The following is a 144,179-nucleotide window of genomic DNA, read 5'->3' as shown; positions in this document are numbered from 1 at the left end:
CTGAATTTCCCATAAGTGCATAGGTACTATCCATGCACTGCTTCTCAGGGTCCCTGCCAATGTCTTCAAGTGTGGGATTCTGCGGACTTCAGCAGGCTTCTGCAGAAGATGGCCCCTGCATTCTTCTTAGCCCTCTCTACATGATTCTTAGCCCTCTCTTCCTGTCAGACTCCCCACAGCAAATCCATGATGCATTAATCTGTTTTAGTCTCCCTCTGATGGCACCCATGTCCACACCCATGCACTGATGGAGATGAGGCATATGATATGGATCCTATGTAGCTTAAAATGGCAAAACATATATTACAGACAATGCATAGAAGATGGATAAATAGATAGATAGATAGATAGATAGATAGATAGATAGATAGATAGATAGATAGATAGATAGATAGATAGATAGATAGATAGATTAACCTGTTCCCGCAGCCTCCGTACCCCTGGTTCCAACCAGGCCTACCCTCAAGCATGCTCTTATCAACCACCCTGACTTATAGTTTGCCTGATCTCTTGTGCTCTTTAGTACTCTCCCTTGTTAGGGTGCCAAACTGCTGCCTCCATTATCATTAGTTGGGCATGTTTAGGAGGGCCTAAGTTTATGCTCTCCTCCTTATCCCCCCTCCCCCTATTTTCTATCCTGGTTATTACCAAGTTGTATGCTCACAACATTTCAGCTTACCTTTGTGTAACTTTATGGAAGATTATGCTCCCCTGTTGTTTATTGTACTTGGTCCAACATTATCTTTTCCATGCTCTATTTACTGTTATATTGCACTTGCTATGTACATGTAACTTTAGCACTATTACTTGCACCATTGTATTAGAAGTTTTTGTTTCTTTCAATAAATTGTTTGAACAAGATAGATAGATAGATGTCCCAGTTCTCCAGGAGTTGCTGATGGTAATATGAGAAAACAAAATTTAGACCAAAAGTAAAACAAAATGTTTTCATTAATTTTATTAATTAAAACAAGGCTAAAAAAATCATTTAAATTAAATGAATAAAATAAAATTTATAAAACAAAATTAAAACAATTAAAAGTTAAAAAAAGACAAAAACTATTAAAAATATTTAAAAACCTTTAAAAAATTAATAAAATGTAAAAAGTAAAAAATAAATCCTCCCCATGCCCCCCCCCCCCCCCCACACACCACACCACACACAAAAAAAAAATATCTGTACCTACTCTGCAGACACCATTGCCCTTTTTAGGAAGTGGTGGTGGAGTGCCACTAAGAAATGCTTGTTTGTGCAGTGTAAGCTCCCATCACATGCGGTTATGGAATCATTTTCATCGCATCTGGAGTGCTTTCTCTGAAACAAAGGGTTAATATATACTGGAAAGTATACAAAACTAGGTGAATCATTCATAGATATGCACTTACCCCTATCCTCCTTCGGAATGCAAGATAGTCCATCCCACTCTTCCATCATCTGACTGACTATCTCTGTCCAGATCCTCTTTTTGTGCTGACAGTCCATAGTTTGGGTGCAACAGGTTCCACAACTGAGAATGCATTTCCACAGCAGAGATTAGCTGGCTTTTTAACATGTCTTTGGCCATGGCAACATAGCAGCACAGCAAAGAACAGAGCTCCAGTAAAACACAGCCAACAGGAACAGATCATGCGATAAAAAGCAAAGGCCACTGGGAACTTCCTATACAGACAAAAATTTCCTGGATCGTCATTAATATTCCAATGATTTTTTTTCTGGCCACTGGAATTTGTTTCTTCCTGTAAACACTAAATGCACCTAAACATGTGAAGAGTTTAGTTGCGTTTACACACATTTAGAAGCGTTTTGCACTTTTGCTGCTCTTCAGTTCATCTGAAAATGCTGATGATGGGTTATTTTTTGCCTGTAAATCCTACTTTTCTAGTATGCCTATAAATGCCTATGTGTGCATGGACAATTAATGTTAATGTTAGTATACTCAGGGGTCAATTGTGATGTGGTGCAACTTCCACCGGCAAGTCCCAAACACCCCTTAATTTACAATTGTGATACGAAATTTGGGGCTACCTCAGAGCGGGACCCTGGTATGGGACTTTGGACTGAAACTTTGTTATTCAATCTTTGGAAGGCCTAACTTAAGGTATGGAACACCACCGAACAGTCCAAGCACCGCACTTAAAAAAAAGAACTTGGAAAGTGCTATGTTTACCTGAACTCGTACAATTCTGTGAATTTTATTGAAAACATTGAAACTGTATGAGCAACTAACTTCTTCAGTAAAATAAGTAACTGGTTAGGCGAAGCATCTTGTCTTATTCAGTGGAAACCTTCATGTCAACCTTCTGGGTAGTGAAGAATGAAAAGTAAAGGGAAGGAGGAGCAGTCACCTTGGGAAGAGGGTGGTGGCCAGGGAACAGAGGTTCTGTAGAAAGGGTGGACTGGTGGCTGCACAATGTGTCTTTCATGTGGTAGGGTTCCTATATTAAGGCCCACTGCAGAATGGAACCCTTCCAGGGACTGGGTCTGGACCACAGTGTGTGAGGTGTCATAAAGAATACAACAGCTTCCATCCATGCCTTCGGGCTAAAGAGAGTATACTGTATCGCATAACTTGGGTAAAGTTAGTGGAAAGAATCCCGTGTTCAATGTGGTATCTCTCAAAATGTCTCTGTAGTCAGTATAGGGACAGGTGTCACTGGCAAGTGAGAAAATGTTATCCTTATGGTGTGGGGCCTGGTGAAGCAGCAAAGATTCCAGCCATGAGGGGCAACTGGCTCACACATGAAAACAATATCATCATTCTAATGCCCCGTACGCATGATCGGACATTGATCGGACATTCCGACAACAAAATCCATGGATTTTTTCTGACGGATGTTGGCTCAAACTTGTCTTGCATACACACAGTCACACAAAGTTGTCGGAAAATCCGATCGTCCTGAACGTGGTGACGTAAAACACGTACGTCATGACTATAAATGGGGCAGTAGCCAATAGCTTTCATCTCTTAATTTATTCTGAGCATGCGTGGCACTTTGTGTGTCGGATTTGTGTACACACAATCGGAATTTCCGACAACGGATTTTGTTGTCGGAAAATTTTATAGCAAGCTCTCAAACTTTGTGTGTCGGAAATTCCGATAGAAAATGTGTGATGGAGCCTACAACAAGGTCCTATCACACATTTTCCATCGGAAAATCCTATCGTGTGTATAGGGCATTACACTTGGGGGAAAGTAATCAAAAAATTCACAGCACAAAGTTCCCATATGCTCTCAGTCAGTTTAGACCCAGCAGTCAGTTAAGTGTCCATTGAACATAGTGTAATGCCAGCGTAAGTTTGCACTTTACCACTGACACCAATATACAGGAGCACATTAAAATGATGTATCACATTATATATTTCAGACCACTGTACTCTGTACAATGTGCTGTACATTACATTCTTCAGGCCACAGAACTCCATATATCTGCTTTACAGTAAATACACCTGACAGTTAGATTCTGTTAATAATGCTGTACTTTACATTACTCCAGAGCACTGCACAAAATAACAAGAATCAACCCCCCACCCCATCCCACCCCAGTAGAATTCAAGGGTTTTTTTCTACAAAGCTCAAACTTCAAGCAAATTTTGCCAAACTGTTTGCAAACTGAACCCAAGCAGGTTCGCTCATCCCTAGCTATACAGAAAAAAAAATACTTTTATGCCACAGGCAGCAGTGGCATGGTAAATGTAGCAGTTTGTTAAATGTAAAAGTATAAATATAAAAGGTTCAGTGCTTTGTGCCAATTGTATCCAGAAAAAATATATTCTCTAGAGTCTCTATCTTTGACCGCTACAAATTTCCAGAGAGTTAACAAATTATACACTATATCACCAAAAGTATTGGGACACCTGCCTTTACACGTACATGAACCTTAATGGCATTCCAATCTTAGTTTGTAGGGTTCAATAGTTGGCCCACCCTTTGCAGCTATAACAGCTTTAACTCTTTTGGGAAGGCTGTCCACAATATTTAGGAGTGTGTCTACGGGAATGTTTGACCATTCTTCCAGAAGCGCATTTGTGAGGTCAGGCACTGATTTGGACGAGAACTCCTGGCTCGCAGTCTCCGCTCTAATTTATCCCAAATCAGGTTGAGGTCAGCACTCTGTGCATGCCAGTCAAGTTTATCCACCCCAAACTCGCTCATCCATGATTTTATGGACCTTGTTTGTGCACTGGTGCGCAATCATGTTGGAACAGGAAAGGGCCATCCCCAAACTGTTCCCACAAAGTTGGGAGCATGAAATTGTCCAAAATGTCTTGGCATGCTGACACCTTAAGAGTTCCCTTCACTGGAACTAAGAGGTCAAGCCCAACCCCTGAAAAACAACCCCACACCATAATTCCCCCTCCACCAAATGATTTGGACCAGTGCACAAAGCAAGGTCCATAAAGACATGGATGAGTGAGTTCGGGGTGGAGGAACTTGACTGGTCTGCACAGAGCCCTGACCTCAACCCGATAGAACACCTTTGGGATGAATTAGAGCGGAGACTGCAAACCAGACCATCTCGTCCACATCAGTGCCTGACCTCACAGATGCATGCTCCAATACTTTTGGTAATATAGTGTTTTCCAAACATCCCAACACAGATGCTCCACCCTAAATCATAAAGGTAACCATATTAAGGATGGTGTTTCAGATCGCACACAGATAAACAAACTCACAGCTTTCCCACCATCAGTGAAGCAGATCACAGCCTCCACCACTCCAACCAATTCCAAGGCCATTGCCTGTTTTGGCCTCATTCTCCCCTAAATGATAAAGTGCTTAGTTATATCAGTCTTTGGCTAACACAAGATTATGACATGGTTCTACCTGTTAAACTAGTGAGTAATGGAGACTCCACATGGAAAATAGGACAGAAAAAAAAGATATTAAATATAGGCAGCACTTCTTTATTACGTAAAGTGACTTGGGAAGCTGAAAAGCCATGCAATCATTTGGACTTCAAAGTGACCATCTTTCCCCTGTTTCTCTACTTAGTACTGTTTCCCCTTTCACTCCTTGGGGTTGGGACTTTAGAAGATCATAGTGAGTGATTGGACACTTGTGAACTCCTGTTTATTTATCATCCCTGAAGTGACTTAATCAGGAAGTACTCAGCTCTGAGCGCTTTTAGGCTCAAAGCTTCAAACACTGGTGCTCTGAGGTAGTTGTATTGGTTGAAGACAGGAGAGGTGAATAACGAAATAAGAACCTGCAAGAAACTGAAAATACTATTCTAAAGGGGACATGCCAGCTATCCTGTGAAATCAATAAAAATTCATTTTAAAAAAAGGAAAAAGTGAAACATAGTACTGTACATAAAAAAATAAAAATAAAAATGTATTTGCCAATGTCTCAGCATTTACAAAAAAGTCACACATAATATCCAAAATGTTTGTCATATTTATACAAAGTCAATTTCTATTTGTTGCCTTTCACAGGGTGAATGTAACATTCCCTAGAAAACAATCGTAAAAAAACAAAAGCCTTAAGAACATTAAACCAATGTAGAAAATAACCTAACACCATAGTCTAGAAACATGCTACCAGAAGAGGAAATTAATGAGGAAGACCTCTACACTGTGTACAAATTTTTCCATAGATTCCTGCCCTCACCACTGAGAGTAATGTAATAAATCAGTTACTGCAGACAGTAAATTGTTTTGCAGAATTGATACAATGTTCCAGAAATGAAACTCAATTTTTTTACGCTATGTGATATCTTGTTCATCTTTGAAGGTTTTAAGTTGGGTAAACATGTCAAATAACAGAGTTCCATCCAACATTGTTTCAATTCTGTATAGCAGTTCACATTCTGCAATAGCTCATTCATTGCACTGTCCGTGGTGATCACAGGAATCTCCATACACTATGTACACTGTGTACATTATGCAGAATTTTCCCTCATATAATTTCCTCTTCTGGTCCAATGTTTTAACTTATATTGTTAGGCTACTTTCTCATGAAAGATGGTGGTGAGCATGTCCCCCATCCTGAACCATACCAAGCCATATAACCTTAACATGGGGGGTACTTTGTTAGGGGGGACCCTATGTTGATGACAAGGGCTCTTCCCCACAACCCTTGCCCATGTCAATCATTATGTCAAACACAGGGGCGGTATCTGGGTGCCCTTTCTTTGTTGAAGGGTGCTTCCAGATTCCCATAAGCCCTCCTCCACAGACCCCAATATGGGGACAATGTGCTTTGCCAGACTCAATGTGGGGACAAGGTGCTTTGCCAGGGGCTAGCGCCCCTGTTTCCAAGCCTAGGCAGGAGTATGAGAGCAGTTCTAGAGGGGAACAGGTGTTTTTCAGGTGCCAAAGCACATGCCAAAATGTACACAACTGTGTTTACAGGCACACATATTGAAGTCTACGGTGGCAAAAAATGCCTCATATACTTTTTTGAGCGTAGGGCATAGTGCATAGAGCGAATTAGCATGTGAACAGGAACAGTTAGAATGAAAGTGAATTCTGTATGTTGAGCGTCGTCAGGAGTAGGAAAATAAGCTTAAAAATGCTCCAGCGTGAATGGGGGCCAAATCTTTGCTAAAGAGAGGGCAATGGGAGTTTTCAGGCACTACTGGGAAGCATTCAACATGCACATCATAATTCTTAAGTAAAATCTTATTTTTAATCACAAACTATTTTTATTTAAAAAAAAAAACATAAAAAGTAAACAGGTTCAAATATTAACCCCTTCTTTAGAGGCACACAACTGACTTTACATGATTTCATTAAACTTTCCACAGATAATACACTCAAATACCTGAGAGTTCAATAGAATATATCCTCTACTGGATGGTAATTTATTTTTCCTTGAGACAACTGCTGGTTCTGGTAATGGGGTGGAGATTTTGATCTTCAATATGTTTCCTAGGCTATTCATCAGGAAGCTTCTGAACCTAGAGTATCTATATATCTTTAACTGCAAGTGTGTGTTCCAAAAGGGCTTCCAGAACCCAACTCCTGCTGGTGAGGGTGTAAAAACTGCAAGGGATGGAGGGTGGAGGGCTGTAAAAAAATAATATAGCACCTGAAAAGTCCCATTGTCCTTTTCTTCTCTTTGTAAGAAAAGACCAAACATTTTTTTCTCTGTTATGCTCACTGTTGATGCTCTGTTGAGTTGAAGCTGTTATACCTGCTAAGGGTGGGCCAACTCAATACTGAACGCTACAGACTAAGACCCGGATGCCATTAAAGTTCATGAGCGTGTAAAGGCCCAATACTTTTGACAAGATAGTGTATGTACTGTCCTACCTCTGCTTCATTTTTTTCACAAATTTAATTAATATATTACAGCATCCTTTTGATCTTTTGATTGTATAAAACACACTTGCCTTACTTGTGTCTGCACAGTTTAGACTATTCTACCGGAATATGTTAAACTACCACCTTGCTGTGGGTAATTTTTTTCTGAAGCGTCTATGTGACAGTATGCTTTTATTTTTAATGTAACAAAACATCTGCCTTGTGTCTAAACCCTTTCCCCTTCAATCTGTTCACAAAACTTCCCTTCTGCTGGTCAGTTTTTTTCTTTAATGTTCCTGAGATGATACACTTTAGTTTTTAGTGTAGCAAGTGACCTGCCTTGTTTGTGTTTGCACATTGTAATCTACTCTTCCTGGTCACGTTCACGCACTGTCCTGACTTTGGCCAGTTTTTACTAAACCAAGCCTAAGGCTATAACTCTGATATTTTTTGAAAAATTTGGTATATGGGGATATGGCAGGGGTTGGCAGTGTACCTGAGCTAGGGGTGTGCAGTATATTGAGTGCACAGTATTTTTACATTTATTTTCAAAGAATGCAGCGAAGATGCTGCAAAAAAGGCAACCCTTAAGGGAACTGCCAGCAATAACTGCTTTAATCATCCCAAGCTAAAAGGAAAAAAACGAAAAAAAAACACAATTGTTAGAAAAAAGGTGTTAACAAAAGAAGATCAGTTGTTGCAAACAGATTTGTGTCCTTGAAATGATTGTTAGGGTGTAGAGATCTGTGCACGCTGGCAGTGCACACAAGAAAATGGACCCCAGAACTGTAATTCAAAGAAAACCTAATTTGTTAAAGTAGACGTAAACTCAACCACCAAAATCTCATACACACCCTAAATTGTAATTCCACCCATGAATGGAACTTCTGCTGATCTGATTCCTCCCCCCTCCAGTGCCACATTTGACACCATTCAGTGGGGAGGGGGGAGAACATACCTGTCAAATCCAGGTATCTGCTCCCACTTCCTGGGAAAGACCGCCCAGAAGACAGCAGGGACCAGGCGCAGTAGGAAACAGGCTGTGAAGTAATGATTAGTAATGATGCCAGTGCCTGCACCCGAATCCAAGGGATGGGTCGGCTTCGGGTGTCAACATCACGGGCTCCCTGGACAGGTAAATTTTCTTATATTAACCACTTACCCACTGGGCACTTAAAACCCCTTCCTAGCCAGACCAATTTTTAGCTTTCAGTGCTCTTACATTTTGAATGACAATTACTCAATCATGCAACACTGTACCCATATGAAATTTTTATCCTTTTTTTTCACACAAATAGAGCTTTCTTTTGGTGGTATTTGATCATCACTGGGGTTTATATTTTTTGCGCTATAAATAAAAAAAGACTAAAAATTTTGTAATCAAAATGCATTTTTCTTATTTTCTATTATAAAATTTTGCAAATTAGTAATTTTTCTTCATAAATTTTAGCCAAAATTTATACTGCTACATATCTTTGGTAGAAATAACCCAAATAAGTGTATATTATTTGGTCTTTGTGAAGGTTATAGAGTCTACAAGCTATGGTGCCAATCATTGAAAATTGATCACACCTGATGTACTGACTAGGGATGGGCCGAACGGACCCCTGTTTGGTTCGCCCCAGAACTTTCAAACACTGCAAAAGTTTGGACCAGAATAACGAACCCCATTAAAGTCAATGGGACCTGAATGTCAAAAATCAAAAGTGCCCATTTTTAAGGCTTATATGCAAGTAATTGGGCATACAATGGTTATTGGGGTCTGGGTCCTGCCCTGGGGGACATCAATAGACAAAAAAGTTTGTGAAAAACGTCATTTTTAAATGAACAGTGATTTTTTTATTTTTAAAGTGAAAGCATAAAAATCTAAAAAATTCCTTCCAATATAGTGCCTGGGGGGTCCCCTTAGTCTACCTGTAAAGTGGCAGATCTGTATCATGTCTAGAATCTGCTGCAGCAATAATTGCATTTATAAAGTTAAAAAAATTAAATTTTCCCTCCAAGCTGCCTTTATTTTGCTCAGCAACAGCTGGGGAACCAGTGTGTATGATGAAGCCACAATGTAGTGCACTGGGAACAAGATTAGAGATTTTTTGGATACACTATGGTGTCACTTTGACTTTGGATAAAGTAATGGGTGTGTAAAAATTGGCCTTTGGGTGTCGGTGGCGCCTTCCCACCGTAACCCTATAGAGGTAATCTTGATGAAAGCAAGAATTGGCCTTGCTGTAAAAAATTGCAATGATATGCACCTGTCAAACAGGTGCAGAAAAATTACTCTTTGTGGACAAGGAGGCAGGTTTATCCACTCTGGCAACATCAGGGGAATGCACACTTGTCTCTGCTTGCATGACAGAGGATGAGGAGGATGAGGAAGGTTTAGTAAGCCAGTCCACCACCTCCTCTGTATGCTGTGGCTGGATAGCACGGGCAGACTCACTAAACAGAGGAAATGATGCCCTGCCTGAGGACTGACCACCACGTCCACCTTTGCCTGTGGACACATTTGTTGCTGGTCCCCTTACAGTGCAAACGTCTGCCTCTCCTTGTTGTCCTCCCAGACATTATTGGGAGGGAAGGGGCGGTGCTTATAAGCAAATGTAAAGAAGAAGTGGAAATCTGTACATATGCACTTTAATCAATGTAAAATGGTGTTTGGTGCGCTTTAATTTGAGTACTCACACTACGCAGACACACTCCACGGATACACTATAATATACTGCAATATAATGCGCCAAACGTACAGTGACACACAAAACTATATGGTTTTAAACTTGCAGTAATGCACACAAAACTATATGGCTTTAACTGGCAGTAACGCACAAAACTATATGGAATTAAACTTGCAGTAACGCGCACAGAAGTAAATGGCGTTAAACTTGCAGGAATGCACAAAACTATATGGCGTTAAACTGGCAATAATGCACACAAAACTTATTGTCATTAAACTGGCAGTAACGCACACAGAACTATATGGCGTTAAACTGGCAGTAACACACAAAAAACTATATGGCGTTAAACTGGCAGTAATGCACACAGAAGTAAATGGTGTTAAACGTGCAGTAACGTACAAAACTATATGGTGTTAAACTGGCAGTAATGCGCACAGAACTATATGGCATTAAACTGGCAGTAACGCATAACAGAACTATATGGCGTTAAGCTGGCAGTAACGCACACAGAACTATATGGTGCTAAACTGGCAGTAATGCACACAGAAAATATATGGCGTTAAACTGGCAGTAACGCACCCAAAATTATATAGTGTTAAACTGGCAGTAACGCACACAGAACTATATGGCTTTAAAAGACCACCCCCAGCCAACTTCCTTTGCAATATAACCCCTCCAGGACTTGGTTCGTTACCAATAAAATTCCAATGACATGAGTCACCTAAAAGTTACTTGAATAACAAAGATATTTAATGTTTTATTGATATTTGTGAGGCCAACCTTAATAAGGAATATGAAATTTGCAATTTCCCTATCAACTGCTATCACCAAAAAAAAATCCTGTGAAAAAAAACAATTACAGCCAGCTACAATTTAGAATGCTTTCCCTTTCATAGCTAAACATCATTGTCAATATGGATGCTATGACCGCACTCTGTTATAGATAGAGGGCTAGCATATCTAAAAGCCCATTTATTGGTCCTTCTGAGCCAGTTAATCTAAGTTCCAATGCCAGGCAGTGCATTATGATTAAAAAGAACTAATGGCCACATTAGTTACCTGGTGTGAAATCCCCAGCTATATTAATACCCTTCCTCGTGCTGAGATCAGCATTCCCCCTGTGTGATAATATGTTCCTATAAGGAAGTGCTATGCTTACTTATGAGTATAGCACCCAATAAGAAAGTACCGGTATATTACTTTGTTTTAAGACCAGAGATAGCACAGTACCCCACATTCTTCCTGTCTTGAGTTTTTGACTGCTTTACCATTTTGCCAATCAAACCAGTGTCCAAGAAGCTTAGATCAACTGGGTCACTGAAAAGTAGGTTTAGATAAAAAGGACACAATCCACTGTGAGTTCTGACTCAAATGATTTGGTTCACTCATCTTTACAGACTCTATGAGTTCTGACTCACTTAAAGTGACACTAAACAAATTCATTGTTCTCTAAATATAATTTATACACATTCAATACTGGCAGCATGATCTACTTTTATTGTGTTTTTCTGTGTTTTTGTGATGTCCTCTGTGAGCTCCTGAACCTCTCCTTTCTGTTTGTTTGGAACGAGCATTGTACATTAGTTGTGGTCATGTGCACTGCTCTATGCACACTACACATCCCATAGTCCATAGTCCCTAATCCATCTCAGAAACAAACAAAAGAGAATGGCTACATTGCAACTTACAGTGGGACCATGGAGAATGAACATACCCACCCTCTAACAGGAAATCAGATCACAGCAGCAAAAAAGGAATTTGGAGAAGGATCAGAGCTATAGTACTTTGAGTTCAGAATAATATACTTGAATACAATATTTTTATAAACCAAAGTTTAGTGTCACTTTAACTCTGTTTAATGAATGCTTATATTAATAAATTGAAATTACTGAATGCCATATTGTTTAAAAAAAGAAGATTTATTATGAAGCTGATGAACATTTAAAAACAAAAAACCCAAATCTTGACTCAGTATGTCCTCATACCTTTGCCCAGCCCTTCTCCAACTGGAAGACTCTTGCACCCTTTTTAAATATACGATTATATGTATGATTTTTCCAGGTGTCCTCTGTTTGTGGTGTTACAGATCCCCTTTAACCTCCATTTCCCCCAGACGTGGGCAGATCCTAAGTACGGCAAACTGCAGCACCATTTAAAATGGGGATGCTCCTCTGTGCAGCCTCCAGAATTAGCTTTATTAATTCACCTCAAAGAAAAGTGGTGTTGCATTGCTAGATAACTGAGTCTGCTATGGACATCACATGAGCTTCTGGAGGATCTGTAATTTCTTTTTTGCCCAAGCTGGACCTGAGCTTTAAAGTTTTAGGGACAGTCCTCAAAAATCTCCCAAAAAAGGGCTGATAGCTTCACGTCACAATGAAAACATGGTATCTCATGCTGTGGAGTTTTTCATCTGAACAAATATTCTTAAAATATAACATTTTTTTAGGCAGTAACAGAGCGTTGTAAATCTGCAATAAATGAAAGGATGTTGAGCAACAGAAACTTACCTGTGCACCTAAACAGTGCCTTGTATCCACTGACAATTCTTTCCTTCTGTGGCAGGCTAGTATAAACCTCTGTAAATTTTACATCAAAGAGAGAGAAATAAAGTCATTTGTAGAAACAATTTGCACCAATAGCAATGTAATTTTAATTCAAAATCATCAGAAGAAAATAACTATTTAAGTCTGCTCAGGGGTTACTTACTCCCACAAGGGAGAACAATTATATTCCTAAGTGAGCAATATAGAACTGTAATAGTTTAGGTTGACTTCAAGAAGCCAAACATTCCTCCATTATACCAAAACAAAGCACAGTAGAGCCTTAAAACAGAAAGCATCTGCATATCTAATTTCTATTGTAAATCACGATTTTGTCTTTATTTTAGGATAGTGTAAGGTTAAGCAAAATCCTCTCTTTATTTTTCTGGGCCAATTATACATCCAGAACTGCTGGTTTACAGCAAAGTTATAGCCTTATATTATAGAGACTTGTTCAAACCTGCATACAACAATTTATGGCATGCTGCTGGTCAGTGCAAATACAGGAAAAGGTGGCTTCTATGGAGTATGGCTTTCAGACCAATACAAATATATAACCAGTGAGAATACAGTGAGGTAGCCTAAAAGAAACAAAAACCCTTTCAATAAGACAATGAGTAGCACAACAGAGTCTTCTTGAAATCAGAAGGTACTTCTCACTGTCATCAAAAATCCTGAAAAGGGGGGATTTATTCCTCAATTATAAATAGCAAGGAATGCTACCCCCTGTAGCAGCCGCTTTGTAGATTGGGTTCTCTGTTCTTCTGCCTTAACTCACACAACTCCAGCCCCACTGACACACCAGGTTAGGCAAATGGATGCCGTACTGTTACCAGGAGCTCAAATATAGATACCTTGCACACAACTAAGGTTCAGTATCAAAAAGCTAACATCAGACTGGTTAGTGGCCAATTAACTCAATATATTATCAGGGGTTGCAGTAAATAGCAGTATGCGCATACATGAGTAAGGATTAGATTAATTACATTTCACTAGACAGTGTGTTCACTAGGAGTTCTACACAGCTAAATTAGAGAAAACCTGGTATTGCACAAAATCAGCAATATGTAATGGTGTTAGAAAACAGTAACAGCAATAATAATCAATATTGTGATAACTACTCTGTAAACAGTAGGCTGTCCACTTTAGAGTGCACTCTATATGAATGGCAACAATGAAATTTAAAACTTCCTAAAGAGGGACATTATACTATGGACAATAGGCAAAGTGCTTGTAAAGCAGCTATCTGAGTGAGCAGTCTTTAGCCCTAGTTCTTCGGCTGGCTAGGGTTGGGGCCCAGTCTTTACGGTGCCAAAGTACAGTCTCAGTAAAATCTGCATGCAGTAAATATTGCTGCTAGTTAGGTGGGCAGTCCCTATGTGCTCAGTCTCTAGCAGCAACAGGTTAATGGCAGCCTCAGTGTCCTCTCACCAGTCCCAGCGATACAGCAACAGGAGTCTCACTGTTCAGATGTTAGTACACTTCTGGATCAGCCTGGAGTGACTCCAGTCCTTAACAGACTGGGGTGGGCTTGTGGCAGGTTTATGTGCACACAGGAGCAGTGATATGCACACCTTGGTCTCCTTGCAGCAAAGAGAAAATTCCTCAGTATTCAGCCTGAGAAAATATAACTCTCTCTCCCCTTAACCCAGCTCAAATTGGGAATTTGAATCCAATGGTCCATAGATTGCCAGTGTAAAGTTTCTTTCCCAGACTTCATCTCCCAAGATTCAGTGCTGCCAACCATCAAGTCTCTTGAGCTCCTTCTGCTTGTCACTTCCCCCTGGTGAATGGAGGCAAGGTAGTGTTAACCCATTCAGCTAAAGTCCATAGGGAGCACAGAGAGCACTGTAGAGGAGTGTCCTAAATCATTCTCTGTCTCTAGACCTGGCTAAATAACTAGACAAACTCTGCACTTAGTTATAACCCAAAAGCATAACTGTACTAGATAATATTTTAAGTATTTAAAGTGGAACTATACTCACCTTCAATCCAGCAATGCACCATCCTGGAACTCCCCACGAGCTGCTGAAATCTTCACATGTGCAAGAGTTCCATCAGCTTCGTCATTGCCGAATTTGTGCAGTGAGCTACGCATGAGCAGCTCACTGTACAGGGGCGAACAGGAAAGTAAATGGCTTTACTTGCCAGTTCAGGCTGGAAGTAACAAATATTATTGGACTGCCCTTGCTATACACTGTTCCACTGTTTTAAGGGATTCTTCTTTAATTAAGGTGGAAGTTTGGTTTGCATATAATCCTTATATTTATAATTTAATAGTCTTTGTTGCATTTTTCATTCATCAATTAGGAGAATTGAAAATGACAGTACTATTTGTTAATTATGAGAAACTAGATGACAAAGAAATTCACATGAAGAAATTAGAGGAACACTACATGTACACCATGTACAGAACATGGTAGTTATATGTAAAACATTTGATAACTCATAGAATGATGCATTGTTGATTCATTGCATAAAGACATACGTGATTGACACTTTTGAAGTTTCATTCTTTCATTTAAGAACAGGTTGTGAATAATGAAAAGACCTATTTAAATGGAAAGGAGTGTTCCTGCACTTCAGAGATCCAGGCTTCTATTAGGTATTTGCACTTGAGCGTGTGAAGTTCTTTCTGGAGTTTCCCTTATTGTAATAGATCAGCCCTGTGCCTTTGCTGATGTTCCAAGCAGTACATGATGAACAGTAAAAAGAGTTTCTTCAAAACACAGGTAGGGTTTTTATAGTGATCGGAGACACAGTAGTGGCCTGCAGCAAAACCCACTGCTGAAGAGTTTTACCTTTTGCTTCCATACATAACAACAGACTTCTGTGAGTAGCTTGCTACTTCCATCAAAAACAAGGCTTTTAGAGTAGACGCAATGGCAAAAATATATATCCACTGGATTTGTTGATTTTAAGCAAGAAAAGGGCAAGAGATGAATAGACAGCAGGTAAATTAATTCAGCTGTGGGGCATTCCTGTTGGTTTTTCGACATATTAAAAGATGATGAATATTGTACCTGTGTTGTGTGTTATCCAGGCCTCATTAAAATTACTCTTTCTGACAGCATTACTATCTTATCAGATCACTGCTGTGCAAACGTGTTATAGGCCCATGTCAAATTTTATTTCCATTGCAGACTAAAAAAAAAAGATTTCTGCAAAAGATTTTTTGAACCTTCAAACCTCTAAACCATTTTAGGGTTTTGAAATAATAAATCAGGAGAGTTTTCATCTGAAAGCTAGGTTCCTGTCTACTTGTCTGCATTCATGTACAGGTGATGTGTAAACCCACAGAGAGCACAATTTGTGCATCACCGGAGAGGACGTGAGCTCTCCCTCTTATGGCAGTTTGTATCACTCCGTATAGAAGTTTAAGAGATTTTATCTTCTTTTAAACTGGCACTGTGACATCCTCACTTAGAATGAAAATTGATGTCTTGCTTGTGTCTATTCTATGTATTCAGTATTTCCCAGACACAGTCTGCTCATTGATGTTTAGAATCATACAGTGAGCAAAGTGAGCACTTATGGGGACTAAGCTATTTGTTAGTGCAAATAATGACCTAAACCCACATTGTGCTTCCTGTCACGTACAGCATAATGGTACTGGATAACCACTTTTTCTACATTTCTTTTTACTAAATTGTAAAATATCCAGCGCTTTCAGGGTCTATAGCCGATCACTAGTATATCATGTTCTGGCAAGTCATTTATACTAATATGCAGTAACGTTAGTAACTACTGTAGGTCTTTACTGTGAGCAAGGGCATTTTAAAGGCAACAAAAAAAAAAGCCTCATGGTTCCACTGCATCAATACTAATCATCATGGATATCTAAAAAAAATAGTAGAAATGCCATGTGGTCAAAATGCGAGATTAGAAACAACTCCAAATGTTACAACAGAAGCATGCGCTCTCATGGTTTACCATGTCTTACTGCAATATGGGAAAAGTATGTACATGTCATTTTCTCCATTTCTCCTCCAAAATTCAAAATTACCTTTCACTATCTCCAGCTAACAGATGGGTATGGAGCAATTGAAATCTCTATGGAGGAATGTGGAGGGAAAATACAAAGACACAGTGGTGCAAGTCACACAATGAGACTGGTTTATCAAAGTAGAACTAAACTTTCCCAAAATAATACTTAGTTTTGTAAAGCACTGTAAGTAAAATGCAATCACTTTACTTTCTTCTTCCAAAAATACAGTTTTCCACTGTTTCGTCGACTTCGGGAAGATCTTCAACAATGGGCAGACTATCCCTTATCTTGGCAGAATCAACTCTATTAAGATGACATTTTTATCCAGGATACTTTATTATTTTAAGACCTTACCAATTGTGGTCCCAAAGGGAGATCTACAGCATTTACAATCAGAATGTCTTTCTTTTTTTTTGAGGGAATAAAAAACCTTGAATTAATAAATTGACATTGTATATCTGGAAACCGTGCGGTGGGCTTGGCCTCCCTAATTTACAAGCTTACTATAAAGCTACTCAAATAACTCAACTTTCCTACACAACGGCCAAGGAATCTCCATTGGGTCTCTATTGAGGCTCATTGGGGACACCCTTTTGCCATTGGCTCCCCAATGTGGCTTCCTAGCTGCCTTCGCCCCCCTATTTTGTGTCCCACCCTATCTCCTTCACTAGTGGTCTGGGATGGAGTATGGCATCGCAAATCGCCATCATCCCCACTTACCCCACTAGCCCTCATGTTCTGCAACCCTGAGTTCTCCTCCGGATTGACTCCCATGCCATTCCATTGGTAGCTCAACAAGGGGCTTTTTAGGATAGGAGACTATCTCAATGGGGATCAGCCATATTCTTTGCAATATTTAAGGACACATTACAGATGCCCTCTGGTGAACTACTTAGGTACAACCAGCTTATTTCTTTTGTACAATCTAAACTTAATCTTTTAGATGGACCCCTTACACTTACAAATTTTGAATTATCTTGTCAAACGAAGGGCCTCCTATGGGGACGAGTATCTATGGTATTTGCTACTCAAACTGACCTGACTACTAAGCTCCCTTACATGATTTAAGGGAAGGGAACTTGAACACAACTTTTGAATTATCTGACTGGCAAGATTGCCTATGCTTTATCCAAAGTATATATTAATACAACACTAATTGAAGCAAACTATAAAACACTTCTACATTGGTATTTGGTCCCAACCAAAGTTGCAAGGATGCATCAATCTGCATCCCCCACTTGCTTTAGACATTGTGGCCAGATGGGTACAATGTATAATGTTTGGGGGCACTGCCCTATAGTCACTAGATTTTGGATTTGAATATTTAACCTGGTGTATTTTGTGATGGGAGTTAACATCAGTAGATCCCCGGGAACTAGCTCTTTTTCAAAAGTTTCCTGATGAGGTCCCCATAAAATCGACAAAACTAATTACATTATATATATATATATTTTTTTTTTAGCAGCTAGAAAAACTATTGCTAAACATTGGAAGCAGTCAATAGTTCCCCTTGACTACGTGAAGAATAAACTTAACTGGATCATGGTTAATGCCTGTAGCCTTCACAATTCTACTAAGAAATTTGATGTGGCATGGGATCCATGGATACGTTATATATCTACAACTTAATGCCCCTCTGGCTGGCCCTCTTTTTTCCCTTCCTCCTTTCCTTTATTTTCTTTTCCTTTCCTTGATCTACTCCCTGTTTTTTCTCTTTTATATTTTTTGTCTATCTCACTTCTTTGATAACTGCAAGATGTTTTGACAGAACATATAGTTCTATGTCGATGATATTCATAGGTATGTGCACAGGGGTTGCCTTTTTTACTGGTCCTTTCCCTTCCCCTCCCCTTATTTTGTGCACATCTTCTCTCCTTGTGCTGTAAATTCTGGACATAAGTCTTATATCTCTCTAATGGGACTTTGAGGGCAACAGGTTCTTACTGCATGTATTTAAAAAAAATCACAAGTGTTTCCTTTATTTATTCAGCATTAAATACAACTTTAAAATTAAACATTGTGGTTGAGAATATGTGCATTACATTACCATTACAGCATCATCATACAACATATTGTCAATACAAAAATTAAATTGCAGCAAACCCAATTTATAACCTGGTCAGGACTATATTCATACATTGCTGTATCAGTTCCTTAGTCTTAGTTCCATGGCTGGGTTAACCCAATGCTTTTCAATAGCTTTATCTTCCTCGGGGGGTAAGGGTATGACACTCTAAAATAAATTGAAAAAGAAACGCAAGTATCACTTGGCCCGTGGGTTTCTTTACTAAAGCTGGAGAGTGCAAAATCAGACTCACTGCTGCATAGAAACCAGTCAGCTTCCAGGTTTTATTGCCAAAGCTTAAAAGAACAAGCTGAAGTTGAAAGCTGATTGGTTTCTATGCAGAAGTGAGCCTGAGTTTATACTCTCCAGCTTTAGTAAATAAACCCCACAGTGTCTAGCTGCTGTGTATGTCAGCCTGTCCTAGATTTTAATAGGCTGCTGGCAGTGGGGCTGGATAAGGCACATATCTCTTCCAGGTGCCAGAAAAAGTCAGGATTTGATGCTGAGTGGCCAGTGTGCATGAGACCCTAAACATGAGAAAACTCCGAGAAAAAAATATGGTTAATGCGCAATGATAGGAAAATACATGAGCCAGGTGACATCAGCGCGATATACCAGAAGTTCGGCAGTGGCCTGAGTAATCTATGTAATCATAGACTGTTTGGAAACAATGCAATCTCTTTTATTTTTATTGTAAGTGCAGTTTTAAATAAATTAGCATTTATTTTAAATATACTACAAAGTGGTGGACTGGACTCTTTAAGGCACAGTGACCAGCAAATTTGAAAGTGAAAGGTGAAAGGGGGAGGCATAGTGAAACCTTACTGGTCTTTTATTAAAGGAGTTGCAAAGTCTCAAGGTTTTTTACCTTAAAACATTCTATGCATTAAGGTGAAAAACCTTCTGTGCTGCAGCTCCCCCCAGAGCCCCCCTTTTTCTTACCTGTACCCAATCGTTCCAGCACCGAGCACGAGCCCAGCGGCTCCAGCCGCTGCCTCCATCCTCATTGGATAGATTGATAGCAGCAGGAGCCATTGGCTCCCACTGCTGTCAATCAAATCCAGTGACATGGGAGCAGGGAGCGGGGCCGAGTCCTACTGTCTGTGTCAATGGACGCAGCAGCCGGACTCATGAGCGCGCCTGCACGGGTGCCCCCAGGGAATGCGGGTCTCTGTGGGGGCACCCAATGAAGAGGTGGAGCCAGGAGCACCAATGGGACACCCCAAAAGAGGAGGATCGGGGCTGCTCTTTGCAGAACTCTTGCACAGATCAGGTAAGTATAACATGTTTGTTATTTAACAAAAAAAAAAACCTTTACAATTACTTTATGGTAGGGACACAACTTATCCACAATAAGGTGGTGGCTCACCCTTCTATACAGCAGAAGGTGTGACAGCACTGGGAGTTTGGAAACAACTACCTAGATGGTGATAAAAGTATATTTGTGATTGATGGTGATGATAACACCATGTATTTAGAGTGACAAATTAATATATATTGTCAGAGGACATTTATTGTATATCACTGGTATTAAGCAGAGTTTTATTATTTGGTATGTTTTTGTTTATCTATACTACATTGTACATTTAGAGGACATATATACCATTAGCACTCCTAAAAAATGGTGTAATGTGCACATTTAACACACCTGGTTTGGAGATCATTTTTATATTCAGCAGCGCAATACAGTTCATTTTTGCATTTTGTTTTTTTTTAAAATACATGATTTTGGCATTTTAGTTCTGGAAGCAAATGCAGACCCTGTCTGAAAAAGGGGAGAAAGTAAGATAAAGGATTTAAAAATGCGGTGCTGGATAATTCATAAAGTGCAAAAATACTATGAAATCACAAAAAATACAGAAAACAAGTGTGCAAAAAAATTGCTTAGTTTAAAATAATGTTTATATGTGTTCTTCTGAACAAAAAGCTTCTTAATTCTTTAATATGAAGTATCATTTATACCACCACCGATTTCATTTCCACCCAATGTGCTCTACTGGAATGCCACTCACCAGATGACCATGACCTCTTTAACTAAAAAGAAGGTCAGAAATCGCCTGTTTGATAGATTTCTTTAGTAGAACGGCCACGGTGGCAATCCCATTCAACACAGCAGGCAGACAAACTCAGTGCTGTGGAGGACACTTTATTATGTAAGCAGCTTGTAAATGTTTTTAAAATCTTTTAAATAAACAGTATTGCACTATATCAGCTCTTTCTCCATTTTATTTTGACATGGTAGAGTGAAGAAGTGGTACTGTGGCTCCATGACAGTTGTGGGCCATATGTGAAGACCCTTTAAGAAAATTGATCATGATTTTGACCTTCTTTTTAGTTAAAGAGGTCATGGTGATCTGGTGAGTGGCATTCCAGTAAAGCACATTGGGTGGAAATGAAATCGGTGGTGGTGGCATAAAAGATAAAAGTTTCGACAAAAATGTGAACTCTTTGAGAGGTAAAAATTACCTGCACGTATTACAAAAAGCTTAAGCATTATACAAAAATATATCTGATGTTGGTATCGCTTTAGACTTCACAAAGAAATCATAAAGCAAAGGTGCCGATTGCAATGTCACACATATCATTAGGAAGTGTATCCCCTAGAGCAGGGGTATCAAACTGGCGGCCCTCCATGTGCTGTTGTGAGACTACAAGTCCCATAAGGCATTGCAGGGCTGACAGTTACAAGCATGACTTCCACAGGCGGAGGCATGATGGGACTTGTAGTTTCACAACAGCTGGAGGGCCGCCAGTTTGAGACCCCTGCCCTAGAGGCTACAGATTTTATATAAATGAATACCATGTGAATTAAAACAAAATTAAAACTTGCTTTGAAATAAGCTTCAAAAAATATCGCAAAGCAAATACTTAGAACATGTTTGTAGAATATGAAAATAGACACTGTTAACATTTTGTTTACTGATATAGTACCTCAAGCAAAAGAATGCTTAGTGAGTTGCCACAATCTGTAATATATTTAGCCATAACAGAATTCCTGTCTGTAGCAGAGCATTGATCCAGGACACTTCAGTGAGCTGAAGACTGTATTAACTCAATGATCTGATTATCTCCCCATTTTCAACTGCTAGCGCAAATAGTCATTGATTGTTTTCTATACAGAGTATATGTCTTTATCACCTCCATCCTTTCAATGATGGGAGATAATAATGAACAAATGTAACACTAAAGGAAAGCTTGAAGCCTATTTTCAGTTGTACAGAACACGTAATGAGGCCAGTTCATATCTCAGCAATAATATCTGAGTGCAATATGAGATGTCTGTAGACAGGATAAGCTTGTTCAGGGTATTAGATATGATTTTGTACTAATGTATAAAGCTGGTTATACAGATAGATGGTATTCCAACCTCATGTAACAACCTAACCGCTGAAGGCTTTTTTGTCTCTATAAAAATGTTACATATGTACAATTGTATTTGATAAAGTTGCATGTAATTAGTGTACTTTTCTCTACACTACTAATCAACAAAAAATCTCTTTAAAAGCAACTATAAACATTGCACTTCACGTCTATACACGATATTGATAAAAGTATTGGGACGCCTGCCTTTACACGTACATGAACTTTAATGTCATCCCAGTCTTATTCCATAGGGTTCAATAAAGAGTTGGCAATTTTTTTATTTGAGAATCTTGCAAACAAGAAACACATTCCAACTTTTTTTATACAAAACTACAAAAAAGAAATATTATATATATATATATATATATATATATATATATATATATAAAAAATAAAATATATATATTATACTATACATATACTATACATATATCACTAAATAGCACAGATATCTTCAAAAATTCTTACTCAACTTATGTTTATCCTTGAAAATCTAAGGGAGTGTCCAGAGAGAAAACAGGGAAAGAACCCAACACCCAGAGATCAACAAACAGCAGCTACAGGCCTGATATTTCTCCATGCCTTTATCCAGACCCTTTGCCGCCATCTGTCTTTCTCGTGACCCCGAATTTTCCCTACCTCACCAAGAATCTCACACACCACCACCGGAACAGGAAGGACTTTCTGCCGAAGGGATACCTAACACAGTGCATTCCAGGTGTAATATCGGACCAAATCAAATCCCTTGCGATTCTGCAATGCTCCATACACCTACTCAGCATAAGACATGCTAGGCAGGAAAGGAATATTCAGAGCCCTCCCCACCTTTTTATAAACTTCTATATTGAAAGGGCACTGAAGCAAGAAGTGGTCCATGGTTTCCACTTCACCCTGACACTCCGCTCTTGGACAACCACGATTGTCCAAAGAGCGGCACTTCAAGTTCCCCCTCACATAGAGCCTACCGTGGAAAGCGAGCCAGGCCTGGTCCCTAAATTTCAAGGGAATCCGCTCAGAATTTATTAAATGTAAGCCCTCCCTCATAATATGACCTGGGCAATCCCTTAAGGCCAGTGGCGCATGAAAGACAGTACCCACGATCTTCTCACCCAGGAGTCTCCTAGGAAGGGACCTGCTATCCTCCGCTGTCACATGCCACCGTTTAAGAATTTTCAGGCACAGGGCAACATAAGCCGGGAGCTTACCATGCTTGATCCTTAGGCTTTTCACTGGCCCGCCACTCTCCCAAAAGCCCAGAAAAGGTCTAAACCAGATCTGGAAAATACCCACCCATCCAGGTGGTCTCTCTGCTAGCATGTTACCAAAATTGTGTTTCAAAAACATCAGAGAGAAGAACACAACCGGGTTGACCATCCCTAGGCCACCCTTCCACCTAGATAGGTAAGTCACATTCCACTCCACAAGATTCAGCCTGTTCCCCATAATAATTGGAAGAAACAACTATAAATCCGGGTATAGCAAGACTCTGGCAAGATGCAAACAAAGCTGACATACAGAAAGGTAGGAATCAGGTAGGTCTTAATCAAGTCCACCCTTTCCCTCAAGGAGAGCCACCACCCTTTCCAGTATTTCACCTTGACATCAGCATCATTCAGCCTGGCTTCCCAATTTGACTTACTGTAATCATCAGGGCCAAACTCGATCCCTAATACTTTTACTTTTTGCTGAGGCTTCGGGAAGGTGTCCGGAAGTGCAAAGCTCTCACCTCCCTCGCTCATCCAGAAAACTTCACTTTTATCACGGTTGACCTTGGAGCCTGATGCCTCGGAATACTGTTCTATGACTGAAACCACCTCCTGCACCTACTCTGTCCCATAGATAAAGACAGAAATGTCATCAGCATAGGCTACAACCCTCAAGGGCAGCTCACCAGTAATGCCCACCGGCACCCCGCACAATGGTCCGCTCTCTAGCCTTCTGATGAAGGGGTCAATTGCGAACACGTATAGCAAAGGGCTCAGCGGACACCCCTGGCACACCCCCGATCCAACCGTTAACAAGCAAGAAGCTCTCTGCCTCTCTGTATAAAGTCTTAAGCCATCCAAAAAACCCACCCTCCAGGCCATACTTGTCAAGGAGAAGCCAGAGGTACTCATAATTGACATGATCAAAAGCCTTCGCCTGATCCAGTGCCAGCAAATACTTTCCCCAGCCTTCAGCCCTGCAACGTTCCAGAGCCTCCCGGACAGCTAACACCACTGATAAAGTGCTTCTGCCCTGGACCGAACAGTGCCGCTGACGAGAAAGCAATCTGCCTGCTACTGACGACAAGCACCAGAAAATTATCTTTGCCAGAATCTTTCTATCGACATTGAGAAGGCTAATGGGGCGCCAATTCTCAATCATCGAGGGATCCTTGCCTTTTGACAACAGAATCACAGCAGATTTTCTCATGGAGGGAGGGAGCGAACCCTCCTGCAGACAGCCGTTAAATACCTCCACAAGATAAGGTACCAAGCTGGATTTGAAAGTCTTATAAAATTCAGCCGCCAATCCGTCTGGCCCAGGAGTTTTCTTAATAGCCAGACCATCTATAGCTTTTACTACCTCTTCTGCTGTGATTCCCCCTGTCAAACTTGCCAGCGGAATGTTATTTTCCAGATCTGGTGTAGAATCCAGAAAACTCGACATCTTTGCCCGATCAAGGTACTTCTCCCCCAGAAGATCCACATAAAAAGACCTAGAGACTTCCAGGATCCCTGACGATCCCCAAGAGCCCATACTATCCCTTAGCCCAACAACAGTTTTAACTGCTGCGCTTTGTTTGCAGTTCTGATAAGGGTCGGGCGAGTGATATTTCCCGTAGTCCCTTTCCAGAACCAAAGAAGCGTGCCGGTCATACTGATACTTCCTAAGGAGAAGTTTCACCTCAGAGATTGCCCCGGAATCTCCACCACTCGAGAAAAGGCGATCAAGTTTTCTCCGCAGCTGCTGGTAGGCAATGTACTTACCAAGCTGTTTCCTTTTCCCTAAGGCCTTGAAAAACCCACTAATCCAGCTTTTGGCAAGCTCCCACCACTCCGACTTACTGCTGCAGAAATCCAGGATGGTTACCTGAGCCTGAAAAATATCCTCAAAAGATTGTCTTACCTCCTCATCATCCAGCAGAGCCGAATTCATCCTCCAAAAGCCCTTTCCTTTAGGTGCATATCTGAAGCATTGAGAATAACAGACAGCAAAAGGTGGTCAGAGAACTCCACCATACGACATTCAGGAGCCGAAAAGGCAGAGTCCCCCTTTAAAAAAAACTATCTATCCTGCTCTCACAACTGCCTCGCTTAAATGTGTACCCCGTGCTGTCTGGGCAACGCTTAATATGCGCATCTTCCAGACCTGCTTCCCTGGCTATCATATTAAGAAAAACGCTATCAGACTGTCAGTGGAGCCTTTCCTGTCTTTGGGCTTATTAACGGTTTTAAAATCACCTCCAAAGACAACTTGCCGAGATGTAAAAAGGAAAGGCTTAATCTTTATAAAGAGGCATTTCCTCTCCCATCTAGTTTATGGTCCATAAATATTTAATAAATGCAGATCATGCCCCTTCACAGAGACGTCCAGGACCATACACCTTCCAAACTCTACCTCGATAACCCGCCAACACGTTACCATGCCAGTAAAAAGTACTGCAACTCCGCTGTCAGGCTCAGACGCAAGAGACCAGAAGGAGGGCCCACGCCTCCACTCCCTCTTTGCCAGGTGGACATCGACAAGGCTATTTAGCCGGGTCTCTTGCAAAAATAAAATATCAGCATCCATCTCACTGAGCAAAAATAAGGCCATATTACGAGCCCTTACAGATTTTATGCTGGCAACATTAATCGTTGCCACCTTTATCGGAGTGGGAACTGCCATCAGGATGATTGAGGTAGGCGTTTCTTAGCCTGAGCTCCCTCTCCCCTTACTGGAGACCTTGACCTCTTTACAGAACACTCTACATCATCCTCCTCCATTTGAGACATGGAATTAGAAGACTCCTCCTCCCCCTCAGATAAGGACCCAAACTTGTTTCTCAGCGGTAGATCATCTACCTCTAAAGATGAAACCGAGGAGGCAGAGGTCAGGACTACCATATTTCTCTTTCTCCCCACCTTGGTTCACTCTCCCTCCTCCCCTGGAACATTACCCTGAAAAGTCTCATCTACATTATTAGCAGTGGCAACTTCCCCCTTCTTCACCTTAGAACCTCCACTGGAGGTTTTACGCTGCCTTAGGGAAGGCCCTGATGAAGCTGCCTCCTCAGATCTGCACAAATCTGCCCCTTTGGCAGCCTCAGCCAATCTGGATGACTTATTTACATTTGGAACACTGGACACCTGAAACACTGGGGAAGAACACACAACAGAAGTAGACACAGACACAGTAGGGAGCACAGACTGGGGAGCAGACACAAGAGGGGTCACACCTTCAGGTTGGGAAACTGACACCTGGGGGGGCCCTCAGGACTAGCTGAAACAGATCCACCAACCCCTTGCTGTCCCCCACGTTCCTCCTCCTCCATCCTCAACAGTTCTTCCACCACCTCTGGCTGATTATGGAGGGCTTCAGGGCATAGGCTATAGGGGTGACCTAACTTGTTACAAAGATTACAACAAATACTATTGAAGTCTTTTGCAACATGTCCTGAGCCCTGACAGAGGGAACGTTTCTGCACAGAACATGAGCTTGAAAAATCCCCTTTTCACTACAGCAATGACACAACTTTGGTTGCCCTGCATAAAAAGTAATAATCCTGTCACAACCTATAAAGGCAGACGAAGGGATGTGCTTAACAACATTACCCGTGACATGCAGTTTTACTAACACTGTCCATCCTCCTGTCCATATCCCCCTATCATCTACAACTTTCCTCAGGGGGGCTTGGACATCAGCATATCTCCCCAACCACACCACCAGATCCACAGCAGGAATGGACTCATTCCATACTAGAATGGTGATGTTCTTGTATAATGGCTGGCGAGCGACTACTTTGGACGACAAACCTGCCCATCTTGGGGACTCCTTCCGCCTCTGCTCATACCTCTCCCAAAAGACATCTAATCCTTCCGCCTTGACAAAGGAGAGGTCATACTCATATGACCCAACTGGGCTGATAAGGGCAAAAATCTCCTCCGCTTTAAAACCCATCCCCAGAATACGGTCCACCACATCTCTCCTATTTGGTGGGGGGCCTTCCCCAGTCCACCTCAATTGGACCACATTGCGGCGTTTAAAGGAGCTACCAGATGGTGTCAGATTGGCCTGACATGTTTGAAGTCAAACTTCAACTTCACCAGTACTTCCTCCTCCTTGGCAATTCTCGCAATCCTAGCACAAACCTTCTTTCTGTAGGGTGACAGGCTTTCACCTTTAGCTGGGCCATTTCCCAGGTCCTCAAACACTGGTATGGGAGGACCGGTACTCTGGCCATCTGGGGGATCCTCTCCTGGGTCCACCCCAGATTCCTGCATCCACTCTGGGTATAGGGAGTAATCAAGCTCCTTGGATCAGTAGGCCTCTCTGGAGCTCAGGAGATCAGCAGTAATGCAGCCACACCCTTTACACGCACATAAACTTTAATGGCATCCCGGTCTTAGTCCGTAGGGTTCAATATTGAGTTGGCCCACCCTTTGCAGCTATAACAGCTTCAACTCTTTTGGGAAGACTGTCCATAAGATTTAGGAGTGTGTCTATGGGAATGTTTGTCCATTATTCCAGAAGCGCATTTGTGACGTCAGGCAATGATGTTGGATGATAAGGCCATGGACCTTGCTTTGTGCACTGGTCCAAATCATTTGGTGGAGGGGGGACTATGGTGTGGGGTTGTTTTTCAAGGGTTCGGCTTGGCCCCTTAGTTCCAGCATACCAAGACATTTTGGACAATTTCATGCTCCCTTCGTGGGAACTGTTTGGTGATGGCCCCTTCCTGTTACAACATGACTGCGCACCCGTGCACAAAGTAGGTCCATAAAGACATGGATGAGCGAGTTTGGGGTGGAGGAACTTGACTGCTCTGCACAGAGTCCTGACCTCAACCCAATAGAACACTTTTGGGATGAATTATAGCAAAGACTGTGAGCCAGGCCTCTCGTTCACCATCAGTGCCTGACCTCACAAATGCGCTTCTGGAAGAATGGTCAAACATTCCCATAGACACACTCCTAAACCTTATGGACAGCCTTCCCAAAAGAGTTGAAGCTGTTATAGCTGCAGGGGGGCAACTCAATATTGAAACCTACGGACTAAGACCGGGATGCCATTAAAGTTTATTGCGTGTAAAGTGTAATATAGTGTCATAAATAGCAGCAGTAAACTGCACCCTTCCACCAGTGAAAAACAGAAAGTTCAGAACAGAATGTTCCTTACAATTGCTAAATCTAAACAACAATTAATAATGAGAAAAATCAACAAAATAAAAATCAAATGTATTTGATTAAATAAGTAAAAAAGATAATATACTGTAAGTCAGGTCCATAAATATTGGGACATTGACACAGTTCTAATCTTTTTGGCTCCATACACCACCACAATGGATTTGAAATGATGTGCTTTAACTGCAGACTTTCATCTTTAATTTTATTTACATCCAAATCAGGTGAACGGTGTAGGAATAGGAATTACAACAGTTTGTATATGTGCCTCCCACTTTTTAAGGGACCAAAAGCAATGGGACAATTGGCTGCTCAGCTGTTCCATGGCCAGGTGTGTGTTATTCCCTCATTATCCCATTTACAAGGAGCAGATAAAAGGTTCAGAGTTCATTTCAAGTGTGCTATTTGCATTTGGAATCTGTTGCTGTCAACTCTCAATATGAGATCCAAAGAGCTGTCACTATCAGTGAAGCAAGCCATCATTAGGCTGAAAAAACAAAACAAACCCATCAGAGAGATAGCAAAAACATTAGGTGTGGCCAAATCAACATCCTTAAAAAGAAATAATGCACTGGTGAGCTCAGCAATACCAAAAGACCCGGAAGACCGTGGAAAACAACTGTGGTGGATGACTGAAGAATTCTTTCCCTGGTGAAGAAAACACCCTTCACAACAGTTGGCCAGATCAAGAACACTCTCCAGAAAGTAGGTGTATGTGTGTCAAAGTCAACAATCAAGAGAAGACTTCACCAGAGTGAATACAGAGGGTTCACCACAAGATGTAAAAAGGAAAAGAACTGCTCATGATCCAAAGCATACCACCTCATCAGTGAAGCATGGTGGTGGTAGTGTCATGGCGTGGGCAAGTATGGCTGCCAATGGAACTGGTTCTCTTGTATTTATTGATGATGTGACTGCTGACAAAAGCAGAAGGATGAATTCTGAAGTGTTTCGGGCAATATTATCTGCTCATATTCAGCAAAATGCTTCAGAACTCATTGGACGGCGCTTCACAGTACAGATGGACAATGACCTGAAGCATACTGTGAAAGCAACCAAAGAGTTTTTTAAGGGAAAGAAGTGGAATGTTATGCAATGGCCAAGTCAATCACCTGACCTGAATCCAATTGAGCATGCATTTCACTTGCTGAGAACAAAACTGAAGGGAAAATGCCCCAAGAACAAGCAGGAACTGAAGACAGTTGCAGTAGAGGCCCAGCAGAGCATCACCAGGGATGAAACCCCACGTCTGGTGATGTCTATGCATTCCAGACTTCAGGCAGTAATTGACTGCAAAGGATTTGCAACCAAGTATTAAAAAGTGAAAGTTTGATGGATGATTGTTAAACTGTCCCATTACTTTTGGTCCCTTAAAAAGTGGGAGGCACATATACAAACCGTTGTAATTCCTACACCATTTACCTGAATTGGATGTAAATACCCTCAAATTAAAGCTGAAAGTCTGCAGTTAAAGCACATCTTGTTTGTTTCATTTCAAATCCATTGTGGTGGTGTATAGAGCCAAAAAGATTAGAATTGTGTCGATGTCCCAATATTTATGGACCTGATTGTATGTTTAGTAAAATAGATAAAAAAATATGTGAATATGACACTCTATGGAAATACTCATATAAGATAAAATACATTTAAAGCAGTATAAAACCCAGAACCAAAAATGTGATACATTGCAGCTTACCAATCATTAGATATGGTGGCTGCATTAATCTTCTTTTTTTAGGCTTTTTTCCCCTCTATTTTCCCCCTGTGATCTGGCCAGTAACACAACTCCTGTAATAGAGTGCCCCCCCAATCTGGATGAAGGGGCACAGGGGGTACCTTTGGGCAGCAGCATTGTCAGCCTGGGGGGGGTTTTATGCCGTGTACACATGAGCGGACTTTCCGGCAGACTTGGTCCAGCGGACCAGACTCCGTCGAACAATTCGATCGTGTGTGGGCTCCAGCTGACTTTTTTTTCCCAAAAGTCAGACGGACCTAGAAATAAAACATGTTTCAAATCTTTCCGACAGACTCGAGTACGGTCGAAAAATCCACTCATCTGTATGCTAGTCCAACGGACAAAAACCGACACTAGGGCAGCTATTGGCTACTGGCTATCAACTTCCTTATTTTAGTCCGGTCGTACGTCATCACTTACGAATCCGTCGGACTTTGGTGTGATCGTGTGTAGGCAAATCCATTCGTTTGAAAGTCCGTCAAAAGTCCGTCGGAAAGTCCGTCGGAAAGTCCGTCGGAAAGTCCGTCGGAAAGACCGTCAGACCAGTCCGGTCGAAACGTCCGCCCGTATGTACGCGGCATTAGATGTACCAACAGATTTGGATTAGACTAACAACTCCAAACTCCAGCTCACACTTTATAAGCAGTTACAGAAAAGAGTTTTGTTTTTTCTTTCCTTTTGGGATAAATGTTTTACATGAATACATAAAAACTGATCAAAGTAAGCACCACTACCAGTGTTAAATGATTTCTCTCATGCCTGTAACTGATACATCTGCAAGAGAGTATGTTCTTTTGAAAAACAAAACTACTGGCTGGATCGCCAGTTAAAAAGAGAAGAAAGAAATCCCAAAAAAGAAAAACAATGCAGCCATCACCTCTAAGAAAGGGTGAACTTTAATATAATAAATGTTTGCCTTTGGGTTTAATACCACTTTAACCACTTGCCTACCAGGCACTTACACTCCCTTCCTGCCCGAGTCATTTTTCAGCTATTAGCGCTGTCGCACTTTGAATGACAATTGCGCAGTCGTGCTATACTGTACCCAAACAATTTTTTTATCATTTTCTTCACACAAATAGAGCTTTCTTTTGGTGGTATTTAATCACTGATGGGTTTTTTATTTAAAAAAAAAAAAAGAGACCAACATTTTTGAAAAAAAAAAGTTTTTTACTTTTTTTCTGTCAGTAAATTTTGTAACTAAGAAATTTTTCGCCTTCACTGATGTGCGCTGATGAGGCTGCAAGGATGGGCACTGATAGGCTTAACTGGTGGGCATTGACGAGGTGGCACTTATGGGCACTGATGAGGCGGCACTTATGGGCACTGATTAGGTGGCACTGATGAGGAAGCACTAATATGCCACACTTATGGGCACTAATAGGTGGCACCAATATGTGGCATTGATGAGCACTGATAGGCGGCACTTATGGGTACTGTTAGGTGGCACTGATGGGCACTAATAGGCGGCACTGGTGGGCACTGATAGGCGGCACTGGTGGGCACTGATAGGCGGTACTGATCGGCACTGATGGGCATTGATGGGCGGCACTGATGGGCGACACTGATGGGCATTACTGATGGGCATTGATTGACAGCAGTGATGGGCATTGATGGGCATCACTGATAGGCGGCACTGATTGCCAGCACTGATTGGCATCGTTAATGGGCACTGATTGTTCGCACTTGTGGGCAGTGGTGGGCACTGATTGCTACCACTGGTGGGCACTGATTGCTGGCAATGGTGGGCAATGGTGGGCACTGATTTGTGACATTATATTGCTATATTGTAATCAGGGCACTGATGATCAGTGCCCTGATTACATTCTTAGATGTCCCCCTACGTGGAGATGCCACTGATCGGCTCTCCTCGCCACACACTCAGTCAGTGTGAGGCGAGGAGAGCTACTTACCGGCATCTCCGTGTTTACATGTGACTGGCTGTGATTGGACACAGCCGATCACATGGTTAAAGAGCCACGGACGCGGCTTTACAGAGATCGGGATCGCGCCATGACCTAGCAACACGGCGCTGCCGCATCCCAGAACGAGAGCCGCTCTACCCCGCTCTCATTTGATGGTGGGCGGGCAACAAGAGATCCAACTTCCTGTTAGAAGATGCTAAATTTGTTCTCTATCCTCCCACTGTATGTAGGAGATTAGCCACCCTCTCTTGCTCACTCCTGGGATGGATTAGGGACTATGAACTATGGATTATGGGGTCTGTAGTGTACATAGAGATGTGAAGATCAAGTGTGGTATGTGTTCCTATTAGTTTTTGGGAACAGAACATCGGTGCGTCTTTTGAGAGATGTAATAAGGTGGGTAGAGTGGGCGGGATTTTTTTCCTCCTAAGTTCCCATGTTTATTCTGCTCTGGTTCGTTGGGCTTGTCCCTGGTTAAAGGCATTGCTCTCCCTAAGTGCTAATACCTTTATGGTAGGCATAGAGCTGCAATTGTTTGGCCTGGGGCTGGGAGGTGCAAGGAGCTCCCGGTTATGTCCCAGAAATAAGGCTTTGGCAGCGGGACACAATTACGTTTTTCACTGGTACTAGAAAACATCACTTTACGCACTTCTTTTACACACCTCTTGGGCAGGCCTTTTGGCTATTCCAGGGGAAATTTGTATACTGGCTGAAAAGCATGCTCGCCATTTCATTTGGCACATTACTATTTCTCTCTATTTATCAAATGCATGTTCACAGCATGTGTGTTTGTTGTTTTTTTTTTTTGGGGGGGGGGGTTATGCACAGAGTCTGAGGGTTCATGTTATTGAGGCCTTCCCTGATGTCGGAGGGAGGATCTGTGGCCTTTAAGTTTTTTTTCCTTATCCCAACCGTGTGGAGGGGTCTTTTCGAGACAGCCCTCCACCAGGTACTTGGAGAATCGGCTTAAGCGGGTCCCTAAGAATCAGGGTCCACCTGGCTTCGGCCTAGGTAGACCATGGAGTACCTGTCCCCTGTCAGGAGCCTTGCACCCCGAGGGGTTCAGGGTTCAAGGCCCTTCCTCTTCAGAGGTTTAGCTATTTTCTGTACTCTTGTGCATGTTTTTTGTGTGATGTGATATGACAGTTCACTTTTTTTCGTTCACAGGGGTTTGACAAGCCCTGCACTGCACTGCAAAGTTCTGTAAAAAAAAAAAAAAACCTGCACATGACCACAACTGGTGTGCGCTACTCATTCCAAACAAGCATAAGTGAGGGGAACAAGAATATCATTTTTTGTAACTTTAAATGTTTCACCAAGAGGATAAAACATTTTGCAAAACCTGTAAATGTGCCACCAAGACCTGCCACAATATCTATCCCAATAGCAATGGGCCTGCTATAAAATTCTATGCTGGGCAGCCATGTATGAGGCCAATGCTATAGCCCAGGAGAATGGACCACAGTTTAGCTTGGAGAATGTCAAAGGCCCTAGAAGCCAGTAATCTTATAATCTAAGGTCTGTGTTATAGTATATGCTTTAGATGTGTATGGTCTTAGTTATTTAAGTGTGTCTTTGAGGGTTGTCATAAAGTCAAGTCATGGTATGATTATAAGTAGTTAGTCACAATCAACCAGATGTGTTTTGTAACGTTGAAGACATTAAGTTTGTTGCTGTCCCTCAATAACAATGAAGAAGTAGGTTGAAGAAGCTGTGAAACGTCTTCAACATGACAAAACAAGTTCAGTTGAATATGACTCATTACTACTAGTAATTTGAAAGTGAACATTTTCTTTTTATAGCACATGATTATGATATTCCTAATATAGCTAATATGCTCTGAAAAAAATATGTGAAGATATTGTGGTATTGTTCTTCAAACATGTCAAAATAGTAGTCATCAGTAGAGGTGAGAGAAGAAAGAAAATTTAACAAATTAATTACAAACCGCGCTCCCTCTAAAGTGCCAGTGCAAATAGTTAACAATCACAAAATTGTTGCAAAATTTATATAGAGATCTCAAAAAAGGTGAAAAATAGTGTCCATAGCGTCAATCATAAATGACTTTAAGCTAAAGTCCAAAAACAAAAAAACAAAAAAGCAGGAAGCATCAAAGTGTTGAAATGTCAAACAGTGAAAGCACGAAATCCAAATTCAAAACAAATAATGTTCATAAATTGGTGTAAATATTGAAGACTTTTGGATAAATCCTCATAATAATCAGCAAACATCAAGGGAACAGTAATCCACCACCATCACCAGTCGCACAGCCTACTCACCAGATTGTGGTGACTCCCATCACAGGAGTCAAAGGCGCTTCAAAGACATGCCAGAAAGCTTCATACGATCACGGCTTAGTCCAAGTGCTGGAGATCAGGAACTATGTGACTATATGGACACTGGGTAGATGTAGATGGACCCTTGGATGGGAATTGGTCATAGAAAGACCGTTAATGCCATGGATGGGAAAAAAAATGTAAAACTCCCATCGTGAATTTTGCCAAAAATGTTTTTAAACAAGCTAAAAACAAGCTAAAAAACCTGCATGAGGGTGAATGCGGACAGTCAAACAGCGAACGCAGCTATGAAGCTGCGTAACGACTGGAAAAAGCATGTCACGTTCGGTATGTCCGACTGGTTTTCGTCAGCGCGTGCTGACGTCATCAGGGATCCCTTTTTTCCATTTTTAGTTTGTTTTTAGCTTGTTTAAATACATTTTTGGCATACTTCACGATGGGAGTTTTCCATTTGTTTTTTTCCCATCCATGGCATTAACGGTCTTTCTATGACCAATTCCCATCCGAGGGTCCATCTACATCTACCCAGTGTCCATACAGTCACATCGTTCCTGATCTCCAGCACTTGGACCAAGCCGTGATCTTATGAAGCTTTCTGGCATGTCTTTGAAGCGCCTTTGACTCCTGTGATGGGAGTCACCACAATCTGGTGAGTAGGCTGTGCGACTAGTGATGGTGGTGGATTAGTGTTCCCTTGATGTTTGCCAATTATTAAGAGGATTTATCCAGAAGTCTTGAATATTTACACCAATTTATGAACATTATTTGTTTTGAATTTGGATTTTGTGCTTTCACTGTTTGACATTTCCTGCTTTTTTGTTTTTTTGTTTTTGGACTTTAGCTTAAAGTCATTTATGGTTGTCACTATGGACACTATTTTTCACCTTTTTTGAGATCTCTATATAAATTTTGCAACAATTTTGTGACTGTTAACTATTTGCCCTGGCACCTTAGAGGGAGCACGGTTTGTAATTAATTTGTTAATTATTCTTTCTTTTTTCACTTTCCTTATAACGTGCTGCTCCTAAAAACATATTATTTAATTCATTAATTTCCTCTTGCGCGGGTTGGTGGTTTCTACCATTTGCAATATATTATCAGTAGAGATGAGTAATGCCGTGTACACACGAGCGGACTTCTCGTCGGACTGAACTCCGACGGTCTTTCCGACAGAGTTCCAACTAAACGGACTTGCCTACACACGATCACACTAAAGTCCAATAGTTTTGAACGTGATGATGTACGACCGGACTAGAAAAGGAGTTCAATAGCCAGTAGCCAATAGCTGCCCTTGCGTCATTTTTGGTCCTTCGGACTAGCATAGAGACGAACGGTTTGTTCGATAGGAATTGAGTCCGTTGGAAAGATTTGAAACATGTTCTATTTCTAGGTCCGTTGGAATTTTCGAAAGAAGAGGTCCGATGAAGGTCCGATGAAGCCCACACATGATCGGAATGACCTTTTCTGCCAGAAAGTCCACTCGTGTGTACGCGGCATTAGTAATGGGAAACTTGCTCCTCTCTTAAGTCAGTGAAGTGGAGTTTGCTCCTATTTTTACCAGGCAAATATTCAATCTAGCGCCATTTTCTCAGAGAACAGGTGTAGGTACTCCCCCCTTCTGTAAAACAAAGGTTAGTGCAGCGCAATTAATATAAGGGGAAAAGAGTCCACATAAAACAAGAACTCCAATGTCCAAAAAGGTGGAAGGCAAGATCCCCCATGAAGGAAGGTGAGATAAAATCTTCCAGTGAAATATTTGTGACAAGAGGGATGATGGTACATTCCAGCACAGGGGGAGGAGCTTTTGCACGGACGTCACCCGCTGCCATCTCTCTCTGTTTGATCCACAGCTCTTGCTGTCACCAATTGTTGGCATTTTTACTATTTATACTGGTTTAGTGCGTGTTTCTTATGCCTTTTATCTTTTAATAAATCTACGGAGTACACTTATAGCGTGTTCTTCTATTTTTTATACTTGCCTGGGACGGCTGTATCATCACATTAGCTATTACTGTTGGTTTGGAGGCTAATATTGCTGGATTTCACTGCCAGATTGTTCCATCCTGCCGGATCGGGGATCTCTCAAACTGCGCTGGAATATACCATCATCCCTGTGTGGATATGTGCATATGACCTTCTGTAGTACAGAGGTCCACCTGATCTGGTAAGCGCATTTTGGCTTCTGCGGTGGAGGATCTTGTCACAAATATTTCACTGGAAGATTTTATCTCACCTTCCTTCACGCAGGATCTTGCCTTCCACCTTTTTGGACATTGGAGTTCTTGTTTTATGTGGAATGGACTCTTTTTCCCTTATATTAATTGCGCTGCACTAACCTTTGTTTTATAGATTGATTATAGGTTTTTGTGATTACCTATAGTGTCCAGCTTGCATTTATCCATGCTCCTTTATTTGTTTGCGCTGATTGTCTCTCTCCCTGGTTTAACTACCTACCCACCTCCTTTTTCCTCCCCTATTAGAAAATATAGAATATAAAAGTATCATTTTGTGGTGATAAGTAATTTGTATGGAATTTGTTAATGATAACAAGAAAAGAAGTACAGTAAATCCCCTACAGCCAACATCTATAGACCCTTCCAGCAGCAATAGGTCACTCCAGCCAAAATAGACCCTTCCCCAGTATCAATAGATCCACCCCAGCAACAATAGACCCCCACCAGTAACAATACCCCCCCCCCTGCAACAATAGATCCACCCTAGCAACAATTAACCCCCCCAGCAACAATAGATCTCCCAGTGGCCAGCATCAATAGACACTACAGCAGCCAACAACAGCAGACCCATCCCTGAACAGTAGATCCTTCCCAGCAACAACTGACCCACCCCCCCAGCAACAATAGATCCCGCTTGATGGCAATAGTTTCCCCAGCCGCCATCATCAATAGACCCTCCAGAACACCCCAGCTACACTTGTAAGTACACACATTCAGTGTTAGAGGTGCCATAATGCGTTGCCCCTCTTTCCCACTGAAAAAAATTCCTGATTCAATCCACTTAGTAATCTAGTAAATGTGGCAAATGTGATCTTGTTTGCATAAAGAAAACTGGAAAGAAATTTGCTTTATTCCCCCATCAACACAGACACAGTTGAGGTGGTAATCCCTCCTGCCGGGCCATTGTCTTCTCCTAGCAGGGGGTGGGGGAGGGAGGGGAATGCCGAGAAGACAGTGATTATCGCTAGATGCTATAGCAGCCGCTAGCGATAACCGCAAGAGAATCCGGCAGGCTGATTGTACCCAAGTTAATCAATCGATCCACTTGGTACATTCAGCCTGCCCATTAATGGTTCTAATCTCGGCCGGTTCCTGTCAAACTGCCTGAGATTCCAATCGTGTATGGCCAGCCCTAGGTTGTGAGGGCGCAGGGTGGGGTGTGAAAAAAGAAAATATGATCATCAGGGTACAGTGATATTTGTAGGTGTTTTATGAAGCAATGATCTTGTATATAGTGGGGCAAAATGTTTACAGGTCTACCATGTTACAAAATATTATTTTGACATTATTTTATATAGACATGCAAGTCTGTCGCATAGAAGACAAAAGAGCACAACGTGATATATAGGAAGTATTATACACACAGTGTGCTATAATCAGTGAAAAGTGTGCCTGTTCAGTGAATGGCAATACAGAAAGAAGAAAAAAAGTTTAAGAAATAAGAAATAATACATCCAGTCAGCTTTTGGTCAAGGGGCAAAAGGAAACCAAAACTCTTCAGCTAGTAGTTTAGTAAACAGCACTTCTGCCTTGCAGCACTGGGGTCCTTGGGTTATATCCCAGTCAGGAGACTCAGGACACTATCTGCATGGAATTTGCATATTTGCCCTGTGTATGTGTGGGTTTCCTCCCAGTACTCCGGTTTCTTCCCATACTCCAAAGATATGCTGGTAGGTTAAATGGCTCCTGTCCAAAATGGCCCTAGTAAGTGTGTGCATGTATGTATGCATATGATATGTGTAAGGTTTTTGAGGGCAGCAACTGATGTGAGTGTACAGTATGCAAAGCAATTGCCGATGCTATATAAATACCTGTAATAAATAAAAAAATAAAGCACTGCAAATTATAACATTGATGCCCAAAAAAAACGCAGTCATTACAACAGAGGTTTAATACACATACTCTGAAGGCTGATCACTTGGGGCATAATGTACATACACTGACTGGATGCTGAGCACTACCTGGTTTGTGCACGTACAGTAAAGACTGTTCACTAAGGTATGTATACTGGTGTGTAAATCTCACTAGTGACGTTGATGCTGGGACATCAGCTGTGTACACTGGGGTTCAAATCCTAATAGAGACATGTATTTTGGTATATGTACTGTAGATCTATCTAGAAGCATCAATACTGAAAAATGTATGCTGGGTGTCTAGACTTATATGCTGTTGGGAATTTTATATACAGGGAGCTCAGAACAATGTAAGAGTGAACTATTATTATTTTAGTTATTTTTATTTTCATTGATGTTTTTAAGAGCATAATTTACATAATTTTATTCTATCCCAGAAAATCAATGGTTACTTCAAACACAACTTTCATTTAAGGTCCAATTTTTATTTATTTTTTTTTATTTTTTTTTTGTGAGTTGAAGATCACTTTTTAACCTCACTGGGTGTTTCAAGCAAACCAGGTTAGCACAGCTAATGTAAATTTTACTCCTTTATAACTCATCTGCTAAATGTCTCGAGCTTTCTGGGTTTATGACAATTTAAATTTGCCAAGCCACTGACCAGTTATATCTATTTTGTATTCATAGAAACTGTTGGCAGAACAATAATGAGTATAATTGTATGCGATTCTTGTGTGTTTACAAGACCGCCAAAGTGTCATTTGGCAGTATTTATAGATAATATTGCTTATTAATCACACTATTTAAATTGTAGAATTCATTAGATTAATATTATTTTATACCTCAGTTCACAACTAATGCTTTCAAAAACCTTTATTGAAGCACTTATTTTGTGCATTAAAATCATTTAAGCAATTTCACAGAGTAGATAAAAGAATGTAATGCACGCATCTGAAGCTGATCTTTTCCTAAATGTTACCACCGCACAAAGCTGCATGTTATCAACACAAAAAAAAAACTAGCGCTTGATGACTGAGACTAAAATATGTCATGTTGGCACAGCTATTATAATGGGTTTTCCATTAAATAAAATAATATTGGAAATTATAACACACAATGATGGTAGGACATACTTTATAAATGAATGGATTTTACAAAAACTATGCTGAGTGCCCCTTCTCTTACCTTAAGGATTTGAAGGGAAATCAGCATGGCTTTTATTCAATTTTGCTTCAATCACTTCCACATTTTTAACTGATGTTTATATCTTTTTCACTATTTTAATAAAATTGTTTTTTTTTTCAGATCAATGTTTAATACAGAGTTTTCCAATGACACTGAAGTTTGAGAGCATTATGTTTTTTATGGAGGAACATTCTGTCCTTCCTCCCCTCCCTTAACTTCCCTATATAGCCTTTTATGTAACTGCCAGGTGAGGTGCGAAGGGGGAAATTATAAAGTGTCAGCTACCTTGTATTTCCACTTTCACAGCCAAATTGGGACAATATCTACTTTATTGTAACTTTATATTTGTTATATACAGTGGAACCTTGGATTACGAGCATAATCCATTTCAGGAGAATGCTTGTAATACAAAATACTCGCATATCAAAGTGAGTTTCCGCATAGAAGTCAATGGAAATGAAGATAATTTGTTCCGCATTGACTTCTATTGCATGCAATACCGCATGTGGCCACCAGAGGTGGGGGGGCGCCGGAGAGCCTCGGAAATACTCAGGGACAGCTCTGCTGAACTCGGAAAGCCTCAGAAAGGCTCGGAAACACTCGGGAATGGAGTATTTCCGAGTGTTTCCGAGCGATTCTGGGTATTTCCGAACGGCTCCGAAGTGTACCTCTGGCCAAATGCGGTACTGCACACCCCATTAGCTTGAATTCTGCTCGTTTTGCGAGACAACATTCGCAAACCAAGTCAGAATTAGAAATAAAGTTGCTTTTCTTTCAAAACGCTCGTTAACCGCGTTACTCGTTAACCAAGGTTCCACTGTATTTGCATTACCATAGCATAACATATATATATACTTTACATATCTGTAAACCAACACTTGAACACTGTCTGTTTTAACAAAGGGTTACAAAATTTACAAACTGCCCTCCTGCATTGTATGTTAATGAGGGATAGCTTAAGCCAGCCATAGACGGTTTGGAATCTCTGCTGGTTCAGCAGTTCAGTTCAAGTTTTAGACAGGTCCTACTGGAAAACCAGCCTTCGATCAGCTGCTGCAGCCAATGGCTGCTCACTGCCAAGTGTATATTGGGGAGTCCCAGCTGTCAAAATACAATAGGGCAGCAGGGGAGATTGTTGCATCCCTATGCCCTGCTCTGGAATTCTGTACGTCCTACCAATTTACATTTGACAGTTTTGTTAATTCTACTCCTCTCCAATAGACCTTCTGCATTTGATCAATTTTAGCATAAGCACGTAGCTATGCCCTTTTATAGCATCTATAACATGACCCTTACTAACAACCAGAGGAAGCTGGTGGGATTTGTGTTCCTGACAGCCTGGCAGATGTGAGCCAGAGCCTGGCAACAGCCATTTCTTTACTTTGGTGAGGTCAAGCAAAGGCTCATGGGGACTAGGGTCCACGAGAAGTTCACTTTTATACTTGGGGACTCTCACACTAAATTCTTGAAGGTCTGGGATAAGGCCTTGGATAATCTAAAATACCCACCTGACTATAAATTGTACAATGGTCTCGGTATGATAACTCCCAATCTGTCAGGAAAGATTTCACCTGCTGGTGGCACTGTCAGATCTTTGGGCCACAGTACTGGTGTCCACCAGCGGGTGTCCTCCAGCAGTCTGGAGCCGACATCATCTCCTGCAATCAGGTGTCACCTGAGACTGATTGCAGGAGGTGTGTATTTATACCCGGCAAGATGCTCACACATTTGCCTTGGTATTTTCCTTGAGCCCTGACCTCTGTTTTTTAACATGTGATCCTGATCCTGATCCTGAGTCTGTATCCTGTATCCTGTGACTCTGTATCCATTCCTGAACCCCTGCCCTGCAGCCTGATCCCTTCCGCTAGTTCCCCCTGTCTCCTGTTACCCTCTCCCTGTCCTGTCTTGTTCCCAGCCCAATCTGCTTGATCTCCTGTGTATGACCCTGGCTTGTTCGTGATTACAATTACATCTTACTCCTGTATATACTTTTGGTTTGGGCAGTTACTTGTTGTATGTCACTAGGGTTAGGTGCTGGTTAATCACTGTTTGTCATATTGGATTTGTGTTTACTTTTGTTTATTTACTTTTCTTATAATAAATTATAATACTTTTTACTTTACACGCGTTTGGTTCACTCTGTTGCAGTCCACACAGTTCTGGTCACACTAGTTCATGATATAATACCAAGGCCATCCCTGACCAGAAGTGACTGCACAGAGGAGCCATCTTGGTTCTGTTGTTTTTGCTAAAATGCATTCAGAAGTAGTTGTTTATCTTTCTTCACTGGTGACGGAGGATAAGAATTATTGCCATCAGGTATTGAAGGAATCGGGCCAGGGATTAACTTTTAGAGTGTATCTGTCTGGCCCATTCTCTAGTTGATCAGGACAGTATGCTGTTTGAAAACATTCAGCCTTTGATTCAGGTATGTGCAGAGCTAGCTTTGTCCAGTATTCTTAAAGGTAGTGATGACTTTTCTCCCTCCTTCAGTATGGCTCAGGAAGAATTTTTAGTGTGGCTTTTGGAGGATGACTCTGCATATTTCTTTGAGTACTATTCAGCATGTTCCCAACAGGTGCTAGTGGAGTGTGTTAACGCAGTGCAGTCTCTTGTCAGACAGGCAGCATGTAGACTGAATTTTGTTCAGCCATTTCTATAAGCATGGTTTGATATATTGCACTCAGCCTCAGTCAGCTTACAACAACCCATTCCTGCTGCCAGACACCTGCCTGCTCAAATGTCTCTCTCTCCATCACCCACGGCAACCACAGTCTCAGCCCAATATACCCTGCTACCAACAAAGTATCAGTACCCTGTTTCCACTTGCTGCACCTACCCTGCCTTTAACCCATCTGCCTCTTCTCTGCTGCCTGCAACAATCCCACAAAAATTCTCCCAAGCCACTGTTCCCTTTTCCTTACCATATTCCAGCCCTTCCTCTCAATAAGTTGCACCCCTTACTTACAGCCCTGCAGTCACTTACAGAATTTCAGTGGCTAAACAAAAGAAGAAACTGAAGTTTTTCCCAACCCATACAATCCTGCCAATCTGCTCCAGCCTGCTTCTGCACCAGCTGATCTGCTCCAGTCTACTTCCACACCAGCCAATCAGCTCCAGCCTGCTTTCATGCCAGCCGACCTACTCCAGTCTGTCTCCATGCCAGCTGACCTGCTCCAGTCTGCCTCCATGCCAGCCGATCTGCTCCAGTCTGCCTCCATGTCAGCTGATCTGCTCCAGTCTGCCTCCATGCCAGCCGAGCTGCTCCAGTCTGCCTCCATGCCAGCCAAGCTGCTCCAGTCTGCCTCCATGCCAGCTGATCTGCTCCATTCTGCCTCTATTATTGCCAATGGGGTCAGGCTAGTCTCTGATGGTCCTGAACCTGATGACCCAAATAACTCTGCCAACCTTCTGCCTGCTGTCCGGCCTGATGCTCCAGTATTTGCTGTTCAGCCTGATCTTCCGGTGCCCATGGTCCAGCCTGATGTTCCGTTGCCCATGGTCCAGCCTGAAGTTTCCGGTGCCCACCGTCCAGCCTGAAGTTCCAGTGCCCACGGTCCAGCCTGAAGTTCTAGTGCCCACGGTTAAGCCTGAAGTTCCAGTGCCTGTTCCCCAGCCTGATGTGCTGTGCTGTGCCCGTTTCCCAGCCCGATGTGCCGGTGCCCGCTCCCCTGCCTGATGTGCCAGTGCCCACTCCCCAACCTGATGTGCCAGTGCCTGCTCCCCAGCCTGATGTGCCGATGCCCTTCACCCAGCCTGTTGAGCTGATGTCCGTCACCCAGCCTGCCAACCTTCTGCCTGCTGTCCGGCCTGATGCTCCAGTATTTGCTGTTTAGCCTGATGTTCTGGTGCCCACGGTCCAGCCTGATGTTCTGGTGCCCACGGTCCAGCCTGAATTTCCGGTGCCCACAGTCCAGCTTGAAGTTACGGTGCCCATTTCTCAGCCTCATATGCCGGTGCCTGTTACCCAGCCTGTTGAGCCAGTGTCCGTCACCGAGCCTGATGTGCCAGTGCCTGTTCCCCAGTCTGATGTGCTGGTGCCCGTTCCCCAGCCTGATGTGCCGGTTCCCATTACCCAGCCTGATGTGCCGGGGCCCGTTGTCCAGCCTGATGATCCAGTTCCTGATGCTTGGCCGATGTTCCAGTGCCCGCTGCCCAGCCTGGTGTTCCAGTGCCCACTGCCCAGTCTTATGTTCCAGTGCCTGCTGTCCAGTCTGATGAGCTGATGCCCGATGTCCGGTTTGATGATCCAGTTCCTGACCCCCGGCCTGAAGTTCCAGTGTCCACTGTTCGGCCTGATGTTCCCATGTCCGTTATCCGGCCTGCTGTTCCAGTGCCAGCTGCTTGGTCTGATGTTCCAATGCCCGCTGTCCAGTCTGATCCGATGCCTGAGGTCCGGCCTGATGATCCAGTTCTTGACGCTCGGTCTGATGTTTCAGTGCCTGCTGTTCGGCCTGATTCGCCAGCACCTGCTCTCCAGTTGGATGATCCGATGCCCAGCTTGATGTGCCTCTGCCTGCTGCCCAGCTTGATGTGCCTCTGCCCGCTGCCCAACTTGATATGCCTGTGCCCACTGCCCAGCTTGATGTGCCGCCACCCAGCTTGATGTGCCTCTGCCCACTGCCCAGCTTGATGTGCCTGTGCCCACTGCCCAGCTTGATGTGCCTCTGCCGGCTGCCCATCTTGATGTGCCACTACACACTGCCCGGCTTGATGTGCCTCTGCCCGCTGCCCAGCTTGATGTTTCTCTGCCCACTGCCCAGCATGATGTGTCGCTACCCGCTGCCTAGCTTGATGTGCCTCTTCCGGCTGCTCAGCTTGATGTGCCTCTACCGGTTGCCCATCTTGATGTGCCTTTGCCCGCTGCCCATCTTCATGTGCCTCTGCCTGCTGCCCAGCTTGATGTGCCTCTGCCAGCTGCCCGGCTTCATGCCATGGACTTTTTAGAGCTGAGACTAGTTGGAGCATCCGGAGGTTTCTCCTTCGAGGGGGGTACTGTCAGGAAAGGTTTCGCCTGCTGGTGGCAGATCTTTGGGCCGCAGTACTGGTGTCCACCAGCGGGTGTCTCCCAGCAGTGTGGAGCCGACATCATCTCTTGCAATCAGGCATCACCTAAGACTGATTGCAGACTGATGCTTACACATTTGCCTTGGTATTTTCATTAAGCCAAGACCTGTGTTTGCTAATCTGTGATCCTGATCCATATCCTGTATCCTGTGACCCTGTATCCGTTCCTGAACCCCTGCCCTGCAGCCTGATCCCTTGTTCCCCCTGTCTCCTGTTACCCTCTCCCTGCCCTGTCTTGTTCGCAGCCCAATCTGCTTGATCTCCCGTGTATGACCCTGGCTTGTTTACAATTAAGATTACATCTTACTCCTGTATATACTTTTGGTTTAGGCAGAAACTTCTTGTGTGTCACTGGGGTTGGGTGCTGGTTAATCACTGTTTGTCATATTGGAGGTGTGTTTACTTTTGTTCATTTACTTTTCTTATAATAAATTATCTTACTTTTCACTTAACACACATTTGGTTCACTCTGTTGCAGTCCACACAGTTCTGGTCACAATAGTTTATGATACAATCCCATCCCCCCTCCCCTCTTTCCTATCCTCCTTATGCAAGTACCCCCCCACTCCCCCTCTTCATACCTGGCTTCTCTTTTTCTTCACTTTCTGTTGTTTATGATCATGTAAACCCCCTCCCCCTAGAGTATCTACTCCGAGCCAAACGATCCATAACCGTCGAATCTAAGCATAACCCACTGGCATACTCGGCATCCTTACCTCCTGCACTGGTTACAGAGCTCAAGGTGTCTTGAAGTCTTCTGTACTTTGCCTCTGACCATAGCTCTTGTTGTAACACTCAAGTATACCTTTAGAAATTTTGCCTCTGTTCAACTCTTCTTGGTCACACTTCAGTTATGTGTTCCTACACCATTTGTAAAACTTCAAAGCCTAATAAATCATTTGTGAAACAAAGCAAAGTGTATAGTAGAAACCATAGGTGTGCGCAGCATATTGCATTAGGGTGTGCACCCCAAAGCTTAAACACACATGTGCAGTAGAGCAGTAGACGGTGTCAGTAGTAATAAGATTGGTGTTAGTATTTTTGTTTTTATTATTTAATTTTGTTATTATTTTTTCCAATTTTATTTATTTTTTATTATTTTTTTACAATATGTTTTTTTTTTACAATTTCTTAGGAGCCCCATTGAGGGCCTTTGGTGAAATAGCAGAGAAAGGGACTGAGGACAGAGATTCTCTAGTCCCTTTCTTTGTAGCCTCAGCAGCCACAGGAATAGGGCCATTCGGGAGTGGAAATCTGCATTGCACAGGGTGATTAGGGTGTGACTAGGCACACCCAGCACACCCCGTGCGCACGCCTATGGTAGAAACCCACATCATCTCAATTTCTTCGACCACTTGTTTTTCTGTGTAAGCTTTCAAAAAGTATGTCCGGTATGGTATGTGTCTTTTTTTAACTTGTAGAAAGTATAAATGTATTTAGTATCTCAATTTTTTCCAAGCACTCCACTTTGTTTCCTGGGCACACATAGCATGGTGATTGCCAGAACTCTAAACTGCATAGAAAATTCTCATAGATGAGCACAGCCCTAACATTTTGCCTTTACTTTACTTTACTGTACTGCAGTGGGTAACAGTTCATAGATCAGATTTTCTTAGTGAGTTCCAGGTGCTTAAAGCATTACTAAACCCAGGACCCTGCATTCACCTTATCTGGTCTCCTACAGTACACAGAACATGGAAATGCAAGTTTTATTAAATATAAACTGCTAAATACCCTTTTCTCATCAGCAGTATATAGCAGGCGTGTGACTTCTATCAGTGTCTGGTTAAAGCTTGTAGGAGGAGTTTTCATTCTCCCTTGATTGTCCTATAAGGCTAGGGACCCCTGACCCTCTGTCTGGACAGTGCTGATGGGCCCTGTGCTGATCACATGCACTCACCAAGAAAAAATAAATAAACTCTCTAGCAATACACACCAAACTGAGCATGTGCGGCTTGCCCCCCAAGGCTCTGTTCTATCAGGAAATGGATTGGGGACAGTGGAAGAAGGGGGGGATCAGAGAAGACAGGATAAAACAGCCTTTTTACACAATGCAGAGGATTAACCCCTTAAGTTCCACGGTGAGTATAACAAGCATGCTTTACTGCATATACAGACTGATTTTAATGTTGTGGGTTTAGTAACACTTTAAGACAAATAGACTGCAAAACTGACATATATTGCTGTGCCACATGAGTATAATGGGATGTTCCCTGATTCATCTTTTAACAGAAATTATGTTTTTTATCGCACAGGACTTTTGGACCGCCTCCTCAGTATACTTACCCACTCAGCAGTTCAACATAGGGTGCCAATAAAGAGATGCTGCAGATTTGACCACTAAGAAAGCTTTATTAATTCACTTCACACTGCACTTGCAAAAAAAATAAATTCCCATAGAAGCCAGATTTATTATTTTTTTTTCTTTATTAATACAGTTTAAAGGAACTTAATTTGCAATGAAAACAATCAACCATGCTAGAGCTATGTTATCCAACTCCAGCAAATAAAATAATTCAAGGGGGTATTAAAAAATATATGTATTGTCAGTTAAGTAAGCTGCTAGTTATGATGTGAGTAGAATTATTATAGTAAACAGCAGAATTGAGTGAAAATAGAGAAGGAGGGCAAAGATACAATAGCTTGGTAGCTCTGAATGGGAATGGCAACTTTAAACATGATCAGTGGTGTGTGTTTATACTACACATCACACTCCTTGCACACATTCCATGATTTATGTATAAAGATTAAATAATAAAGTATAACATTGAATACATTTTTATCTATAACAATTGACAGGTGATGTACCTGAGATTATAAGGAACAGGCAGAGGAGTGATATTTAAATTAATAAAGAAGGAGGCGTGTATGGTTTAAATATAGTGAGACATGGAGATAGGTGTGTGGGGGGGTAGGTAAATGTAAGCCAATAGGAGAAAGAGGAAGGGACATGACTATTCCATACAACATAAACATGCATAAATGAGATGACTCCTTTTATTCACTACAGGATAAACAATCTTTCAATGTCTTTGTACCTGTACTGTGTCACGGGTTAGTAAGCAATGTGTGCAGATACCTATAGATGTAGATTGAACCATCCAAGAATTCTTCTTTTCAGTAAATGGCGATTAGATCTGCACCAGACATGGCCATCCAAACAGATTGACAGATTTGATTGATATGCATGTTTAGGAGAGAAAGAAATTGGTCAAGAACCAAATACAATCTCCTTTGCAGCCTGCAAATGATTGCATATTCAACTCAAACCATTACAGATGCTATCAGCAGTCAATACATGTTCCAGTTATTGGCATAAAAGATCTAAAATGACTTTTTTCCAGCCGGCAACCTGACTGTGTATAGATATCTTCAGAAGGCTTAAAATAACATAGAGTCTTGACTTTGTTGCTGTAATAATAAAAGTAACTGTAAAAAATTATTAGGCAAAAGTGACTACATTGTAAATAGGAATAGGAAAATATATTATTAACACTGGATAATAGATCTAACATTAAAAAACAATAACTAATTCACAAAGAGACTAAAAATATGAATCAATATGACTGAACCGCAAGAATTAAGGACTCTTTATATTGTATTGTTTAAGCAAGATATAAAACATTAAATGATTTCATAGACAGTCTCTTTTACATACCTCATGTATAGAGAATCAACAAAATTAAAAGTTATTTCATTAACCTGCAAAAAACTGCAGATTTTGCCTAAATGCATTGGAGTCATTGTGGAAGGTGAAATTAAGATGTTTTTGGTTGTTTATAAAGGGGGAATGGGCTTTAAGTAGCTCCTTAGGGTTGAAAAAGCTATTTTCATCTAAACTGGCCCTACTCTTGTGCCAAACAATGGTCCTTCATTAGCCTTATTATTTCTCATGTTCACAGACAGAACAAAGTAAAGAAAAAAACGTGCGGCAATACACAAATAACAATCAAATATACTAAGAAGGGAGTAAAAAATACAAAACAAACTCTAGGTTGACTATTTATTTAAGTATACACTATGCAATTCCTTCAGTGAGTTATTTCTAGATGTTCATCTGTCCTTATTTGACAGCATAATTTTCAAAGAGAATTTGCTCAATGTGCAATGTGGCAGCTAATGTGTGAATCTTGTTTTATTTTCAATGTGACAGGTGAATCTTGTATGGTAATGAATTCTTTCCATTAAAGGATAAGTTCACCTTTACAAAAGAAATAATACATGCACATTTTTTTTCAGGTAAAAAAATATGCATTTAATATTTTTTTTATTAGGAGGCTGTAACGCCTTGCAACAGCGATCAGCACAGATCATTACCTACCTGGAGCGTTCAACAGCACCCTTGTAGTTAATTGAGAACTACAAACCAACAGCCGCAAAGACCGTCGTTACCTGTACAGGGATCTGTGAATCAATGACATTGCCATGTGGGTGGAGTCCCGCACAGCTGCACTCTTTTTAAAATGTGACAGCGAGTGCGGGGAGAAGATTGCTGGCTCGCTGTCACAAAGAGGTGGATGGAGGAGGGGGGTCAGATGCTATTCAGAAAGGTGAACTTATGCTGTAAGTTGTATGTTAATGGAAAAATCCTCCCTGAAAATTATAGGATAACAAACATCAAAAGCTGCAAAATACAGATGGACAAATGTCCAATAAGTATTCACTGTACAAATCCATAGACCCCTAAATTAAATAAACAAAACTGCCCTAATACACACAAAAAAAAAAATGGATTTTTTTCTTGTTACGCAAAGCTCAAAGAGCAACATTTAGAATTTCTGCTTTAGCAAAATTTTGCCAATTTTGAAATCGCCAATTTCACAGTGAACTCACTTTCATGAAAATAACTCCACATATCTCTACTAGTATATATCAGTGAACTCACTTTCATGAAAATAACTCCACATATCTCTACTAGTATATATCAGTGGTAGGTGGAGAAATATGGATCTAGAAATACAGTGCAGCATTTCTCACTTATTTGAAAGACTGATGGCAGATGCAAGGAGGCTGAATTACTATTTGATTAAAGAATGTTAACACAATAAAATGTGTGAGGATTCACCTCAATTAAATCATGTGAGAAGAAAATCCCTATTTACTTATTTCATCTGCACGTGATTGGATAACAATAACAATAATTGTGTGAACATTCTCAAATTCTTTTGTATATGAGCCTCAGTGTTACTAGGTGACACATTTGTTACAGAAATAAATCACACCTTTAGTATTTGATTTAAAATAATTCTTTCTTTCATTATCTTTAGCATGCAAGGCCTTTTCTTAAAATATTATTTAGCTCAGAAAAGTATATCGCTGAGCCACTGTCTTTAGTTCCTGTGTACGTTTCAGTTCATATCGCTTAATCCCAATGACATTTCACTGGCTTCCTGCTGTGAAGTCCATTCCTTGACTTCTCACAAGCGAGGCCTTGTTACCCATGTAAAAAAAATAAAAATCTGTATTCACAATTTGACATTACATTTGCCTAATGTCCTGTAATATTATCTGGCAACTGAAAGAAGTTGTTCTTTCTACAGGAAGTTAATGGGAGAGATATATTGCAAAAAGGAGATGGAACCCAGATAGGGGGGTCACATTCAGAGTTGCTTTAATGTGCTGTACCTTTTGTTGTTAATTCCAATTTACTAAAGTTATGGATTAAAGGTAACAACACTTAAAACCACTAAGTAGTCTTATCTTTAATAAGAAAACATTATATTGATTTTAATTTGTCCACCACTAAAGATCAGAGAAAGGACTTCTCTGTTATTTCATGCATAGGCCTAACTTTTGTTTTGAATATGACACATTGCATAAAACATCCTGATGCTGTAAACAGCTAGCAAATGTAGGGGAATAAAATAACATGGCATTGTATAGTGTGTGCATAACCTTAAAGTTGAGCTGTAGTTAAAAAAAGAAATAGATAAATAAATAATCGACTAGTACTGGCCAAAATACAAAAATGTGAATTTTGACTTATCAGTAAATTCCAAATCTCGGGTTGCAGGACAAAGGACAGGAAGTCAGAAACCATGTGCTCTATGTGAATAAGAGAATGGTTTTTTGGTGGCATTTTAAGGGTGCTAGGCAAAGAAAAATTGCTTACAATGCTCCAAAATATAAAAAAGTATAACAAAATTTATTACAAATGTGCTATATGCCGCTACCTTCAGTTGATTGGACACTGGCAAAAGCTTTGATAGAAAAACTTCCCTTGCACCTACATACAACCCAACTCACTCAATGGGACTCAAGTGTTGCACTAAGCAATGAGGAAAAACAGAGGACACAAGAGAGAGACATGTTTCCTGTACTGTACTCCAGACATAGAATTTATTGGTCAGCAAAAATCCTCATTATCGTAATCATACATTACAGGACACAGAACAGAAAGCCACAGACTAGGGGACACCTTCAAGCAAAAAAGGGGGGGACAGCATAGCAAACAGCAGTAATAGGCCCACAAAAAATAAGGGTCAGCAGACCTGATACATTCAGATGACAGTTTGATGTACCTTGTGGTTGAAGCTAGCATCAGTAGATGCCTGAATGTCCACCAAGTAAAACTTTGAGAAAGTATGGACAGAAGATTAGGTGATGACCTAGAAAATCTGCAAAAGGGATGCTTGATGCTGAAAGACCCAAGAAATACTGACAGATACGGTAGAATTGGGAAAGAGGACACCATTCAGTGAGGCTGTAAGCCCTGTAAATGAACTGCCTGAGCCACCACCTAGCAATGGTGAAAGAAGAAGCAGCATGTCCCTTCTTGGGACTTTCAGGAAGGACCTTTAACAGGAGGTCTGGCCTGTTTAGAAGAGGCCAAGGCTCATTCACTTGGCTACCAGGCAAGTTGTCCTGGGTCAAATTGGAGTGATGAGGATCACCAGAATCCATTCTTCCTCTATCTTGCAGAGCAGTCAAGAGAGAATCTTCACTGGAGGTAACAATACAGTACACCAGTCTAAAAGTGGACCAAGGAATCACCATAAAGTCAACCATGAAGTCTAGGGGGATCCCTGAACCTGGCCACAAACCTGTCCAGATCCTTGTTGAATCATGAGAGCATGATGTACACATCTAGTATTCGTCATTTCTGAAAAAGCATCAGGAAGATCCCAGGGTTGAGGGATCACTCTCTGAGTCCAGACATTGGTGACTTAGAAAGTCTGTTTGCCAATTTTCTACTCCCAGTATCTAGATAGAGAGAGAGAATTAGAATGTGGTTCTCCACCCAGGAAAGAATCAGCCTTGCTTCTTTCATTTTGCCTGGTACCCCCTTGGTGGTTTATGTTCACCACAGCCATGCACCCTGACTGGGTGTCACCACCCAAGCAGCCACAATGTATAGGAAAAACCTGCCAAACTTAAAAAGGAAAATGTTATAATAATATTATCTACTGCCAGCATAGTGGAGACATTTACCAAGGGAGATAACACAATAAAGTGACCACATGTAAAACTAGGACCCGGTCACAATTATAGTAAAACCTGTCTTGCCTTATCCATGCTGCAGGTTCCCAGAGGGGACAAAATATCACCCGTCATAGTGGGCATACCCCTGAAGGGATCTTCAGGGTCTGGGTGCAATATGAATGGAACACTGCCCTGGACCTGTATAGAACCCTATGGCTAACTAGACTCATTGAACCATGTGCTAAGATGAGCACTTGAATGCAGGATCCAGTGACCGAAGACAAAATTACAGGCTGACCCCGCTGCTGCTGGTTCTGTGTATGGTTCCCAAGATGTACCCAAGAGTAACCAATCTGGAAACTGCTAGTGATCTTCATGGATGCATCAGATGAATTAGTGAGGAAAAATAAAAAAGAATGGTTTAGGAAACTTCAGCATAGGAGAAGAGGTTCAACGCCTAGCAAACACTAGCAACACCAAAAAAACATGTCCCATGGAGTGGGTGGGGCTATGTGGAGGTGAACTGGGCATTTCCAGCAAATCTTTTTCCAGTGTCCAATTACCTGAGGATAGGTGCATATAGCCCATGATCTATAACTAACTGTCATGTGTCCTGTACTGTACAATTAGGATAAAAGTTGTTCTGCAATAATCATCTTTAATATGGAGCTGTACCCCAAAATACTTTCATGTTTGCCACTTGGTGTCCTCAGGTCTCTGAACTGAATGATGGCATGTCTCATTGGAACTACTTCTTCAAAGCCCCTGGGGCAGCATTATTGCTTAGCCTGGGATCAGAATATTACAGACCTGAATGGTGCACACATTGAACAGAACACCCATGGAAAAGAAGTATTTTGGATAAATATATGAGATATCAGGAAAAGACAATGCTTTTTCACTCTCTATTAAACATAAGTGTTTATGCCAAAGTGGTCCAATGTAAGTATGCAAAATATATCATCTCTGGAGTTTAGCTTCAAATGTTTATTTGTAAACCAAAAAGTGAATATATATTCAAAATTACAGTATATTTAAAATAAATAAACAAAATGGTTTCCTTTAGTTCCACAGATAATTTGCACAAAATAAGTTCTTATCGACAAATCATCAAGAGCAACAAAAATAAAGCCTGAAAAATAATTTTGCATGCCATTTAGTTCTCATTTAAAATTAGGCAATAGTTTTAAACATTTCACAGTTGATTTTGTCTGTGTGATTGTTGTACTTTGCAAAATGTTAACTCACCAAATCACCATGATCAAAGTAAGGCTCACCATAATTAATTAAAGTGTAATTAAACCCAAAAATGTGTTTATGTATATGTATTTAACATTATATCCTATAGCTGTGTGCAGTAGCTAGCCATTATGCATATTTTTTTTGTAAATACCTGGTTGATCCTGCCATTTCCATGAACTTTTTCACGGTCAGTGGCAAAACAATTGCATTTCACCTCTTGGCGCCGCCCCACGTCTAATGCTATCCCCATTGATTTCTAAAGCTATCCCCATCAGACTCACCTGCTCAGTGGTATAGCACCAGTTCTCTTGTGGGCTGAATTACTAACAGCATCATTCAACCTACTTCCTGTGCGAACAGGGTGCCAAGCCTCTGCCCCCACCACCCTGGAATCACAGGAGAATGCTGCAGATAGTGGTAGCATGTGATTGCATGATGCCCTTTAGGATGCACTGCTGGGGGAAGAAGAGGGTGAAGAAGACCCATGATGTCACCGGATTGGACTGAAGATGCCTGGAAAGAAAGGTAAGTATGAAGATTTTTTTTGCATAGGTGTTGGGGTGCTTCAATGGTGGGCAGGGAGCAAACATGGAGTGAAGGACCCAATCCAAGAGTTGGGCATTAAGCATACAGTATATCCAGGAATTTCAGAAATCTGGGATTACAAAGTAATTCTACAATAAGTTTCATATTCAGTATAACAGAAATTAATATGGTAAATAAAATGTACAGTTTGTGCTTGAATATTTATCTTTATATTTCATCTTTTCCACGAAACAATGACTAAAGCATTTTACTAATAAGTCTCGTATTAACATCATTCTGTCTCCCATGCATACCTGATGTCTGCTGTGTGTTTAGAGCTGTGAAGATGCATTTCATTATTGCATTACCTGCAGTTGCACAATGCTTTTGTGCTGAGGAATACATAAATATGTTTTATATCATTGGAGTTTTATTGTGTGCTTGCATTGACATTTTTATATTTGCTATTTATGGAAGGGAAGGAGATTTGTTTATGAGGGTCATCAGGAAAAAAGAAACTAAGCCCACGTGTGATATGGTTTCAGAATATCTCCAGGGTATTGAGTCAATGTGAAACCCACCCATGTCAGGGATAAAGCATGTGCCTGAATGAGCTGTAGATTACTTCTGGGTATTCAAAGACACAGAGGTTGTAAGCTTCAAGGTTTCCTAAATGATGTTAGAATTAAAATCATATTTTCTTGTTCCCCTATGCTCTGTTCTTTCCTTCTAGTGTACTGTGCATGTTACTGGAGATTGCAGGTCACTACACACAAAAGAACATTCAGCATGACTGTTAGTATAGGCTTTATGGCACAAGGGAATGAATAGTGCTGGATTAGTCTGTATGCGTATGGATTAATAAACTTACACAAATATCAGTGCTGTGTATTAACCCCTAGCTACCAATTTGATTTAACACTTCATCATCTTAGAGCCCTGACACCCAACCTGCAGCCCTTTGCCATTTTTTGTGAGGCCCTGGTAGCCCTGAAGACAATAATCTTTGCTTCCCTATATCCCTGTTATAGTAGTGATTTCTATCAATCTCGTGTAATATGTCTCCAGTCTATACCTGTCTTCTAAAGCATGTTCCCAGTCTCTAAAACTCCTAAAGCATGTTCACAGTCTGACAGTCTCCTGTAGCATGTCCACAGTCTCTGATCATCGCTTGTATCATGTCTGCAATCTCTGACCATCTCTTGTATTATATCCACAGTCTTTTACCATTTCTTGCATTATATCCACAGTCTCTGACTATCTCTTCTTTCATGTCCGTAGTCTCTTACCATCACCTATATTATGTCCACAGTCTAACCATCTCTTGTATCATTCCTTAGTCTTTAACTACATCCTGTTGGGTGTCTGGTGTCTTTGAGAACTCATTTTCACTGCATTTTATTTGCAGCCTTTTGTAATGTTTGGGCTGCACTTGAGGGCCCCAATATCAAGAAAGTTGACCATTACTGGCCTAAAAAAATCAGAACAATTAAAATGTATGTAAACCCTAACAATACATTCCTCTAATTTCGTTTTCATTTTTCTGTATTAAATATACCCCTAAAAGGGTTTTTGTTATATCTGTTGGATAAGTGCAAAAAATATCTATTGATCATGAAAGAAATCTTGAAAGATGATGGCTCCCCACCCCAAACACTTACCTGTGGTCTACCAGCAGTCTTCATTGATTTACGCCACTTCCTGATTCTTCCTGAGCCATAGGCTCCTGCTGTTGTCAGTCAAATTGTTGGGAGGAGCAACATGGCTTGCTGGATGCTGTGTGTGTCCATCGATACACACACAGCACAGTGAGGAGCATGTGTCCCCTAAGAAGACAGCTTCAAACAGGTGGGAGGGCATCCCAACCGTCCCAAATGTAAAAAAAAAAAAGACATTTTATTTTGCACTTAGTACATCTCTCCTGATCATATCAAACAAAGATCAGTCTGCTAGTATAGATTAAATGTTTTGCTTTATGGAATGGGAGAGGCCAGGGAGAGGTTACAATGAAACTGTCAGATAAAATGAATGAGATAAGTTTAAAAGATAAGTAAATGTAATATACTTTCCTAACTATATGCTAGCAACATAAGGATGAATAAGAGTGAATGTTGACTGAGAGAGTGAATTTCCTATTTAACCGCTTGCCGACCAGCTGCCGTCATTATACTGCGGCAGGTTTGCACGGCTGCGCGAATCTCCGTAGGTGTTCGTCGCTGCTTTAAGAGCGATAGGGGGTGCACCTCTGGAGCTGGAGCCCATGCACATGGCCGGCGGCCACGATGTCCACTGGCCACCTGCAACCATTCCACAGAAAGCCAGAATGGGGATCTGTGTATGTAAACACATAGATCCCTGTTCTGACAGGGGAGTAGAGAGAGATCTGCTGTTCCTAGTGATCAGGAACAGCGATCTCTCTCTTCCTCCAGTCAGTACACTGCCCCCACAGTTAGAAGCACCTCCCTAGGGAACTTTTAACCCCTTGGTCGCCCCCTGGTGTTTACCCCTTCCCTGCCAGTGACATTTATACAGTAATCAGTGGCTATTTTTAGCTCTGATCACTGTATAAATGTTGATGGTCCCAAAAAAGTTTCACATGTCTGATCTGTCCTCCGCAATGTCACAGTCTCGCTAAAAATCGCAGATCGCCACCATTGCTAGTAAAAAATAAATAAATAATAAAAATGCCATAAATCTATCCCCTATTTTGTATAACTTTTGCACAAACCAATTAATATACGCTTACTGCAATTTTTTTACCAAAAATTTTTAGAAGAATACACATTGGCCTAAACTGATGAAGAAATTTTTTTTCAGATATTTATTATAGCAAAAATTAAAAAATATTGTTTTTTTTTTCAAAATTGTCACTCTTTTTTTGTTTTTAGCGAAAAAAATAAAAACCGTAGAGGTGATCAAATACCACCAAAAGAAAGCTCTATTTGTGGAAAAAAAAAGGACATCAATTTTATTTGGATACATCGCCGCACGACTGTGAAATTGTCAGGTAAAGTGACACAGTGCGTATCGCAAAAAATGGCCTGGCCATTAACCACTTAAGGACCGAGCCTCTTTTTGAGATTTGTTGAAAACTGTTTTTTTTTTTTTGCTAGAAAATTACTTAGAACCCCCAAACATTATGCATTTTTTTCTAACACCCTAGAGAATAAAATGGCGGTCGTTGAAATACTTTCTGCCATACCGTATTTGCTCAGCAGTCTTACAAGCACACTTTTTTGGAAAAAATACACTTTTTTGAATGAAAAAATAAGACAACAGTAAAGTTAGCCCAATTGTTTTATATTGTGAAAGATAATGTTATGCTGAGTATCTTCCATTCTATTACTAGTGTAGGACCCACTAATTCGGGGTACTTTGTCGCAGTAAGTGGGCTTAGCACTATATGACCATATAGTGTGACCAAACCCCCGTATTTTTTGAATATGTTCAGGTGTTCAGGTGTTTTTAACTAGCCCTGCAGGAAATGTCATTCTTGTATGTGTGCGCTGTAAAATATTTTGTACTGTTTATAGGTCTTACAGCAGCACCATCTTGAATTTAAATGCATTGTATGGTGTGCCCCCCAAATATGTACTTGTATGTTGTAATAGACCCTGACCAGGTTTTTGGGCTGGAGCACCCCTCCCCCTCCTCATTACCTCCTATTTAGTGGCCACCAGTGATTAGGATGTATCCCTTTCAGTTCTCCCACATAGAGGAGTTCAGCTCCCATGGTTGAGACAGAGGATCTTCCATTCTATTACTAGTGTAGGACCCACTAATTCGGGGTACTTTGTCGCAGTAAGTGGGCTTAGCACTATATGACCATATAGTGTGACCAAACCCCCGTGTTTTTTGAATATGTTCAGGTGTTCAGGTGTTTTTAACTAGCCCTGCAGGAAATGTCATTCTTGTATGTGTGCGCTGTAAAATATTTTGTACTGTTTATAGGTCTTACAGCAGCACCATCTTGAATTTAAATGCATTGTATGGTGTGCCCCCCAAATATGTACTTGTATGCTGAGTAAATTGATACCCAACATGTCACGCCTCAAAATTGTGCCCGCTCGTGGAATGGCGACAAACTTTCACCCTTAAAAATCTCCATAGGCGACGTTTAAAAAATTCTACAGGTTCCATGTTTTTAGTCACAGAGGAGGTCTAGGGCTAGAATTATTGCTCTCACTCTCCTGATCGCCGAGATACCTCACATGTGTGGTTTGAACACCGCTTTCATATGCGGACGCTACTTACGTAGCACTTGGCTTCGGGCCCGCAAGCTCGGCGGGACGGGGCGCGTTTAAATTTTTTTTTTTCTTATTTATTTATTTATTTATTTTATTTTTACACTGTTCTTTTAAAAAGAAAATTGTATCACTTTTATTCCTATTACAAGGAATGTAAACATCCCTTGTAACAGAAAAAAAGCATAACAGGATCTCTTAAATATGAGATCTGGGGTCAAAAAGACCTTAGATCTCATATTTACACTAAAATGCAATTAAAAAAATAAAAAATTTGTCTTTTAAAAATGTTTTTTTTTTAAAAGGGCCCTTTAGGAGCTATGGGCAGAAGTGACGTTTTGAAGTCGCTTCCGCCCTGCAATGATATGGAGACGGGTGGGGGCCATCTTCCCCTCATTCGTCTCCATGTCATACAAGGGACAACATCCGATCACCTCTGCCACTGCCGACGGCTCCGGTAAGCACCGGAGCGTGGCGGGAGGGGAACCCCTCTCCCGCCGCCGATAAAAGTGATCTTGCGGTGAATCTGCCGCAGAGACCACTATTATCGGAAACCAGACCGCCGGTCGAAGAAGAGGATACCGGGGTTATGGCAGCTAGCTGCTGCCATAACAACAATATTCCTCTTCAAAGTTAGGATGTATATTGGCGTGCGGCGGTCCGGAAGTGGTTAACTGGGCAAATCCTTCTGGTCCTTAAGTGGTTAAAGAGCTTGTGTTACTTTCTAATTACTCTTTTCTATTCATCTGTAGATCAAAGGAGTATACTCCTTTGTATACTGTATACTGTACATATACGGCGGCAAGGCTGCTCTCCTGCACAGGATTACGTACTGGTACGTGAGCCTGCACTTCTGGGTCCAATCACAGTGGGAGCCAATCAGCGGATCCGCCGGGACCTGCTGATCGTTCGGGACACAAGCAGAATGGCAGTCTGCCCATGTAAATAAGGCAGACTGCTGTTCTGTCAGTAGAGAAGGTAGTGATCCTGTGTTTCAGCAAAGCAGGAACACGGATCTCTGCCTTCTCATAATACAAGCACCTCCCACACAGTAAACAAGCACATTTTAGGCACACATTTAACCCTTTGGTCGTCACTGATGTTAACCCCTTCCCAGCCAGTGTCATTAGTACAGTTACAGTGCAAATTTTTATCACTGATCACTGTATTGGTGTCACTGGTTCCCAAAAAAAAGTGTCAAAATTGTCTCTCAGTGTTCGATCTGTCTGCCGGAATGTCGCAGTCCCGCTATAAGTCACTGATAGCCACCATTACTAGCATAAAAAAATTCCATGAATATTTCCCATAGCTTGCAGATGCTATAACTTTTGTGCAAGCCAATCAATATACTTATTGGGATTTTTTTAACCAAAAATATGTAGCAGAATAAATATTGGCTTAAGTTTATAAAGACATTTTATTTATTTTACATTTTTTATTGGATGTGTTTTATAGCAATATGTACACAATGATTCTGCACTACCAAAAACAAAAAATGAGCAGCTAACACAACCAGCAAGTGTAAACAAATGTCATAAGTGTAGCACTAACAAGAAAAGGTCAAATATAAAGTCTATAGACTGACAGTTCAAAATGCATGTGTCTAATGAAAAGACATCCTTGGAAAAAAGATGAAGAGTCCTCCGGAACAGATCTCATCAAGAGAGTAAACCATCTGGGGAGGAAGCCCACACACCACCACTAAAAGTGAAAAGGCTTACCGGACTTGGTGGACCCAACAAGGCATACGCCAGGTGGAGTCAGACAAGCTTGGGTGGTGCTGGACTACAGGTGGCCCAGGAAGGGCAATGTTGGTGGAGTGGCTTCCACGTGGCTGTATTCCTCAAACGTTACCGGACCCGGAAGTGTAGGGTGAGGCACACATGGATCGTATCCCTCAAATCGGCGTTGGAACCAGCAATAACAGCAGCAAATGAAGGAAAAGAAGGAATGGCCAAATAGTGTAAATCCGTATAAATGGGAATTTATTAAAAGTAGTATACACTTACATGTAAAGATATCTAAAAACAGCGCTGTGAAGAAGTGGCGACAGTGGGGTCCTACCCGACGCGTTTCGTCTGCATAGACGTCATCTGGGGGGTTCCCCCCACTGTAGCCACCAGAGCATATATAGGGAGTGCATCAAAAATAATGTAAAACAGCTCCACGGTTGTTAAAAGCCTCACTTCCGGTATCAGGGGAAAATGGCCGACCGGCGTGCGTTCCACGCCTCACATTGGTAGGCACCGGAAGTGGGAACAGCTAAATACCACTGGAATGATCATAAAAAAGCAACCTAATCAGTGGTCACAAATGCGAAGGCATCCAGAATGCCAATAGGCAGAAGGAAAACGTGATGTAAAGTGGTATTGGGGATGTGAGCGGCGCACCGATGTGCGCACGCATCCAAATGAAAGGATGTACACAGCGCATGTGCGTGGGGCACGTGCGTAATACAACAGTGAAGGGGAGGTGCGGCGGCACTAGGGATGAGGCCGTACGATACAACGTGTCAAGTGCGTGCATAATGAGAACCTCCCACAGAGGCGGGCAAATGTAAATGCCTGGGTAACTATAGTGACGGGCCACAACAAGGGCATTACGTGCATGTAAAGAGGACGTGAAGGACGCAACAAAACAAACAAAGGTCAGGGTATCATACATGTAGCAACCTGGTGACACAAGTGTGTATACAGTGTCCCCAAATAAAAAATGTATATAAAAAATAGGGACAAATACACAGATAAAGTGCGATGTATCCACAGTTATGTGGGCATTAAAAATAAAATAAACTGAAAGTGACTGGTGGTGTTAAACCGTTAAAGGAATACCAGTTAATATTCAAACTCATGGAGCTGATTTACGTAATATGATAAGATATAGTAATCACAAATAAACATATACAATAAAGGCCATATATCTGTATATGTAACGCATCCGCAAACCTGAATTACATTATTCCGGGCTAAATTAGATGGATATCTATACAAATAAGGCTAGAATGGATAAATGTCTATACACATATAGCCAAAATTAGGTAAATAGAATAAAAAGAAAAGGGTAAAGTACAAATAAATATAAATACAAAAAGATATGAATATATATACAAACTGTATAAAGAGTGTATAAAAAGGAGAGAGAATCACCTCAAAAACAGGGAGGCAAAATATAGGGCGACAGGATCAGGCTTTGTTAATAAAAGCGTTGACATCTATTTCAACATTCATACCTAATGGAAAGAGTGTACGGAGCTCATGGATCCAATAGGTCTCTAAACGGGAAACACCCCTGGTCATGGCACCACCCCTCCAAGGGGGGACGTATCTGTCGATAACCACAAATTGCGTCCCATCAATCACGTGATTGTGATGTAACTTGTAATGACGGGGGACAGTGTGTTTAGTGTCCCCACTTTTAATGAGCGCGTTATGTTCCGCCACTCTTATGGTAAAGGAGCGGATGGTGCGACCCACGTATTGTTTCCCACAATGACATGTAATCAAGTACACAATATAGCTGGTAGTGCAGGTACAGAATTGTTTGATTAGATATGTTTTGTGGGTAACTGATGACATGAACGATACAGTCTTTCTCCCTATGCCAAAGTTGTGTTGGCAAACAATACATCTTTTACAAGAATAAAATCCCTCCATCTCATAGAAGAGGGGTTGGCGTACAGGAGGATTAATAATGTTTGGGGCAATCTTACTCTGTAAGGTTGGGACCCCCTTAAAGATGACTCTGGCCTTATCAGGCAGTACAGTGCCCAAAATTCGATCGTTCCTGAGGATGTCCCAATGTTTTGAGAGAATGGCTTTAATGTGTCTATGTCCAATCAGCATAGACACATTAAAGCCATTCTCTCAAAAAAAAAAAAAAAAAAAAAAGTTTATTTTATTTTTAATGCCCACATAACTGTGGATACATCGCACTTTATCTGTGTATTTGTCCCTATTTTTTATATACATTTTTTATTTGGGGACGCTATATACACACTTGTGTCACCAGGTTGCTACATGTATGATACCCTGACCTTTGTTTGTTTCGTTGCGTCCTTCACGTCCTCTTTACATGCACGTAATGCCCTTGTTGTGGCCTGTCACTATAGTTACCCAGGCATTTACATTTGCCCGCCTCTGTGGGAGGTTCTCATCATGCACGCACTTGACACGTTGTATCGTACGGCCTCATCCCTAGTGCCGCCGCACCGCCCCTTCACTGTTGTATTACGCACGCGCCCCACGCACATGCGCTGTGTACATCCTTTCATTTGGATGCGTGCGCACATCGGTGCGCCGCTCACATCCCCAATACCACTTTACATCACGTTTTCCTTCTGCCTATTGGCATTCTGGATGCTTTCGCATTTGTGACTACTGATTAGGTTGCTTTTTTATGATCATTCCAGTGGTATTTAGCTGTTCCCACTTCCGGTGCCTACCAATGTGAGGCGTGGAACGCACGCCGGTCGGCCATTTTCCCCTGATACCGGAAGTGAGGCTTTTAAAAACCGTGGAGCTGTTTTACATTATTTTTGATGCACTCCCTATATATGCTCTGGTGGCTACAGTGGGGGGAACCCCCCAGATGAAGTCTATGCAGACGAAACGCGTCGGGTAGGACCCCACTGTCGCCACTTCTTCACAGCGCTGTTTTTAGATATCTTTACATGTAAGTGTATACTACTTTTAATAAATTCCCATTTATACGGATTTACACTATTTGGCCATTCCTTCTTTTCCTTCATTTGCTGCTGTTATTGCTGGTTCCAACGCTGATTTGAGGGATACGATCCATGTGTGCCTCACCCTACACCTCCGGGTCCGGTAACGTTTGAGGAATACAGCCACATGGAAGCCACTCCACCAACATCGCCCTTCCTGGGCCTCCTGTAGTCCAGCACCACCCAAGCTTGTCTGACTCCACCTGGCGTATGCCTTGTTGGGTCCACCAAGTCCGGTAAGCCTTTTCACTTTTAGTGGTGGTGTGTGGGCTTCCTCCCCAGATGGTTTACTCTCTTGATGAGATCTGTTCCGGAGGACTCTTCATCTTTTTTCCAAGGATGTCTTTTCATTAGACACATGCATTTTGAACTGTCAGTCTATAGACTTTATATTTGACCTTTTCTTGTTAGCGCTACACTAATTTTGTTTTTTGACTGTGTTTTATAGCAGAAAGTAAAAAAAATGTTTTTGTTTTCAAAATTGTTGCTCATTTTTTGTTTATTGCGCAAAAAATAAAATCCGCCGAGGTGATCTAATACCACCAAAAGAAAGCTCTATTTGTGGGGGAAAAAAGGACATAAATGTTGTTTGGGTACAGCGTCGCATGACCTCACAATTGTCAGTTAAAGTAACACAGTGCCGTATCACAAAAAATGGCCTGGTCGTGAAGTGGGGTAAACCTTCCGAAGCTGAAATGGTTAAAGAATGACTTTTGGGGTCTTTACAAAAAATGTGTATTTATAAATATATATTGTTATATATAAATAAAGAGAGAGAGAAAGATAATATTTTCATATCTATATATACATATAAAATGCACAAACGTCATGGTATTAAGAATTTTTTTTTTTTTGTCTTTGTTTTTTGTTTTTTAGGAGACGTTAACATAGTTTTTGCCATTCCGATAGCAGAAATTTTTTTCCTCTATAAAAATATGCACTGAAGAGCACTATGAAATTATTGTATTTCAGATATTCTATCAAAGTTGAAAACGTCTAAGGATAGAAGAGGAATAGTTGACATTAGATACAATTTAATTCTCTGCAAGTTTTATTCCACAGTGCTATTTGCCAATATCTTACTTAACAGAAGCATTATGATTATTACTTACTGTGAGAAATGCTATAAGCACAGATTACAGTAAATTTCTGTCACTTGGATCAGTTTACACGCATACTGAAATGTACAATAATTCTAGTAAATTACTTGGAAAATGCTGCTTTATATAAATACAGAGAAGTGAGTCACAGTCACTGATACTGAACATTTATACAGTCTCCTAGACTGAGAGCTATACTGATATGTGTATTAAGTCTGGAGTTAAGTGGGCGGTGTGTTACTCCATACTGGGTGTTCTATACATTTGTTGGAGAGAGAAATTTGTAGGTCAGTCAGGGCTGTTAAAAAGAAAATGTAAGGGTTTCCAAACATATGTGAATATTACAAGCAGATGGAACTTAGGTAAGAAAATTGAGGCTTCTATGAATATTGAGCGGCCCTGAAACCTGAAAGTGACACAACACTATATACTGTATATATAGTGGGGAAAATAATTATTTGATTTCCTGCAGATTTTGTAAGTTTGCCCACTTACAAAGAAATGATGGGTCTATAGTTTTTATCATAGGTGTATTTTAAATGATAGAGACAGAATATCAACCAAAAATCCGGAAATAACACATAAAACAAATGCTATAAATTAAGTTGCAGTTCAGTGAGTAAAATAAGTATTTGATCCCCAAGCAAATCATGACTTAGTACTTGGTGGAGGAACCCTTGTTGGCAAGCACAGAGGTAAGACGTTTCTTGTAGTTAGTGACCAGGTTTGCACACATCTCAGGAGAGATTTTGGTCCACTTTTCTTTACAGATCTTCTCTAAATCCTAAAGGTTTCTTGGCTGTTACATGGCAACTTGAAGTTGCAGCTCCATCCATAAATTTTCTATAGGATTAAGGTCTGGAGGATGGTTAGGCCGCTCCATGACCTTAATGTGCATCTTCTTGAGCCACTCCTTTGTTGCCTTGGCGGTCTGTCTTGGGTCATTGTCATGCTGAAAGACCCATCAATGACCCATCTTCGGTGTTCTGGCTGAGGGAAGAAGGTTCTTAGCCAAGATTTTACAATACACGGCCCCATCAATTGGCCCCTCAATGTGGCAAAGTCGGTCTGTACTTTTAGCAGGGAAATGGCCCAAAGCATGTTTCCATCTCCGTGCTTAACTGTAGGCATAGTGTTCTTAGGGTCATAGTGAGCATTTTTCTTCCTACAAACATGGCCAGTCCCCCTACTCAAGAAGAGACACGTGCAGTCATGCCAATGAACATCTAAATGATTCAGAGAAGGATTGGGAGAAAGTCCTGTGGTCAGATGAAACCAAAATTGGGCTATTAACTCGACTTGCTGTGTTTGGAGGAAGAAAAATGCTGACTATGACCCTAAGAACACCATCTCTACAGTCAAGCACGGAGGTGAAAACATGATGCTTTAGGGCTGTTTCTCTGCTAAAGGTACAGGCCAACTTTTCCGCACTGAGGGGCCAATGGATGGGGCCATGTATTGTGAAATCTTGGATGAGAACCCTCAGCCATAACACTGAAGATGGGTCGTGGATGGGTCTTCCAGCATGACAATGACCCAAAACATACCGCCAAGGCAACAAAGGAGTGGCTCAAGAAGAAGCAAATTAAGGTCATGGAGTTGCCCAGTCAGTCTCCAGACCTTAATCCTATAGAAAATGTATGCAGGGAGCTTAAACTTCGAGTTGCCAAGACATAGCCAAGAAACTTTAAGGATTTAGATAAGATCTGTAAAGAAGAATGGACCAAAATCTCTCCTGAGATGTGTGCAAACCTGATCACCAACTTCAAGAAACATCTTACTAGACATGTGCAAATCATTTCGTAACAAATCGAAATTCGGCTGAATTTTGCATCTTTCAGACATTCAGATGCATCCTAATGTCCGAATAAAAAAATAATGAATTTCAACTAATACAAAAGAAATTATAGCGAATATAACGAATGAATTTGACATGATTCGGTAATTCGTTAAAGATCTAATGAAACAAAAGGTCAACTCAAAGTAAAACTTACAGTCCAATCAGCTGATTCATTTTGTGCTGGAGGTTGGATTACTGGCAAAGTGCATTCCTGAGAACTGAGTGAGAAGGATGTTGTATTGTATTTAAAGTGGAGTTCCACCCACTTTTACAACTCTTCAGCATCCCTCACTAAACTGTGCACTGTAAACGAATTGGATATTTTAAAAAAAAATTTCTCAGCACCTACTGTATATCTGCTGTATTCATTTTTCACTTCCTCCTCCCATCGCATCATTTCCTGTTTGCAATGCCTTCTGGGAAGGGGCGGCAACTTCCTCTGACACTGCCGTTGCTATGGAAACCTGACTTGAAACCTATTACACTGCTTGTGCTGCACTGCGCATGTGCGAGATCTGCAAGGATGTTGATCCAGGAAGAAATACAGTCTGGCTTCAGATGCCCACACTTAAGATGGCCACGGCCTGCTGTAAGTTTATAAAATAACATACTACTGCTATAAACTAACAAAACAGATCTTAGTTTACAGACTAACTTTACTAGAATACATTAAGCTTGTGTATTATAGGGGTATTTTTATTTAAAAAGTATAATTTCGGCCGGAACACCACTTTAAGCAGAGGAGAAGAGATATTGTCATTGTGTGTGTTAATAGATTCAATAAACAAACGACTTTCCAAACTACGAATCATTATCACGAATATATATACATACATAAATATCGAATTTCAACTAATACGAAACAAATTATAGTGGATATAACGAATTAATTCGACATGATTCGAGATTCAATATAATGAATATCGACACTCTATGAATAATAACGAATTATCTGAATACGAATTAACGTAACATAACAAATATAACAGAACGAAATTATGTATTTTACGAATGACAACAAACCAAAACTAAACTAAATTTCCCATTGTGCACAAGTCTACATCTTACCTCCCTGCTTGTCAACAAGGGTTTCTCCACCAAGTACTAAGTCATCTTTTGCTTGGGGATCAAATACTTATTTTACTCACTAAACTACAACTTAATTTATAGCATTTATTTTATGTGTTTTTTCTGGATTTTTGGTTGATAGTCTCTATCATTTAAAATACACCTATGATAAAAATGATAGACCCATCATTTCTTTGTAAGTGGGCAAACTTACAAAATCTGCAGGGGATCAAATAATTATTTTCCCTACTCTATATATATATATATATATATATATATATATATATATATATATATATATATATATATATATATATATATATATATATTCAGCAGTTAAATAACTGGTTGTATAACTGGTTGTATGCATGGATCACCAATCCATGCATACAAAGAAACCAAAACAAATAAGTTCAAAAATTAAGTTATGTGTAATAAAATGGAATGACACAGGGAAGACGTATTGAACACATGAAGGGAGGTGAAAAAAATGGAAAGCCAAGATACCAGCTGAAATATATCAGTAATTAGAAAGCAATCCTGCCCCTTGTCAGTGCAAACTAATATCAGCTGGTTTAGTCTCAACTGATGGCCTATAAAAAAGTGTCTCATTACCAAGGTGTCACACAAGAAACATCTCATGATGGGTAAAAGCAAAGAGCTCTCTCAAGACTTTTGCAACCTTATTGTTGCAAAACATACTGATGGCATTGGTTACAGAAGGATTTCTAAACTTCTGAATGTTCCAATGAGCACTGTTGGGGCCATAATCCCGAAGTGGAAAGAACGTCATTTCACCATAAACCAACCACAACCAGGTGCTCCTTGCAAGATTTCTGACAGAGGAGTGAAAAAAATTATCAGAAGATTTGTCCAAGAGCCAAGGACCACTTGTGGAGAGCTTCAGAAAGACCTGAAATTATCAGGTACAATTGTTTCAAAAAATACAATAAGTAATGCACTCAACTGCCATGGCCTGTATGCACACTCACCATGCAAGACTCCATTGCTGAAAAAAAGCATGTTGAAGCTCATATAAAGTTTGCTGCACAACATTTATACAAATTTGTGAAATACTGGGAGACTATAGTCTGGTCAGATGAGACCAAAATTGAACTCTTTGGATACCATAATACGCACCATGTTTGGAGGTCAAATGGGGCTGCACATCATCCCAAAAAACATCCCCATACCATCAGTGAAGTTTGGGGGTGGGAACATCATGGTGTTGCAGTCATTTAGGAGGACAATTGTATAAATGTTTTGGTCTAGCCCAAATGAAATAACACAAATGCAGTCAGACAGAAGTTGTATAAACAATGCTCATTTTCATAATCTTTCTTACACTATCCTGTTACAGCTAGTGTACAGGGAATCTAAATATGACTGTGCCATACAACAGGCACTAGAATTACACACAGAGCACTCTGTAGTGTAACAAAGCTGGTCAGACATACTTCCTTCCTTTCTCTACAATACAGGCCTGTGTTAGGCAGCTTAAGATGAGGGGTGTTACTGTTACTCAGCTCTGCCAGCACAGAGCACTGGAGTATGAGGGCGGGTGGCAGCTTTTTCTCTTATACAAAGTAGTATTTTTTCAAATTTCCAAGCAAAAAAATACCACTCATAAGTCATAAATTGTAGATAAATCGTAGATTTAAAAAAGTGCCAGACATCTACAGAGCTTTATGAATTATTATTATTATTACAATTTATATAGTGCCAACAGTTTACACAGCGCTTTACAATGTCGAGGGGGGACAGCACAATTACAGTACAGTTCAATACAGAAGGGACAGGAGGGCCCTGCACGTAGAGCTTACATTCTAAAGGGATTACCCCACAGAAGAACCACTTTAACACACTGGTTTATGGATATATACTGTGTGGTTGATTTACTAAAACAGGAGATTGCAAAATCTGGTGCATGGTAGCCAATCAGCTTCTAAGTTCAGCTTGTTCAATTAAGCTTTGACAAAAAAACTGAAAGCTGATTGTTTTCTATGGAGAGCAGCACCAGATTTTGCAATCTCCAGTATTAGTAAATCAAGCCCTGTATGTCATGCTGCATAATCGTCACTGGGGTAGGTATACGACAAGAAATGAGGATGTTCACCCTGCAAAGCAAAAATGTACTTAGTTTAGTGAAAGAGGTGAGGCTGTGCTCATTCCATCTTTCAATCCTTCCCAAGCAAAGATCCTTTTTCCGAAAACTTCCCCTGTACACAACTGGATTGTTTTTGCAAAATACATTTTCCCCCTAACTTCACCTCATTAACTAAACTTGGAGAAAATTCACTTTGAAAAGTGAACATGCATCATTTCTTCAGTAAAACAGCCCCAACATCTCTGCTGTGCCATAAGAGCCACGAGTTGCCATTCCACATTCTACAATTTAGGCAATCTGAACCATTTCTTAGTGTTTCAGTCTTGCAATGCCGGCAAGCACCACCTCTTTCCTTTTAGCAAATATGATATACAGTAGTGCATGCAAAAATTCTGCTTTACCTTGACATACATGTGGGCAAGTGTAGGACCTAGTATTCCTGCTTAATACCAAAACAATCCAGTACATAATTTACCAAAAAAGCATGTATTTCTTTAACTTTTTTAACAGCAAAAAAAATGTATATTTGTTTTTTATAAGTTAAAATTCAACTTTGTCAACATGCTGTAAGGTTTCTGTGGCAGATTTTTGTTGCTCATAAACAGGTACATTTATCCTGCTGAAGTTTGCAATATTTTAATCCTTTTGATAATTTAGCTTTTAACTGTGACTATGCTTTTGGATTCTAATTGTTTGATGTTTTCAATGTTGTTTTCTGAGTGAGTCAAAGAACATAAATATTTACTCTGGAGTAAATTGTTTTACAGCGAATGGAGGACTCCAGGCAAAACATAAAATGTATAGATAAAGATGTAAAATACAAAACTATTTTGTTTTAGGTCGTTTAGTTAGTTTAGAGAAAAAAAAACTATGACCCCTAGTGGCTTTAAGCAGAAAACTGAAAATCAAAATGTATCTACACCCAAGAACAAAAATGTATGTATTGCAGTTTACCAGTCCTTAGATGTGGTTGCTTCATTTGTTGTTGTTTTTTTGTGTGTGTGTGTTTTCTATGCTTTTACCTGCCCTTTTAATGAAACACAATCTATGAATGGAGGACAGACAGGCAATTTAACCGCTTGCCGACCAGCAGTTTTACTGCGGCAGGTTGGCTCGGCCGGGCAAATGGATGTTACCTTGTGTCTTTTTTTCTTTTGGCCACTAGGGGCTTGTGCCCTGAGCCGATGCTCCCGCTTTGGTTCGTGACAGAGCGAGGGGGAGAGGAGACAGATCGTGTGTTCACACTATGTATGAACACCGATCTCTCTCTCCTCCTAGACAGTCCAATCCCCCCACAGTTGGAAATCCACATAGGGAACACAGTTAACCCCTTGATCGCCCCCTAGTGTAAACCCCTTCCCTGCCAGTGACATTTACACAGTAATCAGTGCATTTTTATAGCACCAATCGCTGTATAATTGTCAATGGTTTCAAAAATGTGTCAAAAGTGTCCCATAATGTCGCAGTCCCAATAAAAATCGCAGATCACCGCCATTACTGGTAAAAAAAAAAATAATAATAAAAATGCCATAAATCTATCCCCTATTTTGTAAATGCTATAACTTTTGCGCAAACCAATCAATATACGCTTATTGCGATTTTTTACCAAAAATATGTAGAATACATATTGGCCTAAACTGAGGAAAAAATTTGTTTTTTTGATAAAAATTGTGGGATATTTATTATAGCAAAAAGTAAAAGATATTGGGGTTGATTTACTAAAGGCAGATCCACTTTGCACTACAAGTGCACTGCAAGTGCACTTGAAAGTACACTGAAAGTGCACTTGGAAGTGCAGTCGCTATAGATCTGAGGGGAATATCTGAAATGAGGGGAAGCTCTGCTGATTTTATCATCCAAACTTGTGCAATCTAAAATGCTGTTTTTTTTTCCCTTGCATGTCCCTCTCAGATCTACAGCGACTGCACTTCCAAGTGTACTTGTAGTGCAAAGTGGATTTGCCTTTAGTAAATAACCCCCATTGTGTTTTTTTCAAAATTGTCGCTCTTCTTTTGTTTATAGCGCAAAAAATAAAAACTGCAGAGGCGATCAAATACCACCAAAAGAAAGCTCTATTTGTGGGGAAAAAAGGACGTCAACTGTCAGTTAAAGCGACACAGCGCCAAAACGCAAAAAATGGCCTGGTCATTAAGCAGCCAAATCTTCCGGGGGGCTGAAGTGGTTAAAGGTTCGCCCCCCCATTCAGAGTAAAAGTTTGTCACCAGCACACCAAGGATCTCCAGAACGAGTCCAAAACTTTATTCAGCGATCACATCGTTACAGCAGATAACAACGTTTCGAAGCCACACAGGACCCCTTCATCAGCAATGTGAAGGGGTCCTGTGTGGCTCCGAAACATAGCTATCGGCTGTAACGATGTGATCGCTGAATAAAGCTTTGGACTTGTTCTGGAGATCCTTACGTTACGTTAGTAATAGTGCATTGCCGTCCATTCATAGATCACGTTTCATTCGTAGAAGCTATAGTATGGCTTCTCTGAATGGTGGAGCTGGGTGGAGCACTCTTGATGATGCTTGTCACTGCACCCTCAGTTCTAGTATGCCCCACAACACCAGAAGAATACGGTGGCAGGGGTGGGTAAAGAGGAAGATTTGTGCTAAACCAGGATACAGCAGCACAAGAGACACATCACACTAAAGTTAAGTAATATCCTTTGCTCTGATTTTTTTTGTTTTAAACGTATTAAATAATACATTTATACATTAGACCCTAAGTGTGCAAAGTACACTAGAATTGTATCCTGAGTGTAGATTTCCGTTAAGCATTCCAGCTCTTTAGGCTCATTTTTTTTATTTTAAACACTGTTTAAGTAGAATTCTGTACTGATTAGAAACAAGCCTCAATAAAACATTTTTATAACTGGTTGTTATCGAGGAACTACTTCATTTATTGCTTATTTTATCTTTCAGGATGTCCTAGAACTGATTTGTTTGATAATTTGTTACCAGTAAATAGAGAGTTTTTTATTTACATGATTTGACAGTGGTTGGCTTGTAAACCATCCTTCCCAACAGTCATAAAGAACTATGACCAGTAAACTCGAATGGACATGGCAAACTTTATCTAAAAGCTACTTGAGGTGTTTGACACATTGGGCATTCTTAATGAATCTCTTCCTTGTTGCCTAGCTTTATCAGAAGCCCCAGCAACTGTCATATTTTGTCATTAAATTCCATATCTTATTTTCTTTTTTTTTTTAATTCTATATTTTATTTTTTCAAACACAGAAAAAGAAAAAAAAATACATTTTCATATATATATATATATATATATATATATATATATATATATATATATATATATACATATAAAACAAATATCGTTATTGCTGCTTCCAGTTTGCAGAGTATAACTTAGCACATTGTGATTCAGTTTTTAGTAGACACATATGACTTATTATCAAACAAGACAGAAAAAGAAAGAGAAAAAAAAAAAACAAAAACAAAACAAAAACCCCAAATACAAAAATTTCCCTATGGCATTATTTAGGTTCTCTCGCTCTCCTACCCCCCCCCCCCCCCCATAATGACCCATCCTGCTCTCCGAGCGCATATCCGTACTCCCTGGTGCAGACCAGAAGAGACCATGAATTCCATCTTACCCTGTGTAATCGCAATGCCTTTTTCCATGGCGTATATATCTGCTACATTTTTTAACCATAGTGAAATCGAGGGGGGTGATTCTTACTTCCAAAAGGCCGGGATACAGGCCTTTGCCGCATTCAAAAGATGGGCCACAAGAGAATTCCGATATGTACACTTTGAGAGATCCGAAAGATGAAGAAGATATCTTGCTGGGTCGGACCCCGGGTCATACTCTGTTAATTGTCTTACAGTTTCTCGTACTTTAGACCAGAAATCTATTAACTTTCGACATGACCAAATAATGTGGAGCATATTACCCTCTGATTCGCCACATCGCCAGCATTTATTTGTCCGCTCTGGATACATTTTTTGTAGTAATGATGGAACTTTATACCACCTTGTAAGAATTTTGTAGCATAACTCTTGGTATTTGCTGGCAGTTGATGAGTAATGAGCAAAGTGTAAAATATAGCTCCTTTGCTCTTTGGAGAGTGTAATGTCCAGATCTCTTTCCCATTTCGAAAGAAATCTTGGGACAAAGTCTTCAAGGGGATCTGTTAATATTTTATATACCTCTGATACTCCATGTGCAGAAGGCTCTTCCAAAAGGCATACATTTTCTAATGATGTATTTAAGCGGTCTGATCTTTCCCCCCCTATTAAGGGAGGTTAGGAAATGTGTAAGCTGTTGCATCCGCCATGGATCCAGCGGTGAACAGAACAGCGATTGCATTTCCGACCTTGTCTTCAACCTCGATGCTTCAAAAAAATCCCCTAATCGAAATCTGCCATGGCGCATAATTTGCTTAAAACGGCTGTCTGTGTAGCCAGAGGGAAATAGTGGAGTTCCCAACACAGGATGGAGCCGAGTGATTTCCCCGTCAAATATTGAGAAAAAGTGGCTCTGTTGGATTACTTTTAAAGTTGCCCCTATCAAGGGGTGATGTCTTAAAGTTCCAAGAGTATCTCATTTTCAGCAATGCATACACATAAATGACCATCAACTACATGTAAAATTAAAGAAAAAGGTAAAATGTTGTCCATAGAAAACGAATAATCTGCTTTCCAGTGATTTATTAAAGAGTAAAGCCGCGTACACAAGAGCGGAATGTCCGACAGAAAATGCCCGACGGAAGCTTTTCATCGTCAATTCTGATCGTGTGTGTGCCTCATCGGACTTTTTTTTTCGAAAATTCTGACGGACCTAGAAATAGAACATGTTCTAAATATTTCCGATGGAACCAATTCCTATCGGGAAAACCGCTCGTCTGTATGCTGTTCCAACGGACCAAAAACAATGCATGCTCTGAAGCAAGTACGAGACGGAAGCTATTGGCTACTAGCTATTGCACTTCCTTTTTCTAGTCCCGTCGTACGTGCTGTACGTCACGTTGTTCTGGACGGTCGGACTTTAGTCAGACTTTGGTTTGACCGTGTGTAGGCAAGACTGCTTGAATGGAATTCCGTTGGAGTTCCGTTGAAGAAACCTTCTGAGTTTATTCCGACGGCAAAACCGGTCGCGTGTACGTGGCATAAGTAAACCTTAAAAATTAACTTCTCTAATCTGGTCCCTATTTGTTATATCTGTTTGCTAAGTGTAAAAAAAATACCTATTGATCTTGCTGCATATCTTGTAAGCTAATAACTTATGGTCCTCTCTACGCTAAATTGAGCGTAAACCACTGTACACACACACCATGACCCCAAGAAACTGTTGTTGGTTTTAAAGAAATATTTGGTTTTCGTTTTGACATAAAATAAAATTTTTGTACGATTTTTTTTTTATACAAAAATCTTTTTTTGTATATTTTTTCAGCACCTTAAAAATCTCTGTCTATACTCTTTCAAAAAAAAAAATTACTGTTGGGATGTGGTGTGTTTATCCTCAAATCTCTAGCTGATATTCAAAACTCCTCTCATCCTCCATTTTCTCTGTAGAATGGCCAGCAAAACAGTGCCAGCTACAGAGAGGAGGATAAACTGCACTTGCCTACACTCAATGTATGGGCTCAGGAATACTAAAAAAAAATCACTGTCTTTTAACACAGTTCGCCTTGCCATCCAAAAATGCAAGGTAAAGCTCTATCATGCAAAGAAGAATCCAATTCTGATCCACCAACACCTCATTTAAAATGATCTGTTGCAAAGTGGAAAACTGTTTTGTGGTCAGATAAATGAAAATTTGAATTTTTTTTTACAGACTATAGAGGAGAGGGACCTTTTGATATCAGCTCTCAGATCAAAAGCCTGCATCTCTGATGGTATGGGGGTGCATTGGAGCATATGGAATGGGCAGCCATTAATGCTGAAAGATATATCCAGGTTTTAGAGCAGCATATGTATCCATCCAGATGACACCTCTTTCAGGGAAGGCTTGTATATTTCACGAGGACAATGCTAAACCACACACTGCATCTAAGACAACAGCATGGCTTCATAGTAGAGGAGTCCAAGAGCATAACTGGCCTATCTGCAGTCCAGACCTTTCAACATTGAAAATATCTGGTGCATCTTGAAATTAAAAATACAACAAAGAAGACCTAGGACTGTTGAGCAGTTAGAATCCTAAATCAGGCAAGAATGGGACAACATTCCTTTCCTTAAAATCCAGAAAAAAATAGGGGATGCTATACCGTGGTAAACATAGCCCTGTCCAAACCTTTTTGCGATGTGTTGCTGCCATCAATTTCAAATGACCTTATTTTTTTCTTAAAATTGTACATTTTCTCAGTTTTCTCAGAGCATTTTAATGTTTTCTATTTTGTATTATGAATAAAATATGGATTTATGAGATTTACAAATCATTTCCTTCTGGTTTTATGTAGATTTTTTCCAACTTTTTTGGAATTGGATTGTAAATACCTGAATAGATACAATGGACAGCATCACTGCCTAACCTGCTATTTTGTTCCTTCCATACTGTTAAAATATTAGTTAAAAAGACTTCATTCAAGAATAAATTGGAAATGGATAAAAAAAACACAATGCATGTTTTGTATAGTTAATCATTAGTGGACACACAAAAAGGAATGATCATTTAAAGTGCAACTCCATGTATACCTTATTTTGGACCTTCTTCAAATCCAGTATGTAGTTCCTCTTGTTCTTCCTCTATGATATCATTTCTATATACAAATAAAATAAATATAAATGTTACTTTATAGAGCATGTCATTGCCTGTGTACCACCAACTAGTCTTTGCGCCTGCAGAATCTTCCTCCCTAGATCCTCAGGAGAGTGTGCTTTCTCCATAGTAAACTCCAGATAAACTCCACCTTAAATTTAGGTTTAGGTAAAGATAAGGAGGAAAGGGGATCAATAATGTTTTTGAAACTGGCTGAGTTTTAACTAATATGCTGCAGTGGAAGCAGCCTTTGACATATAACTAAGTTGTTAGAAAATAGTTTTGGACATTTGAGCAGACTTTACCAGTACCAGAAGGAACGCTATATAATTTTACAAAAATAGATTGTTTATTAAATATTACAAAATTGATAAAAGTGTACATAAATAACAGCAAGAGAACTAGGAGCTCTCATTTGTATAACCACAGGTATAAAAATATATATTCCCTATACTGCCAAGTCAAACAAGGTCAATGTTTCTCTGTTGCTTCTTCAGGACCTATTTCAATTGACTGCAAGCAAAGGGATTCTGCATGGGAAAAAGAACAGTATCAAAAACTTCATCAGAAGGATGACAGATGCAGACAAATCACATATGATAAAATAAATCCCATAGATAGTATGGAGACAAAGTATATGGGGTGCCCCTTACATAGAGCCCTCTCATAAGTGGCATGCCATGTGCTACCCAGGCGCAACCAGATCAGTGAGGCATTCACTAGATCAAAACCGACCAGAAAATACCTCTAATGTCCCAATCTGAGAAGGACAAAAATGTAATGAAAATAAAAATATAATATATAATAAGTCCCCATATAAGGATACAGGGTAAAATATATTATCACTGCATCTTAACAAGGTACTCACAGGACCAGCAGATTCACAACAACACTACATCAAGGTGACTATTCCTTTTCCACAGCATCTAGGGCCACCCTCCTATTGATTCCTACCATGTAATATAGATATATGGATTACACATAAATATTCGCTATACAATGTCATATATTCTAACATGACAATATCAATCCAAAATTCATAAATAAAGATGGTTTCAATACCTGTACACAATGGTTCAGGATGAATGATAAAATGGACTGTGCATAAGCTTCCAAATAACCAGCAAGGGATCAACCAGAACCTATATAAACCAAAGGGTGTGTAGTCACCATTAATTAATATCCAGCTTATGTCAGAGAGAGCAAAAGCAAACCACATTATAATTGAACTTACCAGTTAACTGGTGTAGCACTAACTCTCGGTGGAGCTGCTGGTTTAAAGCGGGCTGTTACCTTTACACTTCACACCTCTGTTTCACCGTCACCGGGTCTAGGGTCCCATTGAGTTTACTTCTGGACGATGTAGACACCAACACTTGAGTAGATTTTCCAATGCTTTAATGAACAAATAATAAAGGAAGTAGCAGGAAAGAGGCAGAAGGAAAGTTGCAGGGAAGCTCAAACAACCTTTCCTTAGTATTCTTTAGGACATTCTCTAGAGTTGAACACTTGCGGTTGAATGGTTGAATGCGCTCCCCCTTGTGGAACCCAATCTTTGCCCGCCTGGATAGGCCTCTCTCACTTGCCTAGCAGCCAGACTTGTTTGGAATAAAACCCGTACAATCCTCTGCCACAGGATGTATTGGTTTATGATGAATGTCAGACACAGTACTTGAACCTTTAAGCCAACCCGGCAGTACTATGCAGTAAGATCACTTCAGGATATGTCCTCCAACCGAGTCACAAGGCCCCTCTCCAGACCAGCACTCTGCATGATCCTTCCATGACGGGTCCTCCCCTGGGATCTTCTCGGTTGTCCAGCTTCTTCACTCAGGATAGACAGCTCAGGACCATTCCTCTGCTGCTGTGGTAGGCCCCAGACAGGCTACTGGACCCACCCACACGCCGCAGCGACGTGGGCCTCCGGAACGGAGGACCACGAGGTGGTACTCTTAATGCATACCTGTCAGCCAGGAGGGCCAGCAGGTGGCTGAAAACGAACCCCTAAACATGGCGTCTGTCCCATAAATTCCCTCTCCCAGAATGCAACTCGGAGGACCACCTCAACCGAGTTGTCTCCGGGACATAGGAGCACTCATACGCTTCAACACGTTGCTTTTCCAACACCAGCCGATGGTGACAACGACACCCACCGGCACAGTGTGGAACCACATGCAACTCAGCCAAGCTGGAACAGAGGCAAATCTAACTTCCTCTAACAAGTAACCCACAAGATTAACCTATCAGTGGTAGATTAAAAAAATCTACCAGCGCTACACTGGCATACATTGATTCCCAAAGATTAATATTAGCGGGTACTAGATCAAATCCGTGCTAATTGTGGCTGCAAAAGTAGATCTAGGGAGCAAAGTAACATAAATTACTTCACAACCTAAACAACAATTCAGATGAAAGGGACAGAGAAAGTCCCAGTGTGTAGACTAACCTGTTCAACAGAGGTCCTGGATGAACATGCCACCATAAAGAGCCCTTGCAACTGATCATTAAATACAGCCAACCATCAGCACTATCTCCCAACCCAGATGAGCTAACTATAATCAGCTGTGAGGGCTGTACCAATGTGCCCGAGCATGTAGGGCATGCGCAAGTGTAATGGTGGGGAATCCCCCATAGATGTGAGAAAATAGTATCTCCATTTGCTAAGCATGCGCGATAGAGAACTAGATAATTACAGATTATTAGAGGTGCGCCCATGCGCACTGGCCCTTAACTTATACTTGGAAAAAAGACACCATCCGAGATACAGGTGCAGCAAGAAGGCCTAAAAAGTATTGCCGTCTGCCGCGCATGCACACATGAAAACTAGATAGTCAGATTATTAGAGGTGCGCTTATGCGCACTAGCCTCCAATAGACACTTTGAAAGAGACACCATCCGAGAGTACAGGCACAGTAAGCTGCCAATGCAGGATTTAACCACAAGAAACAGGAAGCCAAATGAACAATACAAAAACAATCTGCCATATAAAATATGATAGATGAATATAATGAAAATACATAAAGATTAATGAAGATATGAAATAAGTATAAGATGGAAAAAAAAACAGGGGATACCCCTGACGCCAACCACCGCAACACCACCACCTTGGTAATACAGATGCTAAAAAGCCAAACTGTAGCCAGATGTTATCTATGCCGGGGGTCCCCAAGAAAAAAATTCATATAAAATAAAAATGAAAAACATTAAATCCAAGATTGAGCCATGATCCAAAGTGCACCAAGGCCACCCCATGGCATGCCGCACATGTATACCTTAAACTAAACTATAGGACTCAAGGCCGCAGGGTCATCGATCCTAATTAAAATAACAAGAGAATTGCTGCACCGGTTATTCTAACTACCCATGTTTAATATCATACACCAAACAATTTGATAACAATAGATCAATTTATAATAATATAATACATAATCAAACATCATGATGTGATTGTTAATCTATTCAGAGCTATACAGCAAGATAGGGGAGGGACAAAACTATCATTTTGTTGAATTCATTTCACCAAAAATTTAATCAGGAACAGGGAAGAGAAAGAGCAGGAAAACCAATTAATATTTCAACCTAGGATTTTTTTTTACCACCTATTACTTATTTCATATATTCATTAATATTTATGTATTTTCATTATATTCATCTATCATATTTTATATGGCAGATTGTTTTTGTATTGTTCATTTGGCTTCCTGTTTCTTGTGGTTAAATCCTGCATTGGCAGCTTACTGTGCCTGTACTCTCGGATAGTGTCTCTTTCTAAGTGTCTATTGGAGGCTAGTGCGCATAAGCGCACCTCTAATAATCTGACTCTCTAGTTTTCATGCGTGCATGCAAGATACTTTTTTTGGCTGCTTGCTGCGCCTGTACATCTCGGATGGTGTCTATTTTCCCCAAGTATAAATTAAGGGCCAGTGCGCATGAGCGCGCCTCTAATAATCTGTAACTATCTCGGTCGCGCATGCGCGGCAAACATCAATACTATTTTCTCACATCTATGGGGGACTCCCCACCACTACACTTGCGCTAGCCCTGCATGCTCAGGTGCATTGGTGCAGCCCTCACAGGTGATTATAGTTAGCTCATCTGGGTTGTCAGATGGTGCTGATGGTTGGCTGTATTTAATGATCAGTTGCAAGGGCTCTTTATGGCGGCATGTTCATCCAGGACCTCTGTTGAACAGGTTAGCCTACACACTGGGACTTTCTCTGTCCCTTTCATCTGAATTGTTGTTTAGGTTGTGAAGTAATTTATGTTACTTTGCTCCCTAGATCTACTTTTGCAGCCACAATTAGCATGGATTTGATCTAGTACCCGCTGATATTAATAATTGGGAATCAATGTATGCCAGTTAACTGGTAAGTTCAAGTATAATGCGGTTTGCTTTTGCTCTCTCTGCCATAAGCTGGATATTAATTAATGGTGACTACACACCCTTTGGTTTATGTAGGTTCTGGTTGATCCATTGCTGGTTATTTGGAAGCTTATGCACAGTCCAGTTTATCATTCATCCTGAACCATTGTGTACAGGTATTGAAACCATCTTTATTTATGAATTTTGGATTGATATTGTCATGTCAGAATATATAACATTGTATAGCGAATATTTATGTGTAATCCATATATCTATATTACATGGTAGGAATCAATAGGAGGGTGGCCCTAGATGCTGTGGAAAAGGAATAGTCACCTTGATGTAGTGTTGTTGTGAATCTGCTGGTCCTGTGAGTACCTTGCTAAGATGCAATGTTTATTAATATACAGTGGGGACGGAAAGTATTCAGACTTTCAGTTTTTCTTTTTTAATAAATCTGCAAAAATGTCAACAATTCTGTGTTTTTCTGTCAATATGGGGTGCTGTGTGTACATTAATGAGGCAAAAAATTAACTTAAATGATTTTAGCAAATGGCTGCAATATAACAAAGAGTGAAAAATTTAAGGGGGTCTGAATACTTTCCATCCCCACTGTATTTTACCCCGTATCCTTATATGGGGACTTATTATATATTATATATTATATTTTTATTTTCATTACATTTTTTTCCTTCTCAGATTGGGACATTAGAGGGTATTTTCTGGTCGGTTTTGATCTAGTGAATGCCTCACTGATCTGGTTGCACCTGGGTAGCACATGGCATGCCGCTTATGAGAGGGCTCTATTCACTATGTAAGTGGTACCCCATATACTTTGTCTCCATACTATCTATGGGATTTATTTTATCATATGTAATTTGTCTGCATCTGTCATCCTTCTGATGAAGTTTTTGATACTGTTCTTTTTCCCATGCACAATCCCTTTGCTTGCAGTCAATTGAAATAGGTCCTGAAGAAGCAACAGTGAAACGTTGACCTTGTTTGACTTGGCAGTATAGGGAATATATATTTTTATACCTGTGGTTGTACAAATGAGAGCTCCTAATTCTCTTGTTTTTATTTATGTACACTTTTATTAATTGTGTAATATTTAATAAACAATCTTTTTGTAAAATTATACAGTGTTCCTTCTGGTACCGGTAAAGTCCGCTCAAATGTCCAAAACAATTTTCTATATTTTATAGTTTATATTGGATGTGGAACCCCCTTAGCTAGCTATCTCTTCTAAATAAAACTAAGTTGCATCAAGGTTACAGTAGAGCATGTCACTCTCAATAAATTTAATGTCTTCTATCAGTCATGTCTCAGTTACTAAGAAAGACTATAGAGCTATTTTAGATAAGTAATGAAACTTATTTTTAGCTCTAAGGTCCCATTATGTCATTTTACTGGCTTACTGGTAGTGCTTTTTCCTGTACAAACACAGTTTTAACAAATTAGCTTTATGGTGATTCCATATATCCATAAATGAAGGAATATTTCCAAGTTATGGTGACGGGTTGGGGTGTATCTGGCTATACACTGGGTGATAGGGAGGTAGCTGAACTGTATCTAGTTATGCATTCGGATGTTGTTTCAGTGCATATGGTTATACACTGGTGGGTACCTAGAATGCACCCTGTTATGCATTAGGAGCAGGGCTGGTGCTACCATTAGGCAAACTAGGTAGCCGCCTAGGGCACCCTGCTACCTAGGGTGCCCATCCACTGGTGTTCCTACTCTCTTCTCTCTGCAGCAAGCAACTAAGCCTCAGCATCAGCAGGCAGCCGTTGCTCCATTCGCACATATTATCAGAGGCACAGTAGCAGCGGAGGACTGTGTCTGTGTCCTGACTCCCGCATGAATGGAAACAAGCGAACATTCATTGATGGGCGCTGGTAGGCTGCATTTGATGGCAACTGGTGAGGGTGCATTTGATGGGTGCTGGTGAGGCTGTATTTGATGGGCGCTGGTGAGGCTGCATTGATGGCTGCTGGTGAGGTTGCATTGATGGGCACCGGGAGGCTGCATTTGATGGGCGCTGGTGAGGCTGCATTGATGGGCGCTGGTAGGCTGCATTTGATGGGCGCTGGTGAGGATGCATTGATGGGTGCTGGTAGGCTGCACTTGATCAGGCGCTGGTGAGGATGCATTGATGGGTGCTGGTAGGCTGCATTTGATGGGCGCTGGTGAGGATGCAATGATGGGCGCTGGTGAGGATGCATTGATGGGCGCTGGTGAGGCTGCTTTTGATGGGCGCTGGTGAGGCTGCATTGTGTGCATTGGGAGGTAGCTTGCGTTCACCAGGTTATACTCTGGATGGTAGCTAAAATGCATCTGGTTATGATTTAGGATGTATCTGGAACACATCTGGTTATGCACTGATTCAATAGAAGCTGGTCTGAATTTAATTACGCATTGAGTGGTAGCTAGAATGCACTTGGTTATATATTGAGAAGTAGCTAGATTCTATCTGGCTGGAGTAAATATGGTTATATTCTGGGTGGTAGCTGGAGTATATGTGGTAATTCATTGGGTGATACTTTGATTGCCCTATATTTTGAATTGCGAAGTAGCTGAATGTATAGCCATCCCGTGTACAACAATTGGCTACACATTCACCCATATGTAAAAAAAAATATTTTTTATCTTGTCGGCTGGCAGTATTTTAGTACAGGAATACAAATGCGTTAGAACTCTTTATGTCAATTCACTAAGCTAGATAGGTATTTTAACACTTTATAATTCTCTCTCATCGAAATGTGTTTAACCAAATGCACTTCTCCAACAAAATAGTTATTTAACTATTGCAACATCTATTTTTCACAAATCAGAAGTTTTTATAATATATCAGTATTTTCACTTCACTTCAAAAGGCTTTTTATCAAGTGCTTCTCAATAGACACATTACAGTAGCTCTCAATTAGTGCCCAGAAAAAGCAATAAGGAGTTGTAACCCAAGGGATAATTTTTGTTAACTGACTTTTACATGCAATTTTACAGTAAGAATAGTGATAGAAATACAGCATGTGCTACTAGCATTGATAATCCTTTTTAGAATTAGTCAGTGCAATATTTATATACATATGGTGAAAATAACACAAAGTAATGCAAATAATGTTTACAATAAAGCTTTTTGAACTGAACCTAATTGTGTGTAAAAAGATATTTCCCTCTACAGACATGTTGCTCCACTGAAGTTCTCTTATGCTGCTTCGTTGTTACTGCCTGGTTTAGTGTTACCAGGGTCCAGGCTAAAATCAGTGGGAAGTACACCTAGGGTGTAATTTACTAAAAGGATATTTTATATTTGAGTCAAGTGGTGGTTATCTCACCTAATGTAGAGGGCCTCATGCATGGCCCCTGACATCATCAAATGGCCACAGATAGAATTGTGTGATTTTCTAAATATAAAGTTTTTAGAGACTGCAGACATACATCAGGAGAAGGTCAGACACAACAGGAATGCTACCACAGATAGTAAAAGAAAATGGACATGCTTTTAGAGATATTGGAGACTGGGACATGCTTCATGCGGAGTGTGGAGGCAGGTTACATGAAACTACTAGAGATAACTGCTCCTATAGCCCTATTACAAATCAATGTTTCTTCAGTTATCCGTACAGCTCCCCTTAAAATTTCTGGTGCCACATTTGATATTTCTCTCAGCAAAATCTAATATAGAAACATAAAAATAGAATGGAGGAAGAGTTGCATAGTGTGAAAGAAATAAACCAAATGTTCTAACTACTGGAAGCCAGGAAAAACAATGTTTTTCCCTCACCTGCTTGACTAAGCACCTAGGTAAAGAAAACACAGGCTACTGCCTGAAGTGACCCTGTGGGCCACATAATCAGTGCCAAAGGGCCACAGCATGGGTAACAGGCCTCAACAGGCCTCAAGTCTATGTTCTCTACACATATATTATCAGGGTCAAGTGAAACTTTTATTTCAATCACTCTGAATCTGTTAATGAACGTGAAACACATAAAATTTAGGATGAGAATTTTACATATCCTTTCAACTGATTACATACAAGTAGTGAATAGAACATGCTGCAGGAAGAACTTTGTAGCTTTATGTAGTGCTATCTCTAAATGATGGGGCTCCATTTAAAGTTTATGTAAACCCTAACTTTGACTGAACAACTTTTCTTTGCTCCTTTTGGCCTGTACATATACAACAGGAGCATTTTGTCATATCTGTTTGCTAAATTTACATTGTTACCAGCCATTTCTGAGTTCTCCTTGTAAACTACAGAACACCTCCACCCTATGTTCTCAAAATGGGGACAGGGGAGGTTTTTGATAGGCCTTTCCTAGAGTGACAACACTGCTTATCTCTAGATACAGGACAGGAATTGTGTTAATGATAGGCAGGGGGGCCATTAGAAATCATGGGGTGCTGTACAGCCTGTCTGATAAGGCTACCTTGAATACACAGAGGACAGTAATGAGGCAGGATGGCAAGCACTCCATGGTAAATTGTGAGTGTAAATTGCTTTAACAGCATGAGGGAATTGAAACCTAAGCCTACATACTACTGTACAGAGTGTAGGTTCAGGAGAGGAGCATGTAACTTGTGCAGGTGTCAGTAGTGACTGTTGGGAGCCAAGACACTTAATATTATTCCATCTACTCCTGATAGAAGAAAAAAGTCCCCTATCTGCCCTAGGCATCCTTGCTGAACTAATGGGGCACAGGGAACTACTAAGTGTTGTAAACCAGGACCCATAGTAATACTCAGCCTACATCACATGGAAAACAGAAGTATCCGGTCAACTCTTGGGCCCCCCTACTGGACTAATACATTCAAGGATGGTTCAGGGGGGCCAATTTTACCCCCTAATGGTGGCCCAGCTGGGAGGACCACCAGGTGAAAAAGCCTGAGAATTCAGCCACTGGTAATTTGCAAAATATTTCATTTATGTTCTTGGGGCTTAGATACACTTTAATGTAACACATAAAATGCCCCATTACACTCCCAGCAAAACTAAATCAATAGATTTCAGGTAAAAGAATTATATAATATATGCTAATAACAAATACAAGGGTTTACTTGTTCTTTAATCATCCCATGGTTTGCCATCACTTAGCAATTTCCTTCATGTTTTGTTAACAGGCATGAAAAATAGAATGATTCCCGCTGATAGCTGTTTATCACAATGTGAAGAACATTTGCAGAGCTGCTCCCTAGTGGAGCTATGCTTCAAAAAACCATGAGAAACTGATGAATATAAAAAAGGCAAAAGCACCAAAGCGAATCGAAAAAAAACTATAAACTTAGAAAACCATAGTGGCTTAGAGCAAAAAAGTAGAAATGTTTGTGTGAATCACAAACATAATAAAATCATTATGTGCTTTTTAATGATTTTATTCTGTGATCTAAGTAAACATTCAACTTTCTTGCTGTAAGCCCTCATGCCTTGCTAATTTTATGGCTTAATCGGATTTGATTGAACACTTCTGTTTCTCTTATAATCTGCTACTTTTTGTTGAAACTAAATATACAATACTTTATTTACCCAATGAGACTAGAAATGATTTCATTTACATCATTGAAGAGACTGCTTTCTGCTTCACGACATTGTATTATGATCTAACAATGTGAACATCTAACTTTAAAGGATAATCTAATCAACAGTCGCTTTAATTTCTTATAAATGTCCTAAATCCTGTATTATTATTTTCAACATGAGTGAACTATTTTAATTGCATTAAATGAAGAGCAAAGGTGGGCAATAACCAAGGCTGAATTTCTATCACCGAAGCTTGTAGGCACACAGTATGATAGCTCTCTGCTAGGATCACCTCCCTGTTTCATGCAGAACATTTGTTAGTATATGTGGATATACTTTATGATTTTACTCTGTTTCTACTGATGATAGGGAAAATATATATTGAGGGAAAGTTCCTTCATTGCTTCTGCTGTCTATAGGCCCAAACTTTTTGGATGTAATGGTAAAACCAATGGCTGCCAATAAGAAATGAATTTTTAACAGCCTAGAATAAGCTACCATATTTTTCGCTCCATAAGACGCTTTTTCCCCCAAAAATGGGGGAAAATGTCTCTGCGTCTTATGGAGTGAATACTGACCAGAAGTCCACCCCCCACCGCCGTGTTACAATACCGTGCCGACCACCGAGCAGTATGGCCGCATAGATCCACTCTGCACCAGGGAATCGGCTTCAACATCACAGCCCAGGACCTCTCCAGCAGCGATCCATCTAGCCTCCTGGCTTCCTCATACCCTGCTGACCGTCCAGACATGCGGAGACGCCACCAAGACCTGCTGCGGGTTAAAAAAGTATCGGCTTTCTGCCCAACCATGCCACGTGGGCTCCACCAAAATGGCAGTCACAATGCACCGCCAGCTGCTGGACCTCCAGAGCCTTCCTACTTAGCTCGAGCAGCAAGCGCAGGCTCAGATTAACATGTCATTACAGGTGAGCAAACTTCATACCATGCCCTGGAGGTTAACCCATTATCTCCCTCCATAAGCCCAGTGAAATCTAGATCCTGGGGAGCCAGATGCATCTTCTCCTCTTATGGATGTGGCAGACTCCTCTCCTTCACAGCACTCTCCTGTCACTCTCCCAGACCCCATTGCACAGTTTCTAATTACAGGCCATCCCATGTCAGATGTCACTATAAAAGACATGCTCATGTCACTGAGGGCCTCTATACAAGCATACGGCGGTGGAATGCACGCCATCCTGTCAGCGCGAGCTGGGTGGCTATCGTCTCCTCAGTCTATTATTTTATTGTAGAAAGTGTAAAACAGAAAGTTCAAAAATGGTGACTAAAATACAAAAAGATGTGGTTGCAGTGAATATACACAGAGATAATATAGCAAATAACCACAATTCTCTGTTTGTTGAATACGCATATACAGAGTGGTACCAGAGTGGTATATTATTCTGTTACATTTTATTAAATATTTTAGTACACCATTTGGTTCAGAATATTTTTTTTCTTGTTCTCCTCCTCTAAAACCTAGGTGCGTCTTATGGTCAGGTGCGTCTTATAGAGCGAAAAATACGGTAATCTATGCATACATAGAGTGCAAATAATGCATGCCCTACCATAGTTTATAAAGTTATTATAAATCAGTAACGAGCTCTGAATCCATGTAAAAGCATGAGCCTGAAGCTTAAGTTTGATTGTATAAATATGTACTAAGACTGAATATGCTATGACCTGCTGTGGAGAGTGCAGAAATTGTCCTCATCGTTGACAGGTCTGCCAACGCCTACCCCCCTTCATCAATTTCCTATAAGCATCTTCCACCAGCTATGTCCTATGACTCCCCCCAGTTGATTGTATTTCCTTCAATTGCCTGTGCTTCTCTAAATTTTGTTCTCCTTTTCCTGTGCCTCCCTACCTTACGTGTAATCCTTTATTCCCCTCCCCCCTACTAATTAAAAGCTGTCTATTGCCTATATTTAATTATCTTTAAAATCCAGTGGAGGACAGATGGTTGAGATTCATTGCCCTAGTGTCTTCCCTATTGTGACAGCTACATTGGAAACAGGGATCAGGAGCGCAGTATATTTCCCAGAATGTCAGAGTCATAAAGGCAAAGTTGCTTAGTCAACTTCTTCTATATTATCAGTGCAATATCAGTAGTTAAACTACCTTTGCTAGGGTTGTTTCCACAATTTTCAGTTCCTAAGAACTCCCCGTTCCATTATCTATAAACAGAAACAGTGGACCCAACTGGCGCATTCATTCTCAGACCCATAGGTGTGCTCAGACTATTGCATTAGCTTGTGCACCTCAAATGTATTAAAACATAGACTGTGTAAGTAGGGCAGTGGATGGTGTCTGTAGAGCAGTGGACTTGTCAGTAGGGTGTCAGTAGGGCAGTGAACAGTGTCAGTAGCTTTTATTTTTATTTCATTTTTTAAATATATTTTTACAATTTTGGGTGAAATATTAGCAAGAGGAATTAATGGGGTAATTAGGGCGTGCGCAGGCACACCTGGCACACCCCCTGCGCACGCCTACGCTCAGACCAAGTGCAGTGCAGTGCAGTCTGACTTGCTGCTTTGCCTGGGCACAGCTTTGTCTGTCAGACTTGTAGCGCAAAACCAAAGGGAATTTCAGAGCACTTCCCTCATCTCTATGCTACAGATCTGACAGAAACAGGGCACAAATGAACAAAAACAATGTGGATGGTTGCAGTGTTTGGATCCGGGGCACCCACCAGCAGATGTGTGGCACCTTCTCTGGGTGCCAGGCGCTAGAGATGCCCTTAATGTATAGAAGAAAAACATGGCTGATGATTATCTATATTTTTTAATTACCCTTTAATATACTGTAGATGATTTGTTTACTAGTACAACACATTGAAAATGTAATTGGTTAGAGCTCAAAATGCTTATGTTTTAAGTAATGTGTAACTTCAGTGATTAGAACACATTAGAACACACAATCAAATCATTTTTAATGTGGAACCCTTTACATAACCTTCAGGTCTCAGGGAACCCCTGACAATTATCAGTGAATAGAATGCTCCTTACACTGTGACCCATAACATGAGTGCCTCTTACATTTGTGGTCAGTGGGAAGAACGTTCCCTATGTTGTTCAGTGGGAAGAGTGCTTTTTACATTGGTGGTCAATGGGAGGCGTGCCTCTTGCATTGGTGGTCAGTGGGAAGAGTGCCTCTTATATTTGTGGTCAGAGGAAAGAGTGCCTCTTATATTTGTGGTCAGAGGGAAGAGTGCCTCTTTTATTTGTGGTCAGTAGAAACAGTGCCTCGTATATTTGTGGTCAGTAGGAAGGGTGCCTCTTATATTTGTGGTCAGTAGGAAGAGTGCCTCTTATATTTGTGGTCAGTAGGAAGAGTGCCTGTTATATTTGTGGTCAGAGAAAAGAGTGCCTCTTATATTTGTGGTCAGAGGAAAGAGTGCCTCTTATATTTGTGGTCAGAGGAAAGAGTGCCTGTTATATTTGTGTTCAGTAGGAACAGTGCCTCTTATATTTGTGGTCAGTGGGAAGAGCGCCTCTTATATTTGTGGTCAGAGGAAAGAGTGCCTCTTATATTTGTGGTCAGTAGGAAGAGTGCCTCTTATATTTGTGGCCAGTGGGAAGAGTGCCACTATTTGTGGTCAGTAGGAAGAGTGCCTCTTATATTTGTGGTCAGTGGGAAGAGTGCCACTATTTGTGGTCAGTAGGAAGAGTGCCTCTTATATTTGTGGTCATTGGGAAGGGTGCCTCTTATATTTGTGGTCAGAGGGAAGAGTGCCTCTTATATTTGTGGTCAATGGGAAAATGCTCCCCTTACCAATAGCAAAAACAAGGATTGATGTTATTGATTACATATCTAAAGGGCAAAAGTTGCTCATTGCTCAGTGAACCCTAGCAACCTCATAATGAACCCTATGGTTCCATAGAACCCTGGCTGAGAAAGGCAATAGAAGCAATGAATCTGTGATTATATTACTATATATTGTATACTATCCATATGCTGTATATGGAAAGAGACTGGTACCCATAAGCAACAACACTACTGTAGTAGTTTTATATAACAAAAAATGGCAGTGTAATTGTTAATGTATTGTTCTATAGCAGGGGTGTCAAACTGGCAGCCCTCCAGCTGTTGTGGAACTACAAGTCCCATCATGCCTCTGACTGTGGGAGTTATGCTTGTAACTGTCTGCCTTCCGATGCGTTATGGGACTTATAGTTCCGCAACAGCTAGAGGGCCACCAGTTTGACACCTGTGTTCTATATGAAGTAGTCTGATACAAACAGATTATAAATGGATTTTATTCAAGTGCTCGTGCATCCATTTGTAATAACAAATGATATAAAATTAATTGACTTTATCTCACTTTAGTTGTTTACAATGTATGCCATAAGCAAAGCCCTATTTTATGACAGTCAGATAGCATGGTATATACACTGAAGATGAAGCAGTCTACCTGTCTTTCTGTAGCAATGACTAAATTACAGGTTGCCTTATCTTCATTGAGTTGTAGTTATTCACTGCTCATAAAAGTGTCAACATATTTAATTCCTTGACATTATCAGTCTATGCATTTTCAGAGTTGTGCAGGCTAATGAGTCTAGTCTAATTTCTCTGTTCATCACCATTTAAATACAGCATTTACCTATTAAACTAAAAAGAAAAAAGGCTGCAAGAAAAAATGGAAGTTGTTCAATGATGTCATGGATTATGTACATTATGTGTATGCGAATCTTTAAAAATGGTAACGCTACACAAAGAATTATCATTTTAAACCTGATAAATGGCAGTGGCAAGTGCTTCACAACTATAGTGTGTGGTCAGATAATTTGATTGTTGGGTACCAACCTCATCTCATCTAAGGCTGGGCATAGGTGGCTCAAATCTCGGCTGTTCAGCCGTAAGGGAACTGTGTGGATGGATGAATGTTGTTTGTATTCAGGCAGGCACAGGCCAAAATGTAAACGATCTATTGGGGGCCTTAAAGTGGTTCTAAACACAAAAAGTTTTTCACTGTAATGCATTCTCTGCATTAAAGCAATCTTTACTTACCTCCTGTGTACCCCTCCTCATCTCCTCTCCACACAAAGCGCACTGCTTTTTTTTTTTTTTGTTCTTTTTTTAATTAAAAGAAAAGTCAGGCCTGCCCCCCCCTGCACATCATTTGCCTAGGTGAATGACATGCAATATGCCCGATATGCCAGGTCACATAATGACATGGCATAATCCTTCATTAAGAAAGGTGATAAGGGGCGGGCCACTGTGAGGCCCGGCAGCTGAACATGGAAGAGCCAGCGGGACTGTCAATAACAATACATAAGCAGATGGTGGCATGAGACCGATCAGGGACAGAGTTTAGAGAGGATTCTGCAGGACACCACTGGATCCGCTGGGAGGATGAGTATTTGAAATACTGACAATCGGCAAAAAGGTATGCAGGGCTATGAAAAAGAAAAAAATGGGTGGGAAGGGTAGAGATCCGCTTTAAGGTAAAAAAAAACCCTTATTACTTATTCCCCCATCCCTAACCACTTACCTGCCTCCTCTTTTGATCCAGCACCTCTCTCCCCTCTTCTTGGTCTTACAGGAGACACTGATGGCAGCAGAGTCATAGGCATGAGACTGGGCAGGGCTTACCAGCACTGTGTGTGTTTATTGACGCACACAGCCCAGCTCAGAATCGCGCCTGCATGCGGGCCCCCATAGCACGGTGCTTCCTGAGGGGGCACTTTCAGGAAGGAGGAAAAGAGAGTGGTGGCCTGGGACTCCCGAAAAGGAGATAAGGGACCACTCTGTGCAATGCCATTGCAGAGAGCAGGTAAGTAAAACATCTTTTTTGTTGTAATGAAAAAAAAAATTGTCTTTGCAATCACTAAAGTATGTCCCATGATAGAGTTCCTTTGACCTTTTAACCCATACCATCTAAACTTAAAATCTCCCATGAGCTGTAAACTCATGGAAACCAGGGAAATTTTTTTTTGCCTAATTTCTATCCTGAGATACAAATGTTATATCTTGTATAATCTAAATTGTAAAAAATCTAATTGTAGATTGGTTTATTCTTGAGACTCACAATGTTCTAGATAATATACTTTCCTGTGCCTAAATTTTCACCTATCAATGCATATTCTATTACATTCCACATATGCATTTTCATTATGACATGAAACTAAAAGTCAAAGGAACCTGTCAAGATGGCTAATGTTTCACCAGTAAGTTCATAACACAATCTGGAAACTGCCTAAACACACCAAAAAATATGATCACACCTCCCTGCCAAATATCCAAAAGAGCAGGGATAGTAGGAGACGACAACAGGGACAAGATGCCGTTTTTTTGCTATCCATATTACATGTTCAAACTGTTCACTTTCTCTTTGTTCCCTTGACAATCATTTCTCAGCTTGTTATGTAGTTTCACCATTTATTGATTGCAGTTATATCAAATGTAGGCTACAGATCTGTAGAATACAAAATCTGTATAGGGTCCTGTAACTCTGTAAGGTTCACCCCAACTGTGATCCAGTTACATGAGCAATGCATATTGCAGAACACAAATTTCAGAGCATTCTAGATGTGAGCACTTACTCTCTCTCTCTATATATACATATAGGAAGGCCAGTATGGTGGCCTGAATTTATGGGAGGAGCCCAGGGGGGGGTATTTAAGCAGCCCGCTCACCTGTGGTGTTTGTCGGTTTCCTGTGCGCGATATACGTCACTAGGCCGACGATTCGAATACCAGCATCCGCACGTTCTTGGCTTGCAAATTCCCGCATCCACAATTTCCGTGCTCGAGAGTTTCGAAGTCCGTGTTACCGATTCGTAGTTCCTAACACGCGTCTGGCTTGGCTGTCGCAGGTAGGGTCCCGTCGGACTTTTGTTTTCACGCATTGTTAGATATCATGCCACTAAACCGTGATATCAAACTCACGTATCACTCGCAAATTTCACAACGTAACCGCAATGCATACCACTCGCACCATCGTTATGTTACCATTTCTCGTTATTTGAATAAACCACCGCGACGTAGACGTCGCTTCATTTCAGGCATGTCTAAGTTGTTACCACGCGTCAGTAGACAACCATTGTGATTCGCAATTCGCAATTTCTTATCGACGTCAGTTCGATACCAAGTCATTTCTCATTTCAGAACATTTCTAAACATTTCTAACATTTTAAACCATTTAGAATCATTTCATTCATTTCAGTCACGTACCGCGCTCCGATTCAAATCCAGTCGCATCTAAAGATGCACCGATTCGCTCCGGTGTGCCCCAGTAGTTACGGCCTCATTTCAGTACATGCTCCAGAGTCACGTTCATTGTCAGTCGCTCGTTACGACTCACCGATTCGTACCTCTGTCATGGTTATCATTTCACTGCCACGTATCACGCTCCGATACGAATCCAGTCGCATGGAAATGCACCGATTCGTCTCGGCGTGCCCCAGGTATTTGCCACATTTCAGTACATGCTCCAGAGTCCGATTCGCAGTCAGCCGCAACAGCGGCATGATCGATTCGCGCCTCTGTCATGGCAAACAAACTGTTACACCTGCACTTACCGCGCTCCGGTTCGAATCCAGTCGCATCTTCGATGCACCGATTCGTTACGGTGTGCCCCAGGGCTCGGCCTTATTTCTGAACATGCTCCAGAGTACAGTTCATTGTCAGTCGCAGTTTGCGGCTCACCGATTCGTGCCTCTGTCATGGGAAATCATTTCACTGTCACGTATCACGTTCCGATTCGAATCCAGTCGCATCCATGATGCAACGATTCGTTCCAGCGTGCCCCAGGTATTTTCGGCCACATTTCAGTATATGCTCCAGAGTCCGGTTCGTTGTTAGTCGCAGTCGTGACATGATCGACTCGTGCCTCTGTCATGGCACGTGCCTCTACCATGACAAATCATTTAATTAATTTCATCATTTCACTCATTTCACTGTCACGTACCGCGCCCCGATTCGAATCCAGTAGCATCCGAGATGCATCGATTCGTCCCGGCGCGCCCCAGTTGTCTTGGCCTCATTTCATTCATGCTCCATAGTCCGACTCGTCGTTTGTCGCAGTCGAAAAAAAAAAAATACAAAAAAAAAAAAAAAATAATAATAATACAAAAAAAAAAAAAAAAAGAATAAATAAATAAATAAATAAATAAATAAAGTAGTATGAATAAATAAAATGTTTCGGCCTCATCCAACACCTGCATTAGAGCTTGGTTAGCTGTCAGTCGCAGTCACGGCATGACCAATTCGTGCCTCTGTCAGGGCAAACATTTCACTGTTACATACCACACTCCAATTCAAATTCAGTCGCATCCATGATGCACCAATTTGTTCCGGCATGCACTAGCGTTTTTCTTTTGCCTCATTTCAGTACATGCTCCAGAGTCTGGGTCGCTGTCAGTCGCAGCTGCGACACGACCGATTCGTGCCTCTGTCATGGCGAAACGTTTTCATTCATTTCACTCTAAGGCAAACATTTCATTCACTTCGTTGTCGCATTCCGCGCCCCGATTCAAGTTTAGGTCATCCGTCAGGCATCGATTCATCCCGGCAAGCCCCAGTTGGCTTGGCCTCATTGGCGCAGTCATGGCACACCGATTCGTGCCTCTGTCATGGCATAAACATTTCACTCATTTTATTTAATGTCATGCACCTGTCGCTTAAACATGTTACAAGTTACTTTTCAAGTCAGGTAGTCAAACCCTTCACCGGTTGACATCTGTAATTTTCCTCTAGGTCAGCCAAGTTCAAAAAAAAAAGGGCCACACCCCATCTTCCTTCGAAGCTCAGTCATGGTCCCGATTCATTCGTTGAAACCTTCGCCTCACTACTATCCCCCCTCATAGTCACGGCACACATCCAAGCACAACTTCTTGCAATCGTTGCAAGTACGCATCCAAACATAACTTCTTGCAATCGTTGCAAGCACACATCCAAGCACAATTTCTTGCAATCGTTGCAAACACGCATCCAATCATAAACTTCTTGCAAACGTTGCAGGCATGCATTTAAGCATAACTTCTTGCAATCGTTGCAAGTACGCATCCAATTACAACTTCTTGCAATCATTGCAAGCACACATCCAAGCCTTACTCTTGCAGTCTTGCAAGCACATGCAGCAATACGAACTTTTCACAGTCACTACAAACACATCTCCAGCGACAGGAACTCCCTTGCAGTCGTTGCAAGCACACATTCAAGCACAAATCTTACAATCATTACAAGACACGCATCTTAGCATAACTTCTTGCAAACGTTGCAAGCACACATCCAGTCACAACCTCTTGCAAATTGTTGCAGGGACACATCCAAGCATAACGTCTTGCAATCATTGCAAGCACGCATCCAAACAAAACTTTTTGTAATCGTTGCAAACACGCATCCAAGTATATCTCCTTGCAGTCCGTGCAAGCACATGCAGTAATACGGACTTCTCGCAGTCACTGCAAACACATCTCCATTGACACAAACTCCCTGGCAATTGTTGCAAGCACGTATTTAAGCACAACTCTTGCAATCATTGCAGGGCTAGCATCTTAGCATGACTTTTTGCAATCAGTACAAACACATTTCCAGTGGCACACAATCAGTCACACATCATTCTTCAGTAGCACTTAATCAGCCACTTGTCTCCAGTGGCATCTTCATACGGGCCACTCATCATTTTCTGTATCATTTCTCGCTTAGGTCAGTTGAGTTCAGGTTCCATCCCGCACCAGGTATCGTATTGCCACACACAGCTGGCTCTTCGTAACACTATCAGGCTATACCTAGCCAGCATCCAGCATTTCTTGTCCTTACAGGACCCCAGAGAGTCATCCGTGTTTATGGCTCATACAGTAGGATCCTTTCTACATGGCGTCCAGAAACATCAGCTCAAAGCTAACGGCAAACGCTTGCCCATCACAATTGCCATCTTTAGGGACATGTCAAAAACCTCAGACATTCCCCAGGCTAGTCATACAAGCAGCCATCTACCTGGCCCTCTGTGGTTTTCTACGGCCTAACAAATTCACTTTTACTGGCACAGGCAGCCAGGTAATATGTAGACACCACTTGACTCGCTGGTAATATCATTATGTCCTTCAGCTTGTAGTCTCTAAAACTCAACAATCCGGAACCGAGGTCTACAATAACCTTTTCCGAATTAACAAACTCCATGCAGGCCAGCCTCCCCCTTGACAAGCTGACCCGCATCAGGCCAGTTCCCCAAGACTTCACCCATACACGAGTGTGTACTAAGAAGTAGCTGCAGTCTTTCCTGAGAATGCGGACCTATCAATGTCGGAAGGTCCCGTACTACGTGGATCGGTGTATCAATGATTATACCATCTACGTCGCCCTTGTCACCCCAGGTAGTGACAGATGCCGCAGCCGCCACAGGCATCGCTGCAATTTTTGGCCACCATTGGTTTACAAGTACATGGCCTCCAGAGACACTCCTAAACCCCGGGTTTACCCGGACTTCCTCCCTCTTCAAGCTACACCCGGTCATGGCAGCCACTCAACTCTAGGGTCTTATCTGGACAGGACAGGCCGTGGCTTTTGCCACCGACATCCGGTCCAAGGCGAGCCTCTTGATAAAGCCAGGTCCACATCACTCTATGTCCTTCCTGTGCAGGCTGGTGTAATTATCTTGGCAACACCAGTTTAATGTCCACTGCACGTTCGTTCCAGGCTGCCATCTTCTGGGACATGTCTACTATATTAACCAGTTCGCCATTTGGCCTTCTCCCCAGTTTGGTCATACAAGCAGCCATTTACTTAGCCTACCACGGGTTCTGGCGGCCCAGCGAGTTCACCCGCAGCAATCCCGCAGGCCAAGTTCTGTGTAGTTGGCTCGCTGCCAACACCATTTCATCCTCCACCTTGCAGTGTCTAAAACCCAGCAATCAAGCTCCAGGATAGACAGACATCTCTATAAAATAAACAACGTCCGGTGTCCAATAACCATACTTGACCGCCTACTGTCACTCCTACCGGAACACTCAAACTCTAGTCCCCATTACCTTTCGGGCAACCCTCGAGTGCCTGCCAGTTCATCAAACACCTGGGGGTTCTTCTACGCTGCCTACACCTCAACCCCAGTCAGTACTCTGGTCACTCTTTAGTATTGGTTAAAGTCACAATATAGGGGATGGCGCTGTGTAAAAAACAGAGAGTGTAAGTGTGAGTGTTTTAAAGTGACAGGTGCTTTAGTGCGTGATACAATCCTACATAAATAGAAGATAAAAAATAAAAAATATATAAAATATAAGAAATAGAAAATGTGAATTGACCAAAAATTATTAAACATTATAAAGTGATAAATCCTTATTTGAATTGCAGACAATTATAATTCCATACAGTAAGCAAACTCAATCCTTATATTATCTAAATTATAGAGCATATATTAGCAAAATCCACTGAAAAATGCAAAGTGACAAGTGTCAAATCTAGAAAAAGTTTGGTTGTCATTATTTAGGTGGAGTTTTTTACTGTGTAGAGTTATAATAAGGATAAGGAAAGGTTTAACTTCCTGATAATGTGCGATGCTAGGATGTGTAACCTATATGTGTTTCTTTTTATATAACCGACTTGTTATTTGTTCCAATACTTGAAACATAAGAAATGTTAAAATGGAAATTGTGTCTATTGAAAAAACTTTGAATAAAAATATTGGAAAAGAAAAAGTTTGGTTGTCAGACCACGGTGCAATACACACAGTGCAATTATGTGCAAAAAAAACGTTAAAAATTAAGACCAATCTATTATATATAAAAAAATTGTGTATCAAAAAAAATATATATATAGTCCCATATGCTATTTAATATAAAAGTTCATAATGGTGATGCAATATGCAGTGCAATAAATCGTATAGCGTATTTCCCCGGAGATTCTTCTTTATCAATGGAGAGCCATGCAATAACTTTTAGCAATTTCCCCCAATCTGATTGCACTCACCGGAGCTCCCTGCCCCTGCAGGGGTATGAGCTTGTGATGTTAATCCTCAGCCTTTAATCGCTCCAATCCCACCGGTGCCAGTATCCTTCCACTTAGCCCAATCCAGGTGAACCACTCGTTGAGGAGGGGAGGGCGGTGGCGGTGGAACTTTTCGTTATCATGATTTCAGTCCTCACCTGATCCCTCACCTGATCAGGACTGAAATCATGATAACGAAAAGTTCCACCGCCACCTGTTGTCATATGATGATCCATCACTAAGGAGGATATATGAGTATTATAAAGATGATCTGATCTACATCCTGGAGAACCTGAACTCTCCTATTGTTCAGTTAAAACTAAAATCTCAGAAAGTCTTAAACACAGAGTGGATGTCCGGCTGGGATTTGTGCTACAGCAAGGGGCAGTGTGTCTCCCTCCCCTCCTCAACGAGTGGTTCACCTGGATTGGGCTAAGTGGAAGGATACTGGCACCGGTGGGATTGGAGCGATTAAAGGCTGAGGATTAAAATCACACGCTCATACCCCTGCAGGGGCAGGGAGCTCCGGTGAGTGCAATCAGATTTCAGATTGGGGGAAATTGTTAAAAGTTATTGCATGGCTCTCCATTGATAAAGAAGAATCTCCGGGGAAATACACTATACGATTTATTGCACTGCATATTGCATCACCATTATGAACTTTTATATTAAATAGCATATGGGACTATATATATATTTTTTTGATACACAATTTTTTTATATATAATAGATTGGTCTTAATTTTTAACGTTTTTTTTGCACATAATTGCACTGTGTGTATTACACCGTGGTCTGACAACCAAACTTTTTCTAGATTTAACACGTGTCACTTTGCATTTTTCAGTGGATTTTGCTAATATATGCTCTATAATTTAGATAATATAAGGATTGAGTTTGCTTACCATATGGAATTATAATTGTCTGCAATTCAAATAAGGATTTATCACTTTATATTTATTAATTTTTGGTCAATTCACATTTTCTATTTCTTATATTTTATATATTTTTTATTTTTTATCTATTTATCTATTTATGTAGGATTGTATCACGCACTAAAGCACCTGTCACTTTAAAACACTCACACTTACACTCTCTGTTTTTTACACAGCGCCATCCCCTATATTGTGACTTTAACCTCCTTGGGGTATCACTGAGGTGTTCCCTACTTACATAGGGGGGCAGCAGTGTTTTAATAGTCTGAAGCGCGGACCCATTGATAGACTACTTTAGTATTGGGGCAACCTTGGCAGCATTTCGGCATGGGTCCCAGACCACGTCATTAAGTAAGTCTTATGTTAACTACAAATGCTATCTATGTCCATACCGGACATAGGGCTCCAACCATAAGTAGGAAGGCCAGTATGGTGGCCTGAATTTATGGGAGGAGCCCGGGGGGTATTTAAGCAGCCCGCTCACCTGTGGTGCTTGTCGGTTTCCTGTGCGCGATACCCACCCTCCCATCCCCATTTCAAGGCATTTCTCAACTATTCATTTCTCTTTACAGAATAATCATTTCTTAAACTAGGGTATGCCCCCTTATTTTGGCATACCGACCAGCAGACCAAGGCACACTTTAAGGTCCATTTCATATGGTAAGTCCACACTTCCAGGTCTATTTCCGATGGTAAGTCTTATGTTAACTACAAATGTTATCTATGTCCATACCGGACATAGGGCTCCAACCATAAATATATATTTACATTCTTTTTTATTTTATTTCCCAAGCGCCATTTCTGCTTGGGTAAAACATTTTCCAGACAGAGGGAGTTCCCTTATAACAGAGCAGCCACACGGACAGTTATAGCTATAGAAATGTTTAGTATGTACCCATATATACTATTTATAAAGAAAACCTGTTCTTTTTTCATTATTCTTTTACAAAACTTGACAATGTACCTAATAACACTTTTGTTACAAAAATGTGGTTGACTGACCCCACTCTTAAACTGTTTATCTGGATTGGTGTGCTTATGGTGGAATTGCCTGGAGATGAGCATGCTTTTTACCAGAGGGACCTAGACGTAATAAAGTGCTTGTCCCTAAGGCTCCATAAATTATGCTTCTGTTTCAGGCAGGAATCCTCTCTACTTATGCATAGACGTAATTTCCTTTATCTAAATATTGGGACTCCTTTTTAGGGTTAGCATGGGAACAAAGTTATTAGAAGAATGGGTTTCCTGCCATGTTTATCTCAGTGATGCTTGTTTTCATCTGGTAAACCTGTGGACATTTTGTTGAGCTGAAGGTTTATGAGCCTCTGGGCAGGTTTTGATACTGTCCTGTCATTTCTTGATACACAAGCGCTTTTGTCCTTACCTGGCTAATGGAGGTCAAATCAATACATTGAAAGCACATCCTTTTCACATAGTAAGAAGTCCTGCATTATGATCGTGATGTGTTGGGCTGGTTACTAGCCTCTCCTTCCTCTTATCTTCCTCCAGAGAACTTTGGGTTATTTGGATAATAGAATCGAAATAGCTAAACTGTTTGTATAAAGAATGCTCTTTTACAAACAGCAGCAGAGTGTTGTATCTTGATAGCCATCAACAAAAGTTAGAAGTTTGGATACCCTTTATTGGTTAAAGCGAAACTTTACCAATAGCAACTTAAAAAAAAAATGTTCTTTAGCAATTTACATACATTCCACATAAATAATTATTTTACCAAAATGAATGTGTACTATAAACTGCCTACAGCATTGTTCCTGTTTCTTCTTGCTGGAGACTGCCATTTTTCTGAAGCCTAGTGCCCTTGAGCAGCATTAAATAAGCTGTCAGCAGATCAGTCTCTAGTGGTTCTGATTTTTGGCACAATGCCAAAAATAGAGAGCAATTGAGCATGTGCAGAGCAGGGTAAGACAGCGTATTACTGGATTTTAAACAGTATAGGCACTTATTTTTAACTGTAGCTATACCTGCAAAAGGGGCCAGCCTGAAGTGATCTAGCAGGACTTTATTTTCTGACTAAAGTTCCACTTTAAATAAAGAGCTTGTATTGTAAGCTTTCAAGGCATGCTGTCCTGAAGAAGAGGCCAGCATGCCTCAAAAGCTTGCACAACAATATTTTTAATTAGCCAATAAATTGTATTACCCTAAATCCAAATGTATACTTGTTCTTTCACAAAGAAATTATTTGCATGTCTACAACTACTATCCACAATTTAAAAAAAATAATAATTACGGAATTGTGCTGAAAGAGATTGCAAGTAATGACCTTTTGATTTAAAGGGGCATACTGTCACTCTGTAATATTTAGATGAAAAGTCTTTTTGTTTCTTTTGATCCAACTCGCCACAAGCTCACTAGCTATCCTAGTTGGATTCTCCTCCAAGCCTTCCTGCAAACAGTACATTTTTCAAAGCTCTGTTGATGAGGACCACAAAATTGTAGGAATAAATGGCCATTTTATTTAGTTCTATATGCTGTATACCAGCTGTTCTGGAAGTACAGTTGGCCACAGAAGCACGAATAAATGATATGCACAGCATTTCCTACTATTCTCAAATGAGGAATAAGCTTTGTGGGTTTTTTTTGGTTTTATAGTGATAACATGCAAATACATTGTATTAAAAAAAAAAAAAATAGGCATACATACAATAACTTCAATAATTTTTAAAACAGGAATATAAAAAAAAATATTAAGTGTGTAAGAAATTAATGGAAAACCTGCTAAAAAAAGATTGTAATGGAGAAACATACTGTATATTTATAATCCCATCCCTGTGTGTCACAGAATATCAAAAGTGAAGTATGTGAGTGATGGCAAATTATTAACAAAGAAAAAGAAAATACTTGGCATGACTACTTAGGCAGCGCCAGTGAAAAATGGAAATGATAAAGGCAGTAGCCATGATATACCAGGACCATCGTTACATTAGGACTGCTTATATGTTATACTGAGGTAAAGAAATTAAAGAAGACTAAAGTTTATATGAATGCTGCTGCTGGCAGAAGAATGCCTTGAATTCCTTATCTCACATGAAGAATAGACAGATGGTGCCTCTAGCAAATAGGTACAGTCTCACTAACGCCTCCTGTGTGTAGTTTTGCTTTACAACAATTATGTAATTAAAATCTTTTGGGCCTTTCAGCTATTATTATTTATTTAACATTGCATTCTTTTTGTTAATTACACAGCTTGATCCAAATTGATTTCTCAGTTTTAGGTGGAGTGGGGATCCCTTGCGAGGTGTTTACTTGAACGCCAATATGAGAACTTCCCCTATCTTTTCAGACAAACTACTGTTACTATCTTTGTTTTAAATTACTTGTGAAAGAAACTGGGAGGCTGTTATGGGTAACCTCTCATTCTTGCCGATCCATGTCTTCAATACTTTCTAATTAACTGATCCAAAACAAGTATGCAGATAAGGACATCTAATACCCCATACACACAAGCGGAATTTCCATCAGAAAAGTCTTGGATGGTTTTTCCGCTCAAGCTTGGCTTGCATACACATGGTCACACAAAAGTTCTCTGAACTTTCGACCATCAAGAATGCGGTGACGTACAACACGACGACGAGCCGAGAAAATGAGGTTCAATGCTTCCGAGCATGCGTTGAATTGGGAGGGGGGTAAGGGGGGAGCTGCACACTGAAGGTTTTTTTACCTTCATGCATAGAATGCATGAAGGTAAAAAAAAACCTTTAGGCTTTACAACCACGTTAATGTGGTTGTAATCCCTTACATATACCCAGTAAAGTGACTGGCCTCAGATGATACACAGAGATGAAACAAATCCTCCTACAAAGTTGTACCTGTCTATCTGCAGCCATCTCTTTCCTACAGCTGGTCAGCTGAATTTTTAAAGCTTGTCTGAGAGTTCAGAAAAAAGGAGACGGAGAGCAGAAATTACACACTGCAGAGCTCAAAGAGGAGAGTTCTGAGAGCTGATTGGAGGGAAGAGACACATCCCCCTCCACACAGCACACAGGAACAGAGCTGAAGCTGTCACTCTGCTGGAGGTCCCTCCCCTGTCAGCATTTTTCTCTTGGTGTCAGGAACACTTGTCAGAGGTGATTCATACTGATAGCAGAGGAACAAGACAGCAGACAGAAATTACACTTAGTGCTCTTAATTGAGACAGGTATACACAATATTGAAGGATATGCTTTGCTCATATTTCATATCTGAGGTTTACAACCACTTTAAAGAAAAACGTCACTCAATATAAAGTTGTCTATGAAGTTATTGATATGCTGTTGCTCCTTTATTGTCCAATCACAAACTGGAGGCAGAGGGTGGCCAGGTTGTATTGCACAACTGCAGTAGGGAAAAGTCAAATCATCAAACTGTCTGTCCTGGCTGGCAGGGTTTTGTAAATCTTAGGGCTGGATGGACAGAAGTACACATAATTTGTCACATGCAACAAGTCCCTTATATGTATTTAATGCAGACCTTCACTCTAAACACTACTGCACCCTAAAAATCATACTGTATCTCACTGCGAGCTCCCCTCCCTGTTCCCCATTGCCATTCTTGCCTAGGCGAGAATGACATGTGCCTGCTCCAACAGCCTCTTGGAATATCCTCATCACATATCCCAGGAGGCTTCAGGACTGGGGACACAGAGTGGGCAGTGGGTGAAGTGAACACACAAAAATTCTGATTTTATAAAGAAAATTTGTCCGGCTTTAAAAGGTCTAACAAGGACCCACCCTCGTTTCCACCCTCATCCATTGAGAAAAGCCCCTGCATAGTGTACACTGAATGTAACAAACAAATCTCTAAATGGGGTAGAGTTGGATGAACGACAGGATTCTTTCCCTCATTCAGAGATTCAGCACCAGAAGGACAACACCAGAAGGAGACTGGTATCGCTGCACAGAATATTTCTACAGGATCCAGCTTCCCACACAACGTGAGACATACTTCATTACAGGTAAAAGGTATGACTGCAGGCATAATGCCGTGTACACATGACCAGACTTTTCAACCAAACTGGTCCGACGGAACGAATCCGTCGGACAATTCGATCGTGTGTGGGCTTCATCGGACCTTTTTGTAGAAAAATCTGTCGGACTTTAGAAATAGAACATGTTTCAAATCTCTCCGACGGACTCGAGTCCGATCGAAAAATCCATTTGTCTGTATGCTAGTCCGACGGACAAAAAAGGACATAAGGGCAGCTATTGGCTACTGGCTATGAACTTCCTTATTCTAGTCCGGTCGTACGTCCTCACGTTTGAAACGATCGGACTTTGGTGTGATCTTGTGTAGGCAAGTCCGTTTCATTGGAACTCCGTCGAAACTCAGTCGAAAAGTCCTTCGGGGTTCAGTGCGATGAAAAGTCCGGTCGTGTGTACACGGTACAAGAGGACCTTTCATTTTTAACTAGCCTTCAACTTTAAAAGAAAAGGGAGTGAAAAACCCAACTCAAGCACAGCGATGAATACTCTAATATGTCTCTTTAAACTATATAATGATCAATTAACTGCTTTAACCTTAGCTCTATATATGCTTTTACTTCTCTGATTGTTCTTAGGCATTGTTCCTACAGCTGCCAGCATCTTATTCTCATTTTTTTTAAAAAGACCATAATATATTAGCCACCTTTTTTAATTCAGGGTTTTTTATACCTGTTCTGTTTAATTAATGTTAATGCTAATAAGGTGTACAGTTATTGTTACAAGATTCTTCCTCTCTGTCACAAGAGACAGACAGAAATATTCATTCCTATCAAATAATCTGCCATTGTTATGTTGTTTAAAAAAAATATATTATATGCAATACAACACATCATAACATTATATACATCTTTCTGTGTAAGAGCAAGTCACCTTTGTATAATGTCTGTCAAAACACTTCATATTGTTCTATTAAACATATTATGTACAATACCACAGTAACTATCTTTCCAATAATTTCTGCAATGCTTAAAGTGGAACTGCATTAAAAAAATGAAGATTTGCTATGTTATAGGGCATATCTAGAAAAAAATTATGCCTAGAGTAAGCAGTACTCTGAATATGTTACTTTTTGACCTGAATTCCTCCTGAAAAATAGCAGTGCTTCCTGGTATTTGAGTGTGCCTAGGCACTCTTGTTCACACAGCCTCATAGCTGTATATATATATATATATATATATATATATATATATATATATATATATATACAGTGTGAGATCTAAAGCCGGCCATAGACAGTTCTAAACTCTGCCAGTTCAGCAGAGCCGAACCATGTATAGGCAGGCTGAATGTAACCAATTTGTTCAACATCCACCTTAACCACTTCAGCCCCAGAAGGATTTACCCCCTTAACTACTTCATTACAGGGCACCCCCCTTCCTGCCCAAGCCAATTTTCAGCTTTCAGCGCTGTCGCTGTTTAAATGACAATTGCGCGGTCATGCTACTCTGTACCCAAAGAGAGTTTTTATCATTTTGTTCCCACAAATAGAGCTTTCTTTTGGTGGTATTTATTCACCTCTGTGTTTTTTATTTTTTGCTAAACAAATAAAAAAAGACCTAAAATTTTGAAAAAAAAAAAAAAAGTTTTTCTTTTGTTTCTGTTAAAAAATTTTGTAAATAAGTAAGTTTTCTCCTTCACTGATGGGCATTGATAAGGCGGCAATGTCGGGCACTGATAAGGTGCCACCGATGAGGTGGCATCAATGAGGTGGCACTGATGGGCACTGACGGGCACTGACAGGCGGCACTGGTAGTTGGCACTGATGGGTGGCACTGATATGCAGCACTGATGGGCATTGATAGGCGGCACTGATGGACACTCATTGGTGGCACTAGTGGACACTGATGGGCACTGATAGGTGACACTGATGGGCACTGAAAGGCTGCACTGATGGCACTGATGGGCACTGATATGTGGCACTGATAGGCACTGATATGCGGCACTGATAGATGGCATTGTTAGGCATCACTGATGGCACTGGCAGGCATTGGGGATGGGCACTGATTGTCAGCTGCCTGGGCACCAATTGGCATTTCCATGTTGGTCCTGGCGGCATCCTGGTGGTCCTGGGTGGGCATCCGAGGGGGGGCTGCACTGATAAACAATCAGCACAGACCCCCCCCCCCGTCAGGAGAGCAGGCGCTCGGCTCTCTTCTACTTGCGTCTGTCAGACGTGAGTGAGGAAAAGCCGATCAATGGCTATTCCTGTTTACATCGTGATCAGCCGTGATTGGACATGGCTGGTCACGTGGTAAAGAGCCTCCATCAGAGGCTCTTTAGCAAGATCGGTGTAGCAGTTTGTCAGACTGACACACCGCACCACCAATTGCAGCGATGCACGCCCCCACAGGTGCGCGAGAGCGGTCATTCTGGAGGGCCGTCATATGACGTCCACCCAGAACAAGAGCCGCGCCACCCGGCCGTCATTTGACAGCCGGCGGGTGGGAATTGGTTAATGACCAGGCTATTTTTTGCGATACGTCACTGCATTACTTTAACTGACAATTGGGCGGGCATGCGCCGCTGTACCCAAATAAAATGTATGTCCTTTTTTCCCACAAATAGAGCTTTCTTTTGGTGGTATTTGATCACCTCTGCGGTTTTTATTTTTTCCGCTATAAACAAAAAAGACCAACAATTTTGAAAAAAAAAATATTTTTTACTTTCTGCTAGAATACATATCCCAAAAATTGCTTAAAAAACTAATTTCTTCATCAGTTTAGGCCAATATGTCTTCTCCTACATATTTTTGATGAAAAAATCCAAATAAGCGTATATTGATTGGTTTGTGCAAAAGTTATTGTGTCTACAAACTATGTGATAGATTTAGGGATTTTTAATTGTTTTATTGTTTTTACTGGTAATGGCGGGGATCATGGATTTTTAAGGGGACTGCGACATTGCGACGGACAAATCTGACCCTAAGTGACACTTTTTGTGGACCAGTGACACCAATACATTGATCAGTGCTAAAAAAAAAATATGCACTAATCACTGTATAAATGACACTGGCAGGGAAGGGGTTAACATCAGGGGCAATTAAAGGGTTAACTGTGTTCCCTGCTAGTGTTTTCTTACTGTGTGGGAGATGGACTGATAGGAAGAACACAGAGATCGCTGTTCCTGATTACTAGGAACAGAAGATCTCAGTGTACGTCCCTGTTAGAACGGGGATCTGCCTTACATAGGCAGATCCCCGTTCTGCATCTCTGTGGAGTGATCGCGGGCGGCCAGAGGACATTGGGTTTGTTTTGTGCAATAGAGCTGCCCTGCTGCAGTATATATGCTGTGGGCAGTCTTTAAGTGGTTAAACTGAAGACGGACTGACTGCTTTCAAATGTCTTTATGGTAAACCTTCATCTACATCACTATTGCTTAAAGTGGTTGTATACCCTTTTTTTTTGTATCTTTACCTACAGGTAAGCCTATAATAAGGCTTACCTGTAGGTAAAATGAATATCTCTAAAACCTTTATGGTTTAGGAGATATTCACTTTGCATGCAGCCGCTAACGTCAGCGGCGCATGCACTGTGAAGGTCCGGCTGAAGGATATATCCCCAAACCCTGGGCTTCCTTTATTCAACTATACTCAACGCACCCATCATCCAGCACCCTCTGCAGCAGCTGCAATCCACACGATTTAGTTTCTATTCCTATTCTTCCCAGCCTCCCCTTCTCCTGTGCTGTGCCTTCTGGAATGCCCGCTCTGTCTGTAACAAACTTACCTATGTTCGTGACCTCTTTGTCACTAACTCCTATAATCTACTTGCTGTCACCGAAATCTGGCTTCATGAATCTGAGACTGCTTCTCCTGCCTCCCTCTCCCATGGTGGTCTTTTGTGGACTTACTCCCCTTGACCTAATAGACACAAGGGAGGTGGACTGGGAATCCTCCTATTCCCACCCAGCACCTTCCAGGTTTTTCACTCTCCTCCCTCTCTGTCCCTTTCATTTGAATCTCACTGCATATGTCTATTTTCCCCAATTTCCTTGAGAATTGCTGTGGTCTACCAGCCCCCTGGACCGGTATCAACTTTCCTTGATGACTTCTCTGTCTGGCTACCCTACTTTCTCTCTTCTGAAATTCCCACAATCATTCTCAGCGACTTCAACATCCCTGTTAATACTAACTCTCCTACTACTTCTAAACTTCTCAGTCTAACTTCCTCATTTGTCCTGAAACAATGGGTACATGCTTTGACTCATTCTGATGGCAACACCCTCAACCTTGCATTCTCCCACCTATGCACCCTGTGCAACATCTCCAACAATCCTTTTCCTGTCTTCCACCACCTCTCCCTCCAACCGCCTAACAATTACCCGCCAACCCTTCTCTTCTCTATTCTGCTACTTACCACCTCTATGAAAAAATCTCACCTCTGTCCTGCCCCAATGTAGCCACTTCTGTTTACAAAAGATCCCTGTCCTCTGCCCTGGATGAGCTTGCCCCCCTCACTACACACAGAATCAGGCCCTGTTCTCTACAACCCTGTCAACAGATGACACCAGAAGTCTGTGGCATAAGACTAATGCTCCGTACACACGGCCGGACATTGATCGAACATTCCGACAACAAAATCCTAGGATTTTTTCCGACGGATGTTGGCTCAAACTTGTCTTGCATACACACGGTCACACAAAGTTGTCGGAAAATCCGATCATTCTGAACGCGGTGACGTAAAACACGTACGTCGGGACTATAAATGGGGCAGTAGCCAATAGCTTTCATCTCTTTATTTATTCTGAGCATGCGTGGCACATTGTGTGTCGGATTTGTGTACACACGATCGGAAATTCCGACAACGGATTTTGTTGTCAGAAAATTTTTTTAGCCTGCTCTCAAACATTCGATCCGATGGAAAAAAAAAATCAGATGGAAAATGTGTGATGGAGCCTACACACGGTCGGAATTTCCTAGCACACATTTTCCCTCGGAAAATCCGGCCATGTGTATGGGGCATTAGTCTCACAAGGACTTCAACCAATACAAATCTGCCCTCCAAAAATAAAATGTTTGCCTCCACACTGCCAAGCAGACTTATTTTATCACCTTCTCATACAGTCCCCATCAACACTTTTAACTCTCTACTTCGTCCTCCACTGCCTCCACCAACTAACTCACTCACTGCCCAGGAGATTGCCAATCACTTCAAAAATAATATAGATTCAATTCGTGATGAAATCTCCACGCTACAGATTTCCCCCCTACTTCACACCTCCTCCCTGGGTCAGCTGATAGCCTCCCCCACATGCCCCTTCCCCTGCCTTCTCTGGGTGCTATGTGTAATCCTGGAGTCTAAACTCTCTTTTCGGCCCTACATTCAATCACTTTCCAAAGCTTGCTGCCTCAACCGATGAAACATCTCCAAAATACATCTTTTCCTAACTATTGACACCACAAAACTCGAATCCACTCCCTGGTTATCTCTCGTATCGACTACTGCAACTCCCTCCTCATTGGCTCACCTTTAAATAGGCTATCCCCTATTCAGCCCATCATGAATGCTGCTGCCAGACTCATCCACCTTATAAACCACTCTGCGTCTGCTACACCTCTCTGCCAATCCCCCCATTGGCTGCCACTTACCCAACAAATTAAATTCAAAATACTAACAATAAATAACAAAGCCATCTACAATTTGGCCCACAACTACATCACCATCCTAGTCTCAAAATGCCAACCAAATCGTTTTCTTTGTTCCTCCCAAGACCTCCTGCTCTCTAGTTCATGTCACCTCCTCCCCTGCTCACCTCCAGGACTTCTCCAGAGCCTCTCTCATCCTTTGGAATTCTCTATCCCAATTTGTCCAACTCTATCCACTTTTAGGCGATCCCTGAAAACTGTTCTCTTTAGAGAAGCCTATCCTGCCCACACCTAACAACTGTACTTTTTTTTCTCCATCAGCTCACCCCCCACAGTTATTACCTTTTGTATCATTTGACTCTCCCTTCTAGATTGTAAGCTCTAATGAGCAGAGCCCTCTGATTCCTCCTATATCGAATTGTATTGTAATTGTACCGTGTGCCCTCACATTGTAAAGCGATGCGCAAACTGTTGGCGCTATATAAATCCTGTACAATAATGATAGTACCCACATTGATCGATCCATCAACTTGGGTACAACCAGCTTGTCAGGTTTTTACATGTGATTATTATTATAGCCGCTAGCAGTAATCACTGTGTTAGCCGCTAGCAGTAATCACTGTGTTCTCCCGGTGCTAGGAGAACACAATAGCTCTGCAGGAGGGATTCCCCAATCAACACTGACAGTGTTGATGAAAAATCGAGTGACTTTCACTCCGTCTATGGCTGGCTTTAGGCATTGCTACCTCTGACTGCTAGTGTCAGGAGATTTGGAGTGAGATTTGGTGATGCCACTATTGTGCTGCTCACTGTTCTCTTTGCTGGAGGCTCTGACATAAGGAAGCAAAACTCTGCCTCTATCAACATGGCTGCATCTGCACAGAGACAATGCAGAACAAGGCATGGTGTGTCAGTAATGGGGAAAGATCAGCTGCAGAGAGCCTACGACAAAACTTGTGGCTATTCCTTTCCCCTATACCTGCCTTTTTTCAGCATACCTTCCAGAATTCAGCTCCTCTATAAAGTTTATATAGATTGAAGTTCGGACAATGTATTGGACTTGGATGTATTATGGTAAGAATACAGGAGCTGCCCACTCTATAAATACTGTATATTGATTTCCTAGCTATACTGCTGACCCACCAGTCTCAATATTATCTAAATCAAAGACCTGGACTAAAGCCCAGAACACACGGGTCAAATATCGGGAGACAATGGCCGGTTAAAAAAAAAAACGGCCGACACTCGGCCCGTGTGTATGTCAGTCTGTCTGACAGAAGCCGCCCGTTGGGCCATCAGCTGTTCGATATGCATGCTGGAAAACCAGCAGCTGACCGACTCCCAATCAGTGCTCCGAGGCAATGGCAGAGACCACTGATTGAAGTGTTCTGGTGGGGGGACCCTTCCCCCTGTCAGAACACAACAGCTCAACGGGGGAGATCTCTGAACTAACTTTCCATGGTTAATACAGCGGCTGCGACTGGAGCTGTCAGGTTTTTTTTTTTTTCGTGCAACTCGCTGGGTTGCTCAAAAAAAAACTTTTAGTGTGTACCCGACTTAAGTGTGCATTCAGATGCAATAAAAGGTCAGAAGTTTGAATCTAAAAATTCAGATTAGTTACTCAGTTGAAGCAAGAGTGTCCCCATGACACCCAGCACACTAGCATTTTCAAAGGAGAGCTCAATATGATAGCAGTCTCCATATTTCTCTCAAGACCAGCTTTCTTGCATATCTAAAGTCAAAAAAAAAATGTTATATGTTGCAGCTAACTAATAATTTTGTGCTGGCTACATTAGTTTTGTTTTGTAAGGCCTTTCTACCTAAAGCCGATCTCCAGAATAAAATCCCCCTATAACCGATTGCTGGCAGTAAAAAAACAAAGTGCGCATTTTACTTACTAGATGTTGCAGCCATGTGATCCTCCAGGGCAGAGTCTCCTCTCTTCCTTTGTTTATAGCATAATTTGTCTAAGGTAAACATCATTGGCTTTTTTATATGGACACTTCCTATTGGTTGCCCACTGGTGGGGTCCTCTCAGAACCCAGAAGAACACATAAGAAGAGTGAAGTGCTATTAGGGGGACAATAGGGGACCAGCCAGCGATGGAGCATCTGCAGCGCTGAAGTAGCAGTTCCCAATGACCAGAAATGGCAGTGGTGATAGACCTAGATGGGGGACTTAGAAGGTAGCTTGCTTCACAAGCTAGGGGAAAATAAAGGATGGGTTAGAGAGTTCTAAGAGGGAGGAATGGGAAGGGAGGACCATATTTTGACCAGAGTAGGGCTTTAATTTTCACTCCAATTTCAACTTCAATTTTGTGCCAGATTCTGCCATGAAAGTGTTGTACTTATTTCAAATATTTGGGTTTATTTACTAAATCCCCAATCACTTGCCAGTGAAATAAAAAAAAACTGTCTTCTTTTCATATACATTGAAATGTACAGAGCTTCAAATTATTCACAAAGCTCACTTACTCACTCACGTGCACTGTGTGAACAGTCGCTTTAGGAGTGTAACTAGAAATCACAGGGCCCCATGGCAACATTTTTATGGGGCCCTCTTCGTGAACAGAAAAAAAACTTTGAATAACACCTAATAATGTTGCCTACCCACTACTAATATATTTCCTGCGTAAGGCTTCTCATAAGGCTCTGTTCACACGAATACAATTTCAGACTGGAGTCACATAGAATCACATGACAATGGAAACCACATTGTTTTCAATAGTGCCCATTCACATCAATGCAACTCAGCATAGCACAATTTTGGAAAAGGTTTCTGTGATACTTTGGCATGATTCTGGCATGATTTTTAGCATCCAAGTTGCACTACATAATTGCTCTCAAAGTCGATTTAAAATCATATTGCAGCGGTGTGAACCTAGCCTAAATGTCAATGCAAATACATTTTATATTTCTTTTTGCATAAGGTCACATGACCGCAAAGCTCTAATCTCTGTTCTTGTCTGTAGAAGGCCTTCAACGCCACCAAATCCTTAGATCGGTGACATCATCCCACTGACATCCATAGCTCTAAGGCATTGTCATTCTTGAAAAAGTGAAAGCGAAACAAAACCCTTCGATGCAACTATTTCCCAAAACATTTACAAATCAAGGCATTACGTGAATGAGAAGAAGACAAATCTTACCCAAGCTCAACCACTCTATTCAAAGTGTGGAGGCAGAAGACCGGTGTTCTGTCAAATGCCGTGTACACACGGGCGGACTTTTTGGCATCAAAGGTCCGACGGTCTTTCCGACGGACTTTCGACGGACTTTTGACGGACTTTAGACGGACTTTTGATGGACTTTCGAGCGACCGGACTTGCACACACACGATCACACCAAAGTCCGACGGATTCGTACGTGATGACATATGACCGGACTAAAATAAGGAAGTTGATAGCCAGTAGCCAATAGCTGCCCTAGCATCGGTTTTCATCCGTCGGACTAGCATACAGACGAGCGGATTTTTCGACCAGACTCGAGTCCGTCGGAAAGATTTGAAACATGTTCCAAATCTAAAGTCCGTCTGATTTTCGACTGAAAAAGTCCACTGCAGGTCTGATGAAGCCCATACACGGTCGGATTGTCCGACGGATTTGTCCCGCCTGACCAGTCCGGTCGAAAAGTCTGCCCATGTGTACACGGCATAAGGCGTTCACCCTTCACAGCATAAATCCACAATATTGATAACCAGCAACTCAGAAGCTTCTTAATGTAAATACTTCATTGGTTGCATAATTGCTGACCCATACTATAGTATGCTATGAGGAAGGCTTTGTAAGCTGAAGCACGTTAGCACTTTGGATTCTGTATCAGCATTTATGTAACCAATAAGGAATTTACATTAAGAAGCTTCCGTGTTGCCTCTATCAATATTGTGGATTTATACCATGAATGATAACCTTCACAGTTGCATGTACTCTCAACCGAACTCAGGCCATCAATTGGTGGTGTCATAGCTAATCACATGTGCAGAATCATTGCAACTGTAGATCAGAGGCTAAGATGGCAGCTTTCTTGGCTGTAAAGGATAGAAGGGTTTTGTTCTGCCAGCTTTGCAGACAGACCCTCTCAATGGAGCTTTGAGGTTACGTGATCGCTTGCAAATAAAGTCGAAAGAAGGTATTTAGATTGAGATATATTAGAAACTGTATGCAGCAAATATAAGAACACTGAGGTTCCAATGTTTAAAGGTAGTGTATTTTATAGCCTTTCCTACTACTTTAAAAGTGCCACCAATGAAGTTGTGGAAATGAGGGTTACAAAATGTAACTATAACCCCCCTATACTACCTTTATTGGTGGCAAGGTTATAACCCTCCCGCCCCTCTGATTCATTGCTGGTACTAGCATGCATTGTGCACAATTCCGCAGGCTCCCCACTGCCCCCTGCATAATTAGTGACAACTGGTAGCAAGTAGTCAGTACCTCCATGGCACTGTACACTGTCTCCTCTTGCGACACCTGCTAGTTCTGACCAATCATGCCAGAGACAGAACTGTCAGGCAGATATTAGGAGGAGATCACTCCGTATCTATGCGTCTTGGCACATAGTGACAAGGAGGAGGAGGTGTCACTGAATCTCTTCTCCTCTAGTAAATCACCCTATTGTCTTCTTGGAAAATGCATTTCCTTGAAAGAGAAAAATCTGTATAATCCCTTTGTCTTATCCTGGCTGTATGCAATAGAATGGGCAAAAAAAAAGGGGAAAGAAACTGCGCATAGGTGAAGTGTGTAGACAATTAAAAATATATAAAAGCTGCGAATTCCTGTATGCAACACAAACACAATGAAATCAAATTGGAAAAATGGAATCGCGCTATGGAGGGGACTGGTGACCATACAAATGACCGTCAATCCTCCTTGTTAGTGAATATTATGTAACCACTTATGTGGTTTTGTTTTTTTGGCATAAAAATAATATTATCCACCATTAGGTGGGCAACCAAAAATCACCTGTTTAATCTTAGGTTATTGCACTAAATTGCTTTAACCTTCTCCTTGTACACTTGCATTGTGAAAGCCAGTCATCAAACGTTAGTGCCGCATTGAACTGCTATAAGTATTTATTAATGGATTATTAGAAAGATCTCCCAAGCACAAGAATAATACAGTTCACACAGTTCTCTCAAGAGGGTATATATATATAGAAAATAGGTAGTGTGTTGGGGTTCCCATGTCCCATATTTTTCATGCCTGGAACCAGAAGCCAGAACTGGATCATCCTATAGGCCAGCCACCCTGGGGTGCCTTGAGGTTTCTTCAGGGGTGCCTTGGCAAAATACCTAAAAATTGTGCCAAAATTGTATACAAGCCAGTGGGTAGATGAAACCTGCCTTTTAGTTACACAAAGCCACCGGTTTTCATTGTGCACCATTACAACGTTCCAGCTGCCAACCTCCTAACGACCAATTACATCATCAGTTGATAGGGAGGATGTCAGTTGCCTGTATATAATCCTTGTTTGACCCTCCCTTACCTCTCTCCATCAGCTTTGAGTTCTCATTAGCTAAGTGATGGAGAAAAACCGAGGGAGAAGAGAAACATTGGAATACTAGTCAGTACCAGTTTGCAAAAGTGTAAAAGTGTATTTGCTTTGGAAGAATAAATCACCTTTAACGTTGGGTCTCCTACATGTATTGATGTTTCTGCATTATGTAAAACTATCAGAATAATTTTTACATTTTAGAATGGGGCGCCTCAAGACTGTCCATAGTTTTGGAGGGAGATTTCATATTGTGCATAATTTTAAAGGGTGCCTTGACTGAAAAAAGGTTGAGAACCACTGCTCTAGGCAAACTAGGCAGGAATGGATTGCCCAGTGAAGGCCAGCTACAACCTTTATTCTCCTGCAGTACATCAGGGGGAAAGCAAAATTGGCCAAAGCTGTGCACTTGCCTGTTTCTTTACATGGGAGGATGTACTTGTGAGCAATTTGTGTCTAATGGGATAGGCCATGCCAGCATAGACAATCACTGTGCCTATTAGAATTCTTATAAATGTCAATGGAAGGAATTGGGGGACGTCAAAACTGTTAGCTGGCCTGGAGCCCCATTGCTTTGTAAGCTTTCTCTGCCCTTAAACCAGGCACAAAAAGCACAGTAGTTTCACAGTCCGTTATATTCACTTTGCTTCTTTGGTGAGCCCTTATGACTAATGTATGGTGGGCCCAACACTGAAATACTTCAAGATCCCCCATCAGATTATAATTAGGGATGAGAGAATTTGCCTGTGTTCAATTTGTGTGAAACATTCTCCAAATTCGTAAAATCCAAACTTTCCCCAAATCCCACTGAAGTCTATGAAGGGCGAATCCTAATCACTTTGTTCCTTTTGTTGGGCTAATAAACAAACAATTGTCAAATTCAGTTAAAGGGGTTGTAAAGGTATAAATTTTTTCACCTTAATGCATTCTATGCATTAAGGTGAAAAAACTTTTGAAAATACCGCCGCCCCCAGCCCCCCCGTTTTACTTACCTGACACCTCGAAACTCGGCCGCTCGCTCCCGACCTCCATTCAGCCGATCAGCCTGGTCGCTGATTGGCTATAGTGGATGGATTGAAAGCAGCGCAGCCATTGGCTCGCGCTGCTGTCAATCACAGCCAATGACGCGGCGCGCCGGGGGCGGGGCCGAGTGATACAGCGAGCGGCTATAGCCGCCGGCTGTATCACGGGAGCGCGCCCGCAATAACTAACCACCATGCGAGAGAGCTCGCATTAAGGTGGTTAGTTATTGCGGGGAGGAGCTGAGACAGCCGCCGAGGGACCCCAGAAGAGCAGGTTCGGGGCCACTCTGTGCAGAACGAGCTGCACAGTGAAGGCAAGTATAACATGTTTGTTATTTTTTTTTTTTTTTAAATTTACCTTTACAACCCCTTTAAGCACTAAGGGGGTTTTACCCTCTTCATTAACAGGCCATTTTTTGCTATTTAGCACTGCGCTACTCTAACTGGTAATTGTGCGGTCATGCAATGCTGTATCCAAACAAAATTTATATCATTTTTTTACACACAAATAGAGCTTTCTTTTAGGCTCAGTTCACACTGGAACCTGCTGTGGATTGCACAGGAGCGCTGTGCGTTCCTGTTCCCCGTTTCAGGGACGAATCAGGGACGAATCTATGCCTGAATTCGGCCCTGAAACGGAGCCAAAGACGCACTGTGCAGTATGTTCCGCAGCCGCAACGGAGATATGTGAGCCGGCTCCATAGGGAGCCAGTCACATTCTCCTGCTATGCGAATTAGATGCGGAGAAACCCGCATCTAATTCGCATAGGTATGAACCCGGCCTTAGTGATATTTGATCACCACTGGGTTTTTATTTTTTGCGATAAAAACAAAAGAAGACCATTTTTTTTTTCTTTTTAAAAATAATAAATTTAGGCCAAAATTTATTCTGCTACATGTCTTTGGTAAAAAAAAAATCACAATAAGTGTATACTGATTAGTTTGCATGAAAGTTATAGTGTCTACAAACTATGTTGTTTATATTGAATTATTTTTTTAAACTATAATGGAGGTGATTAGCAACTTAAAATGGGATTGTGATAGTGCTGCAAGCAATCTGACCCTAACAGAGGCGGGGGGTGTGAACTGATTAACTGCCACTGACATCACCAGTGACACTAATACAGTGATCAGTGCTAATACTATATGCTGTCATTGTACTAATGACACTGGCACTGGGCATTGATTAGAGACAGCTGATCAGCAGGTCCCGGTCATGAATCATTGGTCAGGACTTGCTGATAGACTTCCGCTGTATACAGTCATATGTTTAACCATAGATGCCTCACTCTCCACCCCAGATCTCATTGTGAGCCTCGAGCCAGCTATTCTTAGTATTGGGCCATGTATGTATAAAAAGAAGGAAGACTCATCGTGCAGTACGACCAAACAAAGTATTTGTTTACTAAAATGAATGCACTTACAGCATATAGATAAAAAATGAACGGTAGAGCTATCTACCGTCTGCAGCTTACACCACCAAGTACGGAGCACAGTAAGGTTTCAGCTCCTATTTTCTTCCGATGTATTTCCCCGTATAAGGCTGCATCTGGGACCAGTGGCGGCCAGCAGTAATTGTTTTTGGGGGGCGGCAAACAGTACCACTCCCCCCCGGTCGGTCGGAGGTTGGTCGATGGTCATTTGGCCAGGTGGGTCTGGTGCACTTATCCCATCTATGGTGGGCAGAGCTTCACCCAAGCTTCACCGGTGGCTTCCCTTGCTCGGCGGCAGCGACGGCTTTCCCTTCCCCTGGCATCCTGCTGGCTTCTGTTTCCTCCATCCTCCGCGGCCAATTTGGACTTTTCTCTTTTCGGCCAATGGGAAAGCGGGTCTCAGACCTGCTTCTGATTGACCAGATTGAGGATCAGTGTTTCAATAGTGAATATTAATTCGCTGTTGTAACACCTGGGTGGGCACCTGGTGTAATGCTCTGCGCCAGGAGCCCACCCTATTTTGAAGCCTATTAGAGCCTCTAGCTCTAATCAGGTGCTTCAAAAAAAATACCCCTGCTGCTGTAATTCATGTCCCCGGCGTCCTGAAAGGGGCTGGATGCATGAATAGGTGGTGGGGAGTCCTGTCAAAACAGCGGTCGTGGATAGAGCATGGGGGTGGCGGACGTGAATAGAGGGGGCGGCCACTAATGAATGGGTCGTCACTGTCTAGGACCGTATTTGTAGCTGCTGACTTTAAATTTTTTGGTAGGGGGGGGGTGGAGCTCCGCTTTAAGTGGTTATAGAATGTCTCCTTGCTATAGAAAGTCTCCCCACTGTCAGAATACAATACCTCAGCAGAGAAGATTTCCCCATTCACAGTGAGTGTGTGGATGGGTGAATCAGGTCAGTTTTTTTCGCTGGTTGAACAAAAAGACCTTACCCATTTATGGGCTGCCTAAACCGAACCGTGAAAACGTAACATCCACCATAGACCCAAGATGGGTCCAAATCTCATCCCTAGTTATAATGCACGCTGGTATAAATAACATCAGTGCACTAAAAAAAGCACGTGTCCCCACTTGCCCTAGAGAATTCTTCCATTCATTCTGATTTTCTTCATTGCACACTGTATACTGTACTATAGTAATGTATGCTGTTCAGTAATATCTCTGAATTCCTGTATGTCTATACAGTTGACAGTGTGTTTCTGAAACAGATGTGTGCTTCATTGTACAGCGTCTCATACTGTATTATGCATGAACCCAGCAAAGGAATCCAAAACTGTGTCAGTGGATTCCCAAGCACTGATGTGTCAGACTAAGAAAGTAACTTCAGTCCCAGATCCTTTTATCCCTTACTTATTGTGTGCCTTCCAGCATTAAACTGCTAAGCTCCAGTACATTTCCAAGACTCCACATCTTCCTCTAATTAGAGAAAATAGAACGCAAAGAACCCTGCCCTCACATGTCTGATGCTCATCCCACATCCACTGCCCTCTAACCCACCCTCCTATCTCCGAGAGGGGACGTGCTTTCCCTTGTGCTCAATTCATTTGCAGGTCTGAGTGGTGATCTGAAACTGACAAATAGTAGAAATGGAAAATGCATATCCTGTATGCAGTGGATGTGGGTTCATATGTCACCTACCAGGAGTACAAATATTTCACATTCAATATATAGAAATTATCCAACAGGAGTGATTTGTTATATGTAAAGAAATACAATCAAATGCACGTTGTATCACTTATGGACATCTGTCACCTGCTATTGAATGCTTGGTCATCTAGCAGCTTGTTAATTAGATAACGTATGCATTAAGATGAAAAACTGTTTACATATCGATAATTGTCTGCAGAATTCCCTGCTTCAGATTCAATTGTTGATCTGCTCTTTGCAAAGGTGTCACAGATTGAAAACAATACAAAACACGTTGTTTTCCACTGCTGATTACTTAGCATGAATTTAAAAAGTGAACACAGTGGGGGTTATTTGCACTTGGAAGTAAAGTCGCTGTAGATCCGAGGGGGACATGCAAGGAAAATAAAAAACAGCATTTTAGCTTGCACATGATTGGATGATAAAATCCAGCAGAGCTTCCACTCATTTCAGTTCTACCCCTTAGATTTAGAGCGACTGCACTTCCATATGTACTTTCAAGTGCACTTGCAGTGCAAAGTGGATTTGTCTTTCATAAATAACCCCCAGTGGGTTTGATTTGCTAAAGGAGTAATGGCTGCTCACTTTACAAAGTGAAAGTTGGTAAACAGGGCAAACTTATGCTCACTTTGAAAATCCAGTCACATGCAAGGGAAATTAAACACAGAAATATGGGCAAAACTTTTTTTTTAATTTGGATAGAGCAAGAAAAGTTTATAACCCCTGTCAGATTTTTTTTTCGCCATCTGTGCCCCATTGCGGAGATTTCCCTTCACTTCCTGTCCCATAGCCAAACAGGAAGTGAGAGAAAATCCCTGCAAAATTAAGGGAATTCCTTGGGGATCCCCAGATCACCAGAACTAGTGTCCCCATTGGATAATTTCCCCTCTATTACTTTTCTGGGGACAACCCAGAATTTGGGATTTTCTTTTGTTTTCACTTTCATACATACACTTGATTGGCAACGCCAGTGGCTCCTGCTGCTATCAATCTATCCAATGAGGACACAAGACAGCGGCTGTGCTTGTCCCACGTCGCTGGAATGATCAGGTTCAGGTAAGAAAAAGGGGGGGTCTGCGGGGGAGCTGCAGCACAAAAGCTTTTTCACCGTAAGGCCCCTTTCACACTGGGGCGGTGGGGGCGTCGGCGGTAAAACGGCGCTATTTTTAGCGCCGCTTTACCATCCTTTTTGCGGCAGTATTCGGCTGCTAGCTGTGCAGTTTTAACCCCCCCTGGTGGCTGAAAAATGGTTAAAACCGCTTGCATAGCACCGCTACAGCCGCGGTATTGCCGCGATATAGCCGCGCTGCCCCATTGATTTCAATGGGCAGGAGCGGTGTAGGAGCAGTGAATACACCGCTCCTTCACTGCTCCAAAGATGCTGTTTGCAGGAGTTTTTTTTCTCTCCTGCCAGCACACCACTTCAGTGTGAAAGCCCTCAGGCTTTCACACTGGAGAAACAGTAGCGGCAGTTTTAGGTCGGTTTGCAGTCGCTATTTTTAGCGCAATAACGCCTGCAAACCGCCCCAGTGTGAAAGGGGCCTAATGCACAGAATGCATTAAGATGAAAAACCATTAGGGTTTACAAACCCTTTATGCTTTAACAATAAAAGCTGGAAGTTGATTGCCTTCTGCACAGAGCTGCACCAGATTTTGCACTGTCCAGTTTTTAGTAAATAGTATCTCAGTATTGCACAACAGTCTGAGATGCTGACTGAAGTGAGTACAGCTTCATCTTATTTACTAAGCAGTCTCAGGGTCACCAGAGTGACCAGACCCGTTATAATCTGACCATACAATCTCTGTATATCAATTTTAGATTTTTCAAAACCATGTAATACGAGGACCTACCTAAATATACAGTCAAGTTGTATCCAATCAGGCAGGGCTTTGCACTGCCTAGTTGTTGGTAGATCTAAAGGAGATTGTAATGTGTGTGGTGAGCTTAAAGAGGAGCTCCAGTCGTTTTTGTGTTTATCAACAGTCAACAGCTACGAAAAGTGTAGCTGCTGACTGTTAATAGACACACACTTACCTATCCCACGGTCCAGCGTCACCTGAACCCTCTGTTCTCTCCCTTTCCACTCCCCGGTGCCGGCATTTCAAATGTGGGAACCCAGGTGTGACAGCTTGTGGCTTCACAGCCGGGTGCGCACTGCAAATGCACGAGACGTGCTGCGCTTGCTGAATGGTCAGGTAATGTTCTAGAACAGTGAAGACCCGTCCATTAGGGGCGCCCGGGCACCACCCCTGCTCTCCTCGCCACCCCCCTATATGGTAATGGATAGATTCATGCATAGCATAGCATGAATCTACCCACGCCCGCTGTGGGCACCCCCTATGCACTGGGTGCATGAATTTCAGCGGCCAGGGTTTTTTTTTAAGCACCTGATTAGAGCCAGAGGCTGTAATAGGCTTTAAAATAGGGTGGGCTCAGGTCACAGAGGATGCCCACCCAGGTGTATTACAACAGCGAATTAATATTTAAACACTGATTCTCAATCCGGCCAATCAGAAGCGGGTGTGAGCCCTGTTTTCCGATTGGCCAAAAAGAGAAGACTCCCGTTTGGGTGCCGAGGAGAAGGGAGGAAATGGAAGCTGCCTTGATGACCAGGAGAATGGGAGGCCGCCGTCGCTGGTGATGGGGTAAGTGCTACCTACCTACCAATCGACCAATGGGGGGGTGGGGTAGTTGGCATACTGTTTGCCGCACCCCAAAAAAAATTTCCAACGGCGGTCACTGTTCTGGGACCTGTGGCGTGTCCCAGAAAACTGCAGGGAGGGAGGAGAACTTCCGGCAAAGTGAGACAAACGGAATTGGGAGCCTGTACCTGTCGTAACTAGGTACCAGCCCCCCCCCAAATAAAATGACATGCTAAATATGGCAGGGGGGTGGAGTGTTTTAAGCGGAACTTCCCCTTTTGGGTGGATGAAGATAAGGATGAGGATGAGGATAAGGAGGTGTCTGATAAAAGATCGTTTAGATACAAGATTATCCTTGGACAAGACATCATTGATTAGAGTCAGCACAATGATTGAAGTGAATGTTCACTTTTCTAAGTGAACATTCATTTAGTAATTGAAACCACATTTTGGAGCTGTCTCAGACTGCTCTGCAGTGCTGAAATTCTGATTTAAATGTAGAAGAATAGGGTTTACTTAAGCAGTAGATAATAAGCTAGCAATATAAAAGTTCACTTAGGTTAGTAAAAGAGTTCTGTATATCCACTGTTGACATCCAATCACGTGCATGGTAAAATCACGCACACTGCTTCACTGTACTCACTAAACTAAATGAACATTCCCATTTCTAAGTGAACGTTCACTGACCTAAGGCCAAAGTTTACTCTGCATGTATTCTGTGTAGTTTGTTCAGTTAGGAGGCTGTATCTAAATACATTTATAACAATGGCTCCTATAGGGCAACTACAGGTTTGGCTGTTATTTTAAATTGTGTGATATACGTGTGATTGTGGTCAGCCAATCAGGTGACGGGTCTCACAACACGGTTCCTAATTAGACGGGAGGAGGATCAGTGTGAGAATATTGAATATTCATTCGCTATGGTCACACAAATGAGTGGGCTCGGAGCGCAGTGCTCTGCACCCCGAGCTCACCCTATTTTGAAGCCTATTAGAGCCTCTGTGCTTCAAACCCCCCCCCCCATAGGAATCAATGCATCTGCCACGCGAATGTAGATTAGGGGGTCAGACGCATGGATAGGGAGGCAGCTCCCGTGCCCCCTAATGGACGGGCCACCATTGGTTAAAATCCTTGCAATGTACATAGATCACCCGGAGGGGAATTTTTAATTTTTTTTGCAAAAGGGAAGTTACCTTTAAAGTGATATTAAAAGCTTTTATTTTTTGTTTAAATAACAAACCAGTTATACTTACCTGCTCTGTGCAAGAAGTTTGCATAGAACAGTCTCGATTCTGCTCTTCTCAGGTCCCTTGTGCTCTGGGCTCTCTATCTTCTTGACAAGTGCCTCCATATCAAGCCACTCGAAGACCCACAGAATGGAGCTTGGTTCCACCCTGCTCCCTCCTTCTTGGCTGTGATTGACAGCAGCAGAAGCCAATACCTCCCGCTGCTGTCCCTCAGCCAATGAGGAGGTATAGACCTAGGAGAGCAGCCGCTCTCTTGCACATCAATGGAGCTCGATCAGGCTCAGGTAAGTAGAGATAAACCCGTGAAGACCACCCCCCCCCCCAACCCCCATATCTGTATATGAAATACTTATACAATAAGTAAATACAATAATTACAATATAAAACAGCTATCAGGTGCAAATGTGAACCCCCCCCAAGTGGACCTATCCTCCTTTCCACTAAAAATCACAGCAGCGTACATCTCTGCATGCTGATATTAAGTCATCTTACATTTATTAGTTAAACAAACATTTTGCTTGTCATTACTAGGCATTTATAAAGGTGTTGCCATTTTTATTATAAGGGGAAGTTCCTCTTTAACCCCTTTACAACAAAGATTTAATGCTCCCTAGGTCTTGGGGATAGAAGAAAAGGTTGCAATACTTACCCTACTTATCCTTCAGCTGCTGGCTCTCTTCTCTTTTCTCCAATTCTCTAAGTTGTGGGTGGCCCCTTGGTGAGAGAGAGAGCTTTAGAGACGAGGCTGCAGGGGATTGATCATATAGATAGTGGGAGACTGCTGGAGTGAGGATAAGCCCACGTTCACAAAGGGCCGATTTGGCATGCGATTTCACATGTCAAATCGTATGCCAAATCGGAGCCTATTTCCGGCAATGGCATCGTCCGAATCGGTGTGACGCCGACTTTGCCGTGCCGCACCCCTTCCCAAAAGTAGTTTCTGTACTACTTTTGGAGTCTTCGGGGGCGATTTCATTAGACATCTGTGCTTGAACCCGCACAGAAGTCTGTCAAATCGCCCCCAAAGTCGGACTGAAATGCCAGGTTGAAATCATAGAGTTCAGCACAATTTCAAACCTGTCCTGAGTGTGAACGAGGGCTTAAGGTAAGTATTACACCTTATTCCTATATTTATAGACCTAACAGGCATTTTACCCTTGTAGTTTAGGAGGGGAGGGGGCAATGCTGGGTTTTTTTTTGGTTTTTTTTGTCCTGCCAGGAGTGAGGCTTTGTTGTCACAATGAAATTTATGCAAACAAATTATGCATTCTCACATTCCATTTTCATTTTTAACCTCCCTGGCGGTATGATTATGTCACATTTTTGCGTCTCAAAGCGGTACAATTATTTTGCATAGAAATTTGGCGTTTTATATTGTAGGCCTGTAATTCTTAGCAATAACACACTTAAATCTGTCCAAACCAGAGTCTAGTAAACAGCCCGGGTGTGATGAAGTTTGAAACACAAAATCATAAATTATAATAACATAAATAAATATAAATAATTATAAAAAATAATAATATAATAATAATAAAATTAATTTCCCCACGATTCACTATTGCTCAATTCTGCAAGAGGTTAAAGGGATAAAAATTCTCAAACAAACTTTAAGTTTGGGCTGTGCAGCATGACACAAAAATCACACATGGGGGTTGATTTACTAAAAGCAAATAGACGCTGTACTTTGCAAAGTGCCGTTGCACTCTGCAAGTGCAATTGCTCCTGAGCTTAGTAAATTAGGAAGAGTTCTGCTGACTTCCATCATTCAATCACGTGGAAGCAAAAATGCTGTTTTTTTTATTTTCCTTGCACGTGATTGGCTATTCTTTGCAAAGTGAAGCTTTACCTCATTTACTAAGATCTGGAGCAACTGCACTTGCAGAGAGCAACTTTGCGAATTGCACAGTCTATTTGCCTTTAGTAAATCAACCCCATATTGTCTGGGACCATGCCTTTCACATACAAGTTGTGCTGCAAATCACATGAAAATGTTCTCTGATGTTTTCCTTTCATCCAAAAATAAACTGAAATATGTGAATTTGTGTATAGCAATCTGCTACTAAATCTACCTAACCACAGTAAATGAAGCCAGACTACACATATTAAGGTTCACAAGTGAAAAACCAATCTATCTTTAAGCCTTACCCCACCCTTCCTGGGGTTAAGGATGGTACAGACTGTAAGACAGAATGGGGATGGTTATAGATGGCCAGATTTAGAATCAATAGGAGACTGGAGGAAGTTTGGAGTGAAGTGACTAGTCTGCCAGGCACAGCCAGGCAGAGCACTGTCAGACTCTTCACAACCTGACTCAGGGGACATTGGGCTCGCTGTAAAAGAATCATTCTCTTTTTCTTGGAAACATGCTACAGCATGCTTGCAGCATTTGTGCAAGTGATAATGACCAATTCCATAACTGATGGATACTGTCAGATTGGTGCAAGCAATTCTCGTATAGGTTGTATTGCTCGCAAAAATCTTAATCCCAAAGGGTCTTTTAATATAGTACTGTATGGGTGATTGTTATGTAGCAAAAGACAAAACTTGTAGCACAGAAAATGACCACCAGGGTGGAAAATGTCTGTATTTCTATATAAAAAAATGCTTGGCAAGGATATGGAAATGTTACCTTCTTTGTGCATTCTGTCATTTAAAAAAAAGACACCATGGGGTTGATTTACTAAAAACTGAAAACCAATCAGCTTCCAAGTATTATTGTCAAAGCTTAACCACTTAAGGCCTGGAAGGATTTGCCCACTTAATGACCAAGCTATTTTTTGCGATATGGCACTGGGTCGCTTTAACTGACAATTGTCGTGCAATGCTGTACCCAAACAAGATTGACGTCCATTTTTTCCCCACAAGTAGAGCTTTCTTTTGGTGGTATTTGATCACCTCTGCAGTTTTTATTCTTTGCATTATAAACAAACAGCGACAATTTTGAAAAAAAAAAAATATTTTTTTTACTTTTTGCTATAATACATATCCAAAAAAAATATAAAAAAACAAATTTATTCATCAGTTTAGGCCGATATATATTCTTCTACATATTTTTGGTAAAAAAAACCCACAATAGGCGTATATTGATTGGTTTGCGCAAAAGTTATCACATCTACAAACTATGGGATAGATTTAGGGACTTTTTTAAATTGTTTTTACTAGTAATGGCGGTGATCTGCGATTTTTAGTGGGATTGCGACATTGCGGCGGACAAATCTGACCCCAAATTACACTTTTTGGTGACCAGTGTCATTATTTAATTGATCAGCGCTGTAAAAATGCACTGATCAATGTAAAAATGACATGGCAGGGAAGGGGTTAACACTAGGGGGCGATCAAGGAGATAAATGTGTTCCCTAGGTGTGTTCTAATTGTAGGGGGGATGGGCTCACTGGGACATGACAGAGATCACTGTTCCCGATCACTGGAAACAGAAGATCTCTGATATGTCCCCTGTCAGAACGGTGATCCACCTTGTTTACACTGGCAAATCCCCGTTCTGTACTAGGCGATCGCAGGTCGTCGGCGGACATCGAGTCCACCCGACCGGTGGGCATGCATCCGCAGCACATGCCCGCCCGCAACTGCGCGAGCCGCCGTACAGGTACGGCGATTCACGCGGCACTGCCAACCTGCCGCAGTAAATGTATGTGAGCTGGTAGGCAAGTGGTTAATTGAACAAGCTGAAGTTAGAAGCTGATTGGCTACCATACACAGCTGCACCAGATTTTGCACTCTCCAGTTTTAGTAAATCAACCTCATGTCACTATAAGGGGTGAAACACTGTTTTAAGAAACAGATACTAACCAGCCCATTAAGTCCAGTGCTGTCCTCCCTGAAAGCCGATTTTTTTTTAGGGCTGCGGAACTCCACTGCTGCCATCTAGGATTTTGGGAGCTATTTGTGATTTCCTGATGATCCAAAGCAAGCTTTCCACTGCACATGTGCAAGATCAAATAGGATACTGGTTCTGAAATCTTAGGTAAAGTGACATTTTCTTAGGAGGCTACAGGCGGGGGGGAGGGGGGTCAGGCCGAGGCAACAGCATCTTAGCCTAAGTGAAGATTGGAGCTGGCCATACATAGATCGAAAATGCAGTGCAGTAGGGATAGGCCGAGATGCGATCCATCTATGGGCAGGCTGGTTGTACCCAAGTGAATCCACTGATCGACTTGGGTACAACCAGCCTGGCAGATTTTTTACATGTGATTACAGCTATATCAGATAGCAGTAATCATTGTGGTCTGCCAACCGGGAATCCTCCCTGCGCCCAAATCCTACCCCTCCCCCCCGCCAGCAGAACACAATAGCACTGCAGGAGGCATTCCACCATCCACACTGACTGTGTGGATGGGGGAATCAAGCAATTTTCATTCCTGCAACCCCTGGTGGAAAGAAAGAAAATCAGATCATCTTTGGGCTGCTTGAGGAAGTGGTAGTGGGTACCTATTAAAAAAGTACTCATCCCCTCCCCCTCCAAAAAAAAAGCTGCAATTTATATAGAGACTGGGGGGTGGAAGACAATAAGAGCAACTTTCATTTTCAAGTGAAGGTCCGCTCTAAATATAGATTTGCTTTGTGGACTTTGTTTATTACAATGTAAAAGTGAGCAGTGTCTCTGCTATCATTTATAACAGCCACTGAAAAGTCAGCAATATGAACTTTATTGTAGTTCGACTACTGAAAGTTGAGCTGTGATTGGTCATTACAGATTTTATTGTAAATCAAAATCTATTTATGTTTACTGGCGGACACGAAAAGTTGAGCTGACATCCACAGCAAGCCTTTCATTTTCTTTTATTCTAATCTGCACTAGAAAATGTTAACTGGAATATGATTGGTTTTGTATGGATAACAAATACACCCTTCATTTCTTTCAGGTTTTAACCATGGGGCACCATGCAACTTAACAGAACTGAACCCTTCTCACATGTGCCACCTCTGCCACCAGGCATGTGCTTTAACAGAAATAGAAAAATAAATATGGTTAATGGTAACTCTATTCTGTGATCAAACTGGTACAGTTTTAAATGAGCAAGGTTTTTTATCTGGCATTGCAGATTACTTCTGGAGAACCAATTTTATCAGGATTTATGGTCATTTGTGCTGCTCCTCCCCAGGGAAATAATGCTTTGATGAATGTAAACCCAGGCAGGGGTCCGCCAAATGCCCCCACTCCCCGGAGAAGAGCACAGCATTGAAGACAAAGAGCAGTCACTGCTCACCCTGCACCCACATTTTACACGCATGAGGGGGCTCATTGCCAGTGTATTATGTACGCATTGATAAAGCATGCTACAAAAAAGTACTGTATTAATTGCATCTCATTTTTATGAACAGTATTGTATGCAAATACTGAGCCAGACTTGTGTACTTCTCATCCCCTTCATTCTGCCACACAACAAAAGTGATGCAATAGTGTGGACTCCATGTTTTCATTTTTTTCTTTTTAAGCAAAGAACTGTTAAAGTGCAAAACTCAAAAAATCCTTCGATATAGCACTGGTGTTCTAAATCTGGCATTTATATACAGGAGGGTAATTGTGTGTGCCTGCTTGCCCCCCTCTCCTGCCAGCCTTCACACACAGTCTCCCCTGCTTGCCATTGAGATATGAAATCAGCCATGGGAAGCTCTTTATTTGCAATCTCTTTGTTCCCTTTGGCAGGCCAGGTCGCTGGATGCTCTCTCCCTATTGAATCTCCCAGCAACAGAATACACAGTGCACAGACCTGCCTGTTCAGCTCACAAGCCCACTCTAAGCTTTGTCAGTGGAGGAGACCTCTGTGTATTCAAACACACCACAAAAGTTAGTGAGATACCCCCTCCCCAGCAAACGACATATACACCAAGTGACTTCACATACTGCCAGGACAGAGGTGGTGATTTACTAAAGGAATCACAGATTTTGTGTGCTTTTTTTTTTTTTCAAACATTCAGCATAGGTAAGAGTTAAAACAAATTCATGTGAAGCAGATGCTTGATGGCATGGGAGGTTCATCAGCCCAGTGTAAAAATGACTTCTTTAGTAAACCAACACCCATAATTTTATGTGACCAGGCCTAGATCTTTGATTTATGTCATGTATTTAATATTGTGTATCTTTCTCTATAGTTATCTATTGCAATTTTTATTAGAAGGCTCTTTTTGCTAATCTCCAAATACTCCAAATAAAGAATATACTCAGGGTCCAAAATGAGGTACATTGACTAATATCCAACAACAACATTGATTTGATAAAGTGGATCCACATAGAACTGCTAAGGCCTTATATATTATTATTATTATTATTATTATTATTATTATTATTAAAGGTACTTATATAGCGCTGTCAATTTACGCAGCTCTTTACATATACATCGTACATTCGCATCAGTCCCTTGCCTCAACGAGCTTACAATCTAAGGTTTCTAACTCACATTCATTTACTAAGGCCAATTTAGACAGATCTCATTTAGGATATCAATATAGGCATCTAAGGAAAAAAAATACATAGGCTTTGTTTAGCTTTTATATAAAATGGTGCATTTAGGTAAGGAAAACTGATAGTTAACTCTAATATTAAATAATAAAGGTTAAACAGTTATATTGTTACTACAGGGCAGTCAAGGTGCCTCCAGCTGGAGTACTTCTACCGCCAGCAAATTCATTACAGTATGTAGTGTGGTGAGAAATGCATTGGAAGCCGTGTATTCACTCCTCCAGGGGGAAAGTCTATTAATCGTGTGTGGAGAGGCTGGTTTCCAATCAATCATTTAGTGTGTGTGCTGGGAGCCTGGCTGTTTCTGGCTTTTACCATAGCCACATCCACAGAAAAAAAAAAGCATCTAAAAACTGGTCACTTAGACTGTCTGTGTAACTAGGCACATAATAAATATAATACACCTATATACAAGAAATATATACAGTATGTATTTATAGAAATCGTATTCATTATAATATCAGCGTATAGACTTGTGGCCTATGAAACAGATAAAAAGATAACATTTTGATAAGACTCAGTTACCATTTTTATAGAAAAACACATAGCTCCATATGTTTAGTTAAATCATGTATGCCTGGTAGAAGTGCCAAAAACAACATACCAGGGGCTAACCAACCTAGTGTGTAAAACACATATAATATCTATTATAAACCAGCAAAAGGGACACATAGCAGACATACCATTGGGGTTGATTTACTTAAAATGAGAAGTGCAAAATCTGGTGCAGCTCTGCATAGAAACCAATCAGCTTCCATGTTTTTTTTTTTTTTGTCAAAGTTTAATTGAACAAGCTGAAGTTAGAAGCTGATTGGCTACCATGCACAGCTGCACCAGATTTTGCACTCTCCAGTTTTAGTAAATCATCCCCATTGTTTTTTTACTGCACCACCTATGACAACACTAAGTAAGCCATTATTACTAATATATTCCATTATAAACAATAAAGGAGATATAAGGGTTGATTTACTAAAACTCGAGCGTGCAAAATCTGGTGCAGCTATGCATGGTAGCCAATCAGCTTCTAACTTCAGCTTGTTCAGTTAAAAAAAAAAACTTGGAAGCTGATTGGTTTCTATGCAGAGCTGCACCAGATTTTGCACTCCAGTTTTAGTAAATCAACCCCCAAAAGGTTACTGCCCAGCAGTCTGATATGTTGCCATTTCTTTTGTGGTCGTGAAATGCAATCACCAATTTGATTAATTTGTTTAGCCCCAACCAGGGTTCTGTGAAACCCTAGAGTTCCATAAAAAAGAAAGAAGGACGGCGCCCTCTAAGTGCAGCATGTATGTTAAAAATATTTATTACAATAGATAAAAACACCCACATTTGAGTTGCTAAAAACCAGCATGTAAAGTAGTTTCATCTGTGTGCTCTCGGGGGATGTGGGTGTCACGGGCCAGTGGGGGGGTTCCTGGGATGTGAGTTCTGTGACCTGGGTCCTGGTAGCTGTTCCGGTGGTGCCGAGGGTCCTCAGAGCCTCCGGGTGGCCAGGATGTCGGTCATGGATCCTCCGTGGAGCGCCGTGCTGACCTGCGTCTTCACTTCCTGGAGCGGGGTGAGGCGGGCGGTGCTTCGTGTTCGGAGCATGCGTGCTCCTTCATCAGGCTATGCTAACCCCCAACCCACCCCCTTCCTCCCCCACCATTTTTAGTTATATGTACTCGGCTACCTCCATTGTGCGCCATATTAACCCCTTGATCGTTTATTTAAACCCTAGAGTTCCTCCTGAGGTTTCTAGGGGTTCCTTAAGCTGGGGACTATTGACCTCTAATGATGGTGCCTGCAAAGTTCATCAAAGATCATCTGTAAGGGTGGCTGCCAGACCACCACTCTAAGGGGGCATTCTTCCAGGTGGACTCCCAATGAATTGGTTCTACCAGGGGTTCCCTGAGACCTAGAAATATGTTTAAAGATTCCTTTGGTATTAAAAGGTTGAGAAAGGTTGCTTTAGTGCCGGTTCACACTAGTGCGCTCTGCGAGATAGCATTTGATTGGCACCGCACTGTAGAGCAAATCACATGCGATGTCTGTGCGATGCCATTTCAGCCATACAGATAGTATGGCTGATATCGCTTCGCATTTGGACCAAACTCGTACAGGACCCTTTTTTTTGGTCCGCACCAGAATCGGATCGCATGAGTATTCACACCCATGCAACTGTCAGTTCGCAGTGCGATATGCGAGCTGAAATGAGGGTGCCATTAACATTGTATTGACACTCCCAGCAGTTTGCATATGGTAACCTGCAGTGGATTCGCAAATCAGAAGTGATGTCAAGTGTTGTAGTGTATTTCTATTGTATTTTCGGATCATGACTGTACTGATTAAACGAAAATTGTACGATTTGGTATCATTCGAGAAAAATTTTTGTGTTTGTCCGATGGGATAATATCAGATGAAGTGTCGTGATCAGCTCTCGAAAGCTCTGTACTAACGATCCGATTACCATACGATCGCTTTGAAAGCAGTCTTTTTTGTTTGATTTTCAGATTGTGTGTACGGGCCATTAGACAGTAATTTGAGTTTTCTTCCAGTACTCTCTGCACTGGGGGAACTAAAACTTTACTAAAACTGGTGCACATGGAATATGGTGCAGCTGTCCATATTAACCAATCAGCTTCCAGATTGCACTGTCAAAGCTTAATTGAACAAGCTTAAGTCAGACACTGATTGGTTACTATACACCGCTGCACCAGATTCTGTGTGCACCAGTTTTAGTAAATCTCCCCCACTGCATCTTTTCATTTTTCATGTGAGCCCATTTTGTGTCATTTAATAACCATATTTGAGGACAGGCAAATATCTTATAGATAAGTGTTCCTCAAGTCCCAAAAACCTGCCATAAGTGTTTGTTTTTAGATGTCTTTATGGACTCATTGGTGAGATCATAAGTGTTCTGCTACAGAGGTTAGTAGTTTATGCAGGAGTGTTCCTGTCTAGTAATAGGAACAACATGCACCATTAGTAGTCCTTGGGGACTGAAGTTCAGCATCACTGATATAGACTTAGCTTCCTGTATTAAAAGGATGGAGAATATTCACATTTTATATTGAACTAGTTACATGTGACAATAATGTAAAGCTGACTGAGCATGGTAGATTTCATATTGAATGTCTTTCTAAAGCCTTATTTTTAATCTTCAATGCTTCAGCAGAAATTTGCATAGATGCTGTGTAGATATGGAACCCTCAACACAGCTCTTTACCTGGACTGCAGACAAAGTATTCAAGATGGCTGTTCCCAGAATAAATTCATTATCACAAGATACCAATTGTTCAGAAACTGGGGGGGGGGGGGGATGGGTTGATTTACTAAAACTAAAGAGTGCAAAATCTGATGCAGCTCTGTATAGAAACTAATCAGCTTCCAGGGTTTTGTTTTGTCAAAGCTTCATTGAACAAGCTGAATTTAGAAGCTGATTGGCTACCATGCACAGCTGCACCAGATTTTGCATTTTCCAGTCTTAGTAAATCAACCCCTGGGCCGGTTCCCACTGGTGTGATGTCCAACATCGGATGTGATTCGCACCGCTCTGAAAATCACATGCGATCTCTGTGAGATGCGATTTCAGCCATACAGATAGTATGGCTGAATTTGCATTGCATTCAGACCAAACTCGCACAGGACCCTTTTTTTGGTCCACAGCAAAATCGGATCGCATGGGTGTGAACACCTAATGCAATCCAATTCCTGTCCAAATTTGCAGTTCGCACTGCGATATGCGAACTGATTGGGGGTGTCATTAACTTTCAATTGACACTCCCAGCAGTTCGCATAGGGCAGTGTGAACTGTCTGCGGGAGACGTTCGATGCAGGAACCCACAGTGGATTTGCAGGTTTCCCGCATCGCTGCAGTGTGAACCGGGCCTATACTCAATGAAAATGGCTTGATTTGATTCGTAAAGTGCTGCTTTTTTTCTTGGTGACAGATTGAAGGATACATTCAAACCTTGATGTTACTGTGCATTATACTACATTTCCACACTGCCTGCAAACCTCATAATGTGTTTTATACCATTTTTAATGGTGTAGTACATATATACATGATATCATGTGATTTTGTTTTCATTTTTTACATGTACCAGTTTACCTGCTGCTTCCTGCAGCTGCATCTTCCATAGAGATGAATGGCAGGGAGCATGTAAAATGCACTAAAATGCACTAAACTTGCATTTTAATATGAGCAACAGCATATAAAAAGCAAGGTGTGCTCTCCATCCCAGAAAACACATACAAAACATGCGTGTATAACAGTCACTTACATAGCAATACATACAAACCACAATTTTGAATGAGTGTTTTTGGAATGCTTTTGTTTTTAAGCATAAAGGTCTGAACAAGGCTTTAGATAAAAGAAAACACTTTTATAAATTGTTTTATATGTGTTTTTGCATTTTAAGAAATCATGTTCCTACATTCACACAACGCTGTGCTTTTATAGGATGATCTAAAAACAGAAAGACCACTGATGATTAAATACAGCATTATAAACTATATTGTTACTGCCTGTCACTGTGGGGTTGATTTACTAACTGAATAGTGCAAAATCTGGTGCAGCTCTGCCTAGAAATCAGCTTTCATATTTTTTTTCCAAAGCTTAATTGAAAAAGGTGAAGTTAGAAGCTGATTGGCTATCATGCACAGATGCACCAGATTTAGCACTCTCTACTTTTAGTAAACCAACCCCAGAAACAGGCCACACCCACTAAACTAAGTTACCGCTGTGCATGACTTACAAATGAAATCCATAAGAGGCCACGTGTGATGACTTTGTACTGGCCACTTAGGCTGTCTGTGTTATGCTGGCCATACACTATATGAAAAGTGGCCAAAGCCATTTTTGAAAGACGAACATTTGGCCGTGAGAGCAAACGATAGTGCCATCATGTAATGAGCGATAAATTGTTCAGTGGACATAAATGAATCCATTTTTTGTTCATTTTTTTACATATACCTAGTGCAAACAGTTCGGACGGGAAGCACATTAACCTTTCAATTTATCGTTCACTCGGCAGAAAATTTCCAAACTTGTCCTTCGTTTTTTCGGCTCAAAAACGTCCCAGCGATTTTCGATTTTGTCCCCATTAACTGGCCGAAAAACTAACAAACTGGCCAAATGACCAAATTTCGGTCTATTTTTCGTATAGTGTATGGCCAGCATAACTAGGCACATAATAACTATAATAAACCTATATACAAGAAACATATACAGTATGTATTTATAGAAATCTTATTCACTATAATATCAGGGTATTAACGTGTGGCCTGTGAAACAGATAAAAAGATAACATTTTGATAAAACTCAGTTACCATTTTTTATAGAAAACACATTGAGGATTATTTACTAAAACTGGAGTGTGCTAAATATGCTGCAGCACTGCATAGAAACCAATCAGCTTCCAGGTTTTATTGGCAAAGCTTAATTGAACAAGTGAAAGTTAAAAGCTGATTGGCTACCATGCACAGCTGCACCAGATTCTGAGTGCACCAGTTTTAGTAAATCTCACCCATAGCTCCATATGTTTAGTTAAAGCATGTATGCCTGGTAGAAGTGCCAAAAACAACATACCAGGGGCTAACCAACCTAGTGTGTAAAACACATATAATATCTATTAGAAACCAGCAAAAGGGACACATAGCAGACATACCATTGGGGTTGATTTACTTAAACTGAAAAGTGCAAAATCGGGTGCAGCTCTGCATAGAAACCAATCAGCTTCCAGGTTTTGTTTTTGTTTTTTGTCAAAGCTTAATTGAACAAGCTAAAGTTAGAAGCTGATTGGCTACCATGCACAGCTGCACCAGATTTTGCACTTTCTAGTTTTAGTAAATCAACCTAAGAATCAGGCCACACCCACTAAAACTGAGCTGCCACTAGAGCCCACGCTGTTTTTCACTAGACAAAGCCACCAATACTGTTCACCTTTTCACCACAACTCCTAAACCACGTCTCTGCTGTTAGCTTAACCACTCTATAAAGTGAATTGGGCTTTTCTAATATGGACTGAAAAATGCAGTGCTACACTAGAAAATACAGAAGTAATATACCTAACATCCTGAAGCAAGTGGGATCTTGAATTAAAAACTGACTATTTTACATGCCCTATTTACTAAGAAATAGAGATGATTTATAATATCTGGAGGAGTGAAAACTAGAGAAAAATTTCTTTATATATCTATATATTTTATATTTCAAGTGGAGCAAGGATTGTAGCTGGTTGCTACAGGGGGAAACATCCCCACTTTTACACTAGTTTCCATTGTAAGGAGTTGTTTTAGTTCACCAGGCAGCAGAATTGTCTCTCACTATGTACAAGCTCTACTGACAGTGAACTGAGTCCCCACCATGCTAGACACTTGGAGAAAAAAAAAAGAAAAGATAAATGGATCCCCTCTTTCACTAGATTAATTATTAGACACTGAACTGAACCTCCAATATTTCATCCTAACAGCTAATGCACATCCTCTAGAGGGAACACAATTGTAATCTGTTCACCATTTCAACCAATAAACAGAAGTTTGTATACTGGAAAAGTTACCTCTTTGTTGTCCTGTGTTGGAAGAGGTGTGTGTACTTTTTTAATTGTGTCAATTTCTAGCAAATAATATGGAATTGGTGCAGATGCTAGATTATTATTTGTTACTATTGTGGTCATCCCTGACTGCAGTTTTACAAGGATATTCTATTAGAGAAGTGTAGCAATACAACATAGATTTATGCTTGCTTGGGCGAGTACATTATGGAAGCTGGCCACCTCACTGCATTGAATGATCATATAGGGCTGAAGGATAGGGTACAGAGACCTAACATTGCTCTCATCTTTCAACCTGTCCTGGAGCATGCAAACTAATGGGACGTAGCAAGTCGTAACTTTGTTAAAGAGCATACGTTGTGCAGCAATAGCATGTTAATGCAATACACTGTTATTCCAGGGGCGAATTGTCTCTCAGCAGGAATTCTGCAGCAGCCTAATGGGGTGTACCAATACATAACTTTGTTAGAGAATAAATTGGACTGAATTAGATGATAGTGCAAAAAAAGGCTATTATCCCAGTAGTGCATTGGTTGTGTGATATTGTGTCTCCTATGTGCTAATCAGCATGCTAGGAGTTAACTGTGCTAGACACTGTTCTTTATAGAAGCCTTGCAGGCAAGGGATCTAGGTTTCTTTTGTAGGCATATGTCAAATGCACTGGTATAAAGTAAAATCATAAAATGTGGTGCATGTAAAAAAAATGAATGTACATAGAAATAATGAGTGGACTGTAGACTGTGCTAATTGATTAATTTGTAAGAACGAAGCAGGTGCAGCATGCAACAAATAAATTCGATATAGCAATAGATAATGTTAATTAGTGAGCCAGTTGTTAAACAGCTATTTGATTGACTGTCAGTGAAATAAAGCCATAAAATACAGTGAAGCTCATACTGGTAACTTTTACATGGATGAGACGTCAAGCCTTGCTCTTATAAACAAGATTTATGGGGAGTTCGAGCTCAGGACCCTGTTGTTCCAAGTCTTCTCCTGCTAAGTCTGCTAACAAGTTTGTTAAACTTTTTTTTTTACTGTACTTGCTACAATAAGTTTACCAATTCAAGGAACCGAGCCAAGGGGCTGCTTAATATTCCATCATTTACTAGCTGTGTTTAGGAAACTACCATGATCAATTAAATAGCCAATAAACAGCTATACAGCGTTCACATACCATCATGTGGTTTTTATCTACAAGCTTTATTCTGTGCTATTGTATCTAGATTTTTTTATTTTTATTGTTCATAGATTTTTCAAAAATTGCTTTTTACTAATTGGATTTCATTTTGATACTATGCTACTTTAGTAACATTTTGAATTGCTTGTTGGTAGATTTTATTTATATTTGGGTATATTTTATTGTTTATAATTGTGTACATTTTACTATTTATACTTGGGTATATTTTATTACTGAATGATAATTGTTGCCACCTATTTTTTTTATTATTATTTAAAAAAGTATACCAGTAAACTGTTAAAATCAACAATTAATATACAGTAAAAAAAAAGTTATAATTTTTACTCTGCACACAAACATTATTTCATTTTTTTTACATTCTATTGTTATGATTTATGTATGCATTTCTATTATTATAAGAACAACTGTTTTGTTATTGGTAAAATCCTTAAAAAAAAAAAAAAGTTTAGCACATCTTTCAGCTACTTTTTTTTTCAATTCGGGTCCCCTCCATCTGACCATGGCAAAGTGTTAAAAGGTTAGGAACCAGAAATTGTAAGATAAATAAATTCATTCAAACCCTAAGCGAGTTTGCACTTGAGTCGGTATTCAAGAATAAAAAAAAAAAACATGACAGCAGATTATTTGATAAAATATACCCTGATCCAGGATGGGGTTAATGTCGGCCGAAAAAGCAGAAAATAAAGTGATATATTGCTGTAGCCGGCAACTTAACAATAAGCGAATAGATAAGTTTAGTTGCCTGTGTATATTTACTCACCAGCTGCGCCCCCTGCTGGACACTACATATCATCCGTTATTTAAGGAACACTTCAAAAGTTTATTTTGCTCAGCAAACCGTATCACATAAAATTAAGAACAGCTTATAAAATTACCTGGTGCGTTTTAAAAGTAAGGAGGGAAGGAAAAAAAATAATAAAAGAAACCCAACAGAAAAATAAAGCTGGTTGCAGCAAGTTAAAGTCTTTTTTTTTCTGCTGTCTGCTCCCTGAGGCTGATTCAAAGCTCAGCCCTTTTATCTAAAGCCCAGTGCACAAATATATAGCTTAATGTGGCTAGTGTTCCTCCTTTTCTTTTCCTCTCTATGGCAACCAGTATGCTTTGCTCAGAAATGTTCCCTGTCAGGAAAACAAATGATCTTCAGGGAGCTGCTGTATCTGGCATCTGTTGCAATGGGGCACACAGAGTTAATCTCTCTTAAAGAGATCCTGTAAGGAGAGCAGGAGAGAGGGGGATTAGATCACCCCCCCCCCCCCCCCAATACCCCTTTGCCTTTGCTTCCTGTAAGTTTACCACTTCAGTCTAAACTTCAATACTCCACAATGGCTAGGGTACAATAGAAACTTTTTTTTTTTTAATAAAAAATAAATAAATACTCCAAGCAGGCAACAAGTCTACTGTCCATTGGTAAATGATCACATCATTGACAGCTATCTACATGCAATGAAACAAAGCAAGCAAATCAATGAATCATGGCAAGTGGCAGGTCTGCTAAATGCAATGAACAGGCTACATTTCATTTTAAAGCACTGCTTAAAATATATATATATATATATATATATATATATATATATATATATATATATATATATATATATATATATATATATGGGAAGGCCTGTGCAGTATAAAGGAATAAGCATGCAGCATGTAATCTTATTACTACTGATTCTTCTTTTTTTTTCTATTTTTTCTGAATTTTGACATGGAGGCACCAGGAGATAAATCCCAGCTCTGTATCGGTTTACTAAACAGCAGAGTCATTTCCAGCAGAGGCATTTTAGAAGCAGGCTGTCACAATAGAAGAGAACCGTGTCTTTCTCTGCCAGACCCCCCCCCCCCCAACACACAAAGACAGGGCACCCCAATATTATCAATGGAGGATTCAGTCTATAACACAGCACATCTCTAATCCCCTCTATTCTCAGCTCCAGGATTTAGGCGATCATCTACTAGAAGAACACAGAAACCGCAGCTCTCTAGTAATAAGCTACAAAATGATACAAAGATCTAATAAAGAAAACAAACAAAATCATAGCACGATCTAAAAGAAAAGAAAAAAAGCAAAACAAATTCATTGTAGCAAAACACATCAGCCTGTCGTTTCAGCGATCACAGAGGAAAAAGAAAACGATACTCACCACCCAGCTAAATATCCCGACAATACAAAAACAATGATTTAAAATATATAGAAAGCTGATTTTTGTAGTTTTAATGGGTGACCCTGGAAAAAAAAAAGAAGGCATTAATGGGAAGTGCATGGAAGCAAGCCTGTGCAGGTCCCCCTTTGCACTGACTCCTCTAAGACAAGCTCTCTACTAGTCTATTATTTCACCAAAATATATGAAAATTTATGCAAATGAAAATCAGCACTAACTGTTCTCTCCTTGTTATACTTTAGGTTGTTTTTTTTTCCTCTCTAGACAAAACAATCGCATTGTATAAAGCAGGGGGTGGGTAGGAGAGGAGGGATTGAAAAAAAAAAAACTACTTCCAAACAAGTATATATTAGTGGTTACAGGGTTGCATCTTTATTTTTTATTTATTTTTTTTCTTGTGTTATGTATACATCTTTTCCCCTCCTGGTTATCTTGGAGGTGGAAAGTAGATATGTTTGCTAAGAAGCTATCACGTTGCATCGGGCCACCTGAGACGTCTTTTGAAAGCTTGTACTGTGAAATTCATAGCAGTAATTTAGACAAAATCCTCACTGTATATTAATGAAAGCCGGCCCCATGGCACGGTTCCTATCCTCCCCATTCAGTGTAAACAAAACCACGAGACTCGCTCGCTTTTTTGAGCCGGATCCAAGCAAAATCGGCTGGAAAGGAAAACATGGGGTTCTGGCAGTGACTATTTAACCGCCTGCACCTGGAGATCTCAGCTCCATTCAATGCGATCTGTGTTATATCTCTTCTACATAGAGAAAGAGTGGAGCCCTGGAAGGACACGGGGGAACAACTACTCGTTGTGTGCAGATTTCATGCTACAATTGCGCTTTACATGTGTTCCAATGTCGGACGGATTTTTTCTCCCCTTTCTTTATGTTTTTATTTTTTATCATTATTTTTTTTATTTTTTTTTTTGGATTGTGTAGTATAGGTGGGCAGAGCTCACTGCCATTAATGTTCAGCTCACTCATGGATTGCAGAGTAGCTGGGATACTGATGGAAAAGAGCTCAGCCACACACACACACACACATAAACACACTATATAAATAAACACACACATAAACACACTATATATAAATACACACACATAAGCACACTATGTAAATAAACACAAACATACTATATGTATATATGTACACACACAAACACACTATATATATCTACACACACATACACATAAACACACTATATAAATAAACACACACACACACACTATATATAAATACACACACTATATAAATAAACACAAACACACTATATATATATGTACACACATAAACACACTATATATATATATATATATATATATATATATATATATATATATATATATATATACACACAAACACACTATAGATGTACATACACATAAACACACTATATACACACACACACACACATAAACACACTATACACACTACACACACACACACACACACACACACACACACTGGGACACAGCACATAGACAAGAAGGAAAGGCAGGGGGTGACTGCCAAATGCAAGCAACCTCCCCACATATACAACATCCAATCAGCAGGGACAGGAGTGGGGACTTACATTGTGTGTGTGGCATCATCAGGGACAGGAGTGTGGACTTACATTGTGTGTGTAGCATCATCAGGGACAGGAGTGGGGACTTATATGTGTGTGTCTAGCATCTTTAGAGTCAGGAGTGAGTTCTTGAATCTGTGTGTATGTGTAGCATCATCAGGGACAGGAGTGGGGACTTATATGTGTGCGTCTAGCATCTTTAGAGTCAGGAGTGAGTTCTTAAATCTGTGTGTATGTGTAGCATCAGCAGGGACAGGATTGATCATTTGAATATGTCAATGCAATATCATTAGGGACAGTAGTGGGGACTTATACTGTAACATCAATAGGGGCAGGAGTGGGGATTTATATCTGTGTGTGTAAGGTCAGCAGGCACAGGAGTAGGGACTTATATTGTGTATGTAACATCAATAGGGATAGGAGTGGGGACGTATATCTATGTGTAACATCAGCAGTGGCAGGAGTGGGGACTTATATTGTGTATCTAGACAAGAGTGGGGACAGGGGTGTGTCTAGTATCTATAGAGTCAGAAGTGAACTTGAATCTGTGTGTCTAGAATCTTTATAGTCAGGAGTGGGGACTTTCATCAGTATGTGTAACATCAACAAGGACAGGAATAGGGACCTAGATTTTGTGTAACATCAGCAGGGACAGGAGTGGGGACTTGATTTGTGTGTAACATAAGCAGGGATAGGAGTGGGGACTTATATCTGTGTGTCTAGCATCTTTAGAGTCAGGAGTGGGGACTTATATCTAGAATCTTTAGAGTCAGGAGTGGGGACTTATATCTAGAATCTTTAGAGTCAGGAGTGGGGACTTATATCTAGAATCTTTAGAGTCAGGAGTGGGGACTTATATCTAGCATCTTTAGAGTCAGGAGTGGGAACTTATATCTAGAATCTTTAGAGTCAGGAGTGGGGACTTGAATCTGTGTGTGTCTGGTATCAACAAAGACAGGAGTGATCATTTGAATCTGTCCATGCAGTATCAACAGGGACAGGAGTGGGGACTTATATCTACAGGGCTGGTGCAACGACTTTTGACACCCTAGGTGAAACCTCATTTTGCTGCACCCCCCCCCCCTCCACCCCTGACTCCACCCCCCCTTTATCCTGCCCATGTATACCCCACCTTTTTAATGAAGCACTCATCAAATGTAACCTCACCAGCGCCCATCAAATGCAGCCTCACCAGCGCCCATCAAATGCAGCCTCACCAGCGCCTATTATTGCAGCCTCACCAGCACCCATCAATGTAGCCTACTAGTGCCCATCAATGAATGTTTGCTTATTTCCATCCATTCGGGAGTCAGGACACAGTCCTCCGCCGCCATTGTGCCTCTGACACTATGTGCGAATGGAGTGGTGGCTGCCTGCTGATGCTGAGACTTAGTTGCTTGTTGCAGAGAATAAAGAGTAGGAACATCAGTGGCTGGGCTCACCTAGGCAGCAGTGTGCCCTAATTTGCCTAGCACTGGCCCTGTGTGTGTCACCTCAGCAGGGACAGGAGTGGGGACTTAATCTGTGTGTAACAACAACAGGGACAGGAGTGGGGACTTTTGTGTGTGTAACATAAGCAGGGACAGGAGTGGGGACTTTTACTGTGTATGTAACATCAATAGGGACAGGAGTGGGGACTTATATATGTTTGTCTAGCATCTTTAGAGTCAGGAGTGGGCACTTGAATCTGTGTGTGTAACATCAGCAGGGACAGGAGTGAGGACTTTGTGTGTGTATCAGCAGGAACAGGAGTGGGGGCCTAAATTGTGTGTGTAGCACTAATAGAAACAGGAGTGGGGACCTACAGTATATTATGTGTGCAGCATCAACAGGGACATGAGTGAGGACTTAAATCTGTGCAGTGTACCATTAACAAGGACAGGAGTGTAGACATGTAATTCTGTGTGTAGAATCAAGAAGTATAGTAGCAGGGGCTCATATGGTGTGTGAAGCACCATCTATGACTTTTATGTGTGTGGCATCAAAAGGAGAGTAGTGGGAATTTATTTTTAGGTTTGTAGCATCAACAGGGACAGGAGTGGGGACTTATACCGTCTGCTTATGTTCCATTATCAAGGACATACAGGGGCTGGAGTAGGGACTTATGTGTGTGTGTAGCTTCAACTGGGATAGTAGCGGGGACTGACCTACAGGGACAAGAGTATGATTTATATGCCCTGTTTATATCCCTTTAACATGGACTTACATGGGCAGGAGTGGAGTCCAATCTATACCTGTACTATCAACTGGGTCCTACCAGAACAGGAGTGGGAACCTATATCGGAGTGTGTATCAACAAGGGAACTACATGGGACATGATTGTAAGTTAGGTTTGTATGTGTAGCATCAACATGGACCTAAAGGGACAGAAGTGTGTGTGTGTGTGGTATGTTTTTGTGTGGCTTGTGTTTATGTTGCATTTAGGGGTATATTTATAATGGTATGCTTTTTGTGTGTGATGTGCGTGTTTAATATCAACAGCAAACTATATCAAGAAGTGAGGTGTGTGTTTTGAATTGGCTGGCCACAGAGAGCTAAGGGAGAGGGATGTGTTTATATTGTATATGTGAGTGTGTTCAGCATCAGCAGGGAATCTATATGTAGAAGGGGAGTGTGTGTAGCTAGAAGTGTAGGCTGATATATTGATATATATATATATATATTCATAGACCAGGGGGATATAGGTAGAAGTGTGCCAAATTGTTACCCATTGGTATACGAGTGGAAGCATGTGTGTGTGTGTGTGTGTGTTTTTATTTGTGTGTATGAACATGGATCTATAGGTGGAAGTGTGTGTGTTTTATTTGTGTGTATTAATATGGATCTATAGTTGAAATGTGAAATTAAATGTATGTATGAACACGTATATATAGGTGGAAGTGTGTGTTGTTATATGTGTGTAATAACAAGGATCTATAGGTTGAAGCGTGTGTTGTTATATATGTGTATTAACATGGATCTCTAGGTAGAAGTGTGTATTGTATATATGTGTATGAACATGGATTTATAGGAGAAGTGTGTGTTGTTGTATGTGTGTATGAACATGAATCTATAGGTTTAAGTGTGTATTGTTATATGTGTGCATTACATGGATCTATAAGTAGGAGTGTAGATCGTTATATGTATGTATGAACATGGATCTATAGGTGGAAATGTGTTTTGTCATATGTGTGTATGAACATGGATCTATAGGGGGAGTGTGTGTTGTTATATGTGTGTATGAACTGGATCTATAGGTGGAAATGTGATGTTGTTATATGTGTGTGTGTATGAACTGGATCTATACTGTAGGTGGAAGTGTGTGTTGTTATATGTGTGTATGAACATGGATCTATAGGTGGAAGTGTGTATTGCTAATTGTGTGTGCGATAATAAGTATCTATAGGTTGATGTGTGTGTGTTATATGTGTGTAGTAACATGGAACTAAAGGGTTAAAGTGTATATTGTTATATATGTGTATTAACATGGATCTATAGGTGGAAGTGTGTATTGTTATATGTGTGTATGAACATGGATCTATAGGTGGAAGTGGTTTTAGTTTTATGTGTGTATGAACTGGATCTATAGGTGGAAGTGTGTGTTGCTATATTTGTGTATGAACATGGATCTATAGGTGAAAGTATGTGTTATTATATGTGTGTACAAACACAGATTTATAGGTGGAAGTGCATGTTGTTATATATGTGTACTAACATGGATCTATGAGTTGAAGTGTGTATGAACATAGATCTATAGGCGGAAGTGTGTCCTTTTATATGTGTGTATGAACATGGATCTATACGTGAAAGTAGATGTTATTATATGTGTGTAGAAACATAGATCTATTGGTGGAAGCGTGTGTTGTTATATTTGTGTACTAACATGGATCTATGAGTTGAAGTGTGTATGAACATAGATCTATAGGTGAA

General features: G+C 41.1%; 1 long non-coding RNA gene across 1 annotated transcript; it reads right to left on the bottom strand.

Moving 5' to 3' along the window:
• Positions 1-53,226: 53,226 nt before the first annotated feature.
• LOC141127889 (uncharacterized) lies at positions 53,227-141,342 on the bottom strand. Its single transcript, XR_012241604.1, has 3 exons — positions 138,686-141,342; positions 75,481-75,545; positions 53,227-53,721 (listed from the first exon to the last, which is right to left on the bottom strand). It is a non-coding gene; the product is annotated as an uncharacterized lncRNA (long non-coding RNA).
• Positions 141,343-144,179: the final 2,837 nt, after the last annotated feature.

This window comes from Aquarana catesbeiana, linkage group LG02, assembly GCF_042186555.1.
Source record: "Aquarana catesbeiana isolate 2022-GZ linkage group LG02, ASM4218655v1, whole genome shotgun sequence".
In the NCBI taxonomy this organism is placed as follows: domain Eukaryota; kingdom Metazoa; phylum Chordata; class Amphibia; order Anura; family Ranidae; genus Aquarana; species Aquarana catesbeiana.
This window is presented reverse-complemented; position numbering and strand designations above follow the sequence as displayed.